The sequence below is a fragment of the Coenobita brevimanus genome, chromosome 27 (genome assembly GCF_032717465.1).
Source record: "Coenobita brevimanus isolate Jiangsu-jjx chromosome 27, ASM3271746v2, whole genome shotgun sequence".
NCBI classification, from domain to species: Eukaryota; Metazoa; Arthropoda; class Malacostraca; order Decapoda; family Coenobitidae; genus Coenobita; species Coenobita brevimanus.
In genome coordinates this window covers 3,848,926-3,992,150 of record NC_136980.1, presented here as the reverse complement: position 1 = coordinate 3,992,150, position 143,225 = coordinate 3,848,926, and the positions used below count along the sequence as shown (strand labels likewise).

Below are 143,225 nucleotides of genomic sequence, written 5' to 3'. Positions count from 1 at the left end.
TTGTTTTCTAAGAGTGAACATAGTGGTAGGTGGGGGGGGGGCGCTCACGATCCACTCACTCGATGTAGTGCTGCTTTGGGTGTCTGCCCTTTCCTCTCGTCCTTCCTTCCTCTTCTGTCTTTCTTTCCTTCATTTTTTCCACTTCCTTCTGCCTGCAGGTGACTTTACACTCTCTCTTCTGTCTTTCTTTTCTTCATTCTTTCCCCTTCCTTCTGCCTATGGGTGACTCTACACTTGAGTGACAGGCCAAATGGTTTCCTGTTCACCAGGAAACCATTTACTATTGGGGGTGGTAACCATATAACCAAATTATGGCGCCTGGTGGTTTAGTGGGTAACTAAGGCGCTCCAATCACACTGAGCCAGTGCAGGTTTATATCCATGGGGTGGTTGGGGTTTACTGCTCATGTAATGCCACTCAGGGATGAGTGAGGCTGGTCACTCTCATCTTATGTGTCAGGACCAACTTGCCTAGCCCTAGGCTCCTATGCTCCTCATGGGGCAACACTGGATTGGATAATGGATGGATGGATAGATTAATAATTACAGCCAATGCCAAGGAAAATTTTTCAATATTCCAGCACAAAAAACAATGAAGCTACCACAGTGGACTCTTCACAACCATAACTGCTACAGCATAGAGAGACTCACCACTCAGGGAGGTTTGCATCTTCATCCCATGACTTGCGTAAGTGACCATCCTTCTCATCCCATGGTTGGCGGAGGGGTCGAGAACCAGGTGGCACCCCTCGGCCTGTTCCCCGCCCTACCCCATCCTCCCACTCACCATCCAGTCCATTTTCACGCTCGCGCCACCCACACCTTGGACCTGCACGATTGGAATATGTAAATTAGATAAGGAATAATGATTGAAAATGCATTTCTAACAGTTTCCATTTCAACTGGTTTCAAGCCATGCTCAGTTGAATATGAACTCACTGGAATGCAGGCTGAAGCAGCCCTTCTCTAGTCCACCATCCTCCTTTTGGGGACTGGGAGATGAATGCTTGTATAACCAAGCAACAGAGCCACCTGCCCACATCAGTGCCACCAAGTGAGGGCACCTCTATAAGCTCCTAATTAAACAACACTTGTACAATTCATTCACAGGCTAATATTCTAAAACTTCATCAATATGGCATACCTTGACTCATGCCTTACTAGTTACCAGTGGCAAAATAACTGGCTAATCAGATGTACTGTAATGCAGAAATTTAATGTTTTAAACACACACACATTCATCTACAGCTACAGGACAATCAAACCTACACTTCATTAAGGGAGAAAAAGAAAAAAAAAATGGCTATCAGCATCATTTTTTTTTGCCAAGTTTCAATATTCCAGATGCTTCTAATTCAACCAGTAAAACAAAATTAGGATGCTATTTGGCACTGCAATGTAAACAAGAAAAGTCACTGCTAAATGCTCTCATTGGCTTGGGGGGAACCAATTACTGTATCCTAGCTGAGACAGGACAGAATTTACATCAAGAAATTGTATGAAAAACTAATTTTCAATTCTGTTCAAGACTCACCTTGCATTACAAAAAATTTTCTTAAAAAAAAAAAAAAAAAAAAAAAAAAAAAAAAAACTCCTATAGGGTATAACTGATTATTTCACTTTTCTACCCAACAGATTATATTCATCTGCTGTCTCATACAGCAAGAGTTACAATTAACCAAATCTTAACCTCCCACTGTGAGAAATTTCTCCTGAGCTCAACAGTCTAACAGAAAGATTAAAGTAAATACTGTCACTACTCGTTATATGTTGATTCGGTATACGATAATTCGCTACAACGATAACAGAAAAGTTCCACCCCAAAATTCAATTTGCAATGAATTTCCCACTATAACACTGTTGCCCTTGAAAAATTTCGTACGAAACGCCACGCACATGCAAGGTGACAGTTGCTTGTCTCAGGCAAGATGGCGGCCCCAGCATGCAGAGCATTGTTTTGGTTCAGTTGCGGTCCCGCCACCCCTTCAAAGTCCTGTCTTTTCCACTTGTTCACATGTGCCCCCCTGCTATTGTCATCTCTCAGCCAAGCATCGTGCACAGTAGGCCTATACATCATGTAGCACCAGGCCAACATTACTCAGGTGTGACTGTCATGTTGTTGCAACGATTTACTGTACGTGAGTAACGCCACCTGTATTGGTGTGGTAGTGTTTGTTTTGGTCTTGGAGACAACTTGGACCAACACAGGAAGTGATTAAGGTGGGTTGTCATTTTTGTTTCAGTCTTGGGTAGGTGACTTTGGGAAGTTGAGTTGACATAACCCCCTTTTTATAATGTGTTTCAATCTCCTGAGTTACGATAAAATCGGTATACGTTAAGGCATGACCTGACGTAACCCCATCGTATAACGAGTAGTGACTGTAATGGCATAGTCTTTATACTGAAGGGATAAATAATGCTAGGGTGTAAACAAGAGATTCTGCTTATTCTAACACTGACTAGTAAACTCTCCTGATTTCTTAATTATTAGCACTTCACTCTTCTGCTTCACCATACTCAAAATCACAGACATTTATTATTGTGATGTGAACTAAGTATTCTCAGCCACCATCTTCTTCCACGTACCTGCCCTACCACCTACCCCACTTATCGGTGCGTGCGGCGGCTACCCCCCGCCAGCGGTCACTGTCTTCACCCTCGGTGGTGCGGTTCCTCCAGTTTTCAGTAGATGCACGTCCCTGCTCCTTGCGGGGAGACACTGCCCCGCTCCGGTCCTCCTGCCCACCCCCACCCCCAACTGTGCCACCAGGGCCACGTTCAATCCACACCCGCTGCTCGTGCACACTCTGAGACCTCTCAAATGGCTTGTTTCTGAATACAATGTAAATATTCTCACTTATCTGTGATAATGATATACAGTATTCTGAAGTCATCCTAACATAATTCTGTATAAATTAAAATAATAGTCCAAGATCAAGTACCAGTATAAAAACTAAAGTTCTGCAGACTTGTTTCAGCAAACTGGCAAAAAGTATATAGCAGACTGATTTGTAAATCAATAACATCATCAAAGTTCAAAATAAACTAAACAAGCCCAGGATCACAGTTTCTTTTCCTGGCAGAGAACAGGGAGTGAGCAACAACAGTTCAGAACCTCTGTGCTTGTACCTGGGAATGACCATTCAATCTTCTGTCCATACAAAAACTAAGGGTGGGATTTCAATAAAACACTGAACACATGACAGCGCAAACAGTATAATGAAGGTAACAGGGATCCTTACCTTAGGTTTATACCCGGGGGTCCTGTCTCCCTGGGTCCACGTGGCTCGCCTTCATCATCGTAACTCAGGCCTCGCGTGTAGTACGAGCCTGTGCCCCTTCCCCGTCCCCGCCCACGATCCACACTACCACCACGTCCCCGCCCCACCCCATTGACTGGGGCCCGCCCAGTCTGACGAAGAACTGCATCACTGTTTACCCCACGCTGCCACATCCGCTGATGGTACAACACAAAAGTTGCAACATCATCCCATCGCACATAGTACTTAGCAATACCTTACCATTACTATTTACAATCTAATCATCATTATGTCCTATATTCCCACCTATGGATGGGTTGAGGTAGAGTTCAGAAAACAAGAGAAAGAATGAAAGAGGAAGAACTATCAATTGCATTCCCAATGAAACAGGCCAGGCACATATAGACTGTATATGAACACCATTCAAACTGCCAGAACCCTTGCTCCTCAAAAGACTGAAACATCTATACATACAGGCAGCCCCTGAGTTACGACTGGTCGACTTACAATTTTTCAACATTCATGATGGGTGAAAACGTGCTTCAAATTTTTATCTTTACCCGGGCTAGCGATATGCGGTACGATACTCTCGTGATGCGGGCTGTGGCAGCAAGCCGTACCTCCCAGACTGCCATGCGGTCGCTAGTGTATACAACCAGTACTCTGTAGTGTTCTGTGTTGTTAGCATTTTTTTTTTGGTTACTACCCTGAATCTACATTTGAAAAAAAAAAAAAAGGTAATGTAAATGAGATGTAGAATTATTAACTGGATAAAAAGGAATAAACTGAGATGATATGGACATACTCAAAGTATGAAAGCATACTGTAGTGAGGTAAAGACAGCCTTTGAAAGTGACACCAAAGGTAATGTTGGCACGACAAACATCTCAGGCAACAGGGAAGAAGATGAAACGGTATACTGGAGAGAGAGAAGAAAGAGGAAGAGGGGTGTTTAAGAATGATCGGTACCGGGTATGTGAAGACAAAGTAACCTGGAGATAGTTTTTTACAGCTACATGGCCATGCCCCAGTAGGGTGTTCCCACAAGGTAGCAAAGGGCATTATATCGACAACTATTGGAGCACTCAGTGGAAAGCACCTCTCAAACATGGGCAAAGTAATTTCCAAACCACTCTTCATAATGGGGCACTCAGTGGAGTGAATCTCTCCAACAATGGCAAAGTAATATCCAAACCAAACTTCATAATGAGTTTGGTTTTCTCATTGCTGATTAGGGTTTTGCAAACAGTGTTTTACTGATCCATAATCTGTAATACAATCCGGATCAGTCCCAAAAGTTAATAGATTGTTCCCTGGGACATGGGATATCTACCCACCAAATTTGGTCCAAATCTCTCTCAGTTTTTGAGTAATCCTGCTAAGCCAAAAAAAAAACTACTGTAACAAACAAACAGGGGTGAAAACATACTCTCCTTGTTGGAGAAAATAACAATGATCACATCATCGTTTCCCTATAACACTGCCAGAAATGTCTACCTGTTTCCAGCTTCTTACACTGTCTACACATGCTGCAAATCTCAAAACTGTTTCACAGCTACTTGTCTTACATACCTGTACATAAATCCTTTATAAGCAGTGTTCCATGCTTGATGGGTGAGCTTTGTTTACCAGATGGCTACTTTTCCAAGCTGTATTTGATCATTTAAAAAAAAAAAAAAAAAAAAAAAAAAAAAAAAAAAGCTGACAACAGTAAAACTCCTACAGTAGCTAATAATGGATACTTTAAAAGAAAATACATACCTTTCCAGAACTGGAAATTACAATAACCACTTCAATCCAAAATACTGTATGTACTTTTCACATTATTCGTGTTAATGATGGGTAATTTTTGCAGCTTTGGGAGGAGTGTTGTACAGTAATGAAATGGTTACTGGACATTGTTTGCAATCCCTCTGTAATTACGGGTTCTCCTAATCTGAATAAATTATGTATAAAGGTAGCAAGAATCAAAGCAAAATTTTAACCTTGATTGGTTAAATCCCCACTTTTTCCCCCAATCATTCTTGAGTAATGGCACCACCCTCAGATCTACACATCTAGCTTTAAGTACTGAATATTTGAAAGATAACACCACAGTTATAAACTTTACTCAAAAACAATATAGGCTAAAAACTGCACTACCTTTATGTCAGATGTTTGCCTCATATTTTTCAGGCTAATAACCAAATATTAATGGATGAAACTTGACCTGGATCTTATTAACGTCTGTGGTTCATAATAACCTTTTCAAGCTAACAATATTCTTGCTTCGTTCTTGCTCACTCTACATGAATTTTTTTTTCATCTTTGATCTCTAGTAATGCACAGGTCAGTTATGGACAGAATCCCTTTCAGTTCAAAACAGTTCCCTTTAGCTAAACGTCTAAAAATTAATAAGTGCATCATGGCAGTGAACTAGTTCCCTTCAGTGTGATTAATGCATACAACACATGTCCATCTATGCCACTTATCATGTACACACCTGTTCCTCTTCATTCATGGGTATGAAAGCCAGAGGTTCCTGCGCCTTGTCCACATAAAGTGAGCCTAGTGTGTGCATTCCATCCGGTGGACTCTGGTGCTTGTTAAACAATGCCAGCATCTCCTCCCGGCCGTATCGATGCTCAGCTCTCTGAAACACACACACACCATATGAGATCATATAATATACTCTACCTCTATCAGGTTCCAATAACTCTCTGATGAATAAAATTTGGCATTAGCTGGAGTTGCTCCTGCCCGGAGAAGGTTAATGATGACAGTGCGGTATTAACTCTTCCAGGATCAACTGGTGTTAGCTGGAAAAGAACAGAGTTATTCCAACCACCAGTGGGTAAATTTAACAATAATACTCCATTAACTTTTTCTCATGTTCAAACTGCCTATAACCAATTAAAGTGAAAAAAGTATGAGAAATCACTCCTAAAAACAAATATTAAACAGCTTTTAAAGTGAATATTCTATCTACATATTGCTAGACACCTTAGTCCCGTAAGAGGTGAGTATTGCTGATACAGTATTTAAATACCATGTAAAATAAAATGATAACATGCTTCCTCATGAGCAATCACTCTATCTTCTGCTGCTCACTGTAGCTATAGTAAACAGTATGTTACAGTATTCAGCCACTGAGCTATGTGAAGTCTGCCACAAGATAGTGAAATTCCAAGGCAAGTTCAAGGGAAGAGAACTAAAGCAGGACTTACTACTGTTGAAGTCCATACCTTGAGAGGAGTGATGCCAGTGCTTATAACCGGTAAAGTTCATACCATGGTCGTGGTAATACCATAGATTTTAACTAGTAATGTTCAGAGCTTGACCTCTGTAATGGCAGGGTTAATAACTGTTAGCTGTGCTAATGTCCGTACCTTGGTCTTCGTGATGCCAGGGCTAGGGGGCGGTGAGGACACACTGCCACCATGGGACAGTGCCCGCAACCACTCCGGACCAAATTTCAGTGCCGTCTCTGACATCTTGATACTCCGAGCCGTCTGGGGAGGGGACCGTCACTTGGCTGGCACCTGCACAAGTAACAAATGCATTCTGTATTATACTCAGTTCACTTCACCTAAAATTGCCCTCATTCCATTTTGAATGCTGAGCTGTAAAAGATACTGCCGGTACCATACAGTATAATTTGAATGTGCTGATACTGGTAATTATAAAAATGTTTTATGAAAAGGATGCTAAGTGGTTGTGTTGTCTTACACTGCCACTGTGCTATAGGAAATAAGCTCCAGAAGGATGAAAATCTCCCACAGGTATCCATCTATCTATTGTCAGATGCTTTAATTCCATAAGGGGTTGCAACAAACAAATCACCTCCATGCCGCCATGTCCCCCACCATTTCACTGCCCTGCTCCCAGCTCACACCCCCACTCTCATATACCTCTCCACTCCATCCCTCTCTCCCTCATCCTTGGCCTCCCCCTCCCTCTCCCCCTCCTCCACCTCACTCACTTTCCTCGTCAGTCTGTCACTCTCCATCCTCTCCACATGGCCAGACCACCTCAATATGTTTCTCCTAACCCTTCCTATCACATCCACACCTTAATGCTCCTTCGCTTCCTCATTTGTCAGTCTGTCTCTCCAGGTAACTCCACATGCTCCTCTCAACTCATTTCCAATGCCTTCATTAACCCCATCACAAATATATATCTTCTTAAGTTAACCCTTTCAACCAAAGAATGCTTTTCCTTTATTCTCACTAACTCCTGACAATTTTATTAAGCTTATGACAAACTTTTTAATCTGGAGGAGACAGGTACCAGCAATAAAACACTATTATTATGATGGGTTTATTCTAGGTTAACTTAAATCTTGTGGCAACAGCAATCATAAAATATTCAAGACATCATCTCTGTGCAGAAGTTACCAGTAATCATTTAAAATTCTTAGCTCACACCCTGGCATAACTAACAGTTTTCCACAAAAACGGTGCTCCGTGTGAGTAAATTCTTCTTGTAAGATTTATGGGGTACAGACTTTTCCACTGCAAGTCGGTAAAAAAAAAAAAAAAAAAAAAAAAAAAAAAAAAAAAATACTGCAATCCTTGTAATATATTATCAGTACTTCATACATATTCCATCCACCTTGCATCCATCATTAATCTTGCTTGCCACCATTACCATATTTTTCTCACACATCCACTGACCACATTACACTTAGTTGACAGTCTGCTGACCTACTCAGATGAACCACAATGATAATCTGTATGACAGGGCAAGACCCCTGCATTATAATGAGCTGCTGGTAGCTACCTTTAAAGATACCTGACCAAGATAGCTTGATATGCCCTTTTAACTTTCAATTCTTTATTAACTTTACTTCTTGCTAACCCCTCAGTAACATCTTTAAACAATATATACAGCAATGCTGCTTAAAATACCAAATATTATGCCATATAACAACAATCATTCTGTAAACTGTGAAGCCAAGTACGTATCCTATAACAGAGTACATACACCAATGACTCAACAATGTTAGCTGACTGATAACAAGACAGGCCTGTTGTCTAAAGTTCTAAACACTGATAAATACTCATATTCATTACCAAAGAATAACGGTATGAGACCATGGTATAAATACCGGAACACATGCAACAATGTACAGTGCATTCAATACCAGTGCTGACTTAACTAAGGACACCCACTAAATATTAAAAGGACAAAAAAATCTAACAATGTCTGTTACTCACACAGTGTACAAACCAAGGTCATCATCAGATTGTTACTGATACAGGGGTGGGAAAACTATACCATGTACCAGACACATAGAAACTGCTGGGTCTGTGCCAAGAGTTGATTAAAATGAAAGAAATTATACCTACAGTACATACTGAAAACTAAAACTCCAAAATGTGGGTATATTTTCTTTCAAAAATAGCTGGAACTAGAAACTATCTCCAAAATTCTTAACACAGCTACATGAGGCATATAAACTACCATCAGTAAGTACACGTTACATCAGTTTCAGGAAATAATATGATATGTCTATTCACCATATGTAAATAGCCTATTTTCAATATTTTTAAAAATCCTCCCAGACCCCCATGATTATAACTACCTTAAACTTTTTGCAAGGGGGAACTTTGTGCATACAAATGCAGGGTTGAGTAACAATAATAATAATACAGTAATACACTTCTTTGGAAAGTAATTTTCAAAAATATGTAAACTTACTAACAAGTGTCAAAAAATGAAAACATATCATGAATGAACTGTACAGCACTGTAAATTGTTAAAAATGGTAGAAATTATGCTGGCATCAGACACACAAATATCTACCAAAAATTTCCCTTTCACTCCCCATTGAAAAAACACCAGTCACTTTAACAACACCTACTCTAGTGACAGTGAATATTCCAACAGACTTCTTCATTACCATAATTTAACATGATTACTTCATAATTATATAACAAGACCCTGAACTTACCTCAACACATGCCATCTTCCAAAAGCTAAGAATTCTCTACACATACCTTTCTCCAAAACGTAACAAATTGTTTCCTAAGCGCAAACCACTATGGTACGTTAATATGGCTCGCAAATAATTAACCAAAGTTAAAAGGAAAGGCAGATAATGAAGAGAAAGGTCAATAAAGGTATAAGTCTGCCCCCGCCACTACCACCACCACCCCGTCCAAGACCCAAACCTACTTCCTTATTACTGGTATCTACGGCTGAATTTCGATGCCCATAGGCATATTAAAAAACTCAAATTGCCATAACAGGATAAAGATTCCCCACAGACTGTATAGACGGGGTGTGAGGGGCGGGGTGGGGGCGAGACAAGGAATACCACCAACCAAAACAGTAAAGTGAGGAGCTGGGAGGGTTAACGTGCCTCAGTATGTCGTCCTCCTGCTCGTTAATCCTCGGGCTTTCCTGTATCTCCTTTAATATAAACTCGCACCGATCAATTACGAGGTTTATGGCACTATTGTCAAGGTGGGTTAGTGATGGCAACGTCGTATTACCAGTAAAGACAATGACACTGGAGGAGGTTCACACTGCGCTGGACAAAGATGGCCGAACTTTAACGCGCATGCGCCAACAGAGCCAGGTCATGACGTAAATAAATGGACAAGAGAACTTCCCCAGGCGCAAAAAACTGCATTTTTCCCCACTTTCTTTTCTTATATGTAATTAGTAGCGTTAGGTCAGATGATAAAATGATACGATATTTAAATAGCAATATAGGAAAAGCCTACCAGTGTCTCCATATTCATTGTTAACTCCCCTCTACGATCGTCATTCTCTATACCTGTTTTCACTGTTAAAAAAAACATTGCTGTATTTCCCAACATCCGTTGGCATAGTGTCATAAATTAATATATAATACAATCATATTCTTTATGGTTTATTATACGGCATAATCAGCGATCTGAGGATAAATAGATATATCGTAGTATTCACTGGACAAAAATAAAAACAAATCAGTAACTGCTAACCTAACCTCACGGACCGGTGTGAAACTTGCTGGTCTATCCCATACTTGCTCCTCGTTCACCGTACTCATATACAACCTCATGCCCTCTTGGGAGAACCTCACCGCTGTTCTCTTCCTTCTTCTCCCCGTCTCTCTCTCTCTCTCTCTCTCTCGAGCTAAGTACTACGTGGTCCCAGAAGCTATGCAACTGTTTCATTCAACACCCTCAGGCTGCGAACTCGATTACAACAGCACAGTTTTGAATGAGACTACCACACTGTATTCATTATCCTCATCAATCATCATCCTCAACTTCATCACAATTTGTCCACGTAAGGGTGGATCGCTGCAAGCTAAAACAATTCTTCATACAACTAAGGCAGGATCCGATAAAGCACTTTGGAAAAGGCACGGGGGGGAGGGGGGGAGCCTGATTACTAGTGGAATTATCACAAGGGTGAATTCACTCTGACTCAGCCAAAATCCTTAAAAATTATTACCAAATTCCCCATTGCACTGAGCTGCTTCTGCGATAACATCTATGTAAAGTACTTTTGGCACATATATATTTTTTTTAATAACAGTTCATTTGTTATAAGTAATCATTGATCTGCCGATGATGGGGAGGGGACGTACGTCTCCTACCCACCTTTAAATCGTGCCTGTAAATCCTTATCCAAGGAGATGAATGAGAATAAAAACTTCCTGAGCACTCTTCCGTGTGTGTTGTAGTAGCTGGCTATTAATAAAAAAAAAAAAAAACGGGATTAGAGTGCCAAAAACCCTCCTCTTTTCTAGAGCCTGAAAGCTAAAGAGGAATAGGTGAAAGTGGGGTAGACGTTATGAGTGCTCACCCTTGTAACTTCGTCCTGTGGCGAGTTACCCACTATCCTGGGATGCAATGCCACCGTATCATCCAGGTTACCACAGTTACCTCCTCCAAGTGTTAACCTATGCACTGTTTATATATCTATATATATATATATATATATATATATATATATATATATATATATATATATATACCAGCTCACAAAGCGAGGATGGAAACTTGATTCGAGTGGTGACAGCTGCCCTCAGGATTCGAACTCTGGTGCTGTATTTAATTGCCCACGAATGTAATGATGATGGGAAATTGTGAAACAGGTGATGTAATCACTCTCTTCAGTCCGATGACACATTGTTTCATTTTTTACTTGCAGACGATTATATTCAGATTAGGAGACACCTGGATTAAGGTTAGAGTTTTTGCTGACCTCTTTTCTACAAAATGTCCCTCAGAAGGTGAATGCAGTCGTCTGGAGGCAGCAAGAGTAAACCGTTAGAAGATGTCACCAAATGCCAGGGGTTGATCAGAGTAATATATGGGTGAAACAGCGAAAGGGGAAGGGAAACCAGTGATGGATGGGGAGGAACGTATGGGGTTTATGTAATTGACAGTAAAGGTGTTCCAGTACTAATGAAAAACATGATGTGGGAATGAGTGCAGGAGTGCTGTGGTTTTCTTATGAGAAATATTGTTGTGGACCTAGGTCATCTGAAATGTGAATCCTGTGGACTGCAGGTTTAAATTGCCCTTCTGCAATCCAATCCACCATCCTCTTTGAGAGGGGGATAGGGAAGTAGATGAGGGACGTCTGTATAACCAGACAGTTGAGCCACCTGGTTGTATCAGTGCCACAACATGAAAGCAGTTTTATTAAACTTCTGAAGGCCTGCTATAAGTGACAGGGTTCATAAAGTTATATCAAACCCTTCTAATTGGAAGTTTCTCCTAAGCTGAATCATAACGTCAGAAAGCTGCAAGGGTACAATAAAAAATGACGCCTTTTGGCTGAACGGATTAAGAACCATTCCCTGTTTTAGGAAAGCATCAGAGCCTGGCCGAAATAATTGGAAAGGAAAGTGCAGAATCTTCATGTTCTCTGCTGCTGTTACTAGTGTTTCTGTTGATGTTGGAGAAAAGTTTAAAATCAACAGTCACATCACTCAACTAATTAATCCCAAAAGCTTCCTTTTCCACGGGGTATAAGTTCATGGGTCCTTGCCATCCCCACAGATGTTCTTGTTCATCCCTCTCATTTCTTTAACCTCGCTCCCAACACATTCACTATAGGAAGATATTGTCAAATAAACCTTCATTGCATTCAGACCACTAATTCTACAACACCCATTTTCATAGGATATAAAGTTCTATATTAGTTCCAACTCTCAACACCCGAGTCCATCCCGCATATTTCTTTGCTCACCACACCCATTTTCCTACTACTTTTTGGACAATTTCATATGGCACGACGCATATCACGCCCTCGTCGAACGAGCTTGTTTCCAACCTAATGATCCCAAAGCTGTTCCAGCACAGTTTAAAGGCAGATGTAATCAAAATGAAGGCTCGACTTTATTAACGAAGGAGACTCATTCCTACCCCATAACTAAGGCTTATCGAATGATTTCATGCATTAACCTAAAGCTCTTCCCGTACCCAGAACAAACCATGCCTCACTCAGCATTGCCATTACGGTTCACCTCTCATGTGATACCCCCTTTACTATTCTGTGTGAGTGAGGTGGTGGCAGTTGGCGTCTGGGAAGGAAACAAGTGAGAGTTGGAGGCCACACCAGCGGAAGGGCGGGGCAGGGGTGGGGTAGGCAGTGGCAGCAGGGCGAAACAGGGGAAGGGGGTGCTGTAGGACGGGGCAGGGGAGGGAGTGGCGGTAGGGTGGGGTAGGGGAGAGGGTAGTGGTGTCAAGGGGTACACGCTATCAGTGGCAGGCGAGGCTGTTGTTTGTACCCAAGGTTGCATTTATGTCTGTGCACGCATTTTTCTTCCTGACACTCCCCCCACCACCCACCCACCCCACACACACAATTGAGTAGGTTTCTTGTTGCCATAGGAGGCTTCACAGCACTTCCTCATTTGCGATTTAAGTTGCGGATTAAAACCTTACCATTCTCTTGTTAAATATTCATATATTTTTTTAACCTTCTTATGGCCATATTCTCTCGTACCAATACAGGCAACACTAGACGACTGTATTCAGCTAAGAGTGAAGACCTGACGTGGAGACTGTTGACGTGTTTTGATGAAGTTAATTAATGGTATTATCTGTGATGTTTAAGGACTCTAGTGATGCTGGAGAGGGATGTCTTCACCCTGTAGCACCGACATAGACAGATGGTTCCGGCTATACAAGTTCCTCTCACTACCCTCCCTAGCATCCGAAAGGAGGATGGTGGACTTCAGAAGGGCAACTTCAGCCGAAAGTATCAGTTTGTTTTACCTTGTGTGTGTGTGTGTGTGTGTATGTGTGTGTGTGTGTGTGTGTGTGTGTGTGTGTGTGTGTGTGTGTGTGTGTGTGTGTGTGTGTGTGTGTGTGTGTGTGTGTGTGCTGACGCTGCGGATGGGAAACTCAGCCTTGTCGCTGTTTGAATTAGGGATCAAAATTCCTACATCTAAGCTTGGATTTTAAGTGATCAATCCTGACCAAAGTACAATGGCGAATGGTGAGGCATAATCAACCACCCCTTATACTTGCATTCGTAGGTGCGGCCAGCTCCCAGGAGACACCTTTCCTTAACCCCTTCAATCCGTGACGTTTTTTTCATTTGCTTTTACTGATTCCAGGCGATTTCATTCAGCTATGGAAAGACTTTTGAACTGGAAGAGTTAGATGTAGCCTTCATTAACCTAATCATTACTAGGGATCTGTCCTAAGTCGAAGTAAATCCTCTGGGTGTTGCAAGAGAAAATGAATTAAAATAATGCTTGTAGTGAGACAGCTTTATGGAAGTTTGTGTTATTTGCTGTGATTCTTTTGCTGGGGCGTGTGACTAAAAAAGGTGAAGGAAACAGCGTCCAGTGTACTTTTGACTATAGTATGGCTCTGGTCACATCAGATAATCACTTAGGATAAAATGGTCCACTTGTGTGGGGGTAAAAATGGACCACAGCGCCATTTTATCTCACGAGAGCTTATTGTACCACTTAATATAGCACACTAGGTGTGTATGAAAAGTACAGCAAGACAATGTTGTCTTTTGTTCACTTCTTGTCGACACTGGAAACATGATACCCCGAGGGATTTTAAAAAGATTATGTTAGTTTATACGTGAGATGTGTTTTGAAGCAAGAATGCTGAGAATTTAATTTGTAAAATTTCATGGCAGGCATTGAGCCACACTGACTGGTGACCATTCACTGTATGATCAGTATTTATTAATGCATTTCCATACAAGACAGTTCCCGTAGTTTTATGAATTATAATCTGGCTTACCTACCCCCTGGGGGTAGGGTTTTTTTTTTCAAGAATACTCCCCCAGTATCCCTGCTTGTCGTTAAAGGCGACTAAAAGGGTTGGCGGAGGGTTAGTGCCCCTCTCCGGAAAACAACTAACTAAAAAAACAAACAAGAAGCCTCGGACAAGGACTGACCAAACGTTGACGACCAAGGACCGGACAAAGGACATTGCAATTGGAACTTGGAATGTAAGGGGAGCAAATGATGAGGTGAAAGAGAGAGAGATTGTCCAGGTGCTTGAGGATGCGAAAGTGGATGTATGTGGAATAACTGAAACAAAATGGAAAGGAGAAAGTGTGAGAGAATGGGAGTATGGATGGGGTATATGTGCAGGAGTAGGTGAGAATGAGAGGGCAAAGAAAGGAGTATGTATAGTTGTGAGTAAAAGATGGAAGAGGAGCATAAGACAGTATGGATCAGTTGGATCAAGGATTGTGTGGGTAAAGTTGAAAGTTGGAATACAAATGTGGGCGATTGTGTGTGTGTATGCGCCAACGCAAGATCGTGCTAGAAGAGTGAGAGAAGAGTTCTGGACAAATGTAGAAGTGTACATGGAAAAGTTTGGAAGGAATGAGAGAGTGTTTTTGATTGGTGATATGAATGGTAAAGTTGGGAATGTGAGGGTGGATGGAATAGTTGGTGAGTGGGGTGTGCCTGCTGAGGTAGATGAGAATGGGAGTGCGTTAGTGGACATTTGTGCTGAGAGGGGGTTGGTGATCGCTAATACCCTCTTCAGGCATAAAATGATCCACAGGTATACATGGCGAGTGATGAGAAGGGTGGGTGGTGAACTGAGTGAAAGGAAGGCAATGATTGATTATGTGTGTGTGGATGAAAGGATGCGAAGATGCATATTGGATGCAAGAGTTTATAGAGGTTGGGGGAGTGGACTTTCTGACCACTACTTGGTGGTGGCCAGAATTAAAGTTCAAGTAAGATGGAAGAATAGAAGAAGGGAAAGACGAGAGGAAGGAGTAGTTGCAAGGAGAGTGGAAAGGTTACAAGAGGATGAGAAAAAGGCAGAGTATAAGAGAGAAGTGGAGGAACGATTGGGCAAATATGAATTGGAGCAGATGGGGGACGTGGAAGGTGTATGTAGAATATTTACAGAAGAAATATGTGCAGCATGTGATGTGGTGTGTGGAAGGAAGAGAAGACGGAGGGGGGTGCAAGGAACAGCGTGGTGGACTGAAGAGGTGAAACGGGCTGTGGCACAAAAGAAGAAAGCATACCATGAATGGATGAGAAATAGGGGCGTGGAAGAAGTTGAGAGGCGGAAGAGAGAGTTATATGTAGAAAGAAAGAGAGAGGTGAAAAGATTAGTAAGAGAGAGTAAGAAGAGAGTGGATGAGGAATTTGGAAGGAATTTGAGTGTAAAGTGGAGGGACTGTAAGAAAATGTTCTGGAAAGAGGTGAAAAGAGTAAGACAGGGTGGAAGTGAAGTTAGCAGGGGAGTGAAAGATAAAAATGGTAGATTACTAGTGGAGAAGGGAGAAAAAGTGAGCAGATGGAGAGAACACTTTAAGGAATTGTTGAACGTGGAGGATGGAAGTAATGCGAGTATAAGTGGCTGGGGAATGGCTGGGAGAAGAAGGGAGGTGAGAAGACAGGAAGAAATCAGTAGGATAGAAGTTGTGGAAGCAATGAAGAAAGTTAAATCAGGGAAAGCCCCAGGAATTGATGGAGTGTGTGGTGAAATGCTGAAGCATGGGGGAGAGATAGTAGTAGACTGGATGTGGAAGATGTGCAGATTGGCCTGGGAGGAAGGTAGAGTCCCGGAGGATTGGAAGTCAGGTATAATTATTCCCTTGTACAAAGGAAAAGGGGAAAAAGAAGTGTGTGGTAATCATAGGGGCATTTGTCTTCTTAGTATAATAGGAAAAGTGTATGGTAGGATACTTATTGACAGAGTTAGAGAAAGAACAGAGAAATTAGTTGGAGAAGAACAGGGAGGCTTTAGGAAGGGAAGAGGTTGTGTAGATCAGATATTCATTCTCAGATCTTTAGTGGAAAAGTTTCTAGAGAAGGGAAAGAAGTTGTATGTGGCTTTCATGGATTTGGAGAAAGCATATGACAGGGTGGATAGACTAGGATTGTGGAAAGTGTTAGAAATATATGGAGTAGATGGGAAGTTGTTGAATGCTGTGAAGAGTATGTACGATGGTGCGAAGGCTGCAGTGCGTGTGGATGGTGAACTAAGTGAATTTTTCTCTTTGAAAGTTGGGTTGAAACAGGGATGTGTCATGTCTCCATGGTTGTTCAATCTGTACATGGATGGGGTAATAAAAGAGGTACAAGGTAGGGTAGTGGATGTTGGAGTGGCCCTGGTGAGAGAGGATATTGTTTGGAAACTCCCTGTACTGTTGTTTGCAGATGATACTGTGTTGTTGAGTGAAGACGAAGGGGAGCTGCAAGGCTTGGTGGATGAGTTTAAGAGAGTGTGTAAGAAACGGAATCTAAAGGTGAATGTAGGGAAGAGTAAAGTGATGGTCTTTGAGAGAGGTGAAGTCAGTGAATGTACAGCGAGGTTGGATGGTGAGGAATTGGAAAATGTGAGTACGTTTAAGTACTTGGGTAGTGTGATGAGTAAGGATGGAGGTTTGGAGGGTGAAGTGCTTGAAAGGGTACAGCAGGGAAGAAAGGTTGCTGGTTCTTTGAAAGCAGTGATAAGAAACAGGGAAGTGAGCATGGAAGTGAAAAAGTTACTACATGGCAGTATTGTTATACCAACTCCAACGTACGGAAGTGAAGCTTGGACATTGTTGGAAGGACACAAGTCAAGAGTGGGAGCAGTGGAAATGAGTTATTTAAGAGGAGCCTGTGGAGTCACATGGAGAGACAGGCTGACGAATGAGGATATAAAGGAGCGTTGTGGTGTTGATGTGGATGTGATAGGAAGCGTTATGAGGAACACACTGAGGTGGTTTGGCCATGTGGAGAGGATGGAGGGTGAAAGACTGACGAAGAGAGTGAATGTGAGTGAGGTGGAGGGGGAAAGAGGGAGGGGGAGACCGAGGATGAGATGGAGAGATGGGGTGGAGAGGTATATGAGAGAGGGGGGTGTGAGTTGGGAGCAGGGGAGTGAAATGGCGGGGGACAGGGCGACTTGGAGGCGATTTGTTTGTGGCCACCCCGAACGGGATTGAGGCGTCTGGCAATAGATAGATAGATAGATAGACCTTTATTTGCATTTTGTTAGGCCTAGGTGAAAGCGTTACGGTGAATAGAAGTACGAGTGTGTACATGATAAGTTGACAACTAAGTGCATCACGGATAGCTAAACTTTACACTTTACTCAAAGCTCACTTTTAACATTTTCACCCTCTTCCTTCAGGGCACAGCGTATGACATCGTCAGAAGATTTTTTTTTTTTAATGTATATATAGACAAGCAAATTTGGACCAGTCAGTAATAATGTCAAAGAAACAACATCTGTATAAACAGTTTTATTACGAAATGTACAAGGTATATAAATTCAAGGCAACATTGCGTCGTGGATAGGGCATGAATGTGACAAAGAGTTAAATCATTGAGACAAGACTATGACAGACTAAGATAACCCCACACGCTTACACAGAGCTAGGGACATGTAGTAGGGAAGTACAGGGTGGTCCACATCTTGCACATGTCAGTCGTGTGTGGGGAACTGCTCAACACAATACCAGTTTCTACCTTGCATCATTTTCAACTTCCCGATAATCACTTCATTCTATCTTTTTGTTTACTTGTTGCCTGGATAATAAGTAATTACATGAACGATCCTTAATGTGTGCAGTCCCCACACCAGCAAACTGAGCAACGCAGAGAAGTGAGTGCATCTTACAGATCACCCTGGAATAGTAAGGCTTGTATTTTCTCGTCAGTTAAGGAAGCTCTCTAACATATCTTCCATAACAGTTTATCTCTGTTTGAGGTGTTAATATATTTCTGTATATTATTTATTCAGTTTGCGGTAATGTAAAGAATATACAAGATAATAATGAGCTATAAAATGCGAAATAAACTGTCAAAGAAGAGATGCTGAAAAGCCTCTTAAACTGCTCAGAATATTGGCCTAAAGTCTTCGTTATAAGCCAGGGATGTGTTTCAAATTATCACTCTATATATATATATATATATATATATATATATTCCATACGGTTGATACCATATTTTAGGAGAACAGAAACTTGCAAATTAACTTTATCGGCAGCAGTGGAGATTTGATAGGTTTTTTAAATTTATAAATTCACTGTAGACTTATTAACAAAAAGGTGTCACAAAGGCGTTATATAACGAGGACTTGCTGTTCTCTGTAGAACACTAAACGTCTCTGTATGTACACTAGGTGGTTGTACTCTTTATAAAGATCGCCGATTTTTTTTTTTTTTTTTTTTCACGGGAACAGTTACGCAAGCAACAGTAAATTCCGCCGCTGTATTAATTTGTCGTTAATGGCGGCGATACATCATTATCAAGGTAAGTATACCGTATATGTCATCTGGGTACTACATATTATAACATCTTTGCTTAAACCCTCAGTCTGGTGATGTATTTTTCCACTTTACATTTGCTAATTATAGGGAGCTTTAGTCAGCATCTGTTTATTAATTTTTTCAGGCTGAAGGTGTTAATAAAGGACGTATCTAACCCTCCACATAAAAAAAAAAAAAGTTTCTCTTAAGACGAACAAAATAATCTCGAGCAAACAAGACTAGAATGAAAAATACGTCATCAGACTGAAGAGGGTTAACTACACTAACAGAATCACCTACGAACAAAAATTTGCCCTCACGATACCCTATTAATTTTTGTCTCTAAATAAAATTGAGAAACAGTGTGCATTGTTGAACCGAATGAAGACAGTGATCCACAGTTCATCCCAGACAGTTTATGTAAATCAAATAAGTAACTGTTACATGTACTACATATAAACTCCTAACAAAATGGTTCTACAAAATAATCTGACAGTCTGAGATAAACATTTGCAATCAGCTTCCATTTAAGGGTCATATTCTGAATGGCATAGGAGGCTTGGCAGCACCTCTTGCTCAGCAATTCATTTATATTTTATACCTGAACATTCTCTTGTATGGTGTTACCTCCGCGAACCAAGTTGGCTGGAGGTTATTTTGTTCACCCGTGTCTGTCTGTTTGTGTAGTCTACAAGATATCTCAAAAATTTGTTGTCAGATTTCGTTTATATCTGGTTGATAGGTGGGCAGTGGATCAAGGAAGTGTTACTTAGATTTTGAGGTGGATGCGGATCCAGGTGTAGCAATTAAATCAGCTTTATTGGCATTGAGGGAGGTATGCGTTCTCAGTGATTTTGTAACAGACTAAGACCATAGATTTAATTGACTAGAATATGTGAGACCGTAAAAATATTCGTGTGGTAGGAAAGAGGAATCACAGCAGTAAATAAATCATTAATGTTATTGGCGTTCGCGGAGGTATGTGCTCTCTGAGTAATAAATCGCTGAGGAAGATGTGTTAGGAAATCCCCAAAGCCATTTAGAATATGACCAGCCTATACCGGTAACATTCTTCACATGGCCTGCAGTAAGCTAGCATATTCGAAAATTCTGAAAGCTTTTATCATCCTGATTATTTTATTTTCATGTTCACACTTCGCAGGATGGGCTGACAGTGCGATCAAAGACAGTTTAAAATAATGCGTCCATTGGTGATGGGTTAGACTTGGGTGTCATCGCTATGATGGCCGTCTGTGCCAGTGCTGGTGCTGCCGCCGAGGTTCTTCACAGGCCGAGTGGAGTACCCGTCACTCCTGTACACAGTAAATAAATAAATAAATAAATAAATACCGGTAATAATAATAATCATCATCATCTTTCATCTGTTATTCTCAAGCCTAAGTCAACCCCTTGGCTGACCCTTACTCTTCCACTGAGTTTAGTCCAAATCAGGTCAAAAGTGTTTTAGTTATTTTGTTAACACAGATACACAGATCGAACTTTGACATCGGCCTGTGACCTTGACCTCAAATTGTTCTTAAACCGACCCACATTGTTTTTGCCTTACCCTCAACCTTTCCACCACGTTTGGGCTATATCGGATAAAAACTGTTAAACTTGACCTTCTTAGGTGAAACTTTGAACTGGCCCTATGACCGTGACCTTTGACTTCCTGTTCTCAAAAGCATTACGGCAGGTTAACACAATGGCTGTCTTTCTATCCCTCCAGCAAATTGGGTTTAAAATTGGATAAAGCCTCTTTCTGGGGTATTTTGCTTGCACGTACACCACCACTCCGCGCACACACACACACACACACACACACACACACACACACACACACACACACACCGAGTAAAACATAATACTCTTTTTTCGCTGCGCGGGTACAAGTTAAAAAAAAAATCGGTGACGAGACAAAGTTGAGGCACACCTGTCAGACCTTGAGCTTGACCTGAAGAACTGCCTGAACCTCTTACTGCCGGAGCGAATGAACTGCGGGTCCTCGTAGTCCTCCCTGTTCTTGTCTCTCACGTAGGAGGCGTAGCAAAGGAGGGCGATAAGCACCGGGAGGAGGACAGCGAGAACAGTGCCCGCCGTGATCCCAGCCTGCATGGTTAGGTACTCCGCTTCGGCTGTAGGAGAGAGGTAGGGTGAGATACTGCGGGGTAGGGTGAGATGATGTGAGGTAGGGTGAGACTGTGTGAGGTAGGGGGGAGGTACTGTGAGGTAGGGTGAGAGTGTGAGGTAGGGTGAGATGGTGTGAGGTAGGGGGGAGGTACTGTGAGATAGGGTGGGATAGTGTGAGGAAAGGGGGAGGTACTGTGGGGTAGGGTGAGATGGTGTGAGGTAGGAGGAAGGTACTGTGAGGTAGGGTGAAATGGTGTGAGGTAAGTGTGATACAGGAGTGAGTTTGTGTGAGGTAAAAGTGATAGAATGTGGGGTGGGGTAGGATAGGGGTTAGGTAGGGTTAGAGTGTGAGGTAGGGTGAGATGGTGTTAGGTAGGAATGAGATAGTGTAAGGTAAAGGTGAGATAGTATGAAGCAGGGGAGTGATAGTGTGACAATTCCGTCACACATATAGGGTTCCGGACTAGTGTAGGAAGATTTTAAATTCTGACAGATCCGAGATGGCGCAAAAGAATGATAAATTTCGAATACACATTAAATATACCAGGATTAATGAGCATAGATTACTTACAAGTTTGTCGGGAGATTAAATGCCAGCAGTTCCACCCCCCCTCCCTCAGAAAATAAGCCACATTCTCGGTTCTAAAACATTACAAATAATACAAACAGGATTTATTTTGTAAACGTTCATTTGGCAAGTGTAACATATATACAAGGCGTAAAAAAAATGTCCATAATACAAAAGGCATGTATAGATGCATGACGTCCCGCGAACCAACAAACGTGACTGGCTAATACTAAGAGCTTCATTTGACAGGAGAATGGCTTTGTCTGAGCCTTCATGAATAATTCCGCCTTGCTTCTGAGTGCCTAGGGTGTCAAAAAGCGAAAAATAACTACATAAAAGCTTAAACTAATGTTAGAAATTACTAGCTACTGCTAAAATAATCGCCTAAAATTACGGTACATATCTTACGGACTAGTTCATGTCAAAAACACCACAAAACTGAAGGCTTGTTTACATCTTGGGCCACTCAGGTTTAACTACTGGATAAAGTCTTTCCTGTTTTATCCGTAATATCTCCAGCTTAATTAATTCAGCTTAGGAGAGACAGGAGGGGTTAGATATGGATTCCAGTAAGCCCTTCACTACAATGGAACTCTCCTAAGCTGATATATATTGTCGGGAAGCAACAAGAAATAAAAAATACATCCTCGTAGTGAAGCAGATATTGATACATACGGGTCATAAAAGCAACCTCCAAGTAAGGGAAAGGTGAACGTGTCTTTTAATAATTACATGGCCTAACACATACCGCCATAAGTATGTAGGCCTTAGTGTCGAGAAGATATAAAAGAGGGGGAAAGAGGAGCGATGGAGGAAGAAGTAGGAGGCATGGAAAGAAGAAAGAAGTGGAATAGATGGGTTGGAGAAAGAAGTAGGAGAGAGGGAAAAGAGAAAGAGGAAGTGGAAAAGAAGGGATGGAGAGAGAGAGAGAGAGAGAGAGAGAGAGAGAGAGGGGGGGTCTACACATCGGATTCCTTGCGTAGTTCTGGTTCCTCAAGATCCCACAACACATTCTGGAACTCCACTGGTCGATCGTCAATGGGTTCGTGGGTGTCGTAGTCCCCATCGAAATGCTTTGGAACTCGCATCGGCCTGCAGCCTATCGCGTCCAGCTTCCCCTCAGAGTAGGAGAAGCTGCTGGTGTGGCTCATGGAGAGGCTGGAGGAGGAGTGTGGAGAGGTGGAAAGGGAAGTAGAGGAGGGGGAGGTGGTGGAGGAGAAATAGGCTCCCTGTAGAGGTGCTTCACTCATCAGTTTCTGTTCGCGGGGCTCAGACTTCCAGATCATAGGTTCCTCGTTTATAATATCGTCTAGGGGCTTGGTCTCAATCGGGTCGGAGATGGTTGGACGGGGCCGCTGTGCAGGAGGTGTAGATGGACGAGGACGGTCGGAATTCTGGCGAGTACGGCCGTAAATCTGGGGCACCTTCCACCGATGCCAGTCCTCCTTGAACTTTGACCGTGTGTAGGAGGCGTAGCAAAGCAGTGCAATCAGGACGGGGATCAGGACGGCGAGGACGGTGCCTGCTGTGATGCCCTGCTGCATGGTCAGGTACTCCCTCTCACCTGTGGCATCACCAATCAGTCTCAGTCACTGTCCTGCCGTCATCCATCCGCACCCGTCCGGCCCCGTCCACCACCTGGTCATCCTCTTCTGTCCGTCTTGCGCAGACGTGGGATTATTGTGTGTGTTGCATTGCAAGATTGCCGAGTGAAGATAATGGGCTGCTTTGCAGAGCAAGTGATTGTCTAAGTGGTCTCGCGTTACCAAATAACGTTAAATAACCCTTCAAATGTCCTCTCGTAGCTAAACAACCCCCAGTTGACCGTCAAACGACATTAGCCATGTGATCCTCTGAATAACTTGAAATGATCCAAATGACGTGAAATGACTCACTGATTATTCTCAGATGACCCACTAAATGATATTACCTACATGGCAGCTGATCTGACGTGACCCCTACATAACCCCAGATGGTGACCCCAACTGACCTATTGGAGTCAGTGGAGAGGGCATGGAGGGAGGGGGGAGGGACGGGTGCGGACGAGTGACTATGGTACATAATCATACCGTATATATACGTCAACATCAAAATAATGTAGATGGATATTAGGCTATATACATATATTGCAGCAGTTATAACTTATGTCGCCTTGAGAGAGAGAAAGAGAGAGAGAGAGAGAGAGAGAGAGAGAGAGAGAGAGAGAGAGAGAGAGAGAGAGGATTTAGAATGAACGATGAGAAGGAAGAAGTCAAGTCTAGAGACGCCAACCCTCACAAAATCTCTGCCCGGTACTCACTAACACAGGTCGCTTCTCCATCCTCGGGCCAGTTCCAGTCCCCAGAGGCGTAGCACCATCGCCGCTGCTCCCCCAGTAACACGTAGCCGGGGTCACAGTCAAATTTCACCTCGGCGCCGCTAAGGAAGTTGAAGGTGGATTTTCGGCCGTTGGGGGGTGTTGGTAGGGCGCCACACGATGTTACTGGCAGGAAAATGTGAGAAAGTGTGAGCAAATTGTGGAAAACATTAAGAAAGAATTAAAGATCTGTAAGAATATGGAGACAGTGAAGAACTTCTTATTTATTTATTTTTATTTTTTTTATTTTTTTGTGATGACAGCACTCCACACGAGGTTACTGGCAGGAAAAAGTGAGAAAGAGTGAGCAAATTGTGGGAAATATTAAGAAAGAATTAAAGGTCGATAAGCGTATTGAGAAAGTGTGTTTTTTTTTTCTTAGTGATGACAGAGTTTCACACGAGGTTACTTGCCTGGAAAAATTGTGGAAAGTGAGAAAATTAAATGGAAATATTAGGAAAACTGAAAATAAGAGAGTTAGTGTTGCTGTTTCTGTTAAAAGGTACGATATGGCTGTACATGAGGTTACTGGCGAGAAAAGGTTAGAAAATACAAGAAAATGGTGGAAAATAATTGCAAAGAGAATAAAAGGTGTCCTCTTGCGGTAAGGATCTGGATACATGTCAGAATCAGATAAACTCTTCCTTTACCCAGTTCCCACCTATCCACCAAATTTAATTGAAATCTGATAACAGCCATTTTGAGATATCTTGTACACAAACAGACAGACACAGGTGAACACACATAACCTCCTCCATCTTTGGACGTTACTCCATCTAATAAACTCAACATAGACGTAAAACAGACGTGGATTAGACGTAAAAGAGACGTAAGTGCACCTACCAGCCTTCAGTCCGGCTTCCCTGATGTTTACGAACTGATCCTGGTAGTATTTGGTCATATCGGCGAAGTCCCGCCTGAGAGACACCACGAAGTCGAACACACACTGATACGACCCGCCACACACTCGTTCAATCTCCTCCATGTCCGTGGTACTGTGGGGGATGCAGGGGGGACGAGTGGGGTTAGCAGGGATGAGGAAAGAAAAAACGAGAGAGAGAGAGAGAGAGAGAGAGAGAGAGAGAGACAAACAGACAGACAGACAGAAAGAGACAGAGAGAGACTTCATCAGTAATCTTAATGTTCATGTGCAGATGCAGTGATATAAACAAACCAAAAGGACTTAGATAAACATGATGAACGTAAACCTAATCAGATTGAACGTAAACAGTGAAAATTGAAGGAAAAAAAATGACAAACATAGAAAGGATGTACGTTAACAGACTGAACGCAAATAATGAACGTAAACAGAAGGGAACGTAAAATGGATGAACGTAATGAGGGCGGACGTACGCATTGGGTGAGAGGGTAGGGTGTTGATCCCACTCCGGCTCGAAGTCCGCATCGTAGTAGTAATTGCTGGATCGGGAGTTCTCGTGGAAAAACAGGCTCTTTCCTACTTCGGGGTGCTCTTTGTCGTCCAGAACCCCTGTAGGGAGGATGGCAGGGCGAGGTTGGATAGGGGAGGAGTGAGGAAGGAGGAAAGAAATGGAGAGGGTGAGGCAGGAGGAGAGAAATGGAGAGGGTGAGGCAGGAGGGAGAAATGCAGAGGGTGAGGCAAGAGGAGGGACATGGAAAGGGTAAGGCAGGAGGAGAGAAATGGAAAGGGTGAGGAAGGAAGAGAGAAATGATGAAGGTGAGGTAGGAGGGAGAAATGGTGGAGGGCTGTAAGATAGGGAGAGAGAAGATAAGGGAGGGAATGGATGTAGTACAATACACTGGTTCAAAAAAAAAAAAAAATGAAGCCAGGTGTTGGTGTAGATCGCATTTGTCCATTTTTATTATCACTCAGAATGGAAAATTACGTGTTTTGTATGATGTATAAAGTTCATCCTTTGTGCTGTATTGGTAAAAACAACAGACGTGCACATTCATGAAAACTACTGAAGATTATTTTCAAACTCGTCATGTCCTGTTTGCAAATGCAAAGGCGGAATGTTTCAGACTTTTTTTTTTTTTTTGGGGGGGGGGCGAGTGGAGGCACATACACATATAGGCTATAAATACTCTCTCTCTCTCTCTCTCTCTCTCCGAAACGGTGATAAACTGACCTACTTTTGCTATGACGCTTGTGTCCCAATTCTCACCCTACCCTGTCCTTCCTTAACTAGGCTAAGTCTGTTCTGTCTTCCCTGCCCTGTCCCACCTTACCCTGCCTTGCCCTACCCTTCACTACCTTGGTTTATTGCCTTGCTTTGCCCTATCCTACCCTACCCTTTCTTGCTTCGCCCTAACACGCACACACACACACACACACACACACACACACACACACACACACACACATATCACTTGTACAGAGATCGGGCTAATCTTTGAGTGTGACATCCATAGACTTCCACAGACCATCAAATCTAAGCAAAAGATCCGCTGATATCAAGTTAGGTTAGGGTAGTTTAGGCAGGGTTTGGTGGGATTAGGTCATTTTAGGTTCGGTTGGGTTCAGTTCAATAAAGTATTGCCAGATTAGGTTAGACTGGGTTAGAATACGTCGGTTTTGATGTGTTGACGTTGGGTTATATTAGATTGGGTTAGGATGGGTTAGGTTTGGCTGGATTAAGGACTTTACAAGCACCACCACCCATTATGACAAGCACCACCACTCCCCTGAGTAGCGTCTGTGAGCGATAGTACCTCTAGAACCTGAACCAAAGACTCACAGTTCATGGCAAACTCCTGGTGGATGCCCTTCAGGTTGCTGGTCTCGGCGGCTATGGCGATGCTGCCGTCGGGAAGCACTAGATCGTCGTCAGGCTCGAAGGTCCAGTTGCCGAATAATCCCCTGGTGATGTTCTGTTGGGGTGAGGGGTTGAGGGAGAGATAGAAAGGGTGAGGGGTTGAGTGGGAAATTGATAGGGGTGAAGGGATGAGGGAGAGGCAGATAGGGGTGAGGGGCTGAGTGAGAGATAGATAGGGGTGAGGGATTGACAGAGAGTTAGTTAGGAGTGAGGGGTTGAGTGAGAGATAGATAGGGGTGCGGGGCTGAATAAGAGATTGAGAGGGGTGAGAGGTTGAGTAGGAGATTGAAAGGGGGTTAAGGTGGAATGTGGGGAGGGTGCTAAAAGCAAGGTATCTACCATAACTACACGGTATGTATCTCATAAAATTTGTGAACATTACAGAAAATACATGCAAGACACGCAATTGACAGACAGTATTTTGAGTTGTAATGACTGCAAATAATAAATGTACTTCTGATAACGTATATATAGTATCTGAGCATTACAAAAAATACATGCCAGACAGAAATGAGACACTAATTTTGAGTAGTTCTGACTGCGAATGATAAATATATTTGTTCCTCAAAAAGTACAGTACCGTATATATAGTTTCTGAGCATTAAAAAAAAAAAAAGCTGCAAGATAAATGAGTCTTATTATTTTTGCGTAGCACTGACCGCAAATGATAGAGGTAGGTAGACTCTGGTAGCAAGGAAGCCTCTGTTTTCCATCACCTCCACCCCAGCACCTGATGCGAACATGATGATGACGTGGCTCTGGTTCAGAATGTTGCTTGGGGTGTACACTACGCACTCTGTACACACGTGGTAGGGAGTACATTATTAGCACAGAAGCATGTATGTTATTATCACAAGAATAAGTATTTGAACACAGAAAGCATGTATAATGGCACAAGAGTATGTATATTCACCACAAGAGTAGCCTATGCATATTAACACGAGTACCTATCGAAGAACCTCTCATAGATTGAACATCCAAACAGCTATCACATTTACCCTTTGAGCTATAATAATAATAATAATAATAATAATAATAATAATAAGTAAAGTGAAAGTCTCCTTCCACTTTTCCTCACCCCTGAACTGCTGTATCTTCTGCGAGTACCTGTCGAAGTAGACCTTCTCCCCGTCCACGATGACGTCCAGGTGGTACCGCCAGATAGCATCGATGGGCCGCCGCCTCACCTCCACCACCGCTGATACGTTGTCCCTCGCTGCCGGGATGGAAGAAGGAAGGTTACACTAACTCTTGTCGACTACACGGGACTCATTAACCAAACCATTCAGTTTTTGCTAAGTCTCATTATTTCCCTTGAATAAGAACCGAGTTTTTCTGTTCCAACTTGTTCTGGCGGTTCAACAGAGACAAAGGGAAAACATACTTTGCCCAGTTCTCTGACCAGACTGGGAATCGAACGAGAGAGAGAGAGAGAGAGAGAGAGAGAGAGAATTCTTGACATTCCGGTTTGTTTAGATAGAAATGCAAATATCATGGTAACTTTATTTCGCTTCTTTTTTTAAACATGTAATAACTGTAAGCGTGTTTTTTTATTTCTTTCGTAGCCTAGATGCTTTTATTATCTAGCTGTATTTTTTCATCATATGCATCTTATTACTATTAGATACCACTACCGATACTACTACTACTACTAGCTACTACTACTAATACTACTAACCAGCAACAGAGGTGAGCATAGACCCTTTCGCCTCTCCAAGATAATTCGGCGAGATCTGTTCAAATCGCCCCTGGATGTCCAACACGTGCCGAATTGAATCAACCCGAACCAGGACGAACTCTCCCTTGCCGTTGAAAGTGTAGGGGAAGTCATCAAAGGTGTAGATGTGGGGATCGCCGAAGACCGTGGCTGGTGAAAGTGAGGGTCGTGGTGAAAGTGAGACGTATAAGTGTAAAATAATAGATATCAAATAAATGGATAATATGGAAAATAAATCGCTAAGGAAATGGTGTTACTGGCCAGATATTAACCTGCAGAAGGGGGCTGGTATCCGACGCAGTCCTGTGAGGAGCGGCGCTCAAACCGATACGTAACGCACCCGGGTGACTGCTCCCCCTGCCACTTACAACACGTATAGAACGGGATCACGTCGTGGTACCAGTGTGACAGCGACGGCACCTGGGGAAAGAGAGAGACAGGGAGGTAAGGGGGGGGGCGGAGATGAGAGACAGGGAGGTGAGGGGGAGGGAAAGATGAGAGACAGGGAGGTGAGGAGGGAAAGATGAGAGACACGGAGTTGAGTTTGTTAGTACTGGGTAAGTTAAAGTCACGGGGGAAACGTAGGGATGCATTGTGTTGTGTACTGTAGTGTTGATTGTTGGTTGTATGAGGAACAGTTGCATGTATACATTACCAGGCGTGTATCCATATTCATGAAGGTGGCTATAGAGAACGATGAGATGATTACACACACACACACACACACACACACACACACACACACACATAGATTCCACATACGCACCTTGTTAGCCTCATCGAAGGGCGTCTTGCCAAGGTTGTGTGCCCTGTGAGGGTTGCCGCCCCACATCTTATCAGCGGTCATCATCAGGTAGCCGTCTCGATCGTAACAACACTGCTGACCCGCACCGTCCTTGCTGAATGGGCAAACAAGGCCACGCAAGGTCAGTGTAGGCTATGTATGGTTAGGCAAAAGTCACCAAAGATATAATTTTTGCATTGACTGGAAGGCAGTGAAATGATATTCGTGTGTAATAATTACAAAAAGCGTAAGGTAGATACTCAGAATCTATGTGCATACAAAAGTAACAAAAACCTCAGCTCAAGTGAAGGTACGGTTAGCCTAAACTAGGTTCAGCAGTGGTCGTTTCTCTGAAACACAGTGCACTAATGACATAATGCTCGTATAGGTCGCATCTCCAAATAAGCGTACCTCATTACTTGAACACACGACAGTAATCATCGGTATCATCCATCGAAAAAAAAAAAAAAAAGCAGAGGCGTGTGTCATCTTCCACTGATGTCCCCATTATCTCATCCTCACCCTCCACTGAAGTTTACGTCACTTTAGTGTCGGTGGACTGTTCACAGGTCCATAGCATTGTCGTGTGAGAGGGCGGCCTATACGCAATCTGTGTTATGGGACCCTGGCTCATTCTGTCGATGTATCTCTGTACTTTCTATTACCGAATAGAAGGGCAGTTGCTTTGGAAACGCCCAGTAGCCTATAAACGTTTAGTCTACAAACAGTGGGTTTTTACTAGCAAAGAGAGAAAAGGGAGCACATGAGTTTGCACTAGTTCAAGGAGGGAAGGGTTGGGCTACATGGATTTTTACTCGTACTAACAAAGAGCAGGAGTGGACGACTGAAGAGAGGGAAGGGTGTATGATACTTACTTAGGCAGGGCAGTACGGACGCAATGAATGGCACCGAAGTGATAGTCACACTCGGTATTTCCGTCCTTGTCGCAAGAGAAGTCGGGTAGGAAACGACCTTTGTCCGCCACGGCTTGGTTCAGCAGGCAGGGGCATCTCTCCACCTACAGGGGCGTGGAGGAGAGGGTTAGCCGAGTGAGCAGGGGCAAGATGGGCAGCAGTATAGGTGAGAATTTTCGATTAAGGTATCTTACTGATCTTAAGCCATTAGCGCCCAGGGTTCCTCTGTGTGAGATTTTGTTGTATGTATAAGATGTAGTATCCTTAACCCATTAGCATCCGAGGCTCCTCCATGTGGGATTTTGTTAGAAGGGTACTATACTTAGCGTACCGCCCTCTACCAGTCGATTCACAGTTGCAAAGCTCGTAGGTACCCGTACCCAGGGGTACCCCCGTTTATTAAGTTTTGAAAATCCCAATTCCATCCTTTTTTGTAGGCCCCTAGGCACCAGGAGGTTAACATCACATACCGGTATCTCATAGGCAAAGTTGCAAAGATTTCTGTTGTTCTCAGTTTCAGTGTCACACATCACCACGGCCCAAGTTCAACCATACAGCTTCACTGGTAGAAGAACTCTTACTATCAGTGCAAGAAACACCGGTACTGCTGATCTGCCTACCATCCAATCTTTATTTGCCCCATCAGGAGCGTAAGGCCAAGGGGCTAGGTTATTCAGTCCTAACATTTACGACCTCGCTCTTCCGTGAGTGGCATTATGTGGGCATTAAACCGTAACCACACCTCACGTAAATCCTTACAGGCCTTTCCTATCTGGTTGGAGTACCTTAACCCACTAGACCTTCGTGCGTCATATTATATGGTTTTCACCACTACTACCACTACTACTACTAATACTAATAGTACCACTACAGACAACAACAAGAACGCAACTCCCACCTCATATGCAAAGTTCCTTAGGTTCCTGTCATTCTCAATCCACCTGTCACACATGGCCACGGCCCAGTATCGTCCATACATCCTCTCCCACTGGTAGTTGAAGTACCACGCCAGTGGAATGGGCCGGGACCATACAACGCTGAAGATTAGTAGAGAGAGAGATAGACAGATAGACTCTTATTTATTAGCTCGTGGTAGTACCGGGTATATCTATTATTCATTTCATCATCACCACATGTTACCAGAATCATCACCCATCATTACACCGTGCTTAATATAAAATGCACTTATCTTATTTAATGTTTATTGTTTATTTATTTATTTAGTAATTACCGTATATTTATGCACTAGTCGTCATCATCATCATCATCATTACTCACGTGGAAGTCTCAAGTCCATATTCAGGCTCCGGGGTGGTAACATTGATCATGATAAGGCCCATCTCCAAATCCACCTTATCGTCGTTCCTTCTGCTGGAGTAATCAGCAGGAGTCAGGGTATAGGAGCCGATGTTGGGGGCTGAGTCCTGGTGGGGAGATGAGATAGGGATTAGCCTACACCCTTTGGACTCTAACTTGGCCTGGGATGGGGATTAGCCTACACCCTTTGGACTCTAACTTGGCTTAAAATTGCCATCTCTCCCTCTTGAATACTGGGCCATAAAAATACATTATCTCTACAGTATGATGCTATTATAGTTGCGAGGAAGTGCTATGGAAAGGACGTAGAACCATAGTATTGTCTTAGTTTGCCACTGAACTATATGAAACAAGCTACAAGAGGACGAAAATCTAGGTCAAGTTAAGGCAAAAGGATTATAGCAGAAGATTAGCTGGACTCCCTACGAATGAGAGGGAAACCATATACCTGTGGGTGTAATGTATGATGCTGTATGGTAGGGAAATATTATAAGATTTGAGTGCAATGGAATAAAAATGGTGAGGTTGGGGGGGAGGGTTTACAACTTCTACAAATTAACCAGGACGCTTCGGCAATACAAGTTTTATAAGAGTATATGTATGTATGTATGTATATCTCTGTGTATATGATGAGGCTACTTGGCATACACGTGTTATACTCACCACCAGATTATCAATGTACAAAATCTCCGGGGTAATACTGATCTCTCGGTATCCCCAGAGAGATATGGTGACGGCCGCATCCCTGTTCATGGTTAAGTTGCCCGCTAACCACTCTATGGGCAGGGTCTCCGGGGAGGGTTGCTGGTAGCTGCTGTCCTTGAACCACACGCCTTCTGGGGCAGTCAGGGGCGTCTCTGGGGGAGGTGGGGAGAGTGAGGGTGAGAGAGAGACAGAGGATGGATGGGGAGGTAAATGGAAGGGTGACAGAGGGAGAGAAGAAAAAGGGAGGTATGGGTGAGAGAGGGGAGAGAAGGAAGACATAGGAGGAGAGAGGATTTCTGGGGAGGGTTTGAGAGAAACATCTCTTGGGAGGGTAGGGGAAGAGTATGGTGAGAGGGGAGGGAAGGAGAAAAAGGAGGAAGGAGGCGAGAGAAAGAGGGGAGGGAGGGGGATAGGCCAGGGGAAAAAAAAAAAGAAGGTAAAAAGGAAGTGGTCTCTAGGGAGGAAGAAAGAAGGGAGGGAAAGAGGGAAGGGAAGGCAGAGACGTAAGAAGTAGACAGGAAGAAAAAGAAGGGAATATCTGGGGAGGGTGTGAGAAAGAGGGGAAGAACTTTCCCTTTAAAAAATATATATATTAATGCTGTTTCATGCATTATTATATATGTATCTGTCTCTATCTAAAGTATCTGTCTATCTGTATATGTATTTATGTATCAGTATCTCCTTTACTTACCCACAAAGAACTTTCCCTTCCAGTAGTATGGTCCACCGTCATTGGAGATAGAGAAGTCGACGTAGCCAGAAACAAATAGCCTTGGCATGATGCATGTAGCCCTATTGTCGTCCAGCACGTGCCCCTCTACTGCCGTGGTGTCGAACTGGCACGTGAGTCGATAGCCAGTGCGGAAACAAGGCCCTGTGAGGTTTACTAGAGTACCCCCTAACATGTTGCCTTGCTCCGGAGAAAACGTGAGTGGGTATTCCTTCAGATCTGTAAACATAAAGAAACAAATAAGCAAATAGTTAAGGGACTATACCAAGGCTATACCCATCTTCTTCCCTCGTGTATTGCTTTAAGAACTGGAGGGGTGAGATATTGCCTTAAGAACTGGAGGGGTGAGATATTGCCTTCAGAACTGGAGGGGTGAGATATTGCCTTCAGAACTGGAGGGGTGAGATATTGCCTTCAGAACTGGAGGGGTGAGATATTGCCTTCAGAACTGGAGGGGTGAGATATTGCCTTCAGAACTGGAGGGGTGAGATATTGCCTTCAGAACTGGAGGGGTGAGATATTGCCTTCAGAACTGGAGGGGTGAGATATTGCCTTAAGAACTGGAGGGGTGAGATATTGCCTTAAGGCCTGGAGGGGTGAGATATTGCCTTAAGAACTGGAGGGGTGCGAGTCTTAAATAACCCCTTCACTGAGAGAAAAATCGTCTGGGAAGGGCAAAAGTGAAGTATAGGAATCCCTCAGTGCCCACCTTCCTCCCTCCTGCAGCAGCCCGCCAGGATCTTCTCGTCAATCCTGAAGATGTGTCTGCCGGGGAAGCCATTTGCGTTGCCGGCCAGTGGGAGGTCACGAATGTACAACTTCTGGCTGTACGGCGTGTATTCGTAGGAGCGTGTACCGTTGCCAGCGTTGAAGCCCACCTGAAGTACAAACACAAGGACTCGTATGCCTGTAGGTTAAGGAAGCTCCCTAACACCTCCCCCTTAGCAACTTATTTTTTTGGATGTGGCTGGTTAATGTCTTTTTATGCGTTACTTATGCAGGGTATTACTATACTGGAAGGTTTTATATAACACAGGAGAGGACAGTTAGGTGTACTAAGCTAAATAAATCGCATAGGAAAAGGTGCAAGGGAGCTTTCTAAAAAGGAAAAAAATAAATAAATAAAGCCAAGAGAATAACTAACAGAACACTTAGACCTGTTTTCTCTTCGGGTAAGGAGGTTCCCTAGCACCTCTTCCTTAACGAATTATTTTCCAAACCACCCATCAGTATTCTGTTTTATGCTTCATACATCTTTTTAATATCGACACAGATTGCATGAATAACACACAAGAATGTAGTAACGGAGTATAATCAGAACTAAACCGGTAAGGAAGAGGCGATAAGTACGCCCTTGGACTCACATAGGCGGGTGTTCCTCCCTGGCCTTCGTCTGTAGAACCTCCTGCCTCTGTGTGCGTCGTCCAGGCCATGTAGTCGTAGTTGAACAGGCAATAGGTACGTATCTCGTCTGTGGCCACCACCAGCTGGAACGTGTTGGTCTGGAAGGGAAAGAATGAGGGAGAGGTAATGAGAGAATGGGTAGAGATAGGAAAAGAAAGTAGAGAGAGTTAGAGCAGAGATAGAGAGTAGAGATAGACAAAAAGTAGAGAGAATTAGAGCAGAGACAGAAAGTGTAGACATCACGTGAAATATCGGTACGTCCGTATCGTCCGTGGCCACTACTGTACCATGTGGAAAGTCACCTTCATGCAATCCTCTTGGAGCCTCAGTTCCGTATTAAGGTTTTCATAGCAGCAGCCACTTTCCTTCCCTGTGCAACTATACTTTCCACTGCCGCTGCCCATTTACCTCTTTTTTCTGGTACTGCATCCTGGCACTTGACAGCTTTCACAAGTTTATCGCCATAAATATTCATAAAAACGAGAAATGTAACAGGGCAAATCCCTTACGAGACCTTGCACCAAGTGAGCATCCTCACACCGCGGGTTATAATACAACCCCAATAAAAACCCCTAGAACCCACTGTCGTCATCATCTTCATCATCATCATCATCAGAGTGAGTCAGTCAGCTACAAGATAAAAGCCTCTCCCATCTGACCTATTGGCTGTTAACCTATTCCATCCAGTCCCTGTTAATCTAACAATGTCTTCTAGTCATCTTATCCCTTGTCTACCTCTTCTTCTCACTCCATCTTTACGCTGCCACTCAGTTACCCTGCCTGTCCATCTACCAACCTTCCTAAGCCCACCACGGTCCACCTACCACAAACTTTGCATCAGTGTTGACGGATCCACCGGCAAAGGTGACGTTCTTCCATGTGACGATGATGATATGTTTGGGGTTGAAGATGGTCGAACCCACCATGCCCTCACGGATGTCCCACTTAATCCTCTCCCGGATCTCAACACCGAACTGGTCCTTGCGTGATGGGAGGTCCCTCTCCAGCCTGTGTGAAGTTGGGGACGTGCAGGAGGTTACGTGTAAAGCAGAGGTATTACACAGGGAAACTAGGTACTAATAGCAATATAGATGCAGTTTCAAGTTGATGCAAATTTGTTAGATGAAGGAAAAAGATGCTGCTAGATATTGCGCTAGGAGAGCACTCGGTAGATCGGATACCACATCACCAAATACCAGTAATTCAGAAATCTGTATTTATCAATACTTTTCCACTTCATTCTAAGTTTTCATCATGATCTTTATAACATATCACGTTCATTCAGACCTGACAAAGATCCCTAACCTCTGTCTCCTCAGTTGATGACCGTGTAGTCAGAGTGGATGATCGATCTGATTAAGTAAATAAAGAGAAGCCTTCCTATACCTCATAAGTAAGGCTCAGTGAATTTCACGCAGTCACGAGTTGTTATGCCATTCAGGTATTGGGAATGGCTCATTTCTAGCATGTGAAAACAAACCAATTATTGTAGACAGCTACAGAAGTTGCTTAGATACATAGAAGAGACACACCTTACGGCCCTAACGTGATGGTCTGGCAATAATTAACACTGTTAAGCACCCTAATCAGAGAGAGAGAGAGAGAGAGAGAGAGAGGGAGAACGAGAAAGAGGGGCGGAGTGTGTATTATCTGCAGATAATAACACGATAACAGCGGCCGGGTCACACGATACCAAATAACGCTAGGTAAGGGGCTACTTCGCCGTGTTGGATTTAGAATGTATAATATTTAATTCCTCATTTCTTTTCCTTCAATCCCCCCTCTTCGTATTTTTGTTTTTCTTCTGTAAATGGACTGCAAACATAAAGAATTTCTGTGTTATTTTTTAGGAATAATTACTGCACGAATAAAATAGAAAGTCGAGGCTTGATAAGTGGGTGTACCACCAAGATGACGAATATGACCCATATCGGAGGCCACACGACCACACCCAAACAGAGACAACACAAGGTAAGTGATGTGCATTGTTGATTCAGATTGGGAGATGGCACACAGGAAAGGTAACCCTTTAGATGTGAAAGTTGATTGCTGTAAGTTGTTTATCTAACCTAAATGGTAGGCTATTACATAGGTAAGGTAGGTAATAACAGCAAGATAAATATTAAGCTTATGCAGTTTATCACATGTACTGCTCATGCTGAGTTTATATGTACGTGAGTAGCAAAACGCCGAACCTCTATAAAGATTTTCAGCTTAAATTTGCTCATGCAACCAACTGACGTCCAGTGTTTGACGTTCAAAGTTTGGTCCAGATTGATATCATCTGAGGAGAGACGAGGCCGCCACGCCTTCAACAGGGCAACTGTTAGCAGGCATATCGAGTGGAGGGACTTGTGTAGCAGAACAGCACTCAATAGAACGCATTCGTCATCACCAGATAATTCACCGACCATTTTTCATTTAAACTACATCACATCATTTTTGGATCCATGAGAATCGCACTCCAAATTTTTGTCATGACCCTCCCACCAGCTGTGTAATCCGGTGGGCAAACAGTCAGACAGGGATAAAACCTTGGCCACGAAATGTGTAGAAAACACTCTACCTTTTTTTTCCTATCCTCACCGGTGTTATAATGGTGGTAGGTGATGATAATGGTGATGATGATGATGATGATGATGAATTTCCCAACAGCATATGTTAAATGATTGTGGCATGTTGTTTTCCTTGTAGTGTTGTGCGCCGTCACTGGAGAGAGCTTATCATCTTATCTTAATTATAGTCTTAACAGCATTGCTATACCCTGAACCTACTTACTCCTCCTCCATACCACCGTTACCACTGCTACTATCACCACCACTACCACTGACACTTCTGCTCCTACCACTACTATCATTACTACCAGGACTATCACATTCTGCACCACTACCACTGCTACTACCACCACTGCCACAATCACCACCATTACCACCATTACCTTCCACATCCAACATTACAGAAGAGGGAAGGAAACTGCAGCAAAAACAATCATTATTAATAACGCCATACCCTTTTTTAATAGTAAATACGGCACACAGAAAATCTCAAAGCATCTACACCACCAGAGGGAGGGAGAGAGAGAGAGAGACCAACAGGTGCCATCAACAAAAACCAAACACTAAAAAAGCTCTCAATTAACCTTGTATCGTGGACACAGGTAGACTCAAACGATGCATTATCATCCTGTAGTCGTGATGGTGGGCTAGTGGAGCAAGGACTTTTATCACGTTATCACCTTATCACTACCCCACCTACGATAACACCACCCGGAACCCGTACCTCGGCTCGCGTGTCCCATGATAAGGCAAAAAGATCCGCATTCTCGCCTTCTTTGTTGATTTATTTCTCTTTTGCTCTATGACGTAAGTGATAAGTTTGGTGTGGAACAGTATGGCATTGAATGGTGGTAAATGGCATTGAATGGAAATACATGGCATTAAATGGTAGTGTACGGTGTTAAGTGTAAGTAAATGTAAAAGATGGTGTCCACAGGCAGCCAGATACCCATTTATTGGTTGAAGGGATACCACTTAATGCAGAATGTTTCATTGTTCCATAGAGTACAGGAAACGATTTGGCTTGTTATTTAATGTAATCACGTGAAGGTCGCACTACAATGAATGCGTGGATGGTGGGTGCAAATTCTGTATGCTTAGTCTACATACTTTGGGTGGCTACTCTCACCCACCACACCCACTATGTATCTGTATGTGGTATCGGTCTTATTGTGTCCATCTTTTATTTATCTATCTATCTATGTCTAATTATCTTTCGGTTTAAATGTTTATCTCTCTGTCAATATATCGGTCGGTCTGTCTGTCAGTCTATTTCAGTCTCTATGTCTGTCTATCCATCGCCATGCATCAGTCCATCCGTTAACTATCTGTCTATATCAGTCAGTCAGCTTGTCTTCATATCTAACTTTTATTTACTTACCTACCTATCAACCGTATGTATCTGTCAGTATATAGGTCATTTATCTATCTTTCTATCTTATCTATCCATCTGTCTGCCCATCTATCCACCCATCTCTCACCTCCAGTACACTCCCGGTCTCCTGCTGTCATCATCGCCTGGTTTCAGCTCGCCAATGTTGCACTTAGAATAGAACGGTCCGATGAATGAAGGATCGGGATCATTAGGCCAGTCTGGTACAGGGAAGGACAGTGGGTAGTGTTGCCAGTTGAATGGGGCGTCGGAGAAGCCTAGGTACCCGTTTAGCGATACCTGTTGGGAGAGGATGTTTTGAAGTTCCTAGGAAGTGTGTGTCTTTGAGAATACACCTAAGACAAAGTGAATTTCTTTTTACTCACCCAAGTGTAATTCAGTCCAAATCCAAAGAAGGAAAGCAGGAAGATAAGTTGTTTGTTGACTTGTGTGTTGATGTTTTAAAGTTCCTAGGAAGTGTGTGCCGTTGAGAGTACACCTTAGACAAAATAAATCTCTTTTTACTCACCCAAGTGTAATTCAGTCCAAATCCAAAGAAGGGAAGCAGGAAGTTGAGCTGTTTGTTGACTTGCGTGTTCTGTGTGTTGATGTTCACTTCCATGTCTCCAGTACCACTGTTTGTATCCGAGTCATAGTAAGGGTACATGAGGTAGGATCGGATTTCCTTAAGACGTTCCGAGGTGATGGTGTAGAAATCCTCCCTGTTTGGCTTTAATTGCGGTGCCATACGGGAACTCATTAGATCTGTAAGATAGATGAATAAATAAATAGAGAGATAGATGAGTGGAAAGACATATATGTAGGCAAATACGTAGATGTATACGGTAGGTAAATACGTAAAAAGATAGCTGAAAAAAGCCGACTATAGTGACTTTGCTTCTAGTTCAGTTTATGTTCGAGGTAGCCTTTCACAAATGTATATAGGCTATGTGAACTTTATCTATCTATTTATCTAACCATCTATAGCCAGACGCCCTAATCTCGTAAAGGTTGGCCTCAAACAAATCACCTCCATGTCGCCTAGTCCCCTGCCATTGCGCTGCCCACCCTCCAACTCACCCCCCTGAGCGTTACCGTAACAACTATACTCCTTTTTGTGTGTGTGTGTGTGTGTGTGTGTGTCCGACTCTGGGCAAAGGCTTCAGGGCCTATATCTCTGGGGCAGTAGCCTATCCCAACTTCCCAAGGCCCAGTAGTCCTCCTACACCTCCACATGTCACCACCTCGGCGCCAACACCCACCGGCTGACTCATACAGGACTGGTGTATTGGTATTAGCGGGGGTGCTTTTATGACATGTCGGCGGGTCATCTGGTAGATCAGGAAAGTCAGCTTTTATGAAATTCAAATCCTTAAACTGTTCCCTGCCCCAGCCGGGATTCGAACCTGGGTCCATCAGGACTGCCGGCCCCCTCTCTACCGATTCAGCCACCGCCTCCCCCGTACTGTAGTTTGGCCTGTAACTGCCATCTCCCCAACTTGAATGCTGAGCTGCAAAGTGGATTGGCTCTATAATGTGCTGCTAGTAACGAAGAAGTGTTATGGAAAGGGTGTAAAGCCGCAGTATTGTCTTTTTCTGCCCCTGATCTACGTGGCTCAAAAGGAAAAGGACGAAAATCTGGACCAGGGTAGGGTGAAAAGCGTATATATAACACAGAGAGATTTGGTTCAACTGAGAGATAAACTAGCAGTCGAAGGCTTCAAAAGAGATCTTAAATAACTTCTTTTCTTGTCACTTGTATACCGGTATACTCGTATCTAGGAATTACCTTTGGGCTAACACCAAGCCATTTTATGCAGTCGAAAGATACAGTATACCACTACTCCCCCCCCCCTCTCTCTCTCTCTCACACACACACACACACACACACACACACACACACACACACACACACACACTCAAGGGGGACTATAGAAAATAAACATCAAACCCCAGACATACGAGAAGCTAAGTAGGCAATGTAAACTTATGGTGAACGTGGGAAGCGAGTATAAGGCACTACTACTACTATCACTGTTATCGCGATATGATAAGGCGGCGATAGTGTTATCACCTGCTTCACTGTTCCCTGAGTCACACATCACATCCGTTACAAGTTTGAAAATTAGGTCCTATTCTGTACCTTGTTCACTTTAACTAGGCCTAAATTTACCCTCTATCCAGCTTGAATGCTTACGGGATTATGGTGTCTGGCTGTAGATAGATAGACAGAACGTTGAAGATAATGTTAAACTGTAATTAGGAAAAATCAGCCAATTAGTTGGACCCTCACCGACACACAAGATCTAACACCTCTTCCTATGCGATCAGTTTGACTGGTAGCACCTTGAAATCCTTTAATGTGTTACAATATTTATATATTTTTACTGACAATAAAGTAAGCAAACGAAATAACTTGGGGTGGGGTATAACGGGATCACCTAAAAGGGGGGTTGTTTACAATGAGCAGAGTGCAACGAGAAGCATTGCCTGCGATGGTGATACAGGTTGAGGTTATAACTAAACTGGGATCACTACTTAGCACTGTAGTCTAGAACATTACGCTATTGTAGGCTGCATCCACACCACATTCTTGCAAGCGCGGGCGGGAGTCTTATATTACTGTGAAATAAACAGATAGGGTTGCGTAACAGACCCCATATTACGAAAAGGATAGTCCAATGGAAAGTAGAAAATGATGCAGGTTAGACACTGATAATGCAGACTAAGCCGTTCCCTCAACGCACGAGAACTGAGTTGCAAAAAAAAAAAAAAAAAAAAAAAAGGAGGGGGGAAGTAGAAAGTGATGAGGAGTAGACACTAGTATGCTGACCAAGCCGTCCCCGCAACATAAAATTAAGCCGTCTGACCTGAAGCCCTCTTGTCTATGCCAGGGTGGGGGTCGAGTGGTAGGGTAGGGGGGCTGCCGTCCGGGTTGGGAGCCACTCGTGACGTCATAGGGTCTGCAGGAGAAGAGAAAGACATGGATAAGAGAAGTCATCATCGTCATCATCATCATCATCACTACAACATGCCCCTTAAGCTGAAGAAAATAGTCTGTGGGGTGGAAGAAGAAACCAGTAAAGGATGTCACCTGATTCCAGAGGTTGTTGAAGTCCAGGATTTTTCTTTTTTCCCCAAAAGATGAATAGAGGAAGGGGGGAAAGTCCATAAATACAACAGACTGCAGGTGTCCATCATTCATAACAAATGTGCAACAGTTGGACTTGAATTGCTGTAGGTTGAAGTTTGGGGGGAAACTCTTCTGAGGTAGCGAGTTCCAGAGAGAAACAGTTTGGGGAATAAAGGAATTCTGTCTGATTTAAGTTCTGCAATATGGCAGTGTGGCAGTCAGATCAGTGATAAATAAATCTTCATAACATTTTAAGATTATAAGAAATCGTTTCTCTTTCCATATTTTTTTCACTTCACTGTTAACATTAATTTCCTTTATATATTTTTTTTTGCGTCAACATTTAATTTCGTTTATTTTCTTATCTTATACTTAATAGTAACCTTTAATTCGTTTTTTTTTTTTTCACTTTGATATGAACTTTACTTTCGTTGTTTTTCATATTTTCTCACTTCAATCACTAAATTTCGTTGTGGAGGGTATGGTGGCTTTATTTAAGTGAAGACAAAAATATAAGCAAACAAACTTATGTATTACTAAATCCTTTCAGTACCACATCTTGTTTTTATTTTTATTTTCTTTCACGTAAGGAATGACTTTAAACTTAGCCCTTTCAGAATCGCATGTCCCTTAAATTGAAGCAAATGGTCTGGAAGTAGCAAGATTGAAGTAAAAAATACGTGAAGAGATTGAAAAGGTTAAACTCAAGAATGTATAAAAATAGAGGACCTGGGAAGTGTTTAGTAAGCTGTATAAGCACCTGTATATTCAAGCCGTCTAATGCACAACGTAAGCTTAAGGATCTCTCTCTCTTTCTCTCTCTCTCTCTCTCTCTCTCTCTCCTCTTACCATACTTTCCCTCCATCTTGAGTTGTTCAGCCACCCATTTCAGCCTCTCCTGTCTCTTCCTTGCTGCCTCAGCCAACTCGTCTGCTGTGGGTTGGCGTGGTTGAGGTGGTTTTTGTGGTTGTTGTGGCCGTGGTGCTGTTGTTGATTGCTGTGGTGATTGTGGCTGTTGCGGTTTCTGTGGTTGTGGTTGCTGTGGCGATTGTGGTTGCTGTGGCGATTGTGGTTGCTGTGGCGATTGTGGTTGCTGTGGCGTTTGTGGTTGCTGTGACGACTGTGGTTGCTGTGGCGATTGTGGTTGCTGTGGTGGATGTGGTTGCTGTGGTGGTTGTGGTTGCTGTGGTGGTTGTGGTTGCTGTGGCGATTGTGGTTGCTGTGGCTGTGGTGGTTGTGGTTGCTGTGGCTGTGGTGGTTGCGTTGGCTGTGGTGCTTGTGGTTGCTGTGGTTCTTGTGTTTCCTGGGGTAGTTGTATTTGTGGTTGTGCTTCTGCTTGTACCGATTCTGCTTGTGGTTTCTGTTCGTCCGCTGTTACCGCCGCCGCAAGCAGCAGAAACAACGCCACAGGCACCCACCCCCACCGCATTTTTACCTGGCACTCACCCACCAAACGGACTTAGGGACCCCAAAGACGGTATGGTCCTTTTAGAAGTCTTTCCCCAACCTCTCGCCTCACCCACGAACCAAGTCTCTTATGTATTATTAACAAAATCACTGTCTTCTGTCTCTTACATAATCACAATGTTAATATTTTCTTTTTCAGTTCCACCCCCCACCATTAGCATTCATTATTGCACCGAAAATACAAACAGTAGCACGATTTTCAGAAACGCAGTGACGCGTGGACTGAACTGTGTGTTCACACGTACTGACGGTGTTCCAGTACTCCACTCGGGTCACTCGGGCGCTTATCTGATAGCGAGGGTGCTCGGATTGCCAGCTTATCTACTAATGCGTCTAATGTATGTTAAGAGCAACACATACAAAGAATACTGACATAATGGAAAGAAATTTCCGTTTTTAGGGGAAAGTGTGGCTGTACAGAGACATAAAGGTGTAGAATTTATACATTGTATCAAAGTCTCAGAGCTCCGTATCAGCCACCTTAACATCGCTCTGTCTGATAACATTCTCTTATCACTAAGCTAGTACTCCTTACTTGGTCTTGTGTCAGCATTACCCAACAACCAAGAATATACTTAAAATACAACTACTAAAACAACCCCAAACTTCAAAAGCCTTGCCAACACATCTGGTAACACAGCTTTCATTGGGGGTATGATTTAAATACGTGAAAACGCACATGGGTATGATTATCATCACTTTTTGAACTGAAATTCCTAACCTCCTACGTCACCTAGTCTCGCCCCAGCCCCCAGCCTTAATTCAACACGCTTCCTGCTCTTATCTGTTATCCGGTTTACAGTTGACCAAGAAATACAATATCAAGCGTCAAGTCTCACCCAGCTCTTACGCATCGGCGGAATTTGAAATGACGCATATGTTCAGTTTGGGGGATCTTAACTCCTTCAATCAGTGGACGTATCGCCTAGTAGTGATGGAGTTACTGAAGGCCGTGTCTAACACTTCTAGTTAAAGTAATTTCTCCTGAACTAAATCATATCGTTTGGAGATTGCAAGAATATAGTAAAAAAAAAAAAAAAAAAGTGGCTGCATAACACAAGTTCTGGAGGTGATGGTCAAGTGGCAAGGGAATAGACTTGATGGTAAGATATGAGTTCAAGCACAAGGAGGGGGGAAGGATAGTTTGAGGACATGAGTTTCGTTAACAGCCTGAAATGATCTTCTGCAAGACGCGCTGACACATTATAGAAACATATCCGCTAATGGGATAGCCATGGCATGTTTCAGAGTAGTTTCTCTTCTGGAAGTAGGCTACCTTTGAGCATTTTTCAGATGCCCTAAAAGGAATAAAAAGGCCACCGGGGTACTGATCCGATGCTTTATGTAGAGGAACCATGTCAGGTAGCTAAACAAGAGTAAGGAAGTCCCATACATCATGGAGACAGAGAAGGGTTTCACTATTTCAGAACTTTGCAACCAGAAGATTGGTTTATGTTCTGCAACTTTGCCTATGCAAGATGCATAACTACATAGGCAGTCCAGAGCTGAAGCAGCCCTTTCATGGCATACTGAATGTAGAACACAGGACTGGTATTCAGTCTTCAAATGACGTGTTACAACCTGTCCTTTGGCATATGACCAAGACGGTTGATGGCATGAAGGTGGCATTCGTTGAGCATCCCAAGAAAAGGCTCGTCCTGTTGGTAATGGGTCATCTTTAAGGCTAGAAGGTGCACGCAAGTAAGCCCCTAAGGGATGGGTTGACGTCCTCTAAGACACCACCCTGGGAGCTCTGGCCAAAAGAGCACCCAGTCCTGGAGTTGCACTGAGCAGAGAGACATAAGATGTGAATCTGAGCAGTGTCTAATGTGGGATATGGTGACACAGTAATCCCCTGACAGATACTCACATCTACCATGATATCATCTCAAAAGTCTAGGCCAGGAGACCTTGTTTCTAAGGAGATGCTAAAATTGCAACATGCAGGATGTGATGCCAGGGAACCAAGACTGGCACCCTGCAGAGTATATTGCAGGGGGGATCCAGGGGGACCAACCCACAACAGAAAGCAGTGTCCCAGAAGGACATCAGAGGAGGCAGGCAGATGTCTCAGAATGGCCGCCCAGTCTTTCCACAGTCTACAGCACAGCGCTGATTAGATAAAAGAAAAAAGTGATAGCAAGTAATAGCATAAAGCAAAAGCCCTTCTCTCAAAAGACCCTGAATATACTAAGAAGTAAAGACTGCTAAACAGCACCCAGGAACACACACACACACACACACACACACACACACACACACACACACACACACACACACACACACACACACACACACACACACACACACACACACACACACACACACACACAGGGAGAGAGAGAGAGAGAGAGAGAGAGAGAGTCGGGGCAAAAACAGAAATATTTAACTCACCCTTAACAAACTAAGCAGGGAAAGAATGGAAATGGTAAACAGTTATGGCCCCTACTGTTATAGCTAGTTTGTCCAGCTGAATGTGGCAAAGATATCTGTCCTTTTGTAGCATATTTTGTATAGCCCAGTGGCAGAGTCAGTCAGTATTACAGCTCTGCATCATTTCCATAGCATTTCTTCATGACATACCTTATTCTTGTGTTAGCTAATCTCTTGTGGTGGGGGCACTCACCATCCACTCACTCAGTGTAGTGCTACTCTCGGTTGACTGCCCTTTCCTCTCTTCATTCCTTCTTTTCGGCCTTCCTCTTCTGTCTTTCTTTCTTTCATTCTTTCCTTTTCTTTCTGTCTATGGGTGACTCTACAGTGAGTGACAAGCCAAATGGTTTCCTGTACACCAGGAAACCACTTATTTTGCCAGGTGGTAACCATGTAACCAGACTGTGGTGCCTGGTGGTTCAGTGAGCAATTAAGGCACTCCAATCAGGATGACCCTGTGCAGGTTTATATCCAAGGGATGGCTGGGGTTTATTGCTCACGTAATGCCTCTCAGATGAGTGAGGCTGATCACTCCCATTTTAAATGTCAGGACCAGCTTGCCTAGCTCCAGGCTCCTGCACTTCTTATGGGACAACGCTGGATTAGGTGATGGATAGATGGATGAATCTCTTGTTAAGCTCAGGATTCAAGATGGACCACTAACAGTTTTTGCCATGTTAAAGTGGACAGTGTATAGTGTTGCATATGGGTGGAAGAGGGAAGACATGGGGAAGTGAAGGCAATGGAAAAAGGGAAAAGTGTTTCCCCTGAAAAACTAAGTAGGAGTGAAGCAGGATTACTGCAGTCAACTGTACATCCTATTTTTTGTGTGGACAGTTTACTAAGCCAGGTCGTAAAGTGTTATCAGTGGTGCCTGACTCACACATGCCCTTATCACCTTCTGATTAACATAGGAGGAATGTCAAACAAGTTTTTTCACAGCCTGCTTTATTGATTTAACATGGCTATAAAACTTATTCACTTTGGATAAGGTATATAAAAACTGCATACAAAATATCTCTGACAAGGATACTAATCATTTCATTATATATTTTCACTACAGCTTAGAGATTATTCAGAGTAATATTCTTCATCATAACCCTGACTCATCTCCCCACTTATGGATGGGATGAGGGGAACGAAGGGTATATCTAAGCAAAATACATAAGTATATATAAATACAGTAATACTGTATATATGTAGTAAAATGAAGTATTTCTATCTTCAAAGTAAGCATATCATAGTACATAAACTTTCTTCTGACTATTTCTTACTTATGGTATATGCAACAACATACAGTATATACAGTATTAAACAAGAAGCAACCTCTCTCTTGTCTCTCTTTTAAGACGAGGGGGATGGTGGTCAAGTAGTTAAAGAAGTGATCTGCTATTCAAAAAGATGCACATACTTTAAGAGGCTGGGGCAGGGAATAGTTTGTGAATTTAATCATTGTTCAAGCAGACTTTACTAATCTTTAACATCTGTCTCCATGTCATAAAGATACCCCGACTGATACATCACACCAATCTTGAATGAGACCGCCCAAGCATGTACTTAGTAGGGTAAATACTAACAACTAATCTGACATCACTCCCTTCAAGGAGTAGGGGCCAAAGGCTAGGTTACAATATTCCAGTAAATTTATGGGTACTGTAGATGACCAGTCTCTTTTTGGTGGGCATTACATGATCAAAAAACCTCTAGTCACCACTTAAGAATCAAGCTTATGCAAGGCTGTCATTCCAACTGGAAACAAGTGAAGACATGTGGAGAAAAAATAAAGGGGGCTGGGAGCACATAACTCTCATGTGTTTAAGAATTATTTCCCTTTATGGAACAGTTCTCTGACATACTGTACAAAAGGATTTCACAGATGGGCTATCATTCTGTGTACTAATGTAATGCATTAACCCTGCTGCTGTCATACAATTATTAGATGTCTGGAGGTCTAGTGAGCTAAGGTGCTCCAAATGGATGTTACCCATAAGGGTCTAATTCTGAAGAATGGTTGGGTTTTACTGATTACATATTGTTGCCCTGGGAAATGTAACAGGTCTGTCTCTCCTTCAGTATCCAGACCAAGAGGTCTAGCCCCAGGCTCATACAAGTGGTGGCAACTGTCCAGTCACTTGATGCAGTACTGCATATTTCTTCTTAGGTGACTATACACTGAGTGGTATGCCTAAGGAATTCCTTTAATGGGGGAAACCATTCAAAGTGCTGTGTCATAACCATGTAACCAAATAATGGTGTGATGTGGAGTCTACTATGGTACCCACGTAAACTGAGTGGAGAAATGCAATTGAGGCATCCATCCATGAACCAAACCTCCACACTCTTCCCCACACCTCGTTGTGGCAAGGCGCTGTCCATGACAAGGGAACATTGGTTCATTGCATGGGACAGCCCCGAAGAGGTGATTGCTTGCCTACAGTTGATAGGTCTGCTCTGCCAGACCTGGGTTACTCTACTACTGCTACTACTACAAGGCTGTGCAGACATCAGCAAAGGTCATGGTAAAGCCATCCCCTTTGCCGGTCCCCCTGACTGGCTCCAGTGTGGGCACCTCATTACACATGGGGCACAGTGCATTCCTCACAGCAGACGACCGCATCCAGATGATCAAGTTATACCTGAAAAAAGGATGACACTGTTGTTAACATTTAGTGACCACTGACCAAACTAGCATGTATAGGTTTATTCATTTGATGGCAACTCTCATGTATTAGCCTACAATCTTATGCCATGTCTTCACTCACACAGGGCTCACCTCATGCCTTCTTCAGTCTCCCTTTGGACATTTTTCCCTCCATATTCATACTTGTGACCCTCCTTAACCAATCCCCTTCCTCCCTCCTCTTAACATGTTCAAACCATCTTGGCTTACCAGGCTGCATCACTTCTCTGATATTTATTTATAGTACACTAAGCTAAAAAGGGTTTAAGATCTTCATAAGTCTGGAACAAACACTCAATACAGTTTATGTCTCTGTTTGTATACCTGACCTAACCCTCTCAGAAATGGGAAATGGTTTATGCGGTTGGTTGCTGCAGTGTAGCAGCCAAAAGCTCAGTTGGTGAGAGTGGCTCAGACATCAAGAAATGCATGATGTATGACAAACATGGACTTATTATACAGTGTGTATCTACCTGTATGACTTACCTGATCCCCTCTGATATGGGTAATGCACCATGTAGCTGCTGGCCACGGTGTAGTAGCCCGTAGCCCAGCTGGTGAGAGTAGCCTAGCCGCTGGGAAGAAGGCTCCTCCTGTCTCATGGGCCCAAAGTACAACTCACCATCAAAGTAGTCATCATTCAAGGCCACGTTTAGAGTTATCTGATGGAAAAAGTTACAGGTAGTCCTCATTACAAGTAGCCTTTTATAGGCATCTTTTTTTCTCTTAAGTCCTCAATGAATGACACAAAATTTTCCCATTAGTGTTCTACTCTTACCTGTTGACTAATATGCTAGTTTTCCTACACTGCAGTAACAAGTGGATGTAAAAAGTTGTGATATTTTAGAATTCATCCCTCACAAGGGCTGCCTGTAGTCTCGCTAGGCTACTTGGATTATACACTCTCTGAAGAGTATGGATGGAGTATTTTCATTCAATATTTGTATTAAAACACACCATTTAGAGGAATTTGTATTTGTACGTGTAAACAGTCTGTTCATCTACAATTAAATTTACAAGACTACTTTAGACAAGCTTTGCGGGTTCCTGCAGCCTACAGGAGGGCTTGCAAGACTGGCTTTTACACAGTGATAAAGACAAATGAAATAAAGATTCTGACTGTGTTCAGTAAGAAGAAAAAATGTTAAAGTACGGTAATATCATCATCATCATCACTGCCACCACCATCACCATTATCACCCAGCCCACCTCTGCATTGTCGTAGTGATAGCTGAGATCGACATCGCCACCCTCCCTGTAGGTAACTATGAATGCCTTGTGAGAGTTGAGTTGCCCTCCACCCCAGTCTGGGTACAGAAGCCGAGCCAGTGGCTGCAGGTACTCTGTCCGAAGGCATGTCACAAAGTCATCAAACCCCAGTTCATCCAGCTTGATCTGTATATAAAAATGCAGTACATATAAATCCTCAGTACATGACTCATATTTTATGGTCTTTTTGCTATTAAATTCACAGTAATTTTGTAAGTGTATACATACATCTTATACCGCTTCATGGTACAAGTAGACAATTATACATACACACCCCATACTGGTTCATGGTATTGGGACGGCCCTTAGGTAATGGGGACTGCTCATAATTTGCCAGCTCCTCCACCAGGGTGCGACAGAACTCTGAGGTGAAGACAGGGAATGAGTAGATGCGCTCCCTGTGGCTCTGCATATAACCCATAATCCCTTCTGCTGTCTGATCAGCTTCACCTGCCACCTTCACTAGTTCCAGGAATCTCTTGTCCAGGAATGATGGCTGCCAAGAATAATTTACAGTATAGTATGATATCATCACAAAAATATGTGGGATGAAGCCCTCCAGGATGGATAACTGAGCAGGAAAATGGCTCAAGAACTGCCACAAGATGAAAAGTCCTACAGTACACATGCTATCATGGTCAATGGTTTCCCCTTTTATGCACTTTTTTGCAATTAAGTCCTCCATGAATTAAGTTTCTTTACCTTATATGGCAGTCTTTTAATTTCCTACAGTTTACAGCAGAAGTTGTATTCAAGAAAAAAAAATGTGATATTTCAGAAAGCATCCATGACTGATAATGAGTCCTGCTTATACCTGTATCTCTCAACCTGGTGTTCTTTTGTACCTGTAGTGTGTAGATATGAGGGTGGAGGGGTTGGTATTCTCGGGCCACCATAGCACATCTCTCCAAAGTCTCCTGCTCAAGATTGTGCCGACGTTTCACCTCTGCCTCCACCTGCCAGAGTGATGTTGATTCTGTATGAAGACTATGTTTCTGTGGTTTGAATGTGAAAGATTTATACCATTCCATCCAGCTATACATCACAATAATCATGGTAATCCTTTATTGCCCCACAGGCTAAGAAGTGTAAAGGCTAGGCTACTTGGTTCAGATGTTTAAGGTACCGTAGCTAAGAGTGGCTAGTCATTTAAAAGGACAGTATATAAAAGAGCATACATAGACCAACACCAGCTTTAAACGTCCACCATGTTTTGGGTCTGCACCCGAGACTCAGGGCACATGCAACATGGTATGAGTACACTATTGATCCACCAATCACAACTCCCATCAATAATTAGAGAAAAAAAAATATTGGGGTGCAAGTGTCAAGAAAGCATACCTGAGGGATGAGTTCCTCCGGTTTGGAGCAGCCTCGAGATGTCAGCACCTGAGGGCAATAAATGGTTTAATCCTGTCACTGTTGCTACTGGTAGTGTACCTGAGTAGTTTTGTTTGGCTACCACCTGATTTTCTGTGGGAATAATGTGCATACTATTTTTCACACCAACTAAAAACTGATGACAGTGCAAGGATTTTTCAGTTACGTAAGATGGAAAAAAGGAAAGTATATCAGCACATGCTACCAGAACTGTGCACTAAATAATCAAGAAATGTTTGTTTGGCTGATATACTGAAGAGCTTTCTGTAGAAATACACATAACCTTTGACTAACTAATGATACATCAGGAGTGGCAGGGCTAACATCGCCTGCTATATAATAAGACACCCAACCAACATACCTCTGAGTAGTCCGTTAGAAACTGCGTCTTACTGATATACTTGACATGGAGATTATATTCCCTGAGAAAGATATTATGCGTGAAGAAACATCTGCAGACACAGAACCTACTGGCGACATTAAACATTTTGCACACACACACACACACACACACACACACACAAAATTTGTTTACAACGCTTAAATTTATGTGAAAGCAGTGCCCAATAATAGAAAACGGAGTATGGTACACTACGGTAAATTTTCTTTCCTATATCTTGAAAATCGGAAAACACAATATATCCGCTTTACTGAGATTAGGAAACGCTCTACCTTGATGATTACTTTATGCATTAATAACGTCTGTTTTTTTGTACTCTACAAAATTTCTCAATTTTAGACCACAGACCATTGCGTTATACGGTATATTAGTATTTACTAATACTGTACCTTGACTAATCTATATATTTTTCCAGTCGGTGTTAAATAACCAAGATCCATCAATAATCTGCTCCTTGTAATTGAATTTAAGCGTTTAAAAATATTAACTGGCATCTACGCACGCCGCTCATGTGGCGGATGATTAGCGTTGTTGTCACAATTCACGGATTTCACGTGTAATTCAACAGTTTGCAGCCTCACCAACTAAGGGTAAGCTTCCATATACTGTAATTATTTTCTCACTGGCTATGTTTTCAGTGGTGCATTGTAAAGCATTGTCGATAGTTACTGTAAATAGTGACGGGAACTGGATGGAACTACTGTATATCATTGTAAGCTCCTCTCCTCAACACTCATTTTATGTACCTTGAGAGGGCTGGGTGATTTATTAGATGCTTCAAACTTATTGCGAAACCAAGTTTTACTAAACCTGAGAGTAGAATTTGTCCCCTTAGAGGGAAACAGTTAATAATTTGTTTTAAAACAAGCACCGTACAGTAATACAGTAACATTTGCAGTCATATTCTTTTGCTGGATACTGTACAGTACTGTACTTTATTCTCTCAAGCAGCAGGCAACTTTGCTTAGTATGGTAAAGACATAATTGGAAAGGTCAGGTGCAGCATTGGTATACCTTCAGTGCTAGAGATCTGGTAGAAGCTGAATAAAATTGTTTGGGTGGTAGCAATAATAAACCAATACCATAAAGAGTCTGTTTCAGTCAGAAGGTTAACCTTCCTCTGTTTGGTGTCACTTTTAATAGTTTAGTCTTGCTGATACCTGTTCATTTTGTTCAGTTTTTGGATGACCATGTCTAATAATAAAAATTTTTGATTTGTTCAGTTTATACTGGTGGTGCAAAGGATTAATGCATATTCATGTGTTCTCCAGCTTTCAGACACATTAGGATAAATCTTGGCAAATGGCAAAGAAGTAGAGAGCCCCAGCAGACCTAAAATATATTGTGTGTGGTAATTGGAACACAACCTTACTGCATCCAGTTTATACATGAAGGCAAAATAGAACTGTCATGGCTACTCAAGAAGTTTGGAAGACCTTCGAGCCAGATAACTACTACAGGTAGCTATGTTACACAGCTTTGGTTTGGTTCTTGTGATGATACTTTGTAGATACAGTATTTAAAAATGTTTGACTTCACCTGTAGTTTGATAGTAATAGTAATACAGTACAGTGAACTCTCAGTTATCTAACTTAATTCAGCCAAGCCCTACGCTGAACAGCGTGAAACGCTGGATATTGCATAGTACCCCCATCAGCTCAATATTTGGCATCAGGTTGGATATTGTGTTATATTCTGTGTCAACCATCTATCCTAAAAACTTTCCCAGGAGTAAAAGATGAAAATTAAGCATAAAATACAATAATGATACAATACAGTAATACAGCGCAAATTGATACACCTCAACGCTGGATGTTGCATCGAACTGCTGGTTACATCCTGTTTTGGTGCTGGATATCGCATTAATATAGCTGAGCCAGCAGCGTCAAATATTGCGTTGGGCCGTGGACAGCACCTTGCTGTGGTGAGGAGCGAGGAAGTGTATGGTTTGGTTCCTGGATGGATGTCACATTTGCATATCCACCCAGTTAACAGGAACCATAGTAGTCTCCACATCATGCAGTTATTTGGTTATATGGCTACCACACAACATTATAAATAGTTTCCAAGGTTAATGGAAACAATTATACCTGTTACTCAGTTTAGAGTCACCTAAGAAATTAGGCATCAGTACATTAAGTGAGTGGATGATGATCATCCTTAGTCTGGTAAAAAGGTTATGATGATAATTTAACTTTATTGATTCTGTATGTAGGTCAGGCATGTTTCTTTTTCTTCCATGTATGTTTGCATGAAGTAGTAGTTCAAATATCCTGTATTAAGTTCATTTTCTCTTAGCTCATAAATGTAGCCTAAAGTGAAAAAGAGAAAACAGTAGGGAACTACCAGCACATAAAGTGTTTTGGCTGAAGTTGAGTGTAATCTTGAAAACATATACTGTACTATTATGAAGGTAACCTGTGAGTGAGGTGCAGAGTCAGAGGGAATATTTTCAATTACAGGCACTGTACTGTATACTGAAGGTAAATCTTGTAAGAGACTGGTAATGGTTGGTATTTAATTTAGTTTATTCTTGCTACCTCCAGATTATTTTATTTTTAGATGATTTATCAAACTGGGCAGGTGAGATACTCCTTGCATAATCCCTTCAGTATAAGCCTTTGGTAAATTGAATGAAATCACATGAAGGTAGCAGGAGTAAATTAAGGTGTATGATGCCAGAGTGAAGAGGTTATTGATGTTTACCCACCCTTATTAAACTTTCAGGATAAGGGATTAATCTCTGAGGATTTCATTTTTGTTTTATTATTTATGTTACTAAATTATTTGATTCAGTTTAGGAGAGCACCAATGTAGTGAGGGAAAAATAAAGGCCATTTCCAACTTCTGGTTTGAAAAGTCACTTTTGTTTTGGATGACATCATCTGGAGGTAGGAAGAGCTATATAAAAACATCATCTGACAGAAGGCATTTAAAAAGATGGGAGAATAGATACTAACATATGATGGGAGGGAGAATAAATGTACAGCACAGTAGCATTATGGGATGAGAGCAGTCATAGTGTTGTTGTCTTGACCTTACACTCATGTGAATGTGACCAGTAGGCTGCTGGCTAAGATTGCCCTTCTCCTGCAGTGCACCATCCTCCATTTAAAGGATGGGATGGGAATTAAGGGATACTCATATAACTGAGTAGCAGAGTTGCCCAATTATGTTGGTATCATCATGTGAGGAGTTTCTCTCACCAGTATCATGTGAAAGCTTCTCTCACTGATATTGGATAAGTTCTGTATCTGTAATATGTGATAGTCTAATCTGCAGCAGCAGTATGTACTGAACTGGTTTCTTCAGGACATATTTGGACATTGGAAAAAGACCTGATGGACGAGAGCTGCTTGGATTCCGACCCATCACAGTGAAGGCTGGGACAGTGACCACGGCGGAGGGGTCGTCCACAGTGCGGCGGGGTCACACCATGGTCATCTGTGGCATCAAGGCTGAAGTGGCCACACCAACCCTTAGCAACCCAGAGCATGGCTTTTTTGCCCCTAATGTGGAGCTTCACCCATGCTGTTCACGCAAGTTTATTGTAAGTATACAGTTATTAGAATTGTAAGTACAGTATACAGTATTAGAATGCTGCAGAGTCAGGAAGTGACTGGAGATTTTTCAGGCATGTATCGCCACCAAGGGAGTAGAGTAGTCATTTACCTCTTTCCCTTCCCTTTCCTCTTATCCTTCATTCTTTCCTTCCTTCCTCATCTGTCTTTCTTTCCTCTTCCTTTTGCCTATGGGTGACCCTACACTGAGTGACAAGCCAAGTGGTTTCCTGTACACCAGGAAACCATCTGCTACCCTGGGTGGTAACTGTATAACCAAACTATGACGCCTGGTGGTTTAGTGGGTAATTAAAGCACTCCAACCAGATTGAGCCTGTGGTTGGGGTTTATTGCTTACACAGTGCCACTTAGGGATGTGTTAGGCTGGTCACTCTTATCATAAATGTCAGGACCAACTTGCCTAGCCCCGGGCTCCTAGATTTCTCATCAGGCAACACAGGATTAGATGATGTATGTATGTATGTATGGTATATATCTTAGCTTAGCCTTGGGCCCTTACACCTTGAAGGGGGTAAAATAGTTTGGTTGTTGCAGTTTGCCTTGTTATAAGTTGCCTTGTTTATGAATGTTGTTCAGTTCACACTAAATTACACAAAAATTGCCTTTTAAGGTTCCATAGCTACCTTTTAGGCAGATCTACCAGTTTCTCCAGGTTTTCAGTACCTGTTACAGTACAGTATATGGAAAAAGTTGACATTTTGCAACATCACCTTGACAGGAATTGCTTGTGTTCAGGCTCTGTTATGTATGTCTTTTTTGGTGCTTCAGTCAGGTGCCCCTGGAATGTTGGCTATGGACATAAGTGTGTTTCTGCAGCGGGTACTGTCCAGTGCTGGAGTCATTGACGTTGCAGATCTCTGTCTTGTCCCCAACAAGGTAGGTGTACCACAAATTGTTGAGCGAGGAATTGACTAGGAAACTATATGTGAATGAGGTTGAGGGATTGAGAGAGAGAGAGAGAGAAAGAGAGGGAGGCAGTCTGAAGCTGAGGTTGTGGGAAAAGGAGACTGAGAAGGGGGTGGAGGGACAGAGTAAATAAATACTGTACAGTACAACCTCCCAAATCAGAACATGCAGTTGCCAAAAACTTCCTTTTTCAATAATATTTTTGCTTGCATTAGGGGAGTATTGATATCATCTGTCCTTACATAATCAATACATATTTGAAGAAAAATTTTTTGTGGATAAGTACCCTATAACAATGAACGCTGTAATAGCTACGGTACCAGTCGTATGTGGGTTCATATAATAGCTACAGTACCAGTCGTATGTGGTACTTCATGGTATTTACTGTTCATGGCACTGTAGGCTATTCTTTTACCTGATTATTATTATTGTTATTATTATTTTTTTTTTTTCTAGTTATCAGTATGACTACTTTTGACAAATATTCCATTTTCAGTAAAGCCTTTGGAACTAAGCTTTTCAGATTTGAGAGCTTGTACTGTATATGAATTGGAATGGCATGGGATGGAGATATGGTCACACAGTAGCAGAGAACAGGGTGAAGTGAAGGCAGTTTGTTCCTGACCACCTTTTCCAGGATTGAGACATGTACATAATTTTAGTATTAACATCCAACAGCAGCATATCCAATGAAGTGGACCTCAGCCATTTCAAGCTCACAGACTTCTGGCTTCATCTGAAAGACCTTTTACTGTTTTTTTTTTTTTTTTATAGGTGCTTAAAATTGAAAAGAGGGTTTCAGGTCCTCGTTGTTTGCTTCTCTGTATGTAATATATCCAGTCAGCTTAATCACAGGCTCAAAGGCCTAAGTTATGGAGTTGAGCGCTGCAACTAAGCCCCTCATGGCATCAACTTTATGTTTACCTTTATCCAGTTTCTGCCCTCTTGGTATCAACTTCCATATTTCATTTTCTTCCATTCTCATTTCCCATATCGATCTACCTTTGTGGCTTACCATGCCTTCTCCCACCTTTGGACTTACTGTCTTGCACTACATGCTTTTTGCCACCCAGTCGATCCCACTCTCTCCATATGTTTTACTTGTGAGAAAAGCCATTACAGTAGTCCTCTTTTAGGGTGCAGCTTGTGTTGTGTGCTTCTTGCAGCCTTCATCCATACGTACCATATCTTGGACAGCGATTTGCCCTTCATTGTCACCTAAAAAAAAAAAAAAAAAAAAAAAAAAAAAAAAAAAAGTGTCTAATGGTTATAATATCCCATTCGGAGTGCATTGGTCCAGTCTCCAAGATGTGACTGGAGATTTTTCAATCATGAAGTGCCACCATGGGGAATAGGCTAGTCATTTACTCTTTGATATACACTACTGGAATATGGTAGCCTAGTCTTGGGCCCCTACATCAAAATGGAGGTAAAATTGTATTGTTTGTTACTGTTTTAACCATTTCATTCTAGTACGTGTGGTGCTTGTACTGTGATGTGGTGTGCCTGAACTACGACGGCAACATGTACGATGCAGCGCTGTTGGCAGTTATAACAGCACTTCAAAATGTCAGGCTTCCAGCATTCACCTATGATGAAGAGAATGATAAAGCTACTGTTGGGTTAGAGAGAACAATACCCCTATGTGTCAAGGTTTGTAACACTTCACATTCTGGGGTGGTCATATCAGAAGGGAATGCCTTCATGCAGTTGCTAGATAGGATCAGTTCAGCCACTACTAAGTTTTCAAAAAGGAAAAAAAGGATGCCTAGCTCTTTATTATATACATCTCCATAATTTACCAAACCAACTCAATCTTGTCAGTTCCCTAGCATCAACAACACCCAGACACCACTTTTTTTTTATTTAGCATATTTATCCACCTTCTTGGCCTACCACACCCAGTTAGAACCCAAGAATAATTCCCCACTCTTTTGTTCCAGAGCCGACCAGTGTCTTCTACCTTCACACTCTACAGTGACACTGTACAGGTGGGTCTAAAGGATATACCTTTACTGTGTTACCTTTATCATTCTTTTTCTGTGTCTGTCCTCATCTTTTCCTGTTTATCCCTATGCTGCCCTGTAGTAGCAGTAAATTTATATGGTTGCCTAATAACCCTTTGCATCACCCCAAAACATAATCATACATTAGAACCTACATGTTCATAATGTACTTGGACTCGGTGCAACAAATGACTCCCTAGAATGAGATGCTAACCATAGTTTTACATGTTGGATGGGTCACACCCCCAACCAACCACCATTTAAGCTCCAGAATCCTGGCACCACGTGATTGGTCAAAAACTTTTTCAGCATATATCTTCACACTCACCTATCTGAGTCAGTCATGCAACTCTCAAGTTAAAAATGAATGCCAAACCCTGGTTATACACTCTCCTGTACAAAATTCATCCAGCCAGCTCTCTCTTGTCAGTTCCCTAGCCTCATTAGCTCCTATACCTCTTTTTAAATTATATTAAACTTGAATGACCTTCCATAAGATCCAATGAAGTCATTAAAAAAAAAAGAAACTACCATTACATCACTTCTAAATGCTACAGCCCTAGTATGTACAGTATATATTCAGTATGGATGATGGGTATTTCTGCCAAAGTGGTTGTGCGTAAAGGTGTACTGTATTGCACTGGGACTGCTGGGTTTCAGAAAAGTAGTTTCTTATCATGCATTTCATTTTTGCGACAGCTAGCAGACCCCACAGAAGAGGATGAGAGGTATGGCAGTGGTGAAATAACAGCAGTGACACGGGAAGACAGGTCACTGTGTTACCTCCACAAACCTGGTGGTCGCTCCCTGCCCTCGGACACCCTAGACTCTTTGGTGGCACTAGCTGGGTCAAGAGTGGAGGTGGTTAATCAGATCATCACTCAAGCTGTGGCAGAAGCAGAGTAGTACCAGAATTTTTATGGCATTTTTTCTGTACCTTTTAATATTTAGGATATAATGATTTACCGTCTAAAAATGTTTGTACAGTACATACTGATTTCATCATCGGTGTTTGTCTTCTTTAAATGTTAATTTTCATCCAGATACAAAGCATATTTTCTGTATATAGTTTATGGTATCATGTATGGTGCCTGGTGATTTAATGGGTAATTAAGGTAGCTCCAACCAGACTAAGCCTGTGACAGTTCATATCCAAGGGATGGTTGGGGTCTGTTGCTCATGTAATGCCACTCAGGGATGAGTGAGGCTGGTCACTTTCATCTTAAATGTCAGGACTAACTTGCCTAGCCCTGGGCTCCTATGCTTCTCCTATGGGGCAACATAGGATTGGATTTATCACAACACTGCATGAGATGAGGTTACTTCCCACACCCTTAAGGTAAGCTGCACATGGCCACACTCCTTTTGCATTGACAGTACCACCGGTGGCCCCAGATATCAGTTTTATCTGCATTTATTCTCACACCCTTGTACCCCATTCCATCTCTTCACTTCCTAAATCCTTCCTTCATCTGCCTCTCATTCTCTGCAATCAACACCAAGTCATCAGCATGAACATCTCCCATGGGAGTCCATTTCTGAAGTCATGTGAAAGCTTCAAGTACCATGATAAACAATAAAGGGCACAAGACTGACCCCTGATGCACGCCAGTGGTTACGGAAAACTCATCACTTAAATCTCTGTTCCCTCTCAGCTAGGCATGAGGACCCTTTTACATTGCTCATACAGTCTTAACATTTTCATTGATACGATCAGTGTGATCTCATATGAAGCACCGCTTCCCAAATAATGATCATCATTTTTACTTATATGATTGCTGTGATCCCTACATTCGATATACAATAAATCATTATCCAATTGGTTTTCCATGAACGTTACCTGACTGAATAGCAAGGTTGTTATATATATATATCACTGGACAGAAGCACTGTACAGTAGTTAATGACATGAATGATCCCATGTAAAAAATAAACATAATTAATAAATGTCTACACCAGTATCCATCATACCACCAATGGCACACAAATATTCCAAGGAAATGAAATCCATCATCATCTAACCTTTTTTCACAGTTAAGGAGGGGATAAGGGGGAAATTAAACGTACAGTCATATTTAAATTGGCACTTCTATAAGGTCTGCAGATCCTCACATTCAGCTGGATTAGCATGAAAATCCATACCTATAAAACACTCGGGCCTGTATGCTCATCAGCTTAGGAGGCTTTGGAGCACCTCCCTACCAGCAGATACCTCTGTATGGCATATAAATACAGTCTTGTTGGTTACTTATGTAAGGTATATCCATAATACAAAGATATAAATGACTTGGTATACTGAAGCACAATTGGCAAGATAAATCATTCAGAAAGAGTGCTAGAAAGTTTTCTAACCACATGAGAATATGGCCGTCTGTGTTGTGACTTTTGAATCTTTATATATCAGTCTGGCATAGTTTTTCACACCTTACAAATTACAGTAACGTATAGTACATGACAAAAATACATAATTCACACAACAATACTTTCATAGTAAGCATATAGTGTATTGCTAATTAGAAATGAACACTGAAAATTATACATGTAATAACTATATTAACAAATAGCTGCTTTCAGAAATAAATGCTGCCAACCTGAGAAATTATGTAACCAGAACAGCTGTTCTCATCTTCAAAGTTTCCATAAACTTTGTGACTGGTATTAATTTGGGAACTAACCGAAGTATCGACAGGAAAAAAATTAAAAATGGATCATTAAGTAGAACAAATGCCAGCTTTACAACTAATGCACAAATAAGTAGGAACTAATATTAGTATCATCATTAAGTAGGAGACATGCACTAAGACCATTTATTTCATCATGATAATCATCATTATAAACAACTAAATTTTTCATGGGGGTGTATATAAAATATTGAGAACAGCAAGAAGTATAACTGAAAAGAAAATCATCATTAAATACCTTGCAAACCCCCAACAGAAAGTTGTTACGTAAAATTACATCTACTTGGGATCACACACATAAAGCCAAGTAAAAACATCACTGACACGGTGTGGCGAGTAAAATATAATATTACTGTTGTAACAGCATCATTACTGTGTTATGGTCAGTTCATTAATTTATAGGCCTGAAAGGATTACACTGTCCTAGTCCTGTATTGTCAATTACTGTAGTATGAACAATACAGGCTGAGTGCGTATTCAAGACTGCGATATAGTCTCATTACCACATATACTAGCCATTCTTCTAGTCCCAACTTAGCATTGCCCACTGAATAACATCTCTGGGCACAGCAGTCTGGGAATGTGATACAACAACTCAAACTGTAATGTATTTTTAGGTACATACTGAAGCCCACCAAAATCTCTTAATATGGGTATCTATAATGTTACATTTTTCTCCCACTGTAACAGACAAGTGATACAATACAGTATATCTGACTATCTGAAAATTCTTGAATGGTTAGAACAGAGAACCAAACAGCTGTCAATATTCAAGGGTTATCAGTACTTAATTCAGCATCTCAGAGTACATCTGTAGTTCATTCATCTTAACTTGGGAGAGATTTTTGTCCTTGTGCAGTTTATTTCCTGTAGCTGAATGACAATAAGATAATACTGTGACTACATCTTTTCCATAATACTTCTCTGTCTAGCACCATAATCTAGTGTTAATTTCTTGCTATAGCCAAGCATTCAAAACACAGAAATGGCAACTTTAGGCCAAGCTCATGTGAACAGAGTGTAGAATGTGTCACTACTCACATTCCTTTGTAAAACTGAATCACTTTGACACTGAGAACTGCTGGTTGGGAACATCACTTGCAAAAAAATACCAACATACTCAACACACAAACACTGTACTCATTCATGTCTTGAAAATATAAGTACAGTATACAGTATGTCTGTTAGTGATGAACACGAAAAAGAACAATGTAGTTTTAAATATAATACAGTATTCTTTGGGAAAAAAAAAAGTACATTACTGCAACATATATTCATTAACACAGTACAGTAAAACAGCACCACTGTAAATGAAATATACGAATGAGATAATTAGCTTATTCCATGGCTATTTCAACTGTTATAAATCTAGATTTAAAAAACATGGTATACTGAATGAATGCTTGGTTGCCACACTTGTAAACACCTACTGGTACAAATCAAAAGTAACTGAGATTCAAACCCTTCTCCAGAGTCAAACACTATCATTTCTGTGGCCTTATGTTAAGTAAGGGAGGGCGGGGGGAGGCATCAGTTTTGAGTGTGGGATGGAAAGTTGACAACTGAATATGTGGATACTGGTTATTTTATGAATGGTCACCGAACTGAAACATATGCATTATATGACTTCAGACTGTACACTGAATTTATGAACTAAAGTATCTTAAATTACCACACCAGAGAAGTCATAATGATGCTTTGAACTGCAGGGGATTCATCTTTCATAGTACATAGCATCATAACCTTAACTCCCATGAACACACGGAACTGAGACTTCTTGGTCACAGCTCCTTGATCTTTTTGAAATAAGATATCAAGGGGGGAAAGGAAATCACAGTAACACTCTCATCCTTTCTTCTGTTGTTGGAGCTATGAGGCTGTTTGCACTATAAATGATGCACGAAAAAGTTGACTTCTTTATGCCGACAATTTGTATTTTTATTTAGATTTAATAATTTCATGTCATTACACTCTGGTGTTGTTTACATTCACATGTACTCGTATAAAAAAATTAAATAATAATAATTACTACTGAACAGTACTGTACATTAACAGAACAACATAACATTTAAAGTATATTTAGTATCTTTTAACAAAATGCTAACAAAACAATAAACATTTCCAGAGAAAAATATACCTATAGTTTAAAAACCATAATGGAATGGTAAAAATGGAATATCTGAAGTGACTAGCATTATCAGGGAATTTAAAATTCCTTCCTACAGTCATTGACTATAAGATTTGGCTGATACTGTATCTTGATATATAATTTTTCAATATTTTGTTATGCTGTATAATCACAGCCATGTAACATGGATTATTAAACCCTACAGGTATATAAATACTGAAATCAATAAAAGAAGAAAAAAAAATGCAGTAGCTCTCTACTAGAGTTATAAATGAATACTATCTGAGGGTGTTTCCCTGTACAATCAAGGACAAAGGTTCACCTACTATTCCTCTCTGTCTGCTTCAAACTAATGTTCATCCCTTTCCTCCCCGATGCATCATATCAGAGAATTTTCTATGGGCTGAGAAACATACCAAGCCTCCCACAGCTAAGGAATACTTGCCAGCGGAGGAGAGGGAGAAGTAGAAGAAATGAAATACTAGGCAACCTTTTTTCCAAACTGTACTGGTTACCTGGATATCAAAAAGTATGGCACACTTGATATGTTGAGGAAAGTCTTCAGACTACATAAACCAGAATGATGCACTAATTACAAATGTCAGCAGATACATGTCTCTCTAATTATTACTGCTCCTCAACTATACCTGTATATACATTACATAACATTAAGGCTAAACCTTCATATAAAAACTTTCCTTTTTAATCTGGATGATTACAATAAGTACTGTATTTATGTCATTGTATGGATGGAACACATGCAAGCAACAGTTTCATAGATAACTGCAAGACAATCAGCACATACAGGTAATAATGTCACCATGAACATAAAAAACAGCTACATGGAACTACTACTTGACTTAAGGGGAAAAAAAAAAAAAAAAAGTTATACCAGTATAACATACTCAACATCATCATCTGGACTTCCTTTCCCACCCTAGGGCATGGTGAGGAGTAGCAGTGTCCAGACAGCCAAAGTTTGCCCAATTCACTGGGCCATACTTCCATTCACTCATCATTCAAGCCCACAGAATCTTGGCTCCAAACATTATTTAATGAAATATATAAAACACTGGCAATGGTAAATACTTTGGTTCTACAGCATCATTATTTGGTTCTAGAGTACAGCATTATGACATGATACTGGTCACCACCACAACTCTAGGCCTACCAAAAGCTGCACAATGCATGTTTCTGAAAAACTGTTCTTACAAAAACATTATGAATCTTAAAAAGTGAACTACCTAGTGTAGTCTAACTATGTCTGAGACAGTATTACTACTACTGCTCTACTGAAGCACTTACCCCTGGTCGTTGGCACTAGAGCTACTGAGCACAGCAGCGTGCCTGAGATGAGCGTTTGCTGGCTGGGGGTGAGTGTGTGGTGGCCTAGAGGAGATCAGCTGGGTTGGCATCAAGGGGCCCAGCAACCTCCCAGATGGTGGCAGCCAGTCGGCGTGTGTGCTCCAGAACACACGGGGACGTGGCCAGGCCCAAGTGCACACAGAACAACTCGTAAGCACGCACCCGGCTGGGGTCACTGCCTGGGAAAGCTCGAGTGGCCAGGGCTTGATAAAAGTCCTGACACAGGATGCCAGGCAGAGGAAGCTCTTCAATTGCTGATTCATGCAGAGGCTCTGGCTTTAGGGGATTGCTGCTGCCATCCTCAAACCATAGGAAGTATGCATAGTTGAATGTGGTGTCCTTCCACATGAGGGAGAGGTGACCTTTGCTCAAGTGGCTGCGGGCAAACTCCACCATTGACCAAACCCGAGCTAACGTGAGTGCACGGGTGGGATTGGAGGTGTCATCCTCCCCTGGGCCCTCTGGCAGCAAGGTTGGGGCAGTCAGCTGGTGGGCTGAGCGGTCCACATAAAGGAAATGAACAAGGCCTGGGAACTCCTCCAGGTACTTGCTGATAGTAAGGGCTGACCGACACCCCAATGTCATATTTCTCAGTGCTTTCACCTCAAGGAAGTGGCAGTAATCAGCCATGCGAACAGATGCAGTAACAACAGCAGCCTCTATTAAGGCTGCTCCTGCTGTGGATGACACTCCCAGGCATGCAGCCCGCCATGCAGATCGCACACTGTCCACCAAAGAAGTAAGAGAGGCATCCACTCGAGAAGGAACATCCTCACCTCCACTCTTAAGCCATTCCTCTACACCACTTCTCTTCACACCCTCCCATCGGTACTGTACCTGTGAACAATAAATCCGTTGGCAACTATATAAAACTGAGCAAACATGAGGTGGAAACCCTCTCTGTACTGGTGATAAGCTGTACTTTACATACATTGCAGTACACAATAACTCACTGCTGACAACTCAATGAATCCGATAAGATGAGATTGGGTTTAGTGATTCACATACTGTGTCTTTGTCAATGTTTACATGCACTACTGCAAGACTGGACCTTCTCATGGGAAGAAAAGCAACAGCTGAATCAACCATAAACCAAGCTGGCCAAGTACAAATGGAGATGCAGTGACTATTGAGATTGGTGCATGTAAAGGTCAAAACAGTGTATTGTCAAAATACTTAAAACAACCACTCTAAAATTTTGCCAGATTGGTCACAAAACTGGAATACAAAGTGAAACTGAGAAAAAAAAAAAAAAAAAAAAAAAAAAAAGGTGGAAGGGCTGAGAAACAAATCAGTATATGATGCATATGAAAGAAAATTAGTGGAAGAGTTACAGTCAATGAATTAGGAACAAATGGATCTGGATAATATGTGGAGTGCATACATAAACTGCACAATGCTAAAGCTAAGTGTAGTATTGCAAGAGTAATGACTTGTAGGAAACAAACGGCTTGATGGAATGTTGAAGCTGAAAAAAGCAGTGGAGAAAAACATGAGGAAACAGTTACAATGAGTGTAAGACAAAAGTTCAGATGGAAGAATGAGAGAATATAGTGAGTGAAACAAATATAAAAAGAGGTTAGTAATGAGATAGAAAAAAAAAATAAAAGGTAAAAGATGAACTTGGAAGAAACTAGGATCTAAACCACTAAGAATACAGTGCAAAAATTTAAAAATGAGTAGAAAGTGGTAAAATGTAGGAATGAAAAATGATAAAGGAGGAAAGAATAAGGAGCTAGTGGAAAGAAAAACTGATGAATGGGAATGATGAAGACAAAGGGATGACACACATGACTGTATTATATGTCATACAAAAAAGTTATGTGATGGCCAAAACTGCAGCAACAAGATAGCTACATAGCAGAGGATGCGGTGACATAATGAACAATGGAAAGCACAGGTATACCGGTATGCAGAAATGGTGAATGCTAGTGAGAGTGGAATGACATATGTGTGGAAAATGAACTAGAGGGCAAAGACTGGAGCTGTTTTCCTGTAGTGGAAAAATGCTGTGACTGTACCTTCAAACAAATGTAAAGGTAATAAGTCGGTGCAAAAAAAGTTGTGTTATGTCTTTTGTTACAGGAAAAGATTACAGAATATTAAAAACAGAGAAGGTAAGCAGTATGTCATAATATACGTGAAAAAGAGTGGTTTCAGGAATGGCACAGAATATACTGTATTTATCAAACACCCACAATAAGGCATACATTAATGAAGCATGTCCTGCCCTATCTTATTCTGTCCTGTTCTACACATATCTGTTCACAAACTACAGTCTTGCCTCGTCCTACTATCCTGTTGTATCAGTGTCCTCACCTGCTGTAGTGCCTTCTCCACACGGTCGAATGTTCGTCCTCTGGGTAGGCGGCGGGCAAGGTCATGTGTCTTTTTAAGGGCAGCATCACAGGCCTCCAGGAGCACCCTACCTCGCCCACCTCCACCCTCACTCCCACCCAGGGCCAGCTCCTCCAGGCACGACAGCACCGCGAGCAGCTGTGCTGACAGCTGTGTTCTGTTTACCTGCAACATTACCATAATAAAGTCATGCTGACTGTAACACAAATCATCCAACTCTTCCCTTCCTCCTTTTTCCTTTCCCCCTTCCCTATGCCTTTCCTTACTGTAACACACATAGCTTCCCTTCCCTCTTTCTTTCCCTGCTCTTTCTCTAAACCTTTGTTTACTGTAACATACACATCATCCAACTCTTCCCTCTCCTCTTCCCACACCTTCGCTCATTCTGACCGGCGGCATATGACCCTGGCAGTTGTGCTGCCAGATTATAATACAATCAATTGCTCATTCTAACACCCATGTCATCAAACACTTACCCTCTTCTTCCCATCAACTTTCTTTACCTCCCTACCTACCCTCCCTCTCTGTTGCTTTCACTTTGCTACAGATACACTCGTACTATATGCTTGTCTCCATTCACACCTGAAGAGGGTCAATGTCAAACCAAAACTGCTGTACCTTCTTAGTTAAGAACTTTCCACTTATGATTATAAATCTTCCATTCAACTTTGTTTTCAATGTTCAAAAGAGGTGGGGACATGGTGCAAGGCTGCTTGATTTCTAAAAGAAACAAAAACCAGGTACACACATCCTCCCACCTCTGTGGTAAAAGGTACAGGTACAAGACAGCTTACATGCACTACAAATGCTCAAAGGTGCAGGTAACTTCCATATATGTCCCATTTAACTGCATTTTATTTTGCCTGTCTCGTGATTCTGGAGTTCAGGTTAAAAATGCCATTAAGTACAATTTACTCACTAATGGGTAATTAGTTAAAAAAAATTTAATATTCTTACCGCATTCAGCAGTTTTCTCACAACAAATGAAACCTAATATGGTACAATAACTTCACTGGTTTTCACCACAGTGAAATCAATAAATCACCTGTTGGCAGCAAGAATAACCCACCAATTGGATTCATGGGGTTTCAGGTCCTGCAAAGGTTTCCATACCTCAGAGACTATGATGAGTGAGAAACCATCTGAGAGCGTGTGGTGGTGGACAAGGTGAGGTGTGAGGTGGCATGCTTCAGTTTTCAGTAATACCACCTGTCCATGTAGTCCTCCTTCATTTTTCCCATAAACATCACCATCACCATTGCCTTCTGTTTAAAGTAAAGAGATAGGAATAACAGCGTATCATCATCACTACCATCATCATTTATCATAAGGCTCATACATGTTTACACGTGTTGGCTTTGTTCACCTAATGGTGGCTCTCCACACTGCTTAATCTCTTGCAGCCTCTCTATTCAGTCCTTTAACCCTGAGGTCATAGTCTGTGACTTTGTTCCACATCTTTTTCAGTCAACCTCTCACAGCTGTACCCTCGGTGTTCACATCTCTCGCCCTCTGCACCCCGTTGTTCTCCTACATCCTCTCCATAGACTCAAATCATCTCAATTTACCCCTTCTCATCACAATATTAATACATTCAAGTCCCATCCTTTCTGTCAATTCTTCACTCACAATCCTGACTCCCTAGACTCATTCAAGGGCACACTACACATACACCTAATCATTCTCATCACTGTACATTTGAACCTCTATCATCATTATTATCACTCACTGTTGTCATCATCTGCCTAACCCTAAATCGCACAAAAAAATGACTGTGAAATAAAGAAATAAATACACAAAGACAGATAAATAGATGGGCAGACAGAAAGAGCAGAAGCACTGATAGACAACAGACAGATCATTCCTCTCTATGAACTGACCCTGAGGTTGTGAAGCAGTGCGAGCAGGGGCAGGAGTGCCAGGAATGCTGTAGAATTCCCCCGAGTCAGTGCTTTCATCCACCACTATCCCATCATCCTCCCGCCTCTCCCCTTCCTCCTCCAGCCCTATCCCTTCTTCCCTGCCATCATCATCATCCTCTGGCTCGACCTTCCCCACATGCTTGTCCTCTGAATAGTGTTGTTCTCCATCCCTAACTTGATTTGCAGCCACAAGCAGGTTGAGGAAAAGGAGATCTGATGCTGTCAGCTCTGATGCATTCCGGCTGTTTGCAAAAAAAGACTGAGGTTAAGAAGGCTTTTATTGTTATGATCATCATCATCATTCATCCATTTTTATCCTTTTCACTTCAGTATGTTAATACCATGATACGTGCAAGATTCTGTCAACAGACTTTTATCCAGTACTACACTGTAATCCCCAACATACAACATTCAAATTAAGAAACCTGTGCCATCTAGGAACTGCATACAAAGATATGTGTCAATACAAATCTCTACACAGTAAGAACTGAAAACTCAATACCAATTACATTCATTGTAGTAACTTGCCCATTTGCATGAAATACTGTACCTGATAATGCACCAGCTACTAGATGTACCGTATTTCACAGCACTAATTTATCATTACGCAGTCATGAATGATATTACACTCTAAGGTTAATGTACATTTCTGAATACCTTTGTGACTATCTCTAATCCTACAAATATTATTAGGATACAATGAACTGGAGGGGTTATGTATAGCCTTCACTGACACGTTTACTACAAAGGGTCTGTCCTAAGCAGAATAAAATCATCCAGCATTAGCAACATTAGAATGATAAAAATATCACTGTGAAGGGAGTAATATCTGCACCTTCATTGTATAGCAAAATCAATCTTTCCACCTGACCTGGAGTACAGTGCCAGTAACTTATTTCTGACAAAGAAAAGTGCATGTCGAGGGGTAAGGTCTGTTGCCGGCCTCAGTGTATCCACCACAGCTGCCAGAGCCTTGACAGAAGCAGCAGACAGCTCTGCATTGACTACCAGCCGCTCCACTGCCTCCACCAGGTAGCTCTGTTCATGTGCGTATAGTTGCTGCCAAGCTTCCAACAGGCGATCCAGCATCCCACTCTTCTCAACACTGCGCTTTAGGCTGCAGAGAGGCAGGATTAGGTGGTCAAACAATAAAGGAGTGGATTATTGACTGTAATATACCTTGCCATCATAGTGTCCTGAACTGTTCAAAAAGAAAAATAATACTCATGCATGAAAAAGTTTATGTATGTGGGTATAAATCTCCCATCTGACTGTGATATTATGATATCAGTCGCAACTGATTTCCTGCAAATCACAAATACCCTTGCTGATAACATGACCATCCAATCCTATGCTGTCCCATGAGAAGCATAGGGGCCCGGGGCTAGGCAAGTTGGTCCTGATGTTAAAGATTACAGTGACCAGCCTCACTCACCCCTGAGTGGCATTATGTGAGCAATAAAGCTCAACCACCCCTTGGATAAAACCCTACACAGGCTCAATCATGACACCAGTTCTAAATGAGAGTGCCCTAGAATATATCTATCAGTATGCAGTACAAGGTACAATGTTAATACCTAAGTGACGACATGTGTGTACTGTATATTTGGTGCCAGCATCCCACTCTTTTCAACACTGCACTTTAGGCCTGGGTGAAACGGAGCTTAGGTGGTCAAGTGGTAAAGGAGAGGACTGCTGACTAAAACTGTGAGATATATCACAGACAGATCTTCAGTTAAACCACAAACACTCCTGCTATACCATATCAGTTGAGGTGAGTAATATGATACAAGTTGTTTGTACAAACCACATGTCACAGGTAAAAGTGACACACTAGCAGATCCTATATGGGAGCTTTGAAAGAGCAGAATCCTGGACTAAGTGAGGTCACAAATACTAAAAGGGATTTTCAAAAATAAAATCTGCAGTACCAAAGTACACTATAACAATTGAGATAACAGATCACTCCTTCACTTCAGGAAGTACTTAACATCAGAAAAACAAAGACTACATACAGCGTTACACAAGGTCCAACAATGAGCTGAACAATTCTGATGGTAACACTGATAACTCGCTGCAGGTGTGCCTCCTCTTCCTGACCCACACCCACAAACAAGTACCCTGCATACTGTCAAAAAAGTCCACAAGTTAGTTATGTACACCATACTGCTACCTAATCAATACATATCTTGAATCATAAACAACTGGCAGTAAAAATACTGTAGGTGCTAAATTATCACCAACACAACAAGACACCTGAAGTATATACAGCAAAGCAACGTAACTTATACTGTACCTATACAGAACAAGGCCAAAAATTCAAATAGGAATAAAATCCAAGCAAGGTCACAATGAATATGAATATCTGGCAACAAGATGAACTGTATGACAACATACTTCCTGGAAGACAACTGTGGTGCCATCCTGACATGTGACGGAGGTGTACGGGTTGTTGAACTGCGTGGCCATGATGCGCTGTGATGTCACCAATGGGGAGAACAGCTGCACCACAATGTTTGGGTCCAGTTGTGCAACCTGACCATGCAAAATGACAATACAGTAAGTTCTTGTTCTATATCGGGGAGGTGCTGGATAGGGATGCCTTCATATAGTGGTACCAATACGACCAGGTGGCTCCTCTGCCAAGGTATACAAATGATCCTCAAGCTCCCTTCCTATCTCCCAAAATGAGATTGGTGGACTGTAGGAGAATGGCTGTTTCAATGTACAGTCCACTGGTTTCACATCCAAATGAACCTGGGATTGCAACAACAACAATGTACACAAATCAACTTTACTAGGTACTGGACATACAGGCCTGGCATCTCATCCCCATTGCCTGCAGGTTTTCCAAACCTATACTGTCAGTGGAGCACTGTCAAAAAGACTGTGGCCCACTTCTTGTTGCACTGACCACGGTTCTACTCACAGTGCTCTCTCACACAGGGTCGTCTGGCAGCTCTGGGGATCACAGACTTCACACTTCCAACTCTTTATGGTGGCATGGAGTTGTGTCAGCCATTACATCATCGTGTCCTATGCCTCCTTTGTGTTCCTAAGATCTGGGCAACTGCACTGCATCAAGCTCATACATTCCCTTCATAAGTCTCAGGGATGATAGATACAGGCTTCATAGTCATCATTGTCCTTAACACAACACCAACACCAGGACCAACTTTAATAGGACCTAACCTATCCAAGTAAGCCGTATCCTAAGATACTAACTGAGCATTCTTCAGTTCTAACCATGACACTGGCTAGTTATAAGCCTGTAACTTCATTTATATCTTCAATTTTAATTCATCTACATTTTACTTAGATTTTCAATTTTGATGTTTCATATTACTGATCACACTTGTAATAACTTTGCAATGAATGGGCTACTAAGAACAGAGGACATAAATAATGAAGTATAGCTACAGCACAAATAAAAACTGATGAGGCCGTACTGCAGGTGAAAGGAGAATAATAATAGGCCTACCCCTGATACCTTTACTCCTCGTCATGAGTCTTTCAACATGAGAAACGGCTTTACCAGATACCATAGATTTTGCTAACGGTTTCTATCACATAATTTACACCTCCAACTATCCAACTGTTGGTCTCTCACATCTACACTATGGATATAAGATACATGTGACTGGCTTTAACACGATAAAGTAACATCACCTCCTCAGGGTCCACTTCAGCTTGAGCCAGCAGCCCCTGGGAAGCTGCCATCGAGCGAACATGGAGCACAAACTTATGATCACATCTAAGGTACACTACGTCGTTGAGTTGGTCGAAGACGAGTACTGCCAGCATCCTGACGGTTGTAGTTTGGGAAGAAACACACTAATTAATATACGAAAAAAATTTACGTCTCGCGCTCGGCCTCTCCCCGAGCCCTCGGATGTCAACAATCCCTGAAGATGACAGACTAGTTCGAACATAATTGTGTTCGTCCCCATTATGCCCTGTCATGCAAAAAGAGTGGGAGAGAAGCCTCTTTTTACCTGAAATAAATTAAAAATAAGTAATGCAATTACATGAGAATAATGCTAACTGGTCGAGAAAATAAAAGCCGAATAGGTAAAATGCTATGGAGGGGAAGGATGACGGCTAAAATTCATGGTTTTAATAGCATTTCAATCTCTTTGTTCAGGCTGGTGGCATGCTTTCCTTTCTACTGCCCTTTTTATGCTATAAATGACACCGAGCATTTGTCTGGCAATAATATACACATTTTCGAGACTAAAGGGACTTCCATTCCCATTGCATACTTTTCGAACTGTTACAAAAAGGTGGCCTAAGTGATGGTGTGGCGTCTATCAGTCAGTCTGTCTGTAACCAGAAGCCTTAATTCCCAAGGTGGTGGCCAGAAGCAGATTGCCTCCATGTTACTCTGTCCTCCGCCACCAGGGTAACCTTCCTCCAACAAATACCACTCCCATTCAAATACCTCTGCACCCCAACCCCCCAAACCTCATCTTCTGACTCTTCACCCCCATCATCCCCTCCACCTCACTCATATACACACTCCAGTCTGTCTCTCATTTGTCACTGTCCTCACACCAAACCATGCTAAGGTACTTACAACACTTATCAACACGTCCACAGGACATCACTACAGCTTTCCTTCCTCATTGTAAGCTACCCTTTATATCTAACTTGGCCTAAAGCTGTCATTCTTTTTATATTCAATAGAGTGCTGTAAGAAGAGACTAACACTAGACTATGTTGCTAGTACTGATGAAATGCTACGGAATTGATGTAGAACCACAGCAATGTCTTATTCGTCATCATCAGAACTACCACACCTACCACCATCATCTCATCTAGAACTACCACTACATTGTTGGCACCATCAGTGCTACCACCACAACCACCACCACCACCACCACTCCCGCACTATCCTGGCTTCCTAGGGGTTAAGCCAGTTAGTGGGTGCGTGTATGGGAAGATGAACTCTCTTGCTCTCAACCCCGCAACAAATGTTACTCTCACGCAACCCCTCCTGCACGAAAAAGACGAACGCAATCATCCCTGCACGCAAAAGAGTAACGCAATTACTACACGACTCACGCAATTACTTCTGCACGCAAATAATCACACTATTCGTGCACGCAAAATATTTACCCAACCCCTTGTGCAAGGCAACTCATCTGCTCCACGCAACTTCCACTTATAGTAATTGACCAGGTGACTGCACGGAACCGCTTTACTCTCACACTGCACGCGACTCTCGCACGCAGCGTCCACTCTAATATAAATTCCTTGGTCTGCACGCAACTGACTCGCATCCGTACATCACGCAACACACACGTAACCCAACCCTCCAAAGCACCGGGTTTCTGCACGCGGGACACCTGGGGGGGAAGAACTTGAGATCTCCTGCCAGCATATAGTCGCGAAGTTCATAGATTTAAATTATAGGGGCTTCTTCACAGTTCATATACTCTTTTTACCCTGACCAAGATTTTACTCCCTTTGCAGCTTATTTCACGTAGCTCAGTGGCAGAACAAGGCAATACTATAGTCCTACATTCTTTCAAGAGCTCTTCTTCGTGACTAGCATCATTTTCGACTGTTAATCTAGTGTTGGAACTCTGTATTCAAGATGGAGAGACGGCAATTTTAGGCCAAGTTAGAGTAAACAGGGAATAGCATAGTAGTTGCAACCACAGGCTCCTCTGAGCATGAAGGTGCCCGTTTCCTGCAATTCACCATCATTTTTTTCCCGGGCTAGGGAGGGACATGAGGGACGTTTGCATCACCGGGCAGTGGAGTATATGGGTGCCACCACGTGAAGGCTTCCCTCTCCAGAATCCCTCCTAAATTAAGTTCTGAAAGCCACCCAAGGCACTTATATGACCTATACCAGCCGATAAAGAGTGGATGGACACCTGTTATCTTGTTTTTGTTTTATCCTTGCAGGGAACAATCTTGCGTGTTCCTGGTCTTTGGTTCCTTATTTCTTGCATTAAAAAAAGTGTTAGTATGCCCTGTGAAGATGGGTGCCGTAGGATGAATGGCTTAAGTACAGTGAAGGTTCGTTTCAAATTTTTCTCCAGTAGAAAATATAATCGCATCAAATTTTCCTTTACAACTTCCGCCTGTATCAAAGTGGAGAGGTACTGCATGCAAACTTAACCGCTTGGAAATTACGGGACGCACGCCATGATGGAGAGAGAGAGAGAGAGAGAGAGAGAGAGAGAGACAGACAGACAGACAGACAGACAGACAGACAGACAGACAGACAGACAGACAGATAGACAGACAGACAGACAGACAGAGACAGAGATAAAAGAGAGATGTGGAGATAAAGAGACAGGGATGGAGATAGTGAGGGCAGAGTGGTAAATTGGTGAAGTAAATGCTCACCTGCGTCTCTCTCTCTCTCTCTCTCTCTCTCTCTCTCTCTCTCCCTCCCTCTCTCTCGTCCTCAAGGTGAATTAGGTACCCTCTACACCACGATAGCGTATTCTTTTTCATTCGTTTATTCTTGTTATCTCCAGACGATTTTATTCAGCTACAGGGAGACTTTTTTTTCGAACTGGAGGGGTTAGATAATATCCTTCACTACTGAGGGGTCTTCCTATAATATAAAATCGTCTACTAGCAGCCTAATTTAAAATATATAGTAGCCCCCGTAGTGGTGTCAGGGTTAATACAGAGCCTCGTAGTGGTGTCAGGGTTAATATAGGGCCCCTTAGTGGTGTCAGGGTTAATATAGGGCCCCCTAGTGGTGTCAGGGTTAATATAGAGCCCCCCTAGTGGTGTCAGGGTTAATATTGGGCCCCCTAGTGGTGCCAGGGTTAATACAGAGCCCCCCTAGTGGTGTCAGGGTTAATATTGGGCCCCCTAGTGGTGCCAGGGTTAATACAGAGCCCCCCTAGTGGTGTCAGGGTTAATATAGGGTCCCCTAGTGGTGCCAGGGTTAATACATCCCTTATATAATCTCTCCATATCGAAAAGTCACCTCAGCTCTTAATTAAATCGTCAGCAGATAATGGGAAAGAAATACAATCTAGGTCATAATAACACATGGGTCAAGTCGAAATTTTGTGAATACGTCTCCTGGGATTCCTTAGAGCTCCAACATATCTCCGTTTCCACTTTTTTATCTTGCTTTTTTCTCCTTGTATTCGTGACAGAAAAGAATCGGTGTTGTAGAGAGATGCCTTCACGTGGCGGCACTGATATGGCCGGGATGCTTTGCCCCTCAGCTCACTCCCTGTTCCCTGAAAGAAGTATGGTGGCTTGCAGGAAAAGGGTGACTAATGTCTGAGGTTCACTGGGATCACTTTCAGATGAACCTGTGGCCACAAAAACAACAGCAAACCCCAAAGATCATATCTGTGCCTCCTTGTGCCTCAGTGCCCCCATATTTTTCCACAGCAACCACTATCATAACTTGAGTGATAAGCAACCGATAACCGATAGCGCACCTTCGTCCCACACACAGCATAACCATTTTGAACCTGTGTTCGCTGGTACTTCCCACCTTTCAACGCCTCTTTGTTATTATATCCAGGAGTTGTCCTTTTTCTTATTATTTCTGAGGCTATTTTTTTCCCCTCTAGTTCAACTGATGCTAAAACTAAACTTCTTTTTTTGAATCCATACTCTCTGTCGCTCCACATTTTCCATTTCCTCTTTTATATTAGCTTAAGAGTATTATTATCCTTCTGTTTATTATTTTGAGTACTGCAGAGTATGGTTGAGTGTACAGTAGATTGAAGCCTTGAGTACCTGGCTGAGAGAGAGAGAGAGAGAGAGAGAGAGAGAGGTGTTCGAGGCTAGGCTACCGTAGTTCAGTCCAGTTAAAAGTAGATGGCGTCCCTACTCTCCTTAGTATAAGTACATAATGGAAATACCAATACACCAGTCCTGTATGAGACAGCCCTAGCATGTATTCAATATGGATGGTGGGTGTTAGCGCCGAAGTGGTGACATGTGGAGATGTAGGAGGACTACTGGGCCTTGGGATAGGTCACTGTCCCCAAGAAATAGGCCTTGAAGCCTTTGCCCAGAGTCGGACACGTAAAAAAAAAAAAAAAAATGGAAAAAAACTCCAGTCACCTCTTTGATATCAGATCCATGCAAGGCCGTCACTCTGTATTTTCCTTTTATCTCCCTAATTCTTCTCCTTTGTCATTTTGTTATCGGGCCCTAACTTAAGGCTTAGTCGTATCATAGCTATCTTCACACGCACCCTGTACAGAAGCTCTCTCCTCAAAATACAAATGTCCATCTCTTTATACCTATATCTATCTGTCTGTCTATCTGTCTGTCTATCTATTTATCTGTCTATCTATCTATTTATCTATCTATTTGTCTGTCTGTCTATCTGTCTATCTATCGGTAGTTGTTGTGGTCACCCCGTAGGGTATTAAGGCGTCTGGCAGTAGACATAGACAGGTAGAAAGATAGAGAAATAGATAGATAGATAGGTAGATAGATAGATAGATAAACAGACAGATAGGTAAATAACTGTCCATGTTGTTTCTGTGATGGTGGGTAACACAGTACCGCACACACGCATCACTAACTTCAAAGTCATCCGCGTTATATGCCCACTCACATGCTGATTGCCAGCTTCCCTCACTCAGGCCCGGATTATCAGAGGGACATTGTGAAGCCTACGAAGGTTTTAAGGGGCCTAGTGGTTTACATTTTAATTGCGATGTGCTCTCGGGGGTTTAACTGGCGTCCTTATTAGCCTAGCAGCCTGTCAGGAAATACGTAGAGTAGTTGCTGATCTAAAGAAGGCAGTTAGTACAGAGCTTGGTCAGATTCACAAACACATACACGAACACTTCTTTGATGTAACTGTGATTTATTTTCCCAGTGAAGAACAGGGAAAGATGTGTGTAGATAATTTCCATGTGTACTGTCTCTCCTGGAAAATAAATCTTGGTTAGGAAAGCAAAATTGTCGTGGCTTTATTTATTTCTCTAGGAGGATGGACAAAGAAAAGAGAGTGGGGAATCATCTCATGTCTCTGTTTATCCTGCAAAAAAGAATCCTAGATGCGACTGGGAACTGATTGCCTAAACATAATAGTAGAGAATTCCACCTGGCCATATTCCCCTCACGTAAACCAAATGACGCATCAACAAATCAAGGGTCCAATGACAGAAAAATACACAGGGCCTACGCGCGTGCCCCTTCAGTACTGTAATGTTCTTTCTAACTAGTTCTTATGATCAACCGATTTTAATTAACTTAGGACCGCCCCCTAGTGGGTACGGGGTTACTGAGGGCCACATCTAACTTCTCCAATTCAAAAAATATCTCTAAGACTGAACAATATCGTCAAGCGGTAGCAAGAATAAAGTATAACACATGTCACTGGCGTCAAGGGGTTAATCCAGCCCTGCTCTGGGAGTGTCCATTCCCCCAAGTGTGGTGTCCCTTAACCCTTCACCCCATTGATTTTTTTTTTTTACATTCTTGTCCTTTCCAGACTAATTTATGCAGCTTGGAGAAGATTTCTGGTAGGACAGTGAAGGTTATATTTTACTCCTACAGTTCGCCTAAACAAATCGTGAGGAGACATCAAGAATGAAAAGTACGTCATGGGACTGAAGGGATTAAACTCACGCATTGTTTCTTTACTCATGCACCTGTCAGTATGGGAGATATTCTGAATGGCGATGAAGCATGAAGATTTCGTATAATTTCCTTCCCAGCAATGTGTTCTGCCGTCATCTCAACGTCAGGACCAACTTACCTAGCCCCGGGCTCCTACGCTTCTCATGGGGCAACATAGGATTGGATGATGGATGGATGAATATGTTCTGCACACTATACCTCAATACCCTCATGTAATCGTATTGGGTGAAAATATGTTTGTACTAAAAATATGTAAGTAAATGAGGATGGATATCACAATAAAGAGACAATAATCGCTAAGGAAGAAGTGCATGGTACGAAGGCTTCCATGAGATCTAGAATATAGCCGTCTGTCTTCCAGACAACCTGCCCCATTACATCTTTGTAAGCTAACTGCCTGCTCTTTAAACTGTTGGGGAAGGGGGGGGGGCTGGATTCATGATGTGTATCAATGTTTGGCCCACAGCCGCGCTTCGGGTGGGTAGGGGAAGTGGTTCCCTCCATATACTCCGGCAGCAGAGGACTAGACACAGGGAAGACCAAAAGATCAGTGACAGGCCTTGAACTACCTACAGCAGGACCGGGGGCATACTACCAGGATCTGTGTGGAACACTGATGGACTCGCCACAGACACAGGGCCCATGTACCCACCAAGACGGAAACAGTCTTCAGCAATAACAGCCTGGATTGTAAAGACAGTCCTACTTCCACCTTACGGAACCGGTTACTCCTCCTCCTCTCCTACCTGCCTTTATTGACCTCTTAAGTAGCTCTCATGCTTGTTTACCCTTACCCACCTGGTGGCCATCCAAAGTGCCAGACTGACTGCCCCCCATCTCCTCAAATATTGGCACAGGACCCAAGCCACTCCTCGTGTCTATTAGTGTCAAAGTGAAGAGTTTAGACCATTAGCACAGAGAATAACTAATACTTTTTGGAGTGAGGCCCTAACTTTATGAATTGCCATGTATTCAAATGATCGGCGGGGCACCAAGATGTTCTCAACCCACCCCAACTCTTCCCATTCCTACGATGATGACGGCTCATTACCTACGGCCTAGACACCCGCAGTGAGGCATAAACATGCCTCCAGTCTCAGCTCTAGTAGTAGTAATAGTGGTGGTGGTGGTGGTGGTAGTAATAGTAGTAGTAGGAGGAGGAGGAGAAGGAGGAGGAGGAGGAGGAGAAGGAGTTGCACCTTAGCCTCATCTGGACGTGAACCTATTCCTCTTTTGGAGGGATAGGGAGGGTGTTAAGAGACGTTTGTGTAACTGAACAGCTCCACCTCCCTTTAATATGGGTGCCACCTCATGATGGCGTCCCTCGGACAATTTCTTCATCCAACTGCACATGCGTCAGCTAGCGTTACGCCCCAGGATGATGCGAAGGAGGACGCTTGTGGCACCGTGACGAAGGACATACCACTGAAGTACGACGACAGGAGCGACCTGGACCAACATATTCGGCATCAGAACCACAGGAACAAAAACATCTATAGGAGAGTGCAAGGCTTCTGTGTATTTAGAATTACTGTTATTCATTACAGTTTCCAAAAGTGCAGTCACCTTTCTGGGCCGGCCCATTTGACTTGTCTCCTTCCCTATGATGACGTATTGTTGTACTGCATTCTTGTTACCCTCAGACGATTTTATTTAAAGACTTGCTGTACTGAAAGGATATTTGAAGGCTATATCCAACCACTGTAGTTCAGTCTCTCCTAGCACGAATAAAGTCGTCTTGAAGTAGCAGAAATTACTATAAAATACGTCACCAAATTTAATTGGCCAAGGTACAGTAGCATGAATACACCTATGAGCAATGTTCACAGACACTCCTCTGCCACCACCCTTTCATAAGTTTCATTCCTATCCGGTCTACAGAATATCCTTCCTTCTCATACCCTTCTGCTGTGTATCCAGTATTTCTATCACATGTATATATTCATGTAACATCTATTACTACAGTCGGCAAAGAAGTACCGACGAACTTATGTATAGCTCATGGCTGTACTTTGAAGCGTTTCACAGTGTTGTGAGGAGACCTAATGCAAAGCTTCTCTAAAGAAAGTGAAGACAATGGCTTTTCGTTTCAGTATCTCTACTAAAGCACTGGGTCTCTGCAATTTCATCTCCTCAGCGTTGCATCAGCCTCATATCTTTCGCTGTAGCCTCTTTTGAGTACTCTTCCTTCATAATTTCCCCATTACATCGAGAGTGTGGCACCTTGTATCCACACTAACCCCTGTTATGTTTTCTTAACTATCCTCAACTAATTCTTGTTTCTAGTCATATTCTTGTAGACCAGCACTTCTGTTCTGCTCTAACTACAATGTAAAGATAACTGGTATTCTCATTCCTTCAGTTACAAAACTGGTCATATCTGGAAGTCTTAATCTAGTTTTTTCATTTTATACATTCCTATCCAATGTATGCGCTCAGGCATCTCGAAAAATTATCTACGGATCTTAATTTTAGCTTTCTATTGTTTGAATCTGTGTAGATGAAACAACCATTGTCAGCCTTTGACATCTTTCTATACATATGGTCCTCTCCTATGTTCTTGTTTCGCCTCACCACGCCTCGCTGACTCTAACTGCAGTGTACCATACACACTTTCCCTTCCTCACCATACACTCCACTGTCTATCTATCTATCTATCTATTGCCAGACGCCATAATCCCGTAAGGGGTGATCGTTTGACTCTGAGTTATTTGTTTTACGGGGAAGGTCACTAACCCTCCACCAACCCACTTGTTGACACGTAGGACTAGGGAGCACGTATGGTTTGGTTATATGGTTACTACCCAGAGTTGTAAATGGTTTCCTGGCTTACAGGAAACCATTTGGCTTGTCACTCAATGTAAAGCCACCCATAATGGAAAGAAAAGCAATAAGAAGAGACAGGAAAAATGGAAAAAATAGGAAGAGAGGAGGACAGACCCAGAAAAAGAATGATCAAAGCTAAGGAAGAAGTAGGCAGCACTACATCAAGTGAGTGGATGATGGTCGCCACCACCTACCACTAACTCCACTGTCACATCCGCTAATCCCCAACATCTGTTCGAGAAGATCTGTAACACATCACTTTCTCTAACTCACCTCACTGCGTTAGAGAATATGCAACTTGACATATCTCGTACACACACACACACACACACACACACACACACACTCCTGCAAATGAGTGACAGCCTTTATGTTTTTTTTTTTTTTTAATAGGTTACTTTTATCTTCCAGCCTCTAAACTTACCGTTTTTTGACTGACCGATTGTCCACATATCATTTAACATCAAACAGTTTAGAGTAGAGCATATTTCTTTTGTTTAACAGTGTCTCACACAAACAGAAGTCCTCAGAGGAAGTTAATATTGGCACTAGGCCTACATTTTGTAATTCATTGCTGGATATGGAGGAGATTGTGCTTCTTGCTGATGCTTATTATTTACATCTGTATAATTTTATGAGTTTACATTGAACAAGCTGGAGATTTATACGTTATGACTTTTTTCTACATGTGTGTTTGTGGAGGATTCATATAATAAACAAAGATATATAAATTTTACAATTAAAACTTCCCTATCTATATGAAAATTGTTTCATGTTATTCTTAACGCAGTCCAGCGGCGCTTGAGGAATTAATTAGGCCATTTTTTTGTGTCTAGTATGATGATGCGTTATCCGTATAGACTTGAATCTTGTTCAGTGGTTCATACCAATTATGCTGGAGCTAAAGAGTTAATGCGTACTGGTATATAATCGTTTTTTGACTAGCAAATACTGAAAGTAGTGATCGCGCTTATCTCAAAGTATCCACTGTACCTGGATTTCATCTATTCGCTTTCTGCTTTCCGTATCAACAGCTGCATATGGTTTAAATGAATACCTAATTGAACTTATAACCGAAAGCCTAGATGCGTAAAAGGTGTTGAAGATGTTTGATTATTGATCGTGGCGTACCCTTCTACGCATCTGCGTACTCAGGTGTTTTTATTGGTTCTTTTGTTGAATTTCGTATTTTCTTGGGTTCACCTACCAAAAAGTTAGCGTCGTGAATGTTCGGCGATGATAAGAATGACTAAGTAGAATGTAAAGATTATTTGTAAGGTGTGAGAAGGGCTGAGAAGGTCGTAGCAGAAGGAAATATATGTGGTAATTGTTGCGTGTTTGGCGCCACCTAGGCCAGGACGCGTGCTCTAGACTCCATGTTTGGCGCACAGTAAGGATGAAGAAAGAAACTGCATGGCGTGATATGATGGCTCACCCCTGCGGTGGCAATGGACCGAGAGGCCGGAACATACCCCATGATGGCGAGGAGAAAGGGTAAGAATCACGTGTTGGTAGAATTATGTGGCAAAGTGTGTGTGTAGTGAGCGTAGGGCGTAGTAAATATTAGGCGCGCACACGGCGTTGGTGCCACGCGCTTCTGTTTGTTTGGGTACAGGGGGGCCTTCATGTGTCCCCAGCTTTATCACGCCCATTAAACACTGAAATCAACCTTATTATGCCCATCCTCTTAGGTCACCGTGGTGGAGGCGGAATGATGTATGGGTTGCAGTTTGTGTTGAGGGCTAGTAAAGCGGTTAATGGAGGGAAATAGGGTGGTAGCGTGGGTGCTGGGGTGGCGGGCTAGGCGAGGTACCGGTCGTCGGGGTGAGGCCGGCCAGGGGCTCTTCACTCACACCACACCACCACCCTCACTACCACCGCCATACCTATATCCTCCGTACATCTTTGCATCTTATATCTTGAAATATTGGATTCATGTTGATGGGTGTGTGTGCTTCCAGGACCGTGCTTAATATATTACCTGTGCATTGCTAATTAGTTGCAGTGCTCCTTTGACATGAATAAATACTTTATCTTGGGATATGCTTCATATATTCTAATGATAATTGTATCCTTAACCTATTTTACCAGTATTCTGAGAGTAATGTGGTGTTTAGTTTCCTATACATTTACCATCATAACTATTAGCAGTTCTGTCATTGATATAAGGTGCTTCTGTTATGATTGTGAAACTTGTAAATTTCACCTTTGTTTCACAAACCACATATGAGATGTCTTGATTTATGAGTTACTATTGGCAAAGTTGATTTACAGTTCCCTTATATTTTTGTTATATCTTAATTGTATGCATATTCTCAACAGTAGCAGCAGAAATGCAGCCATTTCAGAAATATTTTATTACTTGTAGACCAATTTGCTGTTTAATTTTTTTCTACAAGTTTTTGTATGGAAGCAGGGTATTTTCCTGCATCCATCAGAACCAGTTAAGACATCATAAATGTTGGTCATAATTCTTACTTTACCTGCTTCTTTATGGTGCTGGTGATTTGTTCACTTTAATTTTTAACTGCATTTATATAATTTATGTTTTTTTTAATTAACATCAACATTAAGATTTGGTTTATATTAATTTAGCTTTTGTAACTACCGGTAATCTTATGGCATCCTCTGTGGAAACTACCTTAAAATTACTGTAACATGAAAACCACATGAACCACTCTACCATACTAATATTTTGATGAATTATCACTGCACTAGTATGGTTAATGTTGATTTAAGAAGTCTTCAAGCATTTGATAATTGTTTGTTCCCCAGTTAGTTATTTTTTTTGTTTTTTCCATTAGATATTGGGTCTATTGTTAAATTCCTTTACTACTTCCTGGTTCACTGGTGTAATATTTTCCTTCATTTTAAGTGTTCTTTATGCATTTTTTTTTTTTTTTTTTAACCCCAGTTTCATTTATTCTAAGGAGCTGTTTCCATTCAATGAATAGAACAGGTTAAGCTTTATTAAGTTCCATTCATTTGGTTGGAATTATTGGAGTATTGTTTTAATTGCAGTTTGTTGTTATGCCGTATTTTCCCCTGCAAGCCCTGGCATCATATTTTCCTTTGATGACATGTAGTCAATCTTGCCATCAGCGAACAATTTATATTTAAAAAAGCTTTGCATAGTAGATACTAAAAACCATATCTGATCTCTTCCAGCTCAAAAACTTTTCTAAGTTGAAGTAGATGGACTGAAGGATGGAAGGTTAAATAAACATAAAGTTTGTTTTAAGCAGCAGAAATACCTTACTGATTCACAACTTTTCCCTGGTTATTTTCAACATTTTTCTCTTAATTTTTGTGGTGGTAAATGATTATTTATTGCTGGTTTTCTTTTCCTGTTTATATAATTCTCCATTTCAATTCACCAGTGTTTTTTTCTCAGGTATAATGTCAGACTCTAAAAACTACTCAGACCAACAGAATTTTTAAATTATCAACAGAATTCTATTATTAGAGCTGCACTACTATTTCCTTGCATATTCATAACCTAGAATAAGCCTAAAAAACAATATATCCTAACCTAACCATTGCTATCCTAACGTAACCTTGGCAGCCTAACCAACGATAACAGCCACACAGGCCAAAACGTAAAACAGTGATTATGGTACTAAAGTAGTTGCATAGTTTTTGGAAAGTGTCTGCCATTGTGCTCAAGAAACAAGATGCTTTCAGGGAAAAATATGGATAGAACCAACAGGGAAACAAAATCATCATGTAGCATTCGTTTACTACCATAAAAAGTAAGAAAAATATGGAAAACTATAAGAAGTGAGCTGGTAAGGTCTTTCTGTCGCTTAAACTAAACTGTTTATATACCAAAGGAAGATTAAAAATTAAATTAAAATATATATCAGTGTAGTTCTGTGTTGTGGGGTATGTTTATTACAAATCTGTTTGTTGACACTGAAGGCTAAAGAAAATTTTGTTTGTTACAGTAGATGAAATTAAAGAAATTCAGAAGCCTGTAAAAACAAGTGGAACATAGAGAAAAAGTTTACCATAAATTTTGTTTTTTGTACAATATATTTTTATATGTACCATACAGTAAAAATCTTTTAATTCAACCACCTATAATCCGAATATCCCAATACCCTGAATGTTTTGAGGCGGTTCCGAAATCCTGCTAGCTGCAGGGAGTGGCAGCAAGCGGGAAGGATGGCCTTTTCCAGTTTATACCCGTGCCCAGTCTGACGCTATTCTGATAACTCCACTTGATTTTCAGACCAATAAATGACTACAACAAAGTGACAATGTCTCTCACACCTACTTGTCATGGTGGAAAGAAAACTGATAAATGATAGCATATGACGCAATAAATGATAAATTGAGGTATGACCCCCCCCCCCATCAGCAGAATCCTTTAGTCTTTCTCCCCTCCCCGCACTCCCTTCCTCCTACTCTGCCTCGTTCTCGAGTTTTTTCTTTTCCGATCATTTTTTCACCCCAAAATATTTGGATTAGCAGATTTGTTTTGATACCATTAGAAAGCTGGGGCTTTGTAAAATTAGATGAAAGAACAACGAAAGTGATATTGCATAAAGCAAAATATACTCAAACCTCGATTTAAGGGACCTCCATTTAAGGGATTTCGGATTTAAGGGACTCCATATTCAACTGACAAACGGACAAAACCATTCAAAAGTGATACGAAATGTCTAGCTTATACTCATTAATATGTTTCTTTATACGGTACCCGTAAAATAATGTTCATAATCATATAAATAAGTAAGAAAAGTGAAACAATCACTGTGTTTCGTAAGATTGTCTTTTTATGTGGTAAAACAATGGACATTTCAAGTAAGGGACAAGTTGACTCCCCATTTAGTCCCTTAAATCAAGGTTTGAGTGTAGTTGTGATGAGTATAGGTTGAAAGAGCACATAAAAATGTTTATATATCCCTTTCTTTTTTTTCTAAGCATTTTTTGGTCACATTTTCAAATTTTCCCATGAATGAAAATAGTATCGTTGAACTGGAAAGTGTTAATGATCTTGTACCAATTTCTATTGTTTTCAAAGGTCTCTGTCAGTACCATAGTCCGAATAAAACCAATACAGTAGTTTGAAAGACCCTCGGTTCCCAGCCATTTGGATTGCAGGACTTGTATTGTAGATAGAATTATTTATACAGATGCTTGTTCTAAGTGGATGGATCAAACAGTTTGTAACTTAAAAAGTGGAACAACAGTGATCTTTTTATTACATATTTATATTGAAGTTGCTTTTTCTGATTAAATGGATATGCTGTTAGCAATGTCAGAACTTGGAGTGTTTTTTTATTTTTTATTTTTTTATATTTTTTTTTACTCCTTGAGCCTGAGAACGTTGTTTTTATAGCAGTATTGCTATCTCAATGATTTTTGCATCCACTACAACTTCTTGTTGGCCATACAGCATTACCAACACTTTGAAACCTGTTAGAGAATACTTGATGAGAGGCACAATTCTGTGTGGCAGCCTGTGCTGACACTACTGTATCCCTGTCACTGCATGACCATACAACACAGCTGTATGCATAAAACAGTCGTAACACATGCACTAACAGACCTTCTTCACCAACATTCGACCTCCATACACTAACAGACCTTCTTCACCAACATTCGACCTCCAGACATTCCAACACTAGCAATAGAAACACCTGCTTGCCATTATCATGCACAGGGCAATACAACAACCTTGATCAGAATACTATACTGTTACCCCCCACCCTCCTCTTAAATAAGAGATGATTGAGTACACCTAGCTAGGCATAGTTCAGGAATTCATTCAGCTCTCCTCAGTTAACAGCTTAAATCGGTGTGGGTGGATGAATCTCAGATGAGACGTGTCACCCCTTGAAGAATAGGTTTTCACAACAAAACTCACGGAGTGGAGCATTGTACAGTACAAGCCACACTAAGACGTAGAAAACATAAATGGTGTAAGGGACCTATGGGATCATTGCTTAGAGGGAGTTGGTTATTCACAGTCAACAGGTCTGCTTGGCCAGGTGGACCAGGGTTGAGTGACAACGGTTGCTACCTTCAGAGATTTTACTTAGTTCCCCCCCCCCTTTTTTTTTTATGTAAGGAAATGGTCATTCAAGGCTATATCTGACCTGTCCTATTTGAAGAGTCTATTGTAAGGTGATTATCTTTTTGTCTAACCCTCTCTTTATAATAGTAGACTCCTGCCATTTTGGTAAATGCAGGCAATGCTCTGTCAGTAGGACTATAGAATTTGAAATACAGTATTTTGCCTATGTACATCTACTGTACTTTGTATTCTGGAAACAGCACAAAAACTTTCCGTCTTACTGATATACACTTTGAGGGAACACTCAAGAGTACACTATAGATGGTTTTGGAGGGAATGGTCCAGTGTATGGACTTAAAAACTAGCCAACATCCAAGAGAAGGAATATTATATTATATGGGCAGTACAGAAGCCTCTGCACAATGATTAAGACCATTGTGCGCAACTGCGTCTCGCAAAATGGGTTGTGCTTTTTCAGCTTTGTGCCAAAGGAATTTACCGAGCTGACATGAATTGAGTTATTCCTTCAAACACAGACTGGGCATAAGGCTGACAAAACTGCCAGACATTTCCCAAATGCCAGGATGCACCAGCACAACCCTAAATACCCAGTGGCATTGTGGGTGATGACAAGGACATTGGAGTTGCCTGGGTACGGTGGAGGTCCACCGCAGCTGCTTTTATAAACAATGCGATTCTACAAAGTAAACTTACTGTACCTGTTCGACATTTATCAAATGACTAAAGTTAGAGCAGATGGAAGGGGTGGAAGACGTATGTAAGATATTCACGGAAGAGATAATCGCAGCGTGTGAGGCGGTTTGTGGAGTGAGGAGGAGATGCAAGGGTGTGCAAGGGACAGCATGGTGGAATGATGAGGTGAAACGAGCTGTGGAACAAAAGAAGAAGGCATATGGTGAATGGTTGGCGAGTAGAGGTAGGGGAGAAGATGAGAGAGAGAAGAGAGAGGTACCGTATATGTGAGCAGGAGAAGGGAGGTTAAGAGACTGGTGAAGGAGAGTAAGAAGAAAGTGGATGAAGAGTTTGGGAGGAATCTGAGTGTGAAATGGAGGGAGAGTAAGAAATTGTTTTGGAAGGAGGTAAAGAAAGTAAGGCAGTGTGAAAGGGGAAATAGTAGGGGAGTGAAAGATAGGAATAATAGATTGTTGGTGGAGAAGAGAGAGAAATTGAGGAGATGGAAGGAGCACTTTGAGGATTTGTTGAATGTAGAGAGTGAGAGCAGTGTGAGTATAAGTGGTTGGGGAATGGCTGGGAGAAGAAGAGATGAGAGGAGGGAGGAAGAGATCAGTAGGTCGGAAGTAGTGGAAGCGATGAAGAAGATTAAGCTGGGAAAGGCCCCAGGAATTGATGGAGTGTGTGGTGTAATGCTTAGGTATGGGGGTGAGAATGTTGTGGAGTGGATATGGAAGTTGTGTAGATTGGCTTGGGAAGAGGGAAGGGTTCCAGAGGACTGGAAATCAGGTATAATTGCTCCTCTGTACAAAGGAAAAGGGGAAAGAGAAGTATGTGGTAACCATAGGGGTATTTGCCTTCTTAGTGTGACTGGTAAAATATATGGTAGAATACTCATTGATAGGGTTAGGCATATGACAGAGGAGCTAGTTGGAGAAGAACAAGGGGGATTTAGGAAGGGAAAAGGGTGTGTAGATCAGATATTTGTTCTAAGATGTTTAGTGGAGAAGTATCTAGAGAAGGGAAGGAAAGTGTACACTGCCTTCATGGACTTGGAGAAAGCTTATGACAGAATAGATAGGAAAGGTATGTGGAAGGTATTAAGAATATATGGAGTGGAGGGGAAATTGTTGAGTGCTGTGAAGAGTATGTATGAGGGAGCTAGGGCTACGGTGCGAGTGGATGGTGAGCTGAGTGAGTTCTTTGATCTCAATGTGGGACTGAAACAGGGGTGTGTAATGTCTCCATGGCTGTTTAATATATATATGGATGGGGTTGTAAAGGAGGTACAAGGTAGGGCAGTGGATGTGGGGGTGGCCCTAATGAATGAGGGTGAGATTTGGAAGCTTCCGGTGTTGCTGTTTGCTGATGATACAGTATTGTTGAGTGAAGATGAATGGGAGTTGCAAGGTTTGGTGAATGAATTTGGGACAGTGTGTAGGAGGAGGAAGCTGAAAGTTAATGTAAACAAAAGTAAAGTTATGGTGTTTGAGAGGAATGAAGTCACAGAGTGTGCAGTGAGGTTGGATGGTGAGGATATGGAGAATGTGAGTGCATTCAAGTACTTGGGTAGTGTGATGAGTAAGGATGGAACTTTGGGGGATGAAGTACGTGAAAGGGTACAGCAGGGAAGGAAGGTTGTTGGCACACTGAAAGCAGTGATGAGAAATAGGGAGGTGAGTATGGAAGTTAAGAAGTCACTGCATGATGGTATTGTGATCCCTACCCTGACGTATGGAAGCGAGGCGTGGACCTTGCAAGAGGGGAACAAGTCAAGAGTGAGAGCAGTGGAAATGAGTTACTTGAGAGGAGCATGTGGAGTGACGTGGAGGGACAGGTTGACGAATGAAGAAGTGATGGAACGTTGTGGGGTAGATGTGGATGTGGTTGAAAAGATTAGGAGAAATACACTGAGGTGGTTTGGACATGTGGAGAGGATGGAGAATGAAAGACTGACTAAGAGGGTGTATGTAGGTGAGGTGGAGGGAGGGAGAGGGAGGGGTAGACCGAGGATGAGGTGGAGGGATGGAGTTGAGAGGTATATGAGGGAGGGGGGGGTGAGCTGGGGGGAGGGGAGTTAAATGGTGGGTGACAGAGTGACTTGGAGGCATTTTGTCTGCGGCCACCCTTTGCGGGATTAGGGCGTCGGGCTATAGATAGATAGACTAAAGTATTCACACTGTGCTCTTTTTGTCTTTCTTTGAAGTAGCCAGCATTCCTGCAACATCAAAGGGGGCTTTCTGATTTTTAATTGTCATATGTTTTCCCATTCTGAATATCTAAACTCTTCCCTCTGGATCAGATAATTTATTTCCATCATTTTGTCCATCTCACATGTCATGGTCATAGCCCTGGTAAAATTCCCTATCTCCACCTGTCTTCCATTCATTGAGCAGTTTTTCTCTTCTCCCCCCCCCTACCCCCGCCCTGCCGTCCACCCCCAAAAAGAAAATGCTCCCATCCATTATTGTACACCACCAGGCTACCTTATGTCTGGGGGTTCCCTTTGTCCTGCCACAGACCACATCTGCCTTGTGTCTACTTGGGCAATATCGCGCGCTGTGGATCGAGCAAAAAAAGCTCGGCCAAGTAGATACAGATCAGCTAACTAACGAAAACATTCAAGATGGCGGAGGATGCTGCTCAAGCACTGATAGAAGAAGTTTATTTGATAACGTTTGTATGCTCAAGTGTGAATAAAACTAATATAACACATTAATAATCATTTTTATATACGTGATGATGATGATGGGAGGCCTTATACTTCGCCTTGGCCTAGAGATAGGTGCTTCGTCACTAACACGTTCATAGCGGTTTTACAAACAAACCTATAAACTAGTCACTATACACAAATAATCTTTAATGTTTCATTACTTAATGAATTTGGTGAAGTTCAAGCTCCTCATAGGTGAGAAAAAATCCACAGTTGGAGCACTTGTAGTGCACAGTTGAAGTGGCCGCCATCTTCTTTGTTTACAAACAGTGGAGCGCGCCAACCGATCCACCTCGTTCTTTCGCTCTCTTCACCCGGCAGGCGGAAAAAACTTGCTCGCCGAGCAATTCTGTACTAGCAGAGTGCTCTGTGGCACCCCGTGGCGCTTGGCCAAGGAGACACAAGGCTGCTGTTTTAGGAGGCATACACACACACACATATATATATATATATATATATATATATATACAGTATATATATATATATATATATATATATATATATATATATATATATATATATATACAGTATATCATTCATTCATCGTCCAGTCCTACGTTGCCCCATGAGGAGCATAGGAGCCCGCGGCTAGGCAAGTTGGTCCTCACATTTAAGATGAGAATATATACCTGTATTACATATATATTTTAGAGAGAGCACCCTAGCATTCATTAGCATTCTCATTTGCCTTACCTTCCTTAGCTATCTTCATTAACAGCTTGAAAAGATTTTGATTGATTATTTATTTATTTTTTATTTTTTTTCTCCACATCTGCCATGCTGGAAATCACAGGCCAGTAGTTTATGTAGGAACATTCCACACCAGGTATAACTTGTACATCCCTCACCAACTTCCTGTCCCTTCTCCTGACAAAGACAAAATGCAGTACTGATAGTGTATATCTGACTTGCTAGAATGTTGTCTGCTTGTCATCTTAACTTTTTTTTTTTTTTTTTGAGGCAGCGCTATATTTTGATTTCTTGTGATGTACTCACTGCCACTGTTGATTCTGTAAAACAACAAACTTAGTTGTCTGAAATGCCCATACAGATTACCACCAAGTACAGTAAATATGCCTGTTATCTCCATCATTCACAACTATCAAGACAATCCCTGAACCTCACTCAACCCACACTGAGGTGCATGAATTCAAATGATTACTATGTTCCCCCCAAACTGACAACTACGGTATCTTCCTCTAGTTGTATTTTTTCACGTAATTGTTGATATCACATTTTTCTTCAGATTTGTTAATCAACCCTAGTTTGTCTGGCTAAGCAGACCCACCATTCACAGCAAGCAGTTGCTCCTGCATAGCTGTCCCATTTGATGAACTGATGTTCCCATGTGACTGTGGTGAGGCACAGGGAATAGGATGAGCACCACATTTGCATCTCCACCCATATAACAGTGCCACGATTGTAGGCTCTACTTCTTCTCATAATTCACTTGTATGGTTACCACCATTTGTTGTTAATGGTCACCCAGAGAACCATTACACTAGTTATTCTGTGTAGCCACCTGAACTGGAAAGATGATTAATAAAAGTGACAGGAAGGAAAAGGACAATTTGGAAGAGGGGATGTAGATACAGAGCTAGAAAGAGAAAGGGAAGGAAGAAGTAGGCAGCACTACATCAGCCAAGCGAGTGATAGCCGCCACTCGCATGTGAATTGTTCAAGTGGGAGCATAGTGTCCACATTTGGAAAAATTGTTTGCTGGGAATGTACAGTTTGGGCCAAAATTTCCCAGTGAGCAACATTTCTGTTTGTGTATGTACTTTTAAACAGCATGTGTTCTTTTACATTGCACCAGGAGATACTGGAAAGAAGTCTTTCAGTCGTGTGGTTTTGTATTTATTGTAAACGTTAGTTATGAGAAAAGCTTACAAGCTTGACATAATGTCCACCTCGTGAGTAAACATATGTTAAAAAGATTAAAGTGATGATACAGCATCTTTTCTTACAATTTTCCTTGCTGTGTAATTGTCTGAAGTGGCAGTGAACAACATAGTGATATGTGTTAATACAATACTGCTATATTGTAGCCTTCATTATACACCAGGTATGTTTTTGAAAATCCCATTGATATAATCTAGTACTCATTAATTAAACTTTCAAATCCGTCACCTTGAGATGGAGTGAATGACGTGCCTTTAACAGTTCCCCATGTTACATGAAGTTTGAGAGATTAAGATATTCCTAAATATAATGGAATTAAGTATTAGTAGCCCTTTGTACTGTCATGAGTGTGTGTGCGCGCACGTGCGTTATGATTTCCTCATGTTTGATATCTGGTAATCATTTGTAATGATATACAGTGGCAGTACAAGTGCATTTTCTTGTTTTAGTAGATCATGGACTTGAGGTAGGCTGATTTTGGACTAGTAGGATTAGGTAAAACCACATACAAGTAATTCGGCCTGGCTGCCTGCATGACATAATTTTCCTTGAATTTTGCAATATTTATGTTCCACGATGGTTAATTTGTATTGCAGGAAGATGTTTGTGGGAGGATTGTCCTGGGAGACAACCCAGGAGTCTCTGCAGCGTTACTTTGGCCAGTATGGTGAGGTCATCGACTGTGTGGTCATGAAGAATAGCGAGACAGGTCGATCTCGTGGATTTGGCTTTGTCACCTTTGCTGATCCAAACAAAGTTGACTCGGTCCTTAAGAGTGGACCACATGAACTGGATGGACGCACGGTGAGGCATGCAGGGAATGGTGGTGTGGGATAGAAGGAGGGTGAGGCTAGCCGGGAGTGATAGTGTGCATTATGCATGCATGTTTTCTAGTGGTATGTCTTGTAATACTATAGTATATTTGCATCCTGTGAGGAGTGTAAGACAGGCAGGGTGTAAGGAAGGTGAGGTGTGCAGGGAGTGATGTGTACTATAAGAAGGTATAGTATGTGCAGTTGGTGAGCATAATGTATTGGTAGTGCAAACAATTAATGTAAACAGATTATCAACTTAAGAGGGGCCAGGGCATTCTTGCCTATTTAGTCATGTATTTAGTTGTTTATCCATGCTTTAGGGCTGTCCTAATCGTAAGATGCTCAGCACATGCATATCAGTTGTACTTTTTCTTAATGTGATTGTACAGAATCTGAATGAAGATGCTTTATCATAATGTAATTGTTAAATTTGATATCTTGATAGAACCTTTTTAACAGCATAATGAATAATGCTAGAGTTAAAAATGGGATACTGTTGGAAAGCACATACCTTACGTGATCCGTAAGATGGTGTTGCACGTGAACTTTCACTGGGCGGGCAGTGATTTTAGAAGGAGGTGCCTATGCTTCTCATGGGGCAGTTTAGGATTGGATAATGAATGAATGTGTACTAAAATCACATTTTTTCACTCCCATGACTGCTACCCGGAGCTTACCACACTCTGATTTTCACATTATTATAAGAAACACTCACTGTGTTATCTCTGTGGTAGTCATATTTCACTGTATTGGGACTGTGATACTTGTACCACACACTTTCAATGAAATACATTATCAAAACCATTTTATAGAACTATTTTCCAGTAAACTGGAGTCACATAGAGAGACAGACTGACAAATAAGGAAGTGAAGGAGCATTATGTTGTGGATGTGATAGAAAGTGTTAGAGAAATACACTGAGGTGATTTGGCCAAATGGAGAGGACGGAGAGCAAGAGACTGATGAGGAGAGTGTATGTGAGTGAGGTGGAGGGGGAGAGAGGGAGGGGGAGGCCAAGGATGAGATGGAGGGATGGAGTGGAGAGGTACAGTACATGAGAGAGAGGGGTGTGAGCTTGGGAGCAGAGCCGTGAAATGGCGGGGGACTGGGCGACATGGAGGCAATTTGTTTGTGGCCACCCCTTAAGGGATTACGGTATCTGGGAGTAGATAGATAGATATATATGATTGTGCATACAGTTAGTCCTGACAGAAAATGTATGATGTGTTCAGGCAAAGCTCTTTCAATGTTTAACAGCATTAAGGTATATGTTTTTGGTTCATGAATGAGAAGTTAAAATAAGGGAGGAGAGGGGAATCCACCGGGATTACGGTATCTGGGAGTAGATAGATAGATATATATGATTGTGCATACAGTTAGTCCTGACAGAAAATGTATGATGTGTTCAGGCAAAGCTCTTTCAATGTTTAACAGCATTAAGGTATATGTTTTTGGTTCATGAATGAGAAGTTAAAATAAGGGAGGAGAGGGGAATCCACCGTCACAACTTTATAGTGAGCGAAGAGCAACTTTGTTAAAATAAGTCTTATTCCATTAGCAAATAATAGGAGACATTGTGTTAAGTAAGGAGTACATATATATGGATTAATGGTACAGTAATTAGTTGAAAACAGTACTCATGCCTGGATTGATAGCAACTTTTTTTGTAAATTCGGCCTAAAGTTGACATCTCTCCATCTTGAACGCTGAGTTGTAACAATATGTGATCACCAGAATATGATGCTAGTCACAAGGAATTTTGATGAAAAGTGTGTTGAAGCATAGTATCTGTATTTAGAAGCTGAATATATTTTTCTGCCACTAAGCTTTGTGAAATAGCCCCAGAAATACAAAATTCTGGATGAAGTCAAGGTGGAACAAGTATAGTTGAAAACAGTGCTCATGTTACAGTTTAAAGGATATGAGATACTGGTTCTGACTGAGGTTTTGGTAATCCTGACTGGCAGATTGACCCAAAGGCATGCAACCCGCGCAGCATGCAGAAGCAGAAACGTAATGGCAACTGGCCCAAAGTGTTCCTGGGTGGCCTTCCATCTAATCTGACTGAGACTGACCTTCGCAACTTCTTTTCTCGCTTTGGGGGAGTTATGGAGGTGGTCATTATGTTCGATCAGGAGAAGAAAAAATCCAGAGGTGGGTGGTTGTGAACTTGTGGAGGTTTTTGTGCTGTTCAGTTTTTCTCTGGCCCATTCAGATTCCTCATATTTTTCATTTCATATATGTTTTTATCTATTTTGAATTATTTCTTGAGTGACTGCTTCCTAAAATTCCACGTTAAGAAAGTGCAAGTGTTTTCTTGTTTTCTTAATTTGTTCTTGCTTGTTCAGGCCCCTAGCTCTCACAAAAATTTGGCTGTCAGCTCAAGTTATATAATGTTGGAAAATACTTAAGGGTAAACTTTAAATCCCATTAACTGTAGTTACCTGTGTGTAGATGTTTTGAAATACATCTTACACTTCATTTGGAATGCATTTTGTAAAGTTGTTCGGTAATACCTCACCCAAATCATGTTTGAAGAATGTATGATATATATGGGATTGTGGTGAAAGGAGTTTGAAAAGACACCGACAATACAATTTTTATTGTGTTCATTGGTATATTTTTGCTAATTATTGTACTTTATTCTTATCCTGACAATTGTTTCCATCTGAAGACAGGGTGAGATTATGGGAGGATAAGCTGTAGGATGCACATTAAAATGGGTGGTGGTCATTGACACACCACCTGGAATCTCTGCTACACCTGGCTAAGCTAACTATCTGGATTGATATATATATATATATATATATATATATATATATATATATATATACTGTATATATATATATATATATATATATATATATATATATATATATAAATGTATAAATGTTTGTAATAGAGAAAGTAAGAGAGATCAGATCCTCTTCCTTTACTGCCTAGGTTTCACTTCTGTACAGGACACGTTGTGCATACAAACATCTTTTAGCACAGGGAGAGCCCTTTCAGTGTCAGGAGAGGCAACAGCTCCCTGAACTTCCTCCAACCACTCCTTACCCTAACCACAGAGTTATCTTTAGCCCCACCTCTAGCGCCGACATGTTGTAAAAATACCCCCGCTAATACCAATACACCAGTCCTGTATGAGACAGCCCTAGCATGTATTCAATATGGACGGTGGGTGTTAGCGCCGAAGTGGTGACATGTAGAAGTGTGCGGTACATAGGAGGACTACTGGGCCTTGAAAGCAGGCTGTGAAACCTATGCCCAGAGTCGGTCACATAAAAAAAAAAAAAAAAAAAAAAAAAAATGTCCCTCAAATAAAACTTCCACACATTCGGGAGACTCACCAGCAAGATGGTTCATTATTCTTTAAACCTAAACATGATTCATTAGCTTTCCAGCTACACCATGGAAATGTAGACCCTTCCATGATTATTTGGTATTCTAGTTGTGTAATGCTTTTTCGCGATCCACACGTCATAAATACCATTCTCTAATACAGTACTTTCCACTTTGTAGTGTGGACTTTGTTTAGTGATGGTTTTGCGGGATTATATGCCATGAAAAGCATGGAGTCTCTTGTTTGGTTGAGAAAAGCATCCCAGACTCCAAGAACAGACCTAGCCTAGTTAACCGAGGCTATATTGTGTGTAGCCATCTTTCCCCAGTGGTTCTTAACGTAAAAATATGCGAGTGGCAGATGTTTGATACATGATTTGGGTTGAGACTTAGTTGGAAGGATGATCTTGCACCGGTGAGCCAGTTTGGCATATCGACTAGATATGTACCATAGTACTTAAAAGTAATGTACAGCTGGCCAAAGTATATTACTGTGCATGGACTTGAGGAAAACTTTTTCTTTTCAATTTTTCATAATTTATGTTTATTATTGGAAAGTTTATAGTGATTGAATCTTTGAAGATTATGGTTTTTGCTGATAGGTTTGTCAACTGCTTCAATATTATTGGTAGTGGGTGTGTTGCAGTTGTGTAACCTGGAGACAAGAGATATAGAAGACAACATTTACACTATTGCTTTTCTGTTCATATCTTGACCAAATTCAAAGTATACTAGTACAGTACATTGTTTGCTGCATGATGAAATAATTTTAGCTATTTTAAGAGCTGTATCAGTAAGATCTTATTTAAGGCATCCACTATTTGTTAAGTTTTGATGTGGCTCATAAGGACACTTTAATTTGATAAGAAACACTAGTATAATATTGTTAAATGTATGCTGTTGGAAAACCAACTATTAGCTTTTCATATATATATCTTTATGTGGCAGCAAGTTTGTGAGGTGAGGAGACTGGTTAGGTATGAAGTTGGTTTGCTATATCTTGATTAATGTGTAAGATATTTTCTTTATTTTTTAATTACAGTTCACAGTACCTTATTTGACAGTTAGTGCTTTTCATGAGTGAAGTTCAAATTGCAGTATGATCAATCCCATTCTTTAGATAGTGTATCGCATTTGATTTAACAAAAGTCCATTGTTGTCTGTTGCTTGAATCAGTAGAATTTTGTTATTTTCAGTCACTGCTATATTGGAATTTGTAGAAGTGTATGTTGATGATACTTGGAATTCTTGATTACCCCACAGACCTGCTCTCCACCAGTGCTTTAGCGCTCTTTGACTAGGACGTCCAGAGTCTTAGGTTTTGCAGGATTTTCCTCAAGTTCTTTGCAAGTGTTATTGATGCTTGGCTGATTCTTTGTAAATATCGATACATTTACTTTCAAAAGAAGAAGCATCCATAACAGTGAAATATCAAAGTTCTTGATGAAAAATTGCCTGTAAATTTGAAGATCACTGTGCGCTGAGGGCTGTATGCCAGGTGGTATTGAGGGCTTCATAGTACCTGTTTCTCAATTATTTGTTATGCTTATTACAATTTGATATTCTCTTATGTTATTTTTATATTTTAGTGACATTTGCTTCAGTAACTTACAGTAGGAAAAAAGGTATAAAAGGCAGATAAATTAGTTGGGAAGAGGTGTTACAGTCTGTCATGCCACCAAGGGTCATATTCCACATAAAGTGGCTTTGGAGGTTTCATAGCACCTTTTCCTTGTTAATTTATTCTGCACATTACACCTCAGTATTCTGTTGTCTGTTATTGATGCTGACTATTGATAGTAAAAGCAGTTTAAATAGCATATGAGAGAATGTTATGGTGTAATATGCAAAATAAATTTCTAAGAGGTGGTATGAAGCTTCCTGTGTTACCTAGAATATGGCACCTAAAGTACAGTCCTGAGTCTTGGCTGGTGAAGTGTTGATGTACAGCCTGGGACCACCTGTTGTGTACTCTCTCCTACGCCTCAGTCATCACGCTTTCGAGTAGGGTGTTATAATGTCGATGTTAAAAGCATGTACCCTCATTTTACCAGGATATATAAGTATTAGTTTTCTCATCCAGTATATAGCATTCTCCTACTAACTGAAAAAATTTCTAAACAACTTACCCTTTCACTGGGAGAGGTTTCTCTCTGCTGAATAAAATAATCCAATATTAACCAGAATAGAGTTCCCAAGTATGTCTCAGTTCCTGAAAGAATTAATTGAGGTAGGTTTTAACCTTTTCTGGAGAGGTTTCCTTTGGTTGAATAACTTTTTTTTATCATTGGCCAAACTAAAGAAAATGAAGTTTGCCTCAACCATTGAGAGGGTTAATTGGCTCACTTTGTAAACTGATAAAAACTGTGATGACTGGGATGAAATAGGTGTTTTGCACTCACCTAGTAGGTAGTTCACAATAGGTAGGTCCAATCTTTTCCTCACTAAGCTAAGCTGTTTTTCTGTTTGATTGTCACAACACTAGGCTTTGGGTTTTTGTCCTTCGAAACGGAAGAGGCCGTGGATAGAGCAGTGGCTGAGCACTTTGTCAACATAAATGGAAAGCAGGTATTAGTCTTAAGTCGTTTTTAGTTCTCGCGACCCTGCAGCGTCTCTGAATTTAATTACCACATGAATTAATTCATGCCTAATGCTAAAAGATTGTATTGACATGTTTTAAAAGCTTATTTAGTAAGCTGAATAAGGAGGCCCTTAATTAACTAAGGAAGTGTGTACAGACATGTTGCAGGGTTGCCCCGGGATGTATGCAATAAAAATGCAAAAGAGAAAAAAAGATAAAGTTTTCTGGTGGGAATTTGTGAAATGGTCATATATACTTGTTAAGTAAATATGCATTTCACTGTATTTCTCAGAAGTTTATTTCACTAAATAGTGTGCATGATTAGTCCTTAATGTCAATTGTTCTGCACTGTGGTATATTTGGTAACAATTATATGTAAAGGTAAATTTGTCAGGCCCCTCTCAGTTACCAGATGCAATGTAGTAATAATATATATGCACGGTAAGTTCCTTGTTTTAACTAAATATTACTGTAAGTGAGGATGAATTGTACACAGAGTATGTCACATTATTCAAAATGTTCTTGTAAAAATGTCTTGAAAGTACAATTCATTCCTCAAATCTTTATGAGCCAAAATGCTTTTTATGATTGAGAGATTGGATGTAAACATATTTTCCATTGCTGAAGGTGGAGATCAAGAAGGCTGAACCGCGGGATGCAAACAAGGTCCAAGATGAGAGTGGCCAGTGGGGCACACACCCAGATAACCAATGGGGCATGCCAGTAGGACCTCCAGGCATGCCTGGTCTCAACAATGTAAGTTCCAACTATTTCAGTATCACTTTTTTTATTTATTTATTATTTTTTATTGATGATTTTTGGCCTACATAACATTGATGTCATATTTTGAATGGAGAGTGAGACACTTTGTGTTTCAGGGTATGGGACCTGGCAATATGGGGCCACCCCTGGGTCCTCCCCTTGGCCCTCACAACAGTCAGATTGGAGGGCACATGGGGACTCAGGGAATGGTTCAGAGTCCTTACCAGGGGTGGGGCACACCTCCACAGCAACAAGGTTACCCCCCACAAGGGTATGGGGCCCCTCAAGGCCCAGGGGGATATCAGGGGTGGGGGGCAGGCCAGCAACTGCAGCAGTGGGGTGCCCCTAACTACGGATCTCCAGGTGGTCAGCAGTATGGGAGTTTTGGTGAGTGCCTTCCATTTTCTCTTGAATTTTGATAAGGTCCAGTCAGGTGATATTATTACATTATTTAAGTTGAGATTTTCACAAGTAAATATATAAGGATGGTTTTAAGTTAAAATATATAAGGATGGTTTTTAAGTTTAAGGTATGGCTGTATTCATGGATGGTATCTGAATTTAATAAGTTATTTGGAAATATGAAAAATGGCCTCAAGTAAATCCAGTGTGCATATGTCAGAAGTAAATCCTTGAGAGTGGTGCTGGTGCCATGTAGCCACAGCATCACCCATAGCAAGTATGGCGGGCACGAGTGTTAAGGCTGGAGGGATGTGTTTTCAGGGCCCATGGAGGGGGGCACGTGGGGCTGGACCTCCCCTACCTCTCCCTCCACACCTCAGCCACACGAACGTGAGTCGTGCATGGCGGGTGTGTGTGTCTGTGCACATTTTGGTGTTCTTGTCATGGCATATTTTTACGCTGGAGTTGAAACTGGCTTTCTGAGGAAGTGGCATTCTTTCTAAAAATTTCAGTACACAAGTCAGAAGAGACTGGCTTTTTTTTTTTTTTTTTTTTTTTTTAAATTGCTTAAGATGACAGTAGCTACCTCAGAAAGCCTTGATTGAAGCCCTGTACACTTAGGAGAAGGCAAAAGGTGTGCGGAGCTGTATTTAGAAAATCTGGGGTTGATGACTCATCTCCTGGTGACAGACCTGCTAACATGCTACCTCATCTCCTTCACTTAATGCCTTCTTGTGTTAAATACTGCCAAACTTAGAGTATTGAGAGCTTGTGTTTCTTTTTTGCAAGGTGTTTCCTAATTCTTTCTTAGTTTACTATTTGTAGAGGATTGATGGTAGTCAAAGGACACAGCATAGTTTGTTCACAGTACTGTGTACGTAATCAGTATGGGACTGTGGATTAAAAGATCAGGTTTTGTGAATGTGCTAGGTTATAGTGTTGGAGTTGGGGAAAATCTAGGGAAAAATGAGGCCTTTAGAGTAATAGTTATATTGTATGATGTCATTTATTCTTTATGGGTGCTTTGTGATTGTAGCTTGGGGTAAGGGATTTTTGTTGATGTTTTCTTGCTTTTTGTTGAAGTGGGTGTTAGGATATGATTAGTGTGATGTATCTAAAATTTTTGTATGGAGTAATTGTTTCCAGAACTTTATCATAATGCTTCTGTAATATTACCAGACTTAAACCAAGATCAGGTTTGGTGTGTAGAATAATTTGCTATGGTGTAAGATGTTACTGTGAAGCAAGTATCTGGGTTTAAGAAAAGTTGAGGTATATTACATCTCAGGAAATACTGAGTTGCATAGTTAGAATTGAGTTAGGTAAGCAGGAGTAAGTATGGGATGCTTTCAGAAAGTATTTTTATTAGTTTTCAAATAAGGTGTGGCTTACATAACATTAAATTAGGTCAGTTGTTTCTTGACACCAGTTAAACTTTAAAAACCAAATTGAACTGAAATGGGCAGTGGCTCCATAAGTAATTCAAAATAAATCATGGTGTTGAGGAACCACTGACTGTGACTACTGCAGTTGCTTTTGAGATGTAAATATTCTCTTAACCACTGATTATTACTGCATAGACTGGAGTTGCTTTTGAGATGTAAATATCCTCGACAAATAATGTTGAGCTGTGTGAGTGATTGCCCAGTCAACTAAACACACAGGGCACATCGGCAGTTAAGGTTGTAGTGTAATGTGTGCCAGAAGGATATTCAAGCAGGAAGTGCGGAGGGCAAGTATACTCATATTAACTCAAGTTGACCAACTCTCTAACTGGAATGATGAGTTTTATTAGATTTATACTGCAGTATGATGCTGGTCAGAAAGATATGCTGTGGAAAGGATGCAGAGCAGTAGCATTCATTTTTTTGACACCAGGCTAAATGCAGTAAGCAGGAAAAGGATGAATATCTGAACCAAGTTGGGGTGAAGAAACTGTTTAAACTCATCAGTTTTTATTTCCTGCAGTTATGAAATTTAATAGAATTATTTTCTGGTATTGTTAAAACATAAAATTGCACCTTTACCAAGGCACCAGAGTTAGTTGCCCTCCAGCATTTTCATATCGGGGAAAGTTACCCATAGTTTTGTAGATTACTTTCATTTCCTCTGCTGTTTTACTTCCAGTGATGTTGCTTTTTACTCAGGTTTCTCCCATCCCAGTACAGTACATTATAACTATTGTGGCTTTATTTGTATTTAGTATTGAAGATGGGTAATGGAATTCAGTTTAGACTTGCACGTAGGGGAGGATTAGTGTGATAAATACAGCTGGATTTAGGCTATGTAGTTATGTATATAATTAAGTAGTTTTGTATATTTTATGATCACTAAAAGTATAGTATTTCTGTCAGTTTCTGGAGCTGGGTTTACTAGTATCCTCTTCTGTTAGTGTTCTCTAACTATTAACTGATTACTGTCTATCATGCTTGTTCCTTGGTGTCCATAATTTGGTTATTTTGTGGTTGCATGAGAGGTAACTTGGATTAGTGGAAGGTTAGTGGGGTTTGATCCATAGGACCATTACATTTTTATAGATCTGTGGAGGCCAGTTTATAATAAGATCCCCAGAGCAGTGCAATTAACTGTTGGCAAAAAACCCATGTCTTGGGTTTCAGTTTCTTACAATGTCCCCTTTGTAAGTTCTTTCCCTCTAACATGCCATGCTTAGTAAGCTTGGGTTTGTCATCCTTTTAAGATTTGTGTGAATAGCATGTGTTATGCTGTTAGTTAATTGTAAAAGTGGTTCTTATCCTATTTGATAATTGTCTTGCATATGAAAACTAAAGAGTTGTTTGTAGTTTTACTTTCCTATTAAATTCTGAAATTCCTTGTCCAATAGGAGCTGTAAAATGAGAAGCATTTGAGGTGCTGGCCCCCTACTGAGATAGTTGAGTGTTAGCTTATTGTTACACCTCTCTGCTATTAAGTGCTGTGGTTACCTTCCATTTTTCTGCCCCTGCAGCTGCTGCAGCTGGGCCACAACCTGGTGGAAAGGCCTCTGCAGACTACAGCTCCTGGGGTCAGTTTAATTACAACCAGATGAGTGGAGAGAGCTCTGCTGCTGCTGCATTCAACCATGGCCGGGGCTACAGTGATGGCGGGGCCCCAGGGCCAGCACCGCCCCACCAGGGTGAGTAAGTATTCTCGCTCTCTTTGTCCTTATTATTTATTTATTTATTAATTTTTTTGTGAATTTTTTTTTTTTTCCCCTCATAGTGGTTGATGAAGCAGAACTGAAGTTCACTGCTAAGCCTGGAAGGGTCCAGAAGACTGCATTTTATACATGGAGAGTAAGGTTTATCACCTTCCAGAACATAACAGTGAAAGATGAGTCTGCTTTAATTACTAAGGTAGAATTAGGTCTGAGGAGGACTGGAGGAGGGTTACCGGAATGGAAAACTCTTTCAGTCCATGTTGATTAGTCCACAAAAGCTAATACCCTTTAAAATATTTCCCACAGACTAAGGTGACAAGCCCCAGGTGAGCAGGAGTTAGCTAGGCAGGCTAATGGAAGGTAGTGCCCAGCTCTGTTTCCTTAAAGCAAGTAAGATTAGTAAATAATGCTCCTTATCTGAACAGAGAGGATCTTTCGTCATTTCAAATTGTTCAAAGCAGCCAAGCAAGAAGCACCAACTCTGTTTCTTACGAGTGTTTTGTCACATTCTTCCATTATACATAGTATAAGATAAAGTTTGGGACATATATAAGCTGTTTTGGGATGTTTACTTGTTGAGTATTATGTAGAAAGCACATCCAATTGGGCTGTTCTGTTGCCATATCTTAGTTTGCATGTGCTGCAGTTCGGAATATCTCATTACTGCATGTGATGGGAATCCTCCTGTTTCTATGTCTTAATTGTTACATTATATTAAAAGTCAGTGCTTTTGAAATCCTCAAATACTGAACCCTTTGATCATTTTCTGTACGAACCATTAGCCCCTTCACTCTGATGATGTATTCTTTATCTTCTTGTTATCTCCAGATAATTTTATTCAGCTTAGGGGAGAATGGAGGGGTTAGATATAGCCCTTAACTCCATCGCTACAAGCTGTCTGCTTTAACCTAAGTAAAATCATCTGGTGTTGCCCTGAAAGCATTGAAAAAGCATCTTGGATGGAAGGGGTTTATCAGTCCACTGTTTTATTCAGAGCATGCAACATCAACATAGTATGTATGTCACGGACTTACTTTGTAATTTAATATAGCCTTGTTTGTGCAAAGGGAGAGAAGTGATGCCATGGCTTGGCAGAGAGTATGGTAACTTTTCTGGAAGGCAACACCATGTGGTAAACCCCAACAATCCCTTGGGAGTAGACCCTCAGGGACCCATATCTGGTTGGATTGCCTTAGTTCACAAGACTACCTGACAGATACCACTCACTCTGAACCAGGGTCATTGAGTTGTTGGTAACTTTATTGGCCTAAGGTGTAAAGGGAGTTCTTATCTTGTGGTATTAAGATCAGTTTTGTGTAATTAGTGTATTTTTTCCTGTATTTCATTTTATTCTAGGTGCAGCGTGAATTTAATTGGTGTAGCTGCTGTATTTCATTGCCTGTATTTCTTGTTTTCTAGGGGCAGCTCGGTATGGTAGTGAGGGTGTCATGGATATGGGAGATGCACATACCAACGGGCGGCCCTCCCCTTCCACCTACATGCACCACCTATAGTCACCTGAATCTGACTGTTCATTGTGTAGATGATGATTATTTGTTTATTTTTTTTAATTGTCTACAAGCCCATGTTGGAAGAGTGCCATGAACGTAAGAGCAAGGGAAGATTGAATGTGCTACTGTTTGAAAAAGTATGGAAATGTAACAAAAAGTACACTTAAGGCCTGGAGCAGTGTGACCCCAACCCATAACTCCCCACGGAAGTTGACTCGTGGGGAATCCTCCAGTATTTGCTGCTTTCGACACCAAACCTGTGAAGTGACGGCTGGACTGCAGGGTCTCCCTAGTCCGCGTCTTGTTCCTCCAGCTTCACTCAGACAAACCAACCATTGCTCAGAATCATGAACATGTCAGGTGTCACGAGCTTTTCAGACCTTTTAATATTAGATTGTTAACCTCTTTTTAAATTGATTATTTTTCCAGTGCTTTGACATAAAAATGGCCTCTTGAAACAAAACAGTAGATGCAGGCTGCTCTTGTGTAATTACCCTCACTTTAAAAAGTTAAAAAAAAAAGTAGAGTAGTGAACTGGCACCCTTCCAGTGTGGGCAGAGTGTAATGAAGCAGGTATGTAGTAGAAACAGTTAATGCCTCCTTCGCGACGACAAACAGTACACAAAATATCTTTGATGGGGAAAAAAAAAAAAAAAAGGAAAATTATAAATACGAAGATCCATATTATTACCTACTGATGACATTCAAGCGATGTACCACCACTACCACCACCACCAACCACCACCACTACTCCACCACTACCACCACCACCACCACCCATTGTTTCAGAGCCCACCTCAACAAACCTCTCCACCTGGTCTTAAGGTTAGAAGTAAGACGACACTGAGACCAAAGATTAGCTCGTATCAAGAACTGCCCTGTACAGGACCTTAATTTTTCACTTCCCTCACTGAGTCTTCATGGTTTATTTTTTCTGCTTTTTTTTTTTTCTTTTTTTTTTGGGGTCATGCTCTCTTGCTAATTTTGTTATTTACAGTTATACATGAATGAGCAATATTGACCGAATTTTACATGTATGTCACTATTTAATTTTTTAAGGTAGTTTTTCTAGGTGAAAAAATTGTGATTCTCACTAGTGTTAAAGACATAGTCCATAATTTTATTGTTGTTACTATTGTAAATTTTCTTTAATATCTGACTAATGTTAAGGATAATGATAAAGTCAAGTGTTTTAATACCTCGTCGTAATGGAATGTCAATAATCGTATGTTGGACTTGCTCTGCCACTCAGGAATACCAGTTGAAGATTTTTACCCCAAGTTGTGTCATAATCCCTTCAGTGTGGTGATGTATTTTTTCTTTTCTTTTTTTTATACATATATATTTTTTTAGTATGTTCTTGCTACTTTCAGACTTTCATTCCATTTTCTAGGGAGGTTTTGAACTGGAGGGGTCAGATGCATCCTTGATGAACGTGTTCAGCATTGAGTGACCCATGAGTAAAATGTTGGATGCTTTGTGGTTTTGTGGGTTAAGGTGCTCCAGCTGGATGTAGCCTTTGAGGGTTTACATGAGAGGTGGTTGGGTTTTATTACTTACATGATGTCACCCAGAGGCAAGCAGCAGGTCACTCGCCTTAAATGCCTGGACTATGTAGCCTATCCTGACCCTTGTGCTCCTAATGTTTCAGTAAAGGATTGGAGGAGAAATAGAGGGTACAAAGTTGTCTGGAGATAGCAAAAATAAATTGATAAAATCATCTGGGAAGAGCAAGAATAAACTAAAAAAAAAAAAGAAAAAAAAAAAGAAAAGAAAAAAGAAAGTCGCCATAGTGTAGGGATTAGGCATTTCCTGTGCGTCGGGGTGATGCTGGCATGGACTGTTGTCATTCTATAGGTCAAGCTGCTCCTGGGGTCCTGTACTGTACGGGCTTGATGTGAATTTACCCGGTTGTAAACAAGAAAGTATTTGGCGCAGTGGTTTTTTAAACTGTACAATTTTAGGTACAATAATTGTTAAGAAAGATTGGTTAATGTGCTCATTTCTTCTGTTGAGGCCGTTGTATTTGATACTGAAAGATAAATAAGCTTAGTCTACCGATGCCTTTTGTACAGCATTTAGGTTTTAAGTTTTAGCCTATATTTTGTACATAACAAAGACTTTTTTAACAATGAAATACTGGAGGTTTAAGTGTAGGTATCTTGTGTAAATGATTGAGTGTGTCGCCTAATGGCTACTGAAGTGTACTGTTTCGGTTCTTTTTCTTTGATCATTACTTCTTTAATTTTAGAAGACCTGAATCCCCTGCTATGGTTGTTTAAGAATTGCCTCCTCCCCTTGCCTGTTTTTTAAGTAGCTCTGGCCAGGTGGTCACAGCCAAGCCCAGTTAGTAGCTTCACCTCCCAGATAACTTTGATATTTTTGTTTAAGGTTGAGAAGCAAACGTCACTTACTGTAGTTAAATGGCCGTTTTATACCTGGACGCAACTAGGTTTGGCTGGGGCAACTGTCAGTGGCTTAGAGAAAATGTAATGGCTTAATGGTTGAAGATAATTTTCCTTTATTTTTTCTTAGATTGCAATTGTGGCTGCCTTTAAATATAATAGGACTGGTACAAAACTTAAGATGTAGAGCAGCTGCAAATTGTTTGATAAAATGAAGTGTAAGCAAAAAGGTGGCAAAAAGTTGCATATTGCAGCTTAGAAGCAAACACTCTGCCTTGTAAAACTACTGACACTCGTAATGCTTCTCCTATGCTATTATCCTGCTCTCAGATGTGCAAACCAGAAGATTGGATGTGGATACTTTGGATTCACAGCAGATGGTTGGGTTACAAGGAGGATAGTGTTTGTTTGGCTGCGGGTAATGTCCGCTTCACCCCCTCCTGTAACCTCTTGTTTACTTTTGTGCTCAGATGATAATACACTTGTTCAGGGTGCTTGATGGAGGCTTTGTCTCAGCTTGACAGGTGTTCGCTTCTCCGTATTTATTAATTTTCACTTGAAGAAAATATTATGTTATTCTTTAAAACTGTGCATCACTTATCTATATATATGCAGTATATATATTCATATACTGGTACAGTTCTTGTAAAGGTGTAGGGGAGGTGAGTGCTTTGTCAGTACCCACCTATCTCCCTCCCCTACCCCTTTAGAAAATGTAAGAAAATTAAAAACTCCTCAATTGAAGGTAATCTCTGTATCACTTTACAGTTGTGAACATATTGTTCAGTCTCTTACTTTCCTTTGAATATTGTGTAATATTTCAATTCTTGACCTTTGTTCAGTCTCCAAGTAGGACGGTCGGAGTTATATGCACATAAATATTCTCTGAAGCATGAGTACCTGCACCCTCTACAAGTGGTGGATCTGCCTGGCATAGGTGGTGTTCTGCCCACCCCACCACCACCACCACTGTTACCCAACCTTGCCCTAGCCATCACAACCTCATGCAGCACGGCTGCTCCACCCAGCACACATACTTGAACACAGTATACCGGGCATTTTTTTTGCAGCATACAAACATGCTGAATTGGGTTCTGTTTGTTTATTAAACAGAATCTAAATATTAGGTAGTTGGGTTGTATGGTTTGGAAGAAACTTTGCATGGTGCTCTTTAGGTCAGATGCACTCTTCTCACATTACAAGGACTAGTTATTAATCATGGCCCAAATGTAAAGCCTTGGAGAGTAAAACTGTATTCCAAAAATCCAGGCCGTGCTGCAATGGGTGGAGGTGGGGAGGTAGGTGGTGGGGTGTGGATTTTGCTGCGCCGATGACCCGAACTGTAGTTTTGGTATGACGATTGCCGCGTTTGGCATTATTGGCCCGTGGAATTTATTCTGTTGCAGCTCTTTGTGAAGTAAGTTAACTGTGTGCCTACAAACACACACAAATCATGCTCAAATCATATATTACAATTAAGACTGAGTGAGCCAGGAAATTTAAATGTTTTTTAGATGTAATACACTACAGAGTTGTCGTAATATACAACATCAGGGAAAATTTTGAATTAAGTAGATCTTCTATACAGTGATGAACATCTTTTTTATTTGAACTTTGTACATATAGGGTTAAGGCTGCAAAACTGGACGAGTGCCACATTTTAGAACATAAACCTAGAAATAGTTAATTTGTACAATCCTGCTAGTTCTGTACAGCAGATCAATGGTAAAATATAAACAAAAAAGTAATTTCATTTCCCCTTTTAATGAAATAATAATTTTTGAAGACCCCTTAAAATTTTTAATGTAGCTGTGAGCTTTGATAGTGCTTTGACAGATAAAGGGAGAAATTAAGTTTGAATGTGACTAGGTGTAATGATAAGAATACGATACTTTAATTCTTTCATAAACTTCATAATTTAAGATAACACCTTAGTACTGAATGTCCTAAGTACGGTACATTTATATTTGTTACCCATACGTAATTCTGCATGTTAAAATGATAAGCACTACACTACAGATCCCCTTCTGCTGCTCTGACATTTTCAGTTTTCCAGTTAAGCCCCATTAGTAAAATTGTCATTAAAGTTTTGATGTGTAAAGCTGTCATAGCAAGATGTCATAATTGTTCAAGGAAGTCAAATAATTCAGTTTTAAATCAGCCTTGTTATGCAAGTTATATTAATGTATTTTATTTTTTATTTTTTGGTGGTGGTAGGTGGGGATGCTCACCATCCACTCACTCAATGTAGTGCTGCTCTTGGGTGTCTGCCCTTTCCTCTCCTCCTTTCTTTCCTTCCTCCCTCTTCTGTCTTTCTTTCCTTCATTCTTTCCTCTTCCTTCTGCCTATGGGTGACTCTACACTGAGTGACAAACCAAATGGTTTCCTGTACACCAGGAAACCATTTACTGTACTTTGCTGGGTGGTAACCACATAACCAAATAATGGCTTCTGGTGGTTTAGTGGGTAATTAAGGTGCTCCAATCGGATTGAGCCGGTGAAGGTTTATGTCTAAGGGATGGTTGGGGTTTATCACTCACATAATGCCACTCTGAGATGGGTGAGGCTGGTCTCTCTCATCTTGATTGTTGGGACCATAACCCCGGGCTCCTATGCTCGTCACTGGATGATGGATAGGTGGGTGGCCTCCCCCCCCCCCTCCATAATTTCTTCACGCCCTTGATTCCTACCCCTGGCTGGAGGGAGAATGTAGCCAGGGTTTCGCACTTCATGATAGTGCCATATGATCTTTGCTATCTGGCTCTTGGATTTCATTCACTCGCCCACTTTTCATGAAGACACGGTCACTTGTGCAGTACTGTATAATGAAACTTGCAATTATAGGTCTTAGGTGTGAAATCTGAACACAGCTTCCTTTCACCTTGGCATTAAGGAAGATGGTGAGCAGAAATTCTAAACATTGAACATTGAAAGTAACAAGTACGCTGGTTCAAGGCTCTCTTGCATATGCTGCCTGTGTGTATTGTGTTTACATTCCACAGGGGCTTCACTCCTTTGTGAGTGATATTACCATAACCATTGTTCTTGACATTTGACTTCATCTTCTCATTGTCACATGCATTTAGCAACTTGCCAAACACATCTTGCTTAGAGTAATCAGTTCAGAATTAACTCGGTCAGCATAGTGCCTCTTTTAAGAAAAACATCACGATGTGGGTTTGCCAGTTTGGGAAGATTGAGCAGTCCCCACAGTGAAGTCAACCAGTGTGAATGGGATCCAGTTAAGCAGTGCTCAGTTAATGAATATTCTTAATCACACCATCTATATTGACTGCTGTGGCCTGAGAGGAATGTGGACCGATTCCCAGCTGGCAGTTTCTTCACCGTAACTTTCTGATGCTTGGAGCATTTCTGTGCTATATCAAGCAGTAGGGGTGTTGACCAGCACAAACACATCAATGAGCCCATCTTGGTGATTGGGAGGAGGAAAGGTTCGATAGGGTACAGATTTGGTTAATGTAGGTATCATACATTATTTTAAGACTGCTTCCTGCTCATATTGAGTGCCTGTGTTCACCTTTTCCCCTGATGGCTGCTTTCCAAGCTGTGGGTCCTTTGTAGCTTTTCAGTTGTCACTGACTGACTATCTTGTTTTCCATTGTATGTCTGCTTGGGTTGTTCCTCCTACTTTCAGATCAGTTCACTGCTTCACCTGGTTAGTTTTGTGTCCAGTGCACTTCAGTCTATCCAGGCACACACACATTTTGTGTCTAAGCATCCTGTTAAAGGAACATGTTTATCCTATGTGGTGCAACATGTCTTGCTATTCTTGTTGGATTACTATCATATTGGCAAATATTCTCTTTCACTGTGTGCATTTTAAAGTTTAGAAAGCTCCTGAATTGTCAGTAGAGGCAACAGGCGATTAAAATTTCTTTCCACCAATTCTGACAGCATTGAGCTTTGCTCTTGCACCATCCCTCTTGTCAGTCATATCCTCCAAATAGCAAAACATTAGCACTTGAAAGTCACATATAGTTTCTTATAACCTCGCCTAAGTATGATATTTCATTTCATGGCACACTCATGATGGGTCATACCCTTCACAAGAGCTGGAAGGTGATACATGGTGTGTCGGAGTGGTCATGAAGCTGTACGATGGAACTAAGGCCCAGTGATTTAGTGGTGAAAATTTTTACACTTTCTGGGAAGTGATTCATTGGATGTCTGTCCTGAGTCTGGCCCTGTTCATTTTAGTGGTGGTAGCTTTGTCAGTTTTCTAAATTTAGTGCCTCTGGAGCTGTTTTATGCTTTGAACTGCTGACAACATTAGTGGAGGAAAAGTTTCAGTAGTGGAGGGATGACATGGTGGCTAAAGGTCTGAGAGTGGATGTGTCTAAAACCAAGGTAATAGTAAAGTGCATTGTGGGCCAGTGATGGCAAGTGGAGAATGGCCCAATGCTTTATTTAGGAATGATGCATTTAGTGATCTGATTTGTATGTAGTTATGTGGTAGGTTGCGAAAAACTAAAAGAAAAAAAGGTGTAGCGTGTGCAGACGTGAGGGGCATGTGCATACCATTGAGATTGATGGTGTTGTAAACTTATTGTTTCCCAGGAAAGAAGGATTTTTGCTGTTTGGGTGATATGGTCAGTGCTGAGGGTAGGCCGAAGGCTAGAGTTAGAGGTGGTTGGAGGTTCTGTATGGTATGTTGACCAAGTGATGTATGACTGAAATGTGGCCAGTAAAGGATGAGGATGGGTGAGTACTGTAGTGTGTCCGTTTGGGACAGGGATAGTGCTTCACTGATGGAACAGTTTAATATTAGAGAAATTTTAAGATGGGAATGATCCTTGCATGTAGAAAGAATGGAAAGGTTAACTGGTTAGTTAGGGTTGTGAATGTTGAATGCTGGGAGCCAATGGGGAAACCTAAGAAAACGAGATGTATTTCGTAACTTTAGGGTAAATAGGTTTGCCGGAGATGCTGCTGAAGGTTTATCAGCCATCAGTTACAGTCATGGTCGAGGCCGTTTTTTAAACGATAATTGCAGTGCATAAGATATATAATTATCCACCCTACGCAAACTTACAAAAACTGAAATAATTACCAACATCTCGTGCATACGTCTGAAGGCCACTGACCACTTCAACGAGCTTTTGTCAACCAAAACCTTTGTGTTTCTTATTTGACAAATCTACAAGATTGCAAAACCCTCCCTACACTTATTCTGCTCTTCCATGGCACCCCCCCCCCTCTCCTGTTTGCAATCTGCACCAAGTCATCTTCCAACAAATCCCACAACGACTCAGACTCGAAATCCCTAGACAACACTGAGCACTATGGCAACAGGAAGAGACGAGACAGACCCCTTCTGCACGACACCTTTGGTACTATATGACCTCTGGACACTTCATGATATGCCGTTTCCGAATCTTGAAAAAAAAAAATGCTTTTGTAATTATTTAATAAAAAAAAATCGCATTTATTGTATCGCTTTAACTGGTTAAATCCAGTGTCATGCTCTAGACCAGCTCGGAACCCTGCACAGCACTTGCCATGTTTAACCTTCAATGATGACATTATTCTGTTCTCTTGCTCGACGATTTTATCACTTAATGTCTCGTATGTAGCCTAATGTTAAAGGATGAAGTGAAAATTATCTGCGTAAGTAAACGACGGGGAAACTGCCAGACGGCGAATCTTTTGTTGTGAGTTGCCACGGCGAATCGTCCTACAGGGAAGATGTAAACAAACCGCGTGTTCGGTTCTCGCAGTCTGCCTGAAGGAGTTTTCGTGAAAGTTTTACGGATGACTTCGCCTTGCATTTATCCGTTATTATAACAGAACCATACAAAGGCCTTGATAGAAGTCACAGACGAGGGTATTTGTTTTCGACGATAAATGCTGTTGTGTTTTATCGTCCAGAAATGTCTCGTCTTATAGTGAAGAATCTGCCAAAACAGGTGAGCTGTATTTTTTTTTTTACATATATTTCCCATGTAATGTTTGTATGCACGGGCCGGCCATTGTATTGTAACTTATATTTACATTTCAGAGTAGTTTTTGTGGTATTGCAATACAAATACGGAAGTATGGTATAGCTATTATGATTGTTATAGGTTGGTTCAGGGAACTTGGAATAAGAGGACAAAGTTATGGATAACTGTTTCATAGTTTCGGCCATTCACAGAATTCAGATATTTGGTTTTGTCAATACCGGTACTTTATCAAGGGGGAGCTGATCTTACAAATTTCCCATTCAAGTTGGTCTTACATAGGTTGATTAGGATAGGTTAGGGTAAAGTTTTGGTCTGATAGGAATTGGGGGCTTCCAGTGTTAGGTTTAGTGGCAATCCTAGATGGTTAAGATCAAATGGGATCTGTGAGGCAAAACTCTTCAGTTAGGTTGATGAGATTGCCAGTAAATAAGTTGCTGCTAGAGTCCATGCAGCTCTCTTAAGTACCCTAAAATAGGTACAGTAAAGTTTGTTTGTTCCATATACATTTTGCAATTAAAATCAATAAGCAGTTATACATGTTGCATATCTGGGCAAAAATAACTTTCCTTAAAACTGTGTGAATGTTAGAAGACAGGTGGAGTTGCCTTGCCCATGTTTGTATAGTTTTTACCTTTCCAATGTTTATCTAACCATTTGTTAGAGCCTTCCATTATAAGAAAGTTTTCATTCATAGTGTCTCATAAATTGTGTATGGGAAAGATAATTACCTGGTAAAGGGGAAAAGTGAAGTTGATGGGTTATTTTCCAAAAATGGATGTATATATTTTATACTGATTCATTTTTTTTCTTGATTTTTAAGAAATTGGATGACAGTGATGAGAAATAACAATATTTGCCCTTTACTTTGTAGTATTTGTTTAGGCAAAGATATTTTACTAAATACTGATTGGGCAGTATTTATGCTGTCATTTCTGCTGAGTTTTGCCAGGACTTGACTTTGGTATAAATAAGTTTACATTAATCTTCTAAGCACCAATGATGGCTGGGAACTGTCCTGATTTGTTGTGCATGAGGAGTCAATGATGGCTAACAGACATTCAAGGAAATTTCTTTTTTTTTAGCAACACGTGCCTCTTATGTGGGAAATATTCATGGTGTAAGCCTTCAGGAAGCTTTGTTACCATAATCAGTAATTGGCAACCCACTCCTGCCACCCATACGGTACTGATGCACAATATACCTGTATGCTTGTATGCATTCTGCGTCCTGTGAGTGACAACATGTCGAGCTCTGGTGCAGCATACTGCTCATACAAAGCCTCCATTTCCATTGCTGAGGCCTTGGAAATGCTCCAAGAACAAGGCTGTACCTCTGAGGATAGTGTGGAATCTTCAGGAGAGAAGTATGAGCCTGGGGAGGAGGATTTCGAGGACTTTGAGGAGTCGATTCTCCCCATGTGTTTGAGTGTCACACCCACTTGCTTTCACACTTGGTACAGTGATAGTGACAATGGCGACAGTGATGAAATGGAAGTGCTGATGTCGTTTGTTTCCTGCTGGTAGGAAACATGAAATTGTTTTGTCTAGGAAGCGACCACTTGAGGATGGAGAGGGTGGCGTAGCACCACCACCCCTACCACACTACTCCTCCCAGTCAGAGTGTGGCAGTATCCACGGCAACGACTTAAGTCACTTGCGGCGTTGCCACACTTACTGCTACCACCAGTTACGTGACAGTTGAACAGTCCCACTTTCATGAACAGTATTAATGCATTATACAGCAAAAGTCCTCCAGTCTTACCTCCTATAATCCAAATGTCCCAATACTGTACTCCGAATTTCTTGAGGCGGTGCTGAAACCCCCTTAGCGGTATGGAGTGGAAGCAAGCCGGTAGGACAGCACTCTCCCATCATTTTCAGTTTATACCTGTGACCATTTGGATGCATTTCTGATAATTCCACTTGATTTTCAGACCAATAAGTAACTGTATGACAAAGTAGCAGTGGCTCCCACATCTTCTGCTAGTCATGGTGGAAAGAAACCTGCTAAACGAAAGCATGTGACACTAACAATAAGTGATAAACAATAGGTGATAACCTGAGTCAGGTGCAGTGAACCACTTTGGAAGATAATGGAAGACTTTAACATTGTGGCCTCAGCAGTCTTGAATATTGTGGCATCAGGGGCATTACCTATCTGGCTTGGACTTGCTCTTGGACTTGGATGTACAGTACTACCTGCAATTATTCATCTACACGTCTATGCATTTCCGGTGAATGAAACAATAACCCATATCGTTTTCAGTTTTTGTATAATGATCATGTACATATTTCTAATGTTTTCAAAGGTCCCTCCCAATAGTCCGAAAAAACCCATAGCTAGTTCAAAAGACCCTCAGTTCTCTGCCATTTGGGACTACAGGAGCTTTAATGTATAATGGAAACGACATTATGTAGTGGCCTTATGCTCGGGCAGCTGTTGTCATTATCTGCTAACCCTAGTCTATGTCACTGTGGGTGCCTATGGCATGACCACATCAGCTTGAGTGGAGGGACGTTCAAACACACATCTAATTGGCAGAGCGAAGTTGCCCCATCCCCTTCTGCCAGGACTACATAATGACCTCAATAAGTGCTGAGACTGTGTTTTTCTTGAATAACTGTTGATATGGGATAGGTTTCTGGTAAAAACTCAAAATGCCAAAATTGGCCAGTCCTGGGTCCACAGTAAATTTTAAATTGGGCTGGTGCTTGATGGGTTAAATTAGGTTAGATTATAAGATTAGTTTTGGGTGACATGTAATTTTGCATTGTTGTTATTAATTTCTGATGAATTTGTTGATCATCATGATACTTTCACACTATATTGTAGATAAGTAGCCAAGGAATGCACAAGTTTTTGCTCAGTGGTGGTCTGTTTTTATGCTTGTTGCTTAATTCTTAACCCATTCATTTCAGATGATATTGTTTTTAGTTCATTCCTACTGTTATAGGACAAATTTATTCAGCTCAATGTAGACTCTTCACGCTGGAGATCTTCATAAGCCCCTTCAGTAAAGGAGGTCTGACCTAAGTTGCATAAAATCATGTGGTAGGAGTAATAATAAACTGAAAGGACATCACCCAGATTCTAGGGATTAAGCCAACGGCCATACCACGTTGAGTACACCGCTTCCCGTCCGATCAGCGAAGTTAAGCAACGTTGGGTCTGGTTAGTACTTGGATGGGTGACCGCCTGGGAACACCAGATGCTGTTGGCATAACGTTCTCCCTACGTGTCAAGTGGGGTTGGTGGAGGATTAGTGCCCCTCCCTGTAAAACAATTAACTCTAAGCCCTTGGCCACCCTGTTTGGGATACATGGCGTCTGGCAATGAATGAATGAATGAACATCACCCAGATTCTAGGGATTAAGCCATGCACCCAAGCATTTTCCTTATGTGTCTTGCAGATTAGTGAAGAGGAGATCAGGAACCACTTTGGGAAGAAGGGCAACATAACTGATATTAAACTGAGCTACAAGAATGGGGTGTTCCGTCGCTTTTGCTTTGTCGGCTTTGAGAACGAGGATGATGCTACAACAGCGTGCCAGTACTTCAACAATTCATTTATTAAACAGTCGAGAATCACAGTGGAAGTTTGTCAGGGATTTGGTGAGTTTGTTCTTTTTGCCATATTTTTGCAAGGAGGCAAATATAGGCAGACCCTGAGATATGATACCTGTAGATGTGATACCCCGGCATAGCGATGGAGGTGGAAATACCAACCCACCCTGCCGAACAATGGCCAAACCTTAGTATAACGTTTTTTTTTTCTTTTAACCGATTTTGATGGTATTTTAGACTTAAATTTTGTGTTTAGGTTGATTTATAAACTGTTTGTAGACAGATTTACCATATGTGTTTTAGCTGTAGATGGGGTGAACATGTCATTTTGGGGTACAGTTTACAAAGTTTGATTTTTTCCAGATATATTTTTGATGATTTCCAGCTTTAATTTTTGAGTTTAGGTGAGTTATAAACTGCTTTTAGGCTTAGTTTAGCTTGTTTTTAAGTCTATGTGGGGGTTTAGGTTAGCTAGAAACCTGTTTTTGGACTCATTTGGGTGGGTTTAGGACTTGGTTGGGGGGAAACTCAAGGCATCCCTATACTTTACATGTTAAATCTACCCCGAGAGATGATACCCCACCTAGCTATGGAATTTTACTCAACCAATTGCATCATTAAACCGGGGTATGCCTGTAATGCTAGTAAGGGATTTTAGCACTTTATGTAATGTTCTTGATAGTAGGAGCCCCCTAAAATTTGTTAAGCTAATGGTTTTCTTCATATTTATCTTCAAATATGCTGTTTCAAATCAATTGTAGCTCTGCAAATAATTGCTTTATATTCTTATCAAATTCATGGCCAAATGCCCCAGTACACATCATTATTGTGACTTATGGTACTGTATCATCTCGATGTGAATACCGATAGCTGTGTATGTGCATGAAGCACAAAGTGAACGGTATAACTAAAATTGTGTTACTTTGTCTGAAACCATTAATTGGTAGTTTTTTGTTATTTGTATGGAGATTCATAGTTGCAGTGTTGTTAACAGATGTCTGCAAATGCCTGGACTCAAGTTGCTTTTGTGTTCTGCCTGTATCACATTCTCTTTGTTGTCAGTGTATGCTGTGCAGAGTAGCTTTTTAAATTTAACAGTTTCATTACTGACTGGGTAATAACAGTGATACAGATATGGAGTCAGGATTCTGAGGGCTTGAATGTTTTATGAATGGAAGTGTGTGTCATTCAGTTGGGCAGATTTTAGTTAATATCTCTTAATTTTATTTTATTTTTTCCTGGCTCTCTGGATCCTACTTTGCCTCACCCTAGGTGAGAAAAGAGGTCAGGTTGTTGATGATGATGTTAAATTATACTGTAGTTACTGCTTTACAAAATCTGTTTTTCTCTTGCCTGGATTATATCTAGAATAGGGTTAATTTAATTTTCAGCCTATCTCTGATAAGTAAAATGCATTTTTTGTTAGATTAGATTTTGAGTTTGTTAGATAGATGGAAAAAAGTAGGTGATCACAAATTTGGAAAAGTTTCTGTTTACAATGTAAGTACTCATAGTCAAATGACATGTCAGTAGTTCTGTTAGGTCATTGATTTTAGAATTACCGTACTTTAGTTTACACTATTTTCCTTGGGTTGATGGTTGTGTGAATCATTATTTTGCAGGCAATGACAAAAAGCCTGTATCTTGGGCAGAGAGGAACAAGGAAAAGAAGAAGAAAAATGTCACAAGTTCTTTAAAGAATAATGCAGAGGAGCAGAGCCAAGATAAAAAGAAAAAGAAGAAATCCAAAAAGAAGAAAAAGGAAATCCCCCAACAGAATGAGCTTGTGTTACAAGTTAAAGATGACCCCAAGTTTACTGAGTTCCTAAATGTGGGGGAGAAGGGGATAAAAGATGAAGGGATCAGCATGGAGAGCAGCAGTGACAGTGACAATGGGAGTGATGATGGTGACGAGGATGAAGAAAATGAAGCGAAGTTAGCCAAGAAGAAAGATGTGTCTGACCAAGATGTGAGTACATAAATTATTTACCAGTACATACCTTTTTTTTATAGTGCTTGCATGGGTAAACATTGTATTATTTATTTACTTTACTTATTTATTTATTTATTTACAGTATATCGTGTATCGCTGCTTTCCAAACTGCACAGTCTGCAATGGCAAACATCTTTGTGTGACAGTTGTATGTTGTACATGTACATTTTATCTTTTACATTGATCACCTTTTTTCCTATCAAAGGATTGTATGTGCTTTTCTATAATTGGTGGAGTTATTTATATACTGTAATTGCACAGTATATACATGTAAAGTAAGTGTATGTGGTAGAATGCTCTTTTTTTACAGTAAGGTATGTGGATTTTTTATTTTTTTACTCAGTTATTGAGGATTCTAATTTCTATTCACTTTGCAGTATCTGAAGAGCTTGATGAAGTCTCAGTCCAGCGACAAGAGTGACATTGAGGGTAAAAAGAACAAGAAACAGAAGGTAATGTTGTTATCCCATGCAACTTGCTTTGGGGATAATGTTGTGTGTGTGAGATATTAAATGCAGTTATTTTTTTTGTACAATAGAAGAATAATACACAGCTGAGAAATTGTGTGGGTAATTATAGGTGGTATAGAGCTCCCTATAAACTCCGGTAGCCTAGGCATTGAATGTGGTGTCATTATTTGGAGTTATTGGTAAAATTTGTGAGATGGTCATATTCTTAGCCTTTAACATTACATTGTTAAACTAGAACAATTGATCCATTAAGATTATAGATATGATGTCACAAAGAAGTATCAGTTATGGAGAGCTGAAGTTTATCCAGTCAGATGTTGATGTTATTTAACAGAGGAATGGGGGCACTCACCATCCACTCACTCAATTTAGTGCTGCTCTTGGGTAACTGTCTTTTCCTCTCTTCCTTCCATTTTTCCTTCCTTCCTCTTTTATCTTTCTTTCCTTCATTTTTGCCTCTTCCTTCTTTCTGTGGGTGACTCTGCACTGAGTGACAAGCCATATGGTTTCTTGTATGCCAGGAAACCATTTACCATGGTGGGTGGTAACCATGTAACCAAATTATGGTGGCTGGTGGTTTAGTAGGTAATAAAGGTGCTTCAGTTGGATTGAGCCAGTGCAGGTTTCTATCCAAGAGGTGGTTGGGGTTTATTGCTCACGTAATGCCACTTAGGGATGAGTGAGGCTGGTTTGAATGTCAGGACCAACTTGCCTAGCCTTGGGCTTCTACGCTCCTCATGGGGCAACACAGGATTAGATGATGAATGAATGAAAGTTAAATTTTTCATCCCAAGGATGTCATATTTGTTTAATTAATGCAAAATTACCAGAGTTACTCAGCATTGAACAGATATCTATTACTAATTGGGTTATTGAAGTCTTTCTTTGTCCCCTCCAGTTGAAAAAGCCTCTTCAGAACTGAGTTAGATGGTCTGGGGATAGCAAGAATGAGATAAAAAGATATCATTGTAATGTAGTGATAAGCATTGGAAGCATTGTAACCACATTGAGAGTAGTTGCTTATGGAACGTGAAGTGGGTTAAGTTGGCCCAGAACTGCTATATCTTCCCCATAACAGCTTTTATATGTGTGGGTGTAATTCTTGGATTTGAACAAGTCGTGGTGCTGTGGTGCTGGAGAGGGACACCTTCTTGTAGTGGTGCTTCATGTAGTGGTGTGTCATTGCCTGGTTTTAGAAACATCCCTCAGCTCCCTCCCTGTTTCCTTAAAGGAGGATGGTAGACTGCAGGGGAAAGGGCAGCTTCAGTCTGCAGTCCACTGAGTTCACATTTTGATTGATCTGGGGCCAAAGCAACAACAACAACAACAACAACAACAACAGCAGCACTGATGACAAGATGAATCTGACCAATCCACATGTTTTATCACAACAGGCACGAAAGGAATTCTTTACAGTTGTAATTCGAGCCCAAGGAATGTGCAAGGTCAGCAGGGGAGAAACAGGCCATGGAGAACGAACCTTTACCAATAAAAGTGTCAAGGCATTTCTGCGACCTCTGAAGCCCCGCAGCCTGAGGATCCCCAGACAAGTGCGGTTGGTGGCTTACGTGGGCTTCAAGACAGAAAAAGAGATGAACCAGGCGATACAGAAGGATAGAAGTTTCTTAGGTGCGTTTGTTGGGTCCTATTCACATGGGACTGGATGTTTACCTGTACCTTATTTTGTACAGAAAGTCATCATCACTGTGTAACCCCCCCCCTTTTTTTTTTCTTTTACAGTATTTTCTCTTTTTGGTTTGAAGCCTGCATTAGTTACAGAATAAAATGCTTGTTAAATCTCCACTGCTACCAGTTTTTTGCCAGGTTCTTTCAGTTTATGGTGCCAGATGTGTGGATAAAGTTGTGTTACTGTATTTAGGAACACATCTTTGACATACAATGAAGACTGTTTAGTTCAGCTTTTGTTTCAATTGTAATTTGAAATAGTTTACTCATTCAAGTAATTTATCTGTCAATCAGTTTGTCACCAGACACCTTAGTCATGTAAGGCGTGGCCATAAATGAATCATTTCCATGTCACCCTGTCCTCTGCCATCTATCTGTCCTCCCTCCAGCTGACACCCACCTCACTCACATGACTTCCTAGTTAGTCTCTTGTTCTTCCTCTCCACATGGCCAAACCATCATAGAGTACATCTCTTAATGTTTTTTAGCACATTCACATTAACACCACAGCACTTTTTCACTTTCTTATTGTCTACCTGTCTCTCCATGTAACTCCACATGCTCCTCTCAGGTAACTCATATCCACTGCTCTCACACTTGACTTGTTTTCTTCGAACAGGGTCCAGGCTCTACTTACATACATTAGATTTGGAACCACTACTTTCATGCAATGACTTTTTTTTTCTCTCTCTCTCTCTCTCTCCCATGCTGACTTCGCTGTTTCTTATCACAGCTCTCATCTTAATGAAACAGCATCCTTTTCATGCACTTCATCCTCTTAACTTCCATCCGTACACATCATACTACCGAAATATTTGATCACACTTGCAATCTCCATTTCTTTACCATCCAACTTTACTGTGCACTCATTGCCATCATTTCTCTCAAAGACCATAGCATTACTCTTAGCTGCCTGCAATCACTTTTAGATTTCATGTCTTGTATTTATAGAAGAAAGGTTTCAGCAAATAATTAACCACCTTCTCTTACTCTTCAGATGGAGTTCGTGTGCACGTGATGAAGTATGTGAAACCCCAGGCGGAAGGAGAGCAGGGGAGTGGGAAGAGTAGTGCCCCCTGGAGTGCTGCTGAGGAGAAAATAAAGGAAGCAGAGCCAGTTGGGGAGTCGGGGAGTCTCTTTGTTCGTAACCTCTGGTACTCGGTCACAGAGGAACACCTTAGAGAACTCTTTGAAAAATTTGGTGAGGAGTTGATGATGTTATAGTTCAGTAATGGTTGTTTTACATGCCTGATAAACCTCCAGTTGCCTCTTAGGGATTGAATCTATGTACAAGCCTAAGCTGTAATTTGTACTGGTTTGCTGTAGCCACTCTGCAGCCAGGGTCTTACATAACTTCAGTAAGTAGATAAAAATTTATTTTATAATAATGATGACTTTCAGTTTCTACCAATAAGTGGAAGTGTCTAAAGTTATTCTGCCCATCAGTAAACACAGTTGGCATCCTAGGGAATTTTACCATCTCTTGTGGATACAGTTTCTTCCATGATGGTGATGATGTTTTTCATTTAATTTCAACTGGGGAAGTGTCCAGAATTAACCTGCCCATCCATAACTCCCTTCTTCTCATTAGTTTTTCTTTTACCATGATAATGATATCTATTAATTTTGACATACAGGGGAAGTGTCAGAAATTAATCTACCAGTCTGTAAGCACACCCGTCGGCCTAAGGGATTTGCAACAATCACCTTCCTGTTCCCTGAGCATGCTGCTGCAGCCATGACTCAACTAGATGGCACAGACTTCAAGGGACGCATCCTCCACATACTGCCAGCCATCCTGCCCAAGGAGGATGCACAAAGGAAAGGTGAGGGAAATGGGTGTTGTTAGTAATATGCGAGATAGTTCGATTCTGCAGTGGACCTTATGTAGACTGATATAGTTATAGATATAAGCAGAAATCCACTGATGTGAAATATGCTTAGGAAAACTTAAGCCAAATGGTTTCTCGTAACCCAGGAAACCAGTTAACTATGTTGGGTGGTAACCATATCACCCAGTTATATTGGTGCCATCACATGAAGTGGTTAAATAACAAGTTTCTACTCATCACTCACTTACCATCACAGGACCACAAAGCTATAAAGACAAGAAGGCAGCAGAACAGAAGGCTACAGCTGGGTCATGGCACAACTGGAACACATTATTCTTGGGCAGCTGTGCTGTGGTTGACCTCATGGCAGAGAAGTATAACCGGTCCAAGCAAGAGGTGAGGGGGGGGAGGGGAAGAATACTATTGCAGTTTTCTGACAGACAAAGGTTTCTAAACTTCTGTAGGTCATTTGATGGACAAGTGTAGTCAGATTGGAGAGTTCGTATGACTGATAACCAAGGAATTGGATTGTTACCTCATAACTAAGGGTCGTTGAATTTCTTGCAATCATGACAGTATTCAGCTTGTGGGAATGGCTTGATTCTGTCACATGAAAACAAACTGACTACCAGTCTAGCAATCAGATTATCAGTGCTGGTGCTGCTATTTGAACTGTGATGTCAAAAGTGCCTCTATTTTTAGACAGTCAGGTAATGGTGGTGGTAATGGTTTCCTATTTTAAAACAATATCATGACTACATGACATGGCATGATGCAGCTGGTGTTAGACTAAAGCTCAGAGTTGCTGCTACACAGCCCTCCCATCACAATCATGCTACTGTATGCCGACTTGTTGACGAGCCATTTAAAAAGTTTGGTTTCTTTTTGGACAGACCATGTAAAATCCTTGTTCCCTGCCCCAGCCAGGTTTTGAACCTGGGTTAATTAGGACTGCAGGCCACCTCTCTATCAACTTGGCCACCACTTGTCTAGTTGCCTAACATTTAATAACGGCATTGGAATTGATTTAAATTTGTTAGTAGCTAGGAGTTTCCTATGTGTGACATTATTATATTACGTTTACTGTAAGGCTCCAAGTATAGTCAGTCTTCAGTTAAACTCTGTGATTGATGTACATGGACATGACTAACACTTATGCCAGAACAACATTTTACAGTATGAGGACTACTCTTCCAGTATGGTAAATAACTCTAACTTCAACAGATCCTGGATTCAGAAGGAAAGCAGAGTGTGGCAGTGAACCTGGCTCTTGGAGAAACTCAGCTGGTGGATGAAACAAAGAGGTGAGAAGTAGAGGTTGTGGAATAATTGGTGTGGCTGTAGTGGCTGAATGAGATGATTGGATTTAAATTGTGCTGCTGCTGATATTGTTGTGGTCCCAGATTAATTTGTAAATGAACTGTAGGAAACTGGCCACTTCAACTGGGAATGCTCAGATATCTTTTGTTAATGCTGAAGGATTGGTTGTATTGTGAGAATGAGGTGCATGAGATGAGGAGGTGTGTGGTGTCAGCCCCACTCTGTGTTGAGGGCATAATGGATTGCCTTGGTAAGCTTGGGACCACAGTTACAACAGAAGCAACGGTCCTTACTATTTACCATTTGGAACTTTGGTAAGAATAGTGATGGTGATTGATGATGATGATGATGATGTTGATGTTGATGTCTGTGCCTTCTCTTTAGTCTGCATCACTTTTTTCAGGTTTTTGGAGGATGCAGGTGTGTGCTTAGAGGCATTCAGCTCGGCCAGTGTGCAGAGGTCGAGGACAGTGATATTAGTCAAGAACCTACCAGCTGCCACCACTGCTCAGGAACTGGTGCAGCTTTTCAGCCGCTATGGAGAGCTGGGCCGAGTCCTCCTGCCTCCATCTGGCGTCACAGGTGCTGTACTATGTAATCGTGAATAAATGTTTGCTGCCAGTCCCCTCCCAATCGTTGTGACTTGCCTTCCTTATTTCTCATTACTTCCGAAATGTCAGTATCCTTCCTTCCCATACTCTTTTTTTGTTCAGTTCATATTGCTGAAACATAGTCACCGGGGAAGTGTCTGTAAACTTTTGATCATGGAGGCACAGATTTATCTCTGTCCCTTAACCCACTTCTGTCCTACATGCCAATAGTAGCACAAGTTTGTGTAGTTATTGTAACAGTCTGTTCTTTATTACCCTTTGTAAATTCAAGGGGCCTAATACCAGAGTTCCATAATTTAGAAAAGTGAATGGTTGTAAGTGATTAGCCTTTGCCCCTTGTAACCTTAGACAATTTTAACATTGTTTCCAGGCCTGGTAGAATTCCAAGATGCAGGTGAGGCCAAGCGTGCATTCAAGGAGTTGGCATACTCGCGCTTCAAGTATTTGCCCCTTTACTTGGAATGGGCACCTCTTGCTGTCTTTAAAATGCCTTGCTCAGAGACCAAACATCCAAAGCAAGAAGAATCTAGCAAAGGTAAGAGTGAGGAGGGAGATAAGTTTTTAACACCTTGTCTTATAAATTTACTCATGATATATCGTAAAGTTGCTTTGAAGTAAGAAATGTGTGTTTTTGTGCTTTTATCTCAGTCATGAAGCAAAATCATGTTTCACAGATAGTTGTTAAATTCAGAGTGTCAATTTCCCTGCATCCATCCTCGGCCTTGAATGAGGCCTAACTTTTTACTGGTACAGGGACATATTCTGGTGGGCTTTTGAGTCTCCGAAGCACCTAGAGTATGTGTATTGTACATATACTGTAATATTGTCTCATGTTATGTATGTTACTGTAATATTGACACAGACTGTGCTGTAAATATGTGCAGTGATCCCTTGTTTATCAGACTCTTTGATTAATGGACCCCAAGATTAACCACCCACTTAATCTCACCTTAGTTTCAGTCCTGGTCAGCTATTAACATGCTTAAGTGGTGTTTAATTGCATTTCTTTCTGTATGTCATTTTGAAAAAGCTGATTACTGATGTCATGAAAAAAAGATAAAGTGAAAAGAGAGTGTGTAGTACCCAGCATTTTGCAGAAATGATAGATTTTGAAAAACCTTAAGTATTTATGCAGGTATTGGTATAGTATTTCAGTATTTTAGGGGTCTTCAGGATAGTGAGTACAATTTTAGGAATGATAAATGCTGTTTTATCTTGAATAAAAACTTTTGGTGTTACTGTGGTTGAAATGAAAAAGACATTATCTTTGTGAAAGGGTCAAGACAAGGATGTGTATGTCAGTGGGTTAAGTATAGCTGAGTAGACAAAAAGTGAATGAACATAGGTTGCAAGAGGTACAAATGAGATGGTTTTGAAGAAACTTAATGTTGTGGAGGGTCATCCTGTGGGCTGCAGCCAAGAATTTTGATGCCACACACACACAACTGTCCATAATGATTGTGGGATAGAAACTGTTTTGTCTACTACCAGGTTGAGAAAAGGGTGCAACCCTTGTCATTGGCATCTTCATACATACTTCATCCATCCAGTTTAATTCTTAGTCAAGGTTTTTACTTCACCTTCCATACCTTGGTTTCCCATCCCATTTATAGTGTGGGAAGTTAGGATGGGTGGGGTGAGAATTAGGATGGTGAAGATGATGGCCACCCCTTACGGGATTTAGGTGTCCAGCAATAAATAAATAGATAGAGTCGGTAGATGATGATAGTGATGATGAAAGTTATGATGAGGATGACAGTGATAGTGATGTATCATTAAATCTCATTTATTCTTACAGAGGAAGAGAAAGACAAGGAAAGTAAGGAAGAACAGAAGGAGTTGGATAAAGAGGAACCCACCTTACAGCTTGCCCCAGAACCCAACACAACTGTCTATGTTAAAGGCCTTAATTTCTCCACAACTGAGGATGTTCTCAAGAAGGTGAGGGTTGTTGTTTGGGGATTGACACCCATACAATATTCTTACTGTAAACTGCAACATGTCATGCCAGCAACATATATTAGTTGGACTGAAAATTAAACTAAAATTATTTAGGGGCTCATTATAGCTAGAGTAGATATTGTGTTGCAAATTTGCAAACCTATATTTCAGCAAACACACATTTGTTGAAAAATGCAAAACTGCAAGACACCATAACAACTAATCTGTGGTGCCTGCCAGCTTAAAAACTGATACACATATACTTTAATACAGGAGAATGTTTAAGTGTTAAATGTCAAATAGTAAATGAGGAAAGAGGTGTTATGAGGCCTTCTGTGCCCCATACAATACAGGCCTAATCCTCATCTGTTATTACCTCCTGTACAACCCAGGAAGAATATGTCTCTAATTCTCGCCTATCATTGCCTCCTCCTGTGCCAACTTGATTCTCATCTATCATTTTCTCTGGCAGCACTTTGAGAAGGTTGGCCCAGTGCACAGTGTCCTGATCGTGCGACGTCGAGGTCTGTCCCAGGGTTATGGCTTTGTGCAGTACCAGCGCTCAGTGCATGCCAAGCAGGCACTCAAGGACATCAACCAGTCTACTTTGGATGACCACATACTCTCCATCAAACTCTCAGAGAAGACACTGGCGTAAGTATAAGCAGTTGAAGATAACCTTGTTAGGTTTTGTATTTATCTTACAAAAGATAAAGCTAGTTGGTTGCACTTCACTGAAGTGGATTTTTATTTTTTAATAGGTGAGAGTGAAATTCTACCAGCATTGCACAACACTACAGTATTATCTGAGAATTTTTATTGCACAAATGTTGAGAAATAACACAAATGTATGTACAGTATGTAGTTTGCTGAACCACAGGGGTTGGAACACCTTCTGTCTTCAGTTTGTGAGACATACATCACTCTGCCATCCTCAGTATTAATTTCATCCTTTCATATAAGACAAAACAAAATTGGACCAAAATGCAGCTTTAAGATTACCTTTGGACAAAGTACAGGGGACCTCTTACTAACAAATGAGGAAAATTTAATGACAGGGATATCTTTTATAACTAGGCTACATAATTCTTTGATAAAACCCAAATTCAGCAGAAATAACATTTTTTAATGAAGAGCACCAAGTTAGGTTTGTTGGTGCTGGCAGTGGCATCCTACTGAGGGCAGTGGCTCAATTCGAACCTGAAACTCACTTATCCCAAAATCATTTCAGTTAGTTAGGTTAGGGTAAATTAATTTAGGTTAGGTCATATTAGGTTAGGTTAGTAAAGACAAACAGTTAATGAGAGATTGACCTTAAAGCCAAATCAACCTGAAAGTTCAAAATGGTGGGTGGCTGCCCGTAACAGCATTTGCTTGTAAAACTGGCTAGGTTGTATAGCTGATAGCTTCAATCCCTCCATCCATCATCCAATCCTACATTGCCTCAAGAGGAGCATAGGAGCCCAGGGCTAGGCAAGTTGGTCCTGACATTTAAGATGAGAGTGACAAGCCTCACTCATCCGAGTGGCATTACGTGAGCAATAAACCCCAACCATCTCTTGGATATAAACCTTCACCTGCTCAATCTGATTGGAGTGCCTTAATTACCCGGTAGACCACCAGGCACCAAAATTTGGTTATACGGTAACCACCCAGCATAGTAAATGGTTTCCTGGTGTACAGGAAACCCTTCGGCTTGTCACTCAGTGTAGATTCACCCATAGGCAGAAGGAAGAGGAAAGAATGAAGGAAAGAAAGACAGTAGAGGGAGTGTACTGTAAAGTCACCCATGGGCAGAAGAATGAGGAAAGAATGAAGTAAAGAAACACAGAAGAGGAAGGAAGGACTGGAAGGAGGAGAGGAAAGGGCAGACACACATGAGCAGCACTACATTGAGAGTGGATGATGAGTGCCCCTAGCTACCACAAAATTATGTATTTCCTCAAATTTTTAAGGCTATCGCAGTGATAATTATGATACAGTTTATTGACAAAAAAATGCAAATGTAAATTCTGTGAGGGGGGAGTTCTCTCTGTTGCAGATTCACCCAGCCTTTGAAGGGAAAAAAAAAAAATAAAAAAAAATAAACACAGATTACTTAATTATTAGTTGGAGACTTACTTGCTCATCATTGTCAGATTACCTTTTGCTACTGAAGAGCAGGGCTGTATCATCGTCATCATATACAATATCATTCTCACTTTCTCTGCTTATTGTTGCTCTTCCCATTGTCATCTTTTTCTTGCTTTTTTATGTATTTCTCTATTTCAATTACTGTTTCTCATTTGGAGTGCCACTTCTTACCTGAAATTACTTGGTAAATCATGGGCAATGTAGGACTGGATGATGGATGGATAGATGAAGTAGTTATATCAGCATATCCCCTAGACTGTATCACCACCACCACCACGTCTCTGCACGCTACAGGACAAAGGCCTCTCCTAGCTTTGTGTATTCCAACTCACTGATAATCAGTATATCTATATTCAGTTGCTGTATCTTAGTTCATCTGTAATGTTTGTTATTTTTGTCCAGCAGTCCTGAGGTTAAGAGTGCACGAAGAGTTCATGACAGTGGCAAGCAGATGACCTCCAAGATCCTTGTTAAGAACATCCCTTTCCAGGCAACACCGAAGGAAGTTCGTCAGCTCTTTGTGTAAGTTCATATGTTAGTTGTCATGTTATTAATTATACATTATAATTTTCTTACGAAAATCAGCCAGTTGAGTGAGTATGAGAATAAGGTGCTTGTTCAGTGTTTAAGCCTTTGGTTAAATTCAGGCATGTTTGAGCTTCATTTTAAGTGTCTGATAGCTCTTGTGATTAAAGCAGGAATGTGGTTTATTAGCTAATTATGCAGATTTTATTTTAATCATAGTCCCTGCTATGAATCATTCTAATTGTTAGTTGTAATACACTTTGGAATTAATTACAGAATGGATAATTACAAATTACCTAATATTCACCATCCACTCACTCGATGTAGTGCTGCTTTCGGGTGACTGCCCATTCCTCTCTTCTTTCCCTCCTTCCTCTTCTGTCTTTCTTTCCTTCATTTTTTCCTCCTCCTCCTGTCTATGAGTGACTCTACACTGAGTGACAAACCCAATGTTTTTTTTGTACACCAGGAAACCATTTACTACATGGGGTGGTAACCATATAACCAAATTATGGTGCCTGGTGGTTTAATGGATAATTAAGGCTCTCCAGCTGGATTGAACCTGTGCAGGTCAATATCCAAAGGGTGACTGGGGTTTATTGCTCACGTAATGCCACTTAGAGATGAGTGAGGCTGGTCACTCTCATCTTAAATACCAGGACTGGCTTGCCTCACCGCTGGCTCCTGCGCTCCTTGTGGGGCAACACAGGATTGGATGAGGATGATGTACTTGTGAGACTGCAAAGATGAGACTCACACGTAGTCTTCTAAACCACCTAGGCATATACACAATGGTATTAAAAATAGATTGGTGTGGTTGTCAGTTGCAGAGTTTTTTTTTTTTTCTGCTGTGTAGTATGTACTGTACTATAACTTTTTAATGCAAGAAAGAAGGAACCAAAGGCTAGGAGCCCTCAAGATTGTTTCCTCCTAGAAGAGGGGAAAAAAAAAAAAAAAAAAATGTTATAGTTAGATACAACTATGACAACTGTACCATTGGTGTTTGTTGTAACTGAGTGATGTGTTTTAAAATATAATGTATAAAAATTGATGGTGTTTGTTGCTGTAAATTGGGGTTTCTAGAAGCTCAGCCTTGTAGGTATCTGTAAATTTAGTGACAAGTGTGTCTGTAATTTACTGAGAAATTAACAGCAAAGCATGAAAAGAAGTAATATATGTTTCTTTATATTTTTTGTATATTTTAAGTGTCTTCATGAAGATGTATTGCATAATGACTGAAGTACAGTACTCTTTCTCTAAATTGATACATACAGATTTTGTTAATACTGTACTGTTATAAATTCCTTCTTGCAGAACCTTTGGTGAGCTCAAATCTGTGCGATTGCCGAGCAAACCTGGCAGCTCCGAACACAGAGGATTTGGCTTTGTTGATTTCGTCTCTAAAGAAGATGCCAAGGTAGGAAATTAAATGGTTGTGAGCTAATGTTGTTTTTAACCCATGTAAGAGTGCATTAATCCCTTGATTATCCGACGTAATAGAGCCTAAGGCATTTCTGGATAGTGGATCCGTCTGGATAATGGACTTCTCCCTTGGACCCCTTTTGTACATACTCTAACTTTGAAAGCCATTGTTAAATGCCACTACAGTACATCATGCAACACTTGTTCCTGGTATTTTACACTACTCTGTTTGGTCTAGTAGACCTTAAACCACAGCCAAGCAATTACCATGGTCAAGCAGACCCAGCAGCAACAGACAAACAGCCACCACTGCAGGGCCATACCTTGCAGTGACATGAAAAAAACCAGCCTGGCCGGGCAAAAATGTTCGCATGGCCGTAATTTCCACCCAGATGCAAGCATTTTGTTTGGGTAAAATGGAAAAATGTACAAATAATGGTTTCGAACAACCAGATCACAGTGTCCGGATAATGGATTGTTCAGATAATGGATGTCTGGATAACAGAGGGATTACTGTATCATCATCATCGTCATCATTTCCCCCCCCCCCCAACCCTGGACTATCTGGTTGAGCAGACCCTTCAGCTACAGGCAAGCAGCCATCCTTGCAGGGCCATCCTGTGTAGTCAGCTGATGATCTCTTGCAGTTGACAGTGCCTTGCTGTGTTGAGGTGTGGGGAAAAGTGTGGAGGTTTAGTTCCAGGGTGGATGCTGCATTTGCATCTTCTCCTATTTAACAGGGACACCATAGTAGGCTCCACTTCACCCTGCAATCTAGATATATGATTACCACCCAGTGTTATAAATGTTTTCCTGGGTTACAGGCTACCATTAGACTTGTTACTGAGTGTAGAGCCACCTGAAGTGGAAAGAGGAGTAAGAAAAAGTGACAGGAAGGAAAGGGAAAAGCAGGAAGAGAGGAGGCCAACACAGAAATAGAATGGTAAAGATGAAGTAGGCAGCACTATATCAAGTGAATGAATAATGGTTACCATCACCTGCCACTATATTTATAGTGTGTGTATAGTATATACTGGAAAGTATTGTACTGTAATTTGTAGCATATGGCTTGCACACACCTGACATGGGTGGGAAGTTCCACCATCCACATTTAAGTTTATTATGAAGATACAGAATGTGTGTATAATTTTTCCCATTTGAACTTCTACACCCAGTATTGAAAATATTGGATGTTACAGAAAGCCCTGGATGCCTTGAGCCTGAGCACTCACTTGTATGATCGACGCCTGGTACTGGAGTGGGCCCGGGAAGAGGAGACAGTGGAAGAGCTCAGGAGGAAGACAGCACAGAAATTCCTTGCATCAGGAGGTACACTGTTGCTCTTTCACTTATGGATAGACACATACATACCCAAGAAAACATGCATGCACATCTTGTTCCACTTCAGCATTGATTTTAGGCATATGGCAGCTATAGGCTAAGTTAAAGTGGACAGAGTTTTGTGTTACACCTCGTCAGTCGGTATGGGGAGATGGCAATTTTATACAAGTTACTGTAGATAGGAATACTGTTCAGTACAGTACAAATTGTATCTGCAAGAAATATTCCCATTTCTTTCAGGTCCCCCAAAGAAGAAAGCAAGACTACAGCTGAGCTCAAGTAAAGGTGGTGATGCAGATGAGGATTAGGGCAACACCTGGAGTGCCAGAGCTGTTAAAAGATGCTCAGTCCTTTAGGTGTTGGGCAATCTCCATTTCATCATTGTCATCAGTTATCAGTCATCATCATGGTGTTGGAGAGGAACCTTCCTGTGATGGCACTACTGTAACTGAGTGATATTGCTTCTCAGTTATATAGTTGCCCCACAAATTCTTCCCCCTCTCCCAAAAGGAGAATGGTGGACTGTAGGCACAGGGCAACTTCTTCCTGCAGTTCACCACATTCAGTTCCAGATGAGCCTTGGTTTACTACATCAGCTATTGTCATATCCTAGTCTCCCAGTTTCACATGGGGTGGCAAGATCCAGAGCATTTCCTTGATGTCATGAAGATCTCATGATCGCACGTGTATTATGGAAATTATATATTGAAGGAAGACATGCAGCTGGAAAGCCCTTGCAAATCCATGAGAATGTGGACCTGAGTGTTGGTAAATATGGTGGGTTGTGGTTAAATTTCATTGTTTTTTCAGTCTTGAGCCAATAACAGTTCTAACATTTCATTTGTAAATAATGTTAAATTAATTGTAAAATAAAGTTTTTACTGTTTGTATTGAGTAGAGCAGCAAGATCTTTGGCCTACCCTGAAGAATCCTGACTATCTTACTTCAAGTTGTGTTGCACTGGTTGCCAGTGAAGGCTAGAGTTTGTGTTATTACTTTCAAGGTTCTTAAGTTTGGTGAACCAGAGTACCTTGTTGAACTATTAAAACTTCAGTTGGTCTGCCCAGGTGTGATGTTAAGAAGTGAAGACGACTCCTTTTGTCTCAGTGAGCCCAAAGCTGTTCATCAGTTGCCTTTCCCTGATAGTCTTTCTCCTACACACCCCTAGGTTATATAGTAAGTTGTCATTTTTCATGAGGCAACTGACTTCTGTTGAATCTTTCAAAGGGGAGCTCAAAGTCCCTCTTAAAAAAGAAAGAAAGAAAAATACTATTTGAGGAGAGGTGTTGTGACTTGTAGGGTCCCCCCCCCTTTTTTTTTTTTTTAAGTCTATGCTCTATGAGTGATGTCTTAATACTTGTATTCATAATCATCATCATCCTCCAGACTTCTTTCCTCATCCTAGGGCAGGGTGAGGAGTAGCAATGTCCAGACAGCCCAAATTTGCCCAGTCCAATGGGCCTTGCTTCCATTCACTCATCATTCAAGCCCCTGGAATCCTGGCTCAATCAGATACGCCAAGAACATTCACCACATTCTGTAGCTTCACATAAATGTATCCGATAGAGTCATAGAAGTGTAAATGAGTGTCGAGTGTTACTGGATTCCTTAGGAAGAACCAGCACTTTTGAGAAACCAAAGATTGGATTATTGTTGGTACCATAACATAGGTGTTCTGCCAGTGTAGATTTTTTAAAATGGTGTATTTTGTATTAGGTGCAGGAGGAGGAGGATTTCATGGAGTGGCACCAGTGTAAATTAGTAGCTGGAGCCCAGTTATACAAACAATCTATATCTCGCTCCTTATCCCCAGAAAAGAGTGGTGGACTGTAATAGGGCAGCTTCAGCTTGCAGTCCACAGAGTGCATGTTGAGATGAGCATAGGCCATCATCATCTTCATAATCTTGCATTAGGTAAGGAAGGTAGTAGCTCAGTATCAGAGGAGTGCTTTGATAATTTTTTAATCATAGGTAGGTCCATGTCTTGTCAGTGCAGGTATTCCACATTATATGTCTTTGAGGTAGGTAAGGAGAGCATACTTTGAACCCCTTTGGCACAAATTATGTTTAGCTTGTCTCCCAAGCAGTCTAAGGCTCAGATTTCAAAATGGTTAACGAGGGGTGCACCCAGGAATATTTTTCGGGGGGCATACGAATGAAAATTGTGGCTAGAAAAAAAAATCTAATGCAAGTCACTTTATTTTCTTACAAGGAAGGACATTTTTTGGGGGGGGGGCATGGCCCCCTTGGCCTCCCCCCTGGGTGTGCCCCTGTGGTTGACATTTTCATTGCAAAATGTAATGAAACTGTTTATAATTTTGTCATTGAAACTGCTGCAGTGTCAACCAACTTGACAAATGTATTCCAAGTTTCAGTATGTGAAATGCAGTGATGGTAATGGCCTTATGGATGGTGGGGTTCATATCACTGTCACACATTTACTGGTGCATAATGTTACTACAGACATCACAGTATAGAGGTGTAGGGACATTTTCGAGGAGGTACAGCAGACCCTCGTTGTGACAAACCAGTATGCGATAAATCGTCAGTACAGTGACAGGAAATCTTTTTTTCACCATGCAAAAGCATTTTCGCATATTCAGTCATCATGATCCGACATGGCATCTTGCTGGTCGATGTACAATTTTATGATTGCCAGCATACAAGCTTATAGTCGTGGGGTGATGTGGAGCCTACAGTGGTACCCCTATTAACCAAGTGGAGGTGCAAATGCTGCGTCCACTCAGGAACTAAACCTCCACACTCTTCAAGATGCTTGTATGTGCAAAATAGCTGGAGGAGGCTCAATCACAATATTCTCTTATGGGATTTCCAGAACAACCAAAGCAATAGAAACAGTTTAACTTATTCCCCCCACCCTCCCACAGTTTCAAGATGCATAATAGCTGAGAATGAAACACACCTGTAAAACAATAAGTTTAATTGATGACAATATATACAGCTTTTAATATTGACTAAGTTACCAAATTTCAACAGAATTTAATATCCAAAAACATTCCACATTCACACAGGTTATACCTGGGAACAGCATAGATCTTATGGTTCTTTTGATTCAACACATTATTCCAAAAAATACTATTTATATGATCTAAATTCTAAGAGACTTTACCGAAATTATTTAGTTACTAAAAAATTTAACCAAAAAATGATGAATGAAAATTTCTACACTAAAACGAACACAAGTATTGCAGCAAGGATGTTCCACTTAAAAGTCAACACAACCATGATGTGCCTGATGATGTTAATTTGAAGACCTAATAAGCATGAGTGCCTAGTAGCTGTCCGTTCGTGGTGCGGGTGCATAATGGTCGGTACCGGAGCGTTCCCCAGCGAGCCACTGACGGTGTCGCTCCATCCTCATAGCAGACACCCGCGCCAGCTGAGAGGAGCCAATGGAGGTTATCCCTTAGACCAGTGAGGTTTGTGGATGACTCCCCTGTCCCTCCCATTGAAATTGATCTATAAAAATATTACAAGAGTACAATTAATATTAAAAACAGAAAAAAAAGAAAAGAAAAAGAGAAAGGTTACACGTAACACCAACTGTCTGAGAAACCAAGAGCAATGCCTGCTGGGATTGTGTCTAGTCTACAGTTTTCTATCAAGTTAGAACACAACCAACACTTGTCACATTATAGTTAGCATGCACACATTTCTCTTATTCCATGGAAAAAATTACTCTTAGTAGTACGGTTGAATGTACACACACAAATATATTTACAAGTCCACGATACTCCATGAAAAAGACTGGCAAATAACAGAACTCAAATCACTGTGCAGTACTAGGAGCAAGTGCAAAAGTGGACTAAAAAGAAATGAGGGGAGGGGGAGGAACATGCAATGGACTTACTGTATTTGATATATTGGTTGCACTTACTGTAAATAATTCTTACACCTTAACTCGGCCCACATATTTATCCTGAAGCTTTATTTCCACAGCTCAGTGGCAGAAAAATGCAATACAAGTACTATGGCTGTACATACATTTCACAGGTCATCTTCATGACCAGCATCATATTATAGTACAGTATTAATCTACTGTTAAAATTCAGCATTCAAGGTGGAGAGATGGCAATTTTTGGTTAAGTCAGAGTTACAAAGTATAGCCACCCACCTGCTTGGTCTGGAAGGTGCATTCTCTCAGGTCATCCAGATAGTCGACACAGCGGGCACGTCCACGCTGTACCCCATATGCCTCCAGGCACTCCATGGCACGCATCTCAAACTCGGCACATGACTTCCCCGACTGGTGGGTGAGGATGCCGCCAGACATGTCAGTCAGTGGATTACGAAATGCGGGGGCGATGTGTGTGGCCATGGCTGAGGGGACATAATGGCAGTCAGTCCTTCCGGTCTAATGGTAACCAGTATTATATAATACTCTGTGAATATCGACAAAGGTTGGTTTCCTACCCTTCAATGTTCTGGACAATGGTAGTCTTGCCTCGTGCTCCTCATCCTAAAATCTATCTATCTATCTATTGCCAGACACCATAATCCCTTAAGGGGTAGCCATTTGGCTTTGAGTTATTTGTTTTAAGGGGAGGGGCACTAACCCTCCACCAACCCACTTGTTCACACGTAGGGAGCACGTATGGTTTGATTATATGGTTACCACCCAGCATTGTAAATGGTTTCTTGGCTTACAGGAAACCATTTGGCTTGTCACTCAATGTAAAGCCACCTGTAAAGGAAAGAAAAGCAATAAGAAGTGAAAGGAAAGATGCGAGAAATAGGAAGAGAGGAGGGGAGGCACAGAAAAAGAAAGACAAAGGCTAAGAAAGAAGTAGGCAGCACTACATCAAGCTAAAATGGGTACCAGTAATAGGGGATCGGCTTTCACAGTTATCTTATGGTTTACTTATCAGAATGCTCTGACTGGAGCTACAGTCCTACTAATATGTATGGGTTCCATCCCAAAAAGGACACTGGAGGATATTCAATCCGTGATGCCATCAAGGAAACTAGTCTGGTCATCAACCCTTTACCCTTATACATACAAGACTTAGGTATCCCAGCCTCAGCCTGCTACAATTTCAATGGAGTAATATAGGACTGACCATTACCATTTACCACTCTCACAGTCTACAGTACACTTATGCTAACCTGATGAAGAACCCTAAACCCTTTATTGATGGCTGAGTGTACAGCAGTCTGACCAGCACGCTGATATGACTAGTAACCATGGAGACTCATTCATACAACTGCAGTATGCTTCACTAAATTTCACGGGTGCGTAGCAGTCCTCAGATCCTACCCAGGTAAAAACCATTTGTTGAGACATGTTCTCAAAATCAATGATGCATGGACTATTCCATCTTGAGTTCAGTAGACAGAAGCAAATGCTATAGCTTTACAATGAATGCAAATAGCAAACAGTGCACTTGCTTTCAGTCATTAAAACCGTGAAATTTATATACCTTGTTACAAGAGAAATTCATACGTTTCTTTGTTTATTAACTGAAGCACATACCTTTCCACTACAAAGGAATCTCCCCAGAACATTAGATAATGGGAATCAGCTGAACAGATAATGATGCAACACCTGATATGCTGACTCGTGCAACGTTTACTTATGGGCCTTTTTCTAGTCACCAGCGTCAACTCCTGTTTCATTTACAGCCATAGACATAATCCCTGTGGCAATATAGCTCAAATATAGGCTTCTCAGTTACGGAAAATGACTAAATCCTACCGAAATGCTTTGAAGTTCCCTGCAGCCGGACTCAATCATCAACAGCTGAACTTGCTCGGCCAGCCCAAAGGTGGCGTAAAGGTCGCTTCTCGGAGTTGCCACATTCTGTTCTCAAACCCGACTTAAAAAATTGCTAAGCTTGCTCTTATGATCACTGAGAAAACAGATCTATATAAAATCTTTGGATGATACTGTGCTTTTTTTTTTTTTTTTTCCTGGGTGCAAAAAATATTGTTAAGTGGAAGTGAATGCCTCGATCTAGTGGAATTGCTAACATTTTTACTGGGTTCTCCGTCCTCCCACCCCAGCCTCCAAGGTTATATCTCCATTCCCCATCCCTCAACCACCTGCTTTTCCGATATTGTTGCACAACGTTATTCTGAATGTAGTGAAGGATATGACATAAGCTAGCTTGTCATTCTAGGAAGTGCCCCCAAAGATCATGACCGTTCATCTTTTTTTTTTTTTTAATTTAATGCAGTTACTTGCTATTATGTTTCGAAATTTAACTTCATCTGAAGTTCAGGGAATTCTCTGGCATAGATAACCGTATCAGCACAAGGTATATAACAAAATATTTGTAGGGAGGCGAAATGTTCATTAGTCAAAGGTAAACACGTCATGTACGTCATTTTAAACATTATAGCTTCCAAAGATACCGCGAGAAGGTCTTCAACTGAAACAGAATGGGAATTATTTTGTTCAGCTTTACGAAGGATGATGACTCAAGTTCTGAGATTTCAAAATGTGAGACCATACATTTTCATCCAAACATTGCGGCATAGAAAACTGATATTTATATGGATATCTATGCCAGACTAAGTTAGTTCATCATGATAACCCGATGTGTAATTTTATGAAATGAGTGGAAGACAGGAACAGATGTGTTGAAATTTTTTCGAGAGACCAAAGTTCTAGAACGCATTACATTCATTACGTGTATAGATACACATACAACTTGTAATGCTGTGTTTTTAAGGCGACTTCTCGTCGTAAAAACACGAGCACTGGAACGGGGTCCTTTTACTAGACCGGATGTAATGCACTAACAAAGGAACAGGGCATAAAAAGAGACAGTACACCGAATCACATCTATTGCTTAAGTTCTACTCCTTACAGTGTACATACAACAATATTTGACACATAATAGAACAGAGATACAATAATACACTCGTTTACATAACTTGATCCAATATACATTAACACAGGGCACAGGGCAGTCGTGGATATGTGTTACTGTTACTTAGAGGAGATATCACTTCACTGCGGTTGTCAGTTTGGATTAATTGTCGTGTCACTGGTGGATAATAATAAACGGGGGAGTCTCACTTTGGTTCACTGTGATCGGGAGTCTGTGGGGGAGATATTACTATAATAGAGGTAGGGTGCGTATGGCGACATCCGACACTGTCACCTAGTCGCGGGGGAGCACTTCACTTGCCTTTCGGCTCACTCACGCACCTACCTCTAGTTCCACAGAAAACTCCCCGCTTCCTTCCAATAGAGGGGGACTGAAGTGTTTAACGTTTGCGCACGACTTACTATGATACCACTGTTTAATATATCTTTTATTAGACACTGCCACTGTGCATTGGATCACTGTCACTGTATTCGGGGTCACTGTCACTGTCACTGTTTTACCCTTGTTTCTTGGGTGGTTAAGTCACTGGTACTTACTGTCAGGGAGGCTCCCTTGTTTAGGGCCTCGACCTGAGGGGCGGCTCCTTCCTAGGGCCGCGCTGGTGGGGTGCAGGGAGGCCCTGTGGTCTGGGGGCCTCGACCTGATCGGGGGCCCTCGGGACTAGGACCGAACAGTCGGAGGATTCGGGCCTGCTTCCTCTGCTTCCGGGGCGTGAGGGAGCCTGGGTCTCCGTCGTCGTGGACCGCGGTGGAAGGCCTGGGCGTCCGGGGACTGCAGGTGCTCAGGGGGAGAGGCGCCGTCAGGGCTGGGCTCCTGTAGGGCTCCGACAGTGCTAAGGAGCGTCCGGGTGTGGGCGGTAAATCCGCTATCGGGCCTTGCCACCACTCTAACGCCTCCGCTTGGCCAAGAAGCCTGGATGGCGACGAAGGGCTCCCCGAAGGGAAAGAGGCTAGAGGGAGACTCACGCTCTTCGTGGTTCCCTGAGTGTGTTCATAGGGCTGAGTTGGGGCTCTACTTCCCCTAGTGTGGACTTTGGCTGGAGCCGTGAACTTGCCCGGCGTGCGAGGGACACCTATAGGGTGATCGAGGTCGCCCTTTCGCCGAGGCAAGAGGCCGTCGACGTGGTGTTCCTCCTGCAGTAGGAGACAAGCCGGAGTGAGGGGCTCAAGAGCCGCACTCTCTCCAATACGGACAGATCCTACCGTCAGGGAATTCTCCACCCTGGTACGTGCCCCGGCCGGAGCCGAGTGTCTGCCCGTACGGGAAACGACTAACGGAGAAATGGGATCACCCGTCTGCTCCGGCGAGAGGCCGGCCCCGAGTCGCCGCTTCTGTAATTGGGTAGCGCTACATGTACGGTAGCAGGGTCTCTCTACCCTGGACCGTATTCTGGCCGTAGCCAAAGTACAACTGGAGAGGGATGCACACAGGCAACTCTCTCTCCTCAGCGTGTTAAGGCCGGAGCCTGGGGTCACCTTCCCCTTTACACACTCTTTCAGGCCGTAGCCTGTGTCTGTTTCTCTTTTATGGCCGTAGCCTTGGGCCTCTTCCTGCCCTAGAGGGTGTAACAAGACCATCAAGACGGTGTTACCTGGGACTGACCTCTTTTCAGTCCCACCCCTGGTCTGATGGTCACTACCCCGCCCACACAGTAGTTCAGGTTGCCTGAATGCCTGGGGTTGGGGCACTTGCAGGGAATAGGGGCTCAGGGTAGGGATGCCCCGATGACCCTCTTGCCCGAGGTCACTAACCTCACCGGTGTGTCCTCCTGGGGTGGTGGTGGGGTGGCTGCTCGGCGGTGGTGTGGGGGGTGGTGTGGTGGGAGGTCCTGTGGCGGGCTCAGCGGGCATTTTACCACCCTCCGCGTGGTTGAAGTCACGGCCCCGTGACTGGAGGTGGTAGGTGGTGGAGGTGGCTGTCTGGTAGGCCGGGGTAAGGTGTTGGGTGAAGCTGACCCAGTGCGTGGTGAATTGGTTGGGCTCCTGGTGGGGGCAGAGCGTGAAGTGGAGGGAGGACAGCTGGTTGGTCCAGCGTAGGAGGCGTAGCAGGTGGTCGGTGCCTCTGATTCTGGTTGGTGGGTGGTGGTGAGGTTGCCATCGGACCCTGGTTACCTTCATCTCGGGGAATGGTGCCTGGTGGGGAGATGAAATTTGAATGCTGGAGAGTGATGGGAGGTTGGTGCTTTTATTTGGGCTAATGTGGTGGGAGGAGCGTTTTCCTTTGGGTAATTGGGAGTTTGGAAAGTTCCAATGTGCTTGGTGGAGGGGTAGGGTTATGGGGAAGGTGTTGGGGGTGGGTGAGGATGGTGGATTTTGGGGTAGGTGGGTGTTGGGTGGAGTTGTCGGGGTGTATCTTGTGGGTGGGCGTGAGAGTCGTCCCGATCTGGTGGTGGTCGTGGTTATGGTGGGTGTGGGCGGTGAGGCTGGTTGAGTGCGTGGTGGCGGTGAGGGTGTACGGTGGTGAGGTGGGGGGATGGTTGGTGGTGCGGTGTGACGTGTATAATGGGAGTGGTCATGGGGGAGGTCGGTGGTGGGTGTGGGGTTGGCGTGATTCTCGGGGGAGGTGGGCGGTTGTGGTGGCGAGGGCGGCCTGGGTGGGGTGGATTGAGGGGTGGTGGGTGGATGGGTGTTCGGTGGGTGAGTGTCTGGTTGTGAAGTAGGGGTGGTGGTATGTGGTTGCGGTGATGGTGTGTTTGGTGGAGGGCTGGTAGGCGGAGAGTTTGAGGAGGGGGGTGAGAAGGAGTAGTAGTAGGAGTCTGGGAGGTGAAGTTGAGGAAGGTCAGGGTGGCCAGGCGTGCGGGCCTGGGTGGAAGTAGGCTTAGTGCGGGGGTTGGCGGTGTCGGGTGGGTTGAAGGGGCGCACGTGGCGGTTTCTGTATGTGCGGTGTTGCCCCTGTTGATCCACGGTGACTTGATATGGATTAGGCACTCGCACAATTTTGTAAGGTCCATTGAATCGGGGGGAGGTCTTCGGTGGGGTAGGGAGGTTTGCAACCACCACAGATTGGCCAGGTGTGTATGAGTTGGAGTGGATTGTGTCAGGTGCAAGGTCTTGCTTTGAGTGTAGGTGGTGGAGGCGGCGTTTGAGGTGGTGGAGAGGGTCGGTGTTGGAGGGTGGAGTGGGCGGTTGTAGGTGGTGGCGGAGGGGTAGGAGTAGGGGTGGTTCCCCGAACACTCTCTCGTGCGGGGTTATTCCATCTTCTCTTGGGCACGTATTTAACCCCCATTGTATGATCTTTTCGTGTGCAGGCCAGTCTTCATTTCCCGTTTGCGTAATGCGCGTGCGGACTTGGTTCATCAGGGAGCGGTGGCTTCTTTCGCATACGCTGTTGCCTTGGGGCCAGTAGGGAGATGAGTGGGAGATGTTGTATCCAAAGATGTTGGCTAGTTCTTCCCAGATTTTCCCCGTAAATTCTGGGGCATTGTCCGAATGGATGGCCTGTGGAATCCCAAAATAAGGAAAAACATGTCGGGTGAGGGCGTCGGCGACTGACGGTGCAGTGTGGTTCTTGGCGGAGCAGGCGATGATGAACTTAGAGTACACATCCACGAAGGTAATTATGTACTTGTAGCCGGATTTTGGTGTAAGGGGGCCGACGACGTCTAGGGAGAGTAGTTGCCACGGTTTTTGTGCTGTGACTTTTCCTGTAGGGCCTGGTGTTCGGGTGGTGTCTTTGCCAAGAGCGCATGCTCGGCATGATTGTATGATCTTTGCGATGGTGGATGGGTTGGGGGTCCACTACATATCGTTAAAGATCTGTAGCAGCTTCTTAGTTCCTAGGTGGATGCCGTTGTGGGCATGGAGGTGGAGCATGGTGTCGTGGGCCGTGGCTGGGCTGAAGAAAATGTGTCCGTTCGGGTCAAAGAGATGTTCGCCATGTGGGTGGAGTTTGTTGAATGTGGTCTGGAATCCAAGTTGGGCGTTGTTTGTCAATCCACATTTTAACCAGGTCGGGTTCTTCTTTGATGGCGTTGATTGGGAGACGGGATAGGGCATCGGCGTTGGTGTGTAGCTTGCCTGGTCGGTACACAATTTCGAAGTCATATTCTTCGAGGGTTTCTCGCCAGCGTATCAGTTGGGCATTGTTTGTATTTGACTGTCGTAGCCATTGTAGGGATTGGTGATCGGTAATGACTACTACGTGGGTGCCCGAGATGTAGGATTTGAAATATTCTAGGGACCAGATGATCCCTAGACACTCATGCTTTGTGGCCGCGTAGTTCCGCTCTGCCGTGTTAAGGGTGCGACTGGCACAGGCGATGATGTGTTCTCTCCCATTTTGTACCTGCGCAAGGACAGCTCCTATGGCGATGAGGGACACATCGGTATACAGGCGGAAGGGAAGATTGTAGTCTGGGAACGCGACTACGGGCACGGTGGTTAATTTTGATTTGAGAGTGGTGAAGGCTGTTTGTCTTGTCTCGGTCCATAGAAAAGGTTCACCTTTTTTTGTTAGTTCGTGAAGGGGTTTTGCGATGTCAGCGAATCCTTTGACGAATCGCCTGTAATACGATGTTAACCCCAGGAATGCTCTGACTTCGTGCATGTCGCGGGGGAGTGGGATGTCTGCGATGGCTCGAAGCTTATCTGGGTCTGGTGAGATGCCCTCGGCATTAATTTGATGTCCCAAAAAGGAAACTGATCTCTCTGCTAATACACATTTCGTAGGTTTCAGTTTAAGTCCTGCTTGGCGTATGCGGCGAAACACTTGCTTGAGGCGGTGAAGGTGGTCGGTCCATGTACGACTGAAAACAATGACGTCGTCGAGGTATGCCAAGCAAGTCTCCCAAGTTAAACCGCTAAAGACTGACTCCATTAAACGGGAGAATGTGGCAG

The 143,225-nt window shown here is 41.8% G+C and overlaps 8 protein-coding genes and 1 non-coding gene across 13 annotated transcripts in view; 4 read left to right on the top strand and 5 right to left on the bottom strand.

Annotated features, from left to right (window-relative positions):
- The window catches only part of Gyf (GIGYF family protein Gyf), a 21,309-nt gene extending 14,577 nt beyond the window's left edge, over positions 1-6,732 (bottom strand). Inside the window, exons 1-5 of the mRNA XM_080268278.1 lie at positions 6,628-6,732; positions 5,742-5,891; positions 3,242-3,456; positions 2,602-2,831; positions 651-828 (exon numbers count right to left, since the gene is read on the bottom strand). Coding sequence (XP_080124404.1) covers positions 651-828; positions 2,602-2,831; positions 3,242-3,456; positions 5,742-5,891; positions 6,628-6,732 — 878 coding nt within the window. The remainder of the gene's footprint in view (positions 1-650; positions 829-2,601; positions 2,832-3,241; positions 3,457-5,741; positions 5,892-6,627) is intronic.
- Positions 6,733-22,597: 15,865 nt separating this feature from the next.
- mesh (sushi domain containing 2 mesh) lies at positions 22,598-42,852 on the bottom strand. Its single transcript, XM_080268228.1, has 24 exons — positions 42,766-42,852; positions 42,273-42,552; positions 41,161-41,253; positions 38,820-39,055; positions 38,400-38,590; positions 35,188-35,371; positions 34,324-34,461; positions 33,669-33,837; positions 32,921-33,178; positions 32,188-32,381; positions 31,486-31,631; positions 31,106-31,244; positions 30,169-30,311; positions 29,276-29,408; positions 28,782-28,929; positions 28,471-28,659; positions 27,871-28,008; positions 27,452-27,588; positions 26,715-26,847; positions 25,348-25,483; positions 24,838-24,989; positions 23,938-24,120; positions 22,914-23,202; positions 22,598-22,796 (listed from the first exon to the last, which is right to left on the bottom strand). The coding sequence occupies exons 1-24, from the start codon at positions 42,850-42,852 to the stop codon at positions 22,598-22,600; spliced, it is 4,095 nt and encodes a 1,364-aa protein (XP_080124354.1).
- Positions 42,853-47,417: 4,565 nt separating this feature from the next.
- Positions 47,418-51,152, bottom strand: LOC145394404 (2-oxoglutarate and iron-dependent oxygenase domain-containing protein 2-like). The gene is made up of 7 exons (XM_080268277.1): positions 51,014-51,152; positions 50,614-50,661; positions 50,118-50,228; positions 49,547-49,768; positions 49,213-49,398; positions 48,490-48,665; positions 47,418-47,959 (listed from the first exon to the last, which is right to left on the bottom strand). The coding sequence occupies exons 1-7, from the start codon at positions 51,137-51,139 to the stop codon at positions 47,809-47,811; spliced, it is 1,020 nt and encodes a 339-aa protein (XP_080124403.1). The 5' UTR covers positions 51,140-51,152; the 3' UTR covers positions 47,418-47,808.
- Positions 51,153-52,446: 1,294 nt separating this feature from the next.
- LOC145394403 (exosome complex component RRP43-like) lies at positions 52,447-58,468 on the top strand. The gene is made up of 6 exons (XM_080268276.1): positions 52,447-52,512; positions 54,365-54,602; positions 55,402-55,509; positions 57,013-57,192; positions 57,483-57,530; positions 58,245-58,468. The coding sequence occupies exons 1-6, from the start codon at positions 52,463-52,465 to the stop codon at positions 58,449-58,451; spliced, it is 831 nt and encodes a 276-aa protein (XP_080124402.1). The 5' UTR covers positions 52,447-52,462; the 3' UTR covers positions 58,452-58,468.
- A 4,697-nt stretch (positions 58,469-63,165) lies between these two features.
- Positions 63,166-71,803, bottom strand: HPS1 (Hermansky-Pudlak syndrome 1 protein). Its single transcript, XM_080268275.1, has 9 exons — positions 71,669-71,803; positions 70,397-70,534; positions 70,015-70,127; positions 68,871-69,116; positions 67,958-68,241; positions 67,596-67,607; positions 67,191-67,303; positions 66,039-66,242; positions 63,166-64,556 (listed from the first exon to the last, which is right to left on the bottom strand). The coding sequence occupies exons 1-9, from the start codon at positions 71,801-71,803 to the stop codon at positions 63,744-63,746; spliced, it is 2,058 nt and encodes a 685-aa protein (XP_080124401.1). The 3' UTR covers positions 63,166-63,743.
- A 9,983-nt stretch (positions 71,804-81,786) lies between these two features.
- LOC145394550 (heterogeneous nuclear ribonucleoprotein 27C-like) lies at positions 81,787-108,468 on the top strand. 3 transcript variants are annotated; one of them, XM_080268385.1, is made up of 9 exons: positions 81,787-81,919; positions 92,355-92,562; positions 94,541-94,727; positions 98,401-98,483; positions 99,124-99,252; positions 99,375-99,645; positions 99,981-100,049; positions 102,625-102,792; positions 104,236-108,468. In XM_080268385.1, the coding sequence occupies exons 1-9, from the start codon at positions 81,822-81,824 to the stop codon at positions 104,328-104,330; spliced, it is 1,308 nt and encodes a 435-aa protein (XP_080124511.1). In that variant the 5' UTR covers positions 81,787-81,821; the 3' UTR covers positions 104,331-108,468. The 3 variants fall into 3 exon arrangements, with proteins under 3 accessions (XP_080124511.1, XP_080124513.1, XP_080124512.1); XM_080268387.1 differs by having other exon boundaries at positions 102,625-102,796; XM_080268386.1 differs by lacking the exon at positions 99,981-100,049.
- A 4,031-nt stretch (positions 108,469-112,499) lies between these two features.
- LOC145394400 (putative RNA-binding protein 19) lies at positions 112,500-132,332 on the top strand. 2 transcript variants are annotated; one of them, XM_080268274.1, is made up of 17 exons: positions 112,500-112,659; positions 116,106-116,307; positions 117,882-118,228; positions 118,630-118,704; positions 120,117-120,351; positions 121,406-121,609; positions 122,046-122,234; positions 122,497-122,636; positions 123,465-123,544; positions 123,964-124,142; positions 124,542-124,706; positions 125,970-126,112; positions 126,585-126,766; positions 128,651-128,767; positions 130,085-130,187; positions 131,392-131,521; positions 131,774-132,332. In XM_080268274.1, exons 1-17 carry the CDS (start codon positions 112,624-112,626, stop codon positions 131,839-131,841), a joined length of 2,595 nt encoding a protein of 864 aa, XP_080124400.1. In that variant the 5' UTR covers positions 112,500-112,623; the 3' UTR covers positions 131,842-132,332. The 2 variants fall into 2 exon arrangements, with proteins under 2 accessions (XP_080124400.1, XP_080124399.1); XM_080268273.1 differs by having other exon boundaries at positions 128,648-128,767.
- LOC145394570 (5S ribosomal RNA) lies at positions 115,797-115,915 on the top strand. Its single transcript, XR_013896435.1, has one exon. It is a non-coding gene; the product is annotated as a 5S ribosomal RNA (ribosomal RNA).
- Positions 132,333-134,457: 2,125 nt separating the features above from the next.
- On the bottom strand, positions 134,458-137,336 carry ND-15 (NADH dehydrogenase (ubiquinone) 15 kDa subunit). 2 transcript variants are annotated; one of them, XM_080268272.1, is made up of 3 exons: positions 137,250-137,336; positions 135,669-135,874; positions 134,458-135,013 (listed from the first exon to the last, which is right to left on the bottom strand). In XM_080268272.1, exons 2-3 carry the CDS (start codon positions 135,870-135,872, stop codon positions 134,954-134,956), a joined length of 264 nt encoding a protein of 87 aa, XP_080124398.1. In that variant the 5' UTR covers positions 135,873-135,874; positions 137,250-137,336; the 3' UTR covers positions 134,458-134,953. The 2 variants fall into 2 exon arrangements, with proteins under 2 accessions (XP_080124398.1, XP_080124397.1); XM_080268271.1 differs by having other exon boundaries at positions 134,458-134,933.
- Positions 137,337-143,225: the final 5,889 nt, after the last annotated feature.

Coding starts and splice junctions, on each gene's coding strand:
- mesh (XM_080268228.1), bottom strand. CDS start 42,852: ATGCGGTGGGGGTGGGTGCCTGTGGCGTTGTTTCTGCTGCTTGCGGCG. Junction 28,930..29,275: donor CCTTCGATGAGGCTAACAAG/GTGCGTATGTGG, acceptor CTCTTTCCCCAG/GTGCCGTCGCTGTCACACTG. Junction 22,797..22,913: donor GAGGAACCTATGATCTGGAA/GTCTGAGCCCCG, acceptor CTCCTCCTCCAG/CCTCTCCATGAGCCACACCA.
- LOC145394404 (XM_080268277.1), bottom strand. CDS start 51,139: ATGTTTAATGTCGCCAGTAGGTTCTGTGTCTGCAGATGTTTCTTCACG. Junction 48,666..49,212: donor ATCACTACGACAATGCAGAG/GTGGGCTGGGTG, acceptor TTTTTCCATCAG/ATAACTCTAAACGTGGCCTT. Junction 47,960..48,489: donor CCCATATCAGAGGGGATCAG/GTAAGTCATACA, acceptor TCCTTTTTTCAG/GTATAACTTGATCATCTGGA.
- LOC145394403 (XM_080268276.1), top strand. CDS start 52,463: ATGGCTACTCAAGAAGTTTGGAAGACCTTCGAGCCAGATAACTACTAC. Junction 52,513..54,364: donor GAGCCAGATAACTACTACAG/GTAGCTATGTTA, acceptor TGGTTTCTTCAG/GACATATTTGGACATTGGAA. Junction 54,603..55,401: donor GCTGTTCACGCAAGTTTATT/GTAAGTATACAG, acceptor TTGGTGCTTCAG/TCAGGTGCCCCTGGAATGTT.
- HPS1 (XM_080268275.1), bottom strand. CDS start 71,803: ATGCTGGCAGTACTCGTCTTCGACCAACTCAACGACGTAGTGTACCTT. Junction 68,242..68,870: donor TTACTGGCACTGTACTCCAG/GTCAGGTGGAAA, acceptor TTTTGCAAACAG/CCGGAATGCATCAGAGCTGA. Junction 66,243..67,190: donor CACTCATCATAGTCTCTGAG/GTATGGAAACCT, acceptor GTAATGTTGCAG/GTAAACAGAACACAGCTGTC.
- LOC145394550 (XM_080268385.1), top strand. CDS start 81,822: ATGAAGAAAGAAACTGCATGGCGTGATATGATGGCTCACCCCTGCGGT. Junction 92,563..94,540: donor ATGAACTGGATGGACGCACG/GTGAGGCATGCA, acceptor CCTGACTGGCAG/ATTGACCCAAAGGCATGCAA. Junction 94,728..98,400: donor GGAGAAGAAAAAATCCAGAG/GTGGGTGGTTGT, acceptor TCACAACACTAG/GCTTTGGGTTTTTGTCCTTC.
- LOC145394400 (XM_080268273.1), top strand. CDS start 112,624: ATGTCTCGTCTTATAGTGAAGAATCTGCCAAAACAG. Junction 123,545..123,963: donor CTGGTGGATGAAACAAAGAG/GTGAGAAGTAGA, acceptor CACTTTTTTCAG/GTTTTTGGAGGATGCAGGTG. Junction 126,767..128,647: donor CTCTCAGAGAAGACACTGGC/GTAAGTATAAGC, acceptor ATTTTTGTCCAG/CAGTCCTGAGGTTAAGAGTG.
- ND-15 (XM_080268271.1), bottom strand. CDS start 135,872: ATGGCCACACACATCGCCCCCGCATTTCGTAATCCACTGACTGACATG. Junction 134,934..135,668: donor GCACCTTCCAGACCAAGCAG/GTGGGTGGCTAT, acceptor GGCTCCTCTCAG/CTGGCGCGGGTGTCTGCTAT.